The sequence below is a fragment of the Schistocerca americana genome, chromosome 5 (assembly GCF_021461395.2).
Source record: "Schistocerca americana isolate TAMUIC-IGC-003095 chromosome 5, iqSchAmer2.1, whole genome shotgun sequence".
Classification (NCBI taxonomy): Eukaryota; Metazoa; Arthropoda; class Insecta; order Orthoptera; family Acrididae; genus Schistocerca; species Schistocerca americana.
In genome coordinates this window covers 116,813,553-116,957,731 of record NC_060123.1, presented here as the reverse complement: position 1 = coordinate 116,957,731, position 144,179 = coordinate 116,813,553, and positions in this window count along the sequence as shown.

Sequence of the window (144,179 nt, the reverse complement as noted above, 5' to 3'; positions counted from 1 at the left end):
ACTTGTTTTCAGTTATAAGGTAAACATAAAGACTATTTATGAAAACTTACCTTGATATATCCTCAGTCACATATCCACTTAGGATCCTTCCCGTGCTAAAATGCTTACCGAGTGTCCTTACTGCAAAAAATATTAAAGCGCAGAGTTTTACTAATTAATGCAGCTTGAATATAGTAAAGAGAAAGTTAATGTGGCAAAACAGTGTGGTAAAGTAATTGGTGTTTGTTGAAAGTAATCTTGCTATCAGAACTGCTTTCCAAAGACTAAAATTTATAATTGAATATAAAGCAGTAGAGTAGTTGAAACTGGCATTAAAACAATTTACGGTCAGTTTCAAAACTAAAAGTTCTTAAAACAGTGGCTAATAAAGTTTTGCTTAGTTAATGATCATAGTGCTGCCTGTTGTAAATTGCAAAAGGTGAGTCAGTATCTTACACATATGTCCAAATATGTCCATGTCTCACTATATTAACAGTTGAGATGGAAAGTTCTATACTCATGCTGGCTAAGTGCTTGTTTACTTTGTGTATTGAAAGTGCATTTTAATAGTGTAACAGGATCCACTGTTTGTCCGTTGAGCTCATGATAGATAACCATTAACAGAAAGACCATTACCTATGAAAACAGTAACTTCTTTTATTCAGAGGAAACTGAGAAACATTTCGCTAGTGAACTCCTTTTTTTTTGTTCCGATGTCAGTTAGAAACGTAATTGGTAAAACAATGACTAAACTTGTGCCTAATTTATAATTTTGCAGTGAACTTCATCCACATCTCATGTCAGGTAGGTAAATGTTTGAAAAGTGATAGTAAATCTATGTCCAATTTATGACTCTAAAGTGCGCTTTAATAGTAATATTATTGAAACCATTCAGTGTGACTAAGCCTTGAAGGCAAAAGTGTATGTCATTATCTGTTGTACTTATACAAATAGCTTTGTTCTTCTATAATTTTTAGCACTTTCTTTATCGTCAACATCTGCTGGTGACGGAGTTCATTGCCCTCCCGTGTGATAAAGAATAGGCTTTGTCTGTCCATTAATGATATTTACATCTATATTCTTGAACAAGAATGTTATTCTCATCCCTAATTAGGCTGGCGGCCGTTGTCTTTATTCTTTGAACAGTGCTGATAGGTAACGTATTGTTTGTTACTGTTTAAATATTTACGTAATTCTGACTGTCACTTCCGATAAGCTGGTCAGTGTGGCTGAGCGGTTCTAGGCACTTCAGTGTGGAACCGTGCGACCGCCACGTTCGCAGGTTCGAATCCTGCCTCGGGCATCGATGTGTGTGACGCCCTTAGCTTAGTTAGGTTCAAGTAGTTCTAGGGGACTGATGACCTCAGATGTTAAGTCCCATAGTGCGCAGAGCCATTTGAACCATTTTGAACTTCCGATAAGCCACCTCCGTTAGGTACACCACGGACAATATAACAAAATTCCCTTCAGAGGGTAACACTGCACTGTTGTTTTATACCATAAAGTGTTACCAAAAATAATTTTAGAACATAAATAAAGAGCAGTTGAAGTGTAAAAAATTATTCAGAAGTACACACTTCAATAACATTCCTACAACCATAAAATTGTAGCTACCAATAAAGTTTATTTATAAGAGTGGCCTGAGAGATTCAGCGGCGACAATTCTGCTGACAAATGTCTTAGCAGAACCAATGATTAATATCAACTAATGTGAGTCACATGTAAATCATCAGGATATACTTAGTCAGTAACGTTATGAATGAAGTAAGTCTTTCTACTTTCTTTTCTATCTCAAGTCTTTTACTGTATCTTAAATGAAAATTTCTTTCAGATTTGTTCACAGCGTCATTATGATCTGAGGAGACATCTCTTTTGGTATACTTTCTTCATTTATGCCATTTTCCCCTTCCTTGAAGATCTCCTGTGGGCCTGTGGAATGAAATGTATATCTAATTTACACCTATCACAGGTCTTTACGATGGCACTATTCAAAATTCTACTCAATAATAAACTATTAAATGTTAACTGAAAGAGTGCCTTTTGGCATTTACCACTAAAGAGTGGACGAAACAACTAATCATGGGCTTAACACAAAAGAAATTTAGCAAGGAAATGAGAGTCGTGTACTACTGGCATGAAAGCATTACTCTCCTAAATGAAAAAGTGGCCAGAAAAACTTGCGATGCTAAGTGTTGGAAGAGATAAGCAGACTCAGAAGTTTGTACAAGGGGACCCCTGAGAGTTCCGTCCCAGAGGAAGGAATAAGTGTTTCGCAGCAGCGTCCGAGAACCCGTGACTCACTACATTTCCCTCTGGAGTCACTAAGATACGATCAATGAAGCGGGCGGACCTTTTCACTGCGCCACGATTCTATTTCCTAACGTGCCAGTGACAACAAATTCTGCATTAGCTACTGTCTGCTTCCACCCTTATTATGGCTGCAAATTTGTTGCGTTCAGTTAAAAGGTAAGCTTTTCATGAGTTTAGTAGCATATGTTTTAGCAGTTTTTAGTTCTAAATGAATGTTAGTTTTTTCATGATGCTTATCATCTTTCATTCGGATCGTTAACCTCTCGATATTGCAATGATTTAAGCACGCTTGCGTATTCCAAACATACTTGTCAGAATACAGCTGCAACTTGAGGCGTAAACACAAGAGCGATAGCCAAAGTGCCGTTCTGTGACCCAAACGAAATCATGCAGACATTCTGAGTGATTTATAAGCTATGGGAAACCTATTGCATGATGATTACTGGCAGAATGAGTAATGGATATTGATTTAACTGCACATAAGCTCCTATGCAAAGGAATACCTTTTTTAGTAAACAACGACATAGTTACGTACAAAATTATTCCTATACAATGCACTGAAAGTAGTTAGTCATTTTTATTAGCATCAATAGGGATTATATGTAACGGTATACAGACAAACGTAAATGAGTCTTATATTCACGTACATAGACAAAGCAACAGATACAGACTTACGTGGAATCTATGAACATCTGAATCAGATGGTTGCAATTATTATAATTCTACTAACGTTAGGGCAGTGCGCCACTGTGCTATCTTCTGACTGAGTCAACTGACCAAAGCTGCATCATATTTCATTCTTTCTTCAGCTGTTCATTCCCTCATCTTGTAAATGGCTTGCGAACTACAACCAAGGCGCTCTTCAAACGACATACGTTTTAAAATGCACCCTGCTATTTACAACAGTTAAAGGAGAATGAAATAAGTTATTAAACCAATAAGAATGTGGTAATGAATATGCCAACCATTCGATTTTGTAGGTGTGTGCTGCAACACAGCACTCAACAGATCCATCCACATGCACTTGATAGTCTCACATTTTCGAAGGAAATGTGATTATATGGGAAAAGACATATAGCCTTTCCGATCAGGCGCTGAAGTAACCCAATAGAGAAACCCAGTCAGCAAGTCCTCTACAATTCTTCTTTTAGATCCAGTTGGTTGGTTGGTTGGTTGATTTGGTGGTGGTGGTGGGGGGGGGGGGAGGGGGCGAAAGGGGACCAAACAACTACATAAGGATCCCATGAAATGAGAGAAGGATGCGAAAGGAAATCGGCAGTGGATTTTCAAAGGAAGCATTTCGGACTTTGCCTGAAGCGATTTAGGAAAATCACGTTAAACCTAAATCAGGAAGGCCAAACGCGGGTTAGAACCGTCGTCCTGCCGAAAGAGAGTCCAGTGTACCAAGCACTGCGCCTCCTCGCTCGGTATCCGGCTGGTACAGGAGATTTATCCACTAGTCATTTACCGACATCAGGTTCATAATTATAACAATATTTACTCCTCAGGAAACGAATAATTAAATATTTCACACGTCTGTAACGGCCAATTGAGGCATCGTTCAATACGAGTTCTTTGGAGGCCTTCATTTGGGTTTGTAACTTCTGGAAGACCTTCACGTGAAACGTTTTCTGTCATACACACATCAGCATTTTAATTTAGCAAGGAAATTCGTAACTGTTGAGATTCCATACGTCAACTTCATCAGTTTTGGATGAAATTTTGTAGGCTCGGGAAAAGGAAAAAAAAGATAGCAGGAGACTCCAGTTCATGCTGTAGAGCATACCTAAGTGTAAGGGAGTTTTTGTGTAAAAATCTCCGATAGGCTAGGTTGACACTTGTCTCACTCCATTATGCAAAATGTGCCACTACGAAAAAACCGTAAATACACACATGCCTTTCCTCTGCCAGTCCGAGAATCGTCCTGGCTCATTAAAATTACATGCTGCATCCAGACCCGTATCCAATCCCTGGAACTCGATAGGCGTTGCACTTACTAAGAGAGATATTAATGAAATATTCAGTATATAAATCACCTCTATACTATAGCAAACGCAGATCTTGGGGACTCCCGTAGACAAGAGGTGTTTGAAGGCCATGACGCAAGTACAGGCAAATGTACGGTCTGGTGAGAGAGCTATATCTGCCTAGTGTTTAATCTTTATCCTTATGTACAATATCACAATGAGGACTGTGTTGCAGTTCGATTTCATTACTAATTAACGTGACAGTACATTCCAGATGTCGTCAATAGACATAATAAGCTGAAGACAAAAAAATTTCTCCAGTTAAGGAAGCTAGATGAAAACGATGTTCGATGGAATAAGATTTTAAAAATCTAGAAATTTTCTTAATTGTGTGCGTCTGGAGAAAAGCAGTGCATAAAATAAAACGCAAACAATCTAATATCCAGACAAACAGGAAACGTTTGAAATGTGTTGCAACCAATAGACAAGATGTTTTGTTTATTGTTTGTGTAGAGAAGAAGATATCGGTATAAAATAGGAAAAGACAGAGTACACCACCAAATCGATAAATTAAGACGGTAAACTTCTTACAGTTTTAAGGGCTGACTGACAAATGATGATGAAGCCTATTGGCACTATGTGCGACATGAACGCTCAGTGCAGTCAGCATAAGCACTGACTAATGGTTTCTCTAAGTATATTACAGAGGTTTACGTTGCGCATTCACCAGCTATATGCACATTTTGCAAATGGATAAAGGTGTTTTCTCGTCAAGTCTACGACCTTACTTTATGCGCACGCTATTACATATTCCACATCAAGTAGTCCAGTGCTAAGAGGGTACTTCCCTACACTGTACTTACGTTACTTTTACCTCGTTACAGATTGTTAAATACCAATATCTCTTACAGAGTAAAACAGGGCAGAACATTCAGCCTCTGAGTACTCTGTACATCGATTCGTAACGACTCTTGTTCCACAGGATACTTGACAGTAGTCTATTTTTAGTGACAAGAGTTTTACTGGAGAGCCGGCAAGCAGACTGTTAAACCTATGAGCATTTGATGTGTGCTTCGCGCAGTCTGGATTCGAAGCACGTCATGTAACATATCACACTAAGGGAAAAAGTTTCAACTCAAAAAATTAATTATATAGAGCAACAAAATTTGGAGAATACATATGTCTAGGTAATATGTGACAGTGCTTAACATAACAATATCACAGGTCAATGTCGGGGCAAGATAAGCCACTTCAAATGAGAAATGCTGGTACATTAATAACCGGTATAACCCTCGCAATGTCGAATGCAAGCGTTCAACCATGAATGCGTTGTGTTTATGGGAATGAGTTCGACGCCTGTTGCACTTGGTCGGTCAGTACGAGGATGGTTGATGCTCTTTGTGTCGATGACGCTGGAGTTCTAGTCTGATCATACCCCAAAATTTTCTCGAGACAGATCTGATTTAGCAGGTCATAGCAAATTGTCGAGACTCTTTAGAGCGTTCTGAATTACACCGGTGGTAGGTGGGCGAACGTTATTCTCTTGGAAAACATCCTCTGGTATGCTGTCCGTGAATGACATCACAATAGGACCAATCGACTGATAGATCTACAAACGTGCAATCACCACTAGATTCCTTCTGTTGTCATAAGAAACCACTCCCCAGACCCCAAGTGTGGATCCAGTGTGTCTTGCACGCAGACAGGATGATTGTAGGTCATCAACTGGTATATTTCTATCGCCATCACTAGCACCAAGGAAGAATCAGTTTTCATCAGGAGACGTAACAGACCTCCACTTAGCCGTCCAAAGAGCTCTCGCCTGACACCACTGAAGTACCAAATGGCAGTGGTCCTAGGTCATTCGAATGCTCGCAACGGGGCATCTGGCTCGGAGCTATCCCTGAAGTAACCGATTTAAGACTGTTCGTTGTGTCTCTATGGCGCCAACTGCTGCTCATATTGTTGCTGCAGATACATTACGGTGAGCCAGAGACATTCGCCGAACGCGATGGTCTTTCTTCTCGGTGGTGCCACATGGTGTCTTCTTGCGACCGTATATTTTCGTCACCATCGCTGAGAGCAATCACCTTCAGTGACTACATTTTTGCAATCTCAGAAGGAACATCCTGCTTCTCGTAGCCCTGTTCTACAGCCTCGTCCAAAAACAGTGACGTGCTGATAATAGTCTTTGTTGCGTTAAAGACGTACTTAACTAACATGAGCGAATTACGTCCAGTCTCCAAGTAACTAAAGCTCACCGTTACAGCTGTATTTAAAGCTACTAGAGCCAATCTTCCACTCCTATGCGACTGGAGCGAAATATTAATATACATCATCTGTCAAATGTAGAATAGGTCCTATAGTGCTGCCATTCACGAACAGCATACCAGAGGATGTTTTCCGGGGTAATAACGTTCTCCTGTCTACCATCGTTGTTATTCAACATGCGTCAAATGTAGAAAGACGTCTACCAACTTTTTTTTATGTCTCCCAACTCCTTCTTGGCGTTAAGATATTTTTCCGTAAGTGTATAACGACAGCTGAATACTTCGAACTACTTTCCTCAGTCAGTAAATGAAACAGCCTCCAGTAAAGCATATACTTTATATTTCAAAATTATTAATGATACCAGAAGTTGAGTTTCCATCAAAAGTTATACTGTCAAGAAATTTAATGTACTTTCCCCACGGCATTCTCTTTCAGTGGTGGAGAATCAATTTCTATGGACGAAGTTTCTAGCAATAAAAATATTCGGAGTAGTTAAGGTTAGGACGTGTTAAACGCAGGCTTGAAAATAACTAGGACAAAAATTAGTGTCTCAAGAAAATCCCGTTAATAGCGTTTCATTTTACCTAATTCAGAGAGTCCACAAATTTCTTCAAGTTTGAGTAGTATATCAAGTTTCCGACAATAGTTGGCACGACAATCAAAGCACTGCAGTCGCTGGTGGTGACGGGACATTAAAAAATCCAAGGTGGCGAATGGTACGAAATTTAAAATTCTCAGTATGGTGGAAATTTACTAATGCACGGGAAATTTAACAATGTAACGTGGTGAAACAAGCCCAGTGGTGGTTTTCAAGTGAAATTTTTTCATTCGGTAGCAGAACCACGCTCTATTGTAGAAAATGTAAGATAAAGGGTTAATGATTAGGGTAATAGTCAAAAACTTATACTACTTAATCGAGTGGATGCCATATCTGGTGCGCCAACTATTAATGGTACCAGCTAATTACCTAAGCCACCATTTATAGCAGGTATTACTGTCAAGAAAATTATTACCCTTCCCGATGTCTCTCTATCCAATCAAAGCCTGCTATTTTAAGAGTCATTAACGTGAAAGAACCAGTTATAATTCATGATGTGGGATCGATGATAATTGTGCTACTGGGGAAGAATCCAAGATGCGGGATGTAGCCCAATGTCGTTTGTCACCGCTCCTCTCCCACCAGCTGTAGCCTTGTACTCCAGCCGCTGTTGTAATAAACCACGCAATCACATTATAGCTAAGAGTCACCATCTTGGCTGTGCTCAAAATTAACCGGGAGACCTGAATATTTATCCGAGAATAAGTACTAATTCCACATCTAAAATACATCATAATAACGAACACACACATTTTAAAAATGTGGAACATGCACCTGCATTGCATAAAATGACGCCAAGCTTCAGGGTTTTGCATTTAGAGCAAAAATTGAAACTTGCTTATAATTCACTTGTAACCTCCCCCTCACTTATCGACCTTAATGACAGTGAAAAATGAAACCGCGTGTACCTAATGGGAATTTTGGAAAAGCAATCGTCACCGAAGTTAACCTGTCGGTAAAGAGGGAGGAAAGGGTTACATCTAAATGAAAGGAAAAATGCAAGTGAAACTGGTGGAAATTTATTTTGAAATAGGGATAAAGTTAATAAAGAAAGTAAATGTGCGGCCGTTACGTTAACAATCAACTAGCGGTAATTAGATATTTGAGATTTGGGGGAAATTACGGTCGCCAATCCTATGGACAATTACTATAATAACTGAAAAAGAAAGGTTATTACACATATAATTAGCACTAGAAGCGTGGCAACTGAAGGCTGACACGTGTAGTGTGAAAACTGAAAGTTTGTCAGAAGTAATAAATTTCGCTACACTTAATTTGGCAAAAGAATTAATAAAACCGGAAAATCGAAAGTTAATTTAGTGACTGAAGTTAATTGTCAACTTTCTTTCTGAAGCACATCGAAATACAGTTAGTCTTGGACTACCTCAACAATCATTTCTAAAGCTACTTGAATCTACGCAATTTAGAAAGAAGAGATTTAACTTTGAACTTGAATTAAACGATTCTGAACAATTAACAATAGTAAAATTTTGTACGTACCAAACTGAGCTGCAGTCACAGGTAAGCTAAAATACGGTAACAAAACTCGCACTCTTAATTTGTGCTTGTGTAATCTAACTATTGTAGCCAGCTATGAATACTTAAATTGAACTTTGAAATTAAAGTAGTGAAATGGAATTATGCTGGTGTTTGAATTTCAACGACACTCGGGTTCATTTCGGAAAAGGAAGGGACCCTGCTTGGCAATGCAATTGGGACAATGAGCAACAAAGGTTCATGCTAAGTTGCTGTAATTTTGCGAGGCAGATGGAAAAATTTGAAAAGCTGAGGTCTGCCATACAGTTCTGAAACTTTACGTGCTTTTAGTCTTCCTTGTTGGTTGATTGAAGGTTTGAAGCCGTCGATCGAGGAGGTGGCGACAGTCACTCATTTTCGGCCGTCGCTGTTGCAGAAGCTGGATGTTGGCGCGCCTTCTTCTCGACACGGTCACCAGGCGAAACGGGCTCTTGATGTGCGCCAGCTAATGCTTCCCGTCCGCCACACCATGTCAGAAACTATCATCGCGAGTCGAGCGCAATTACATGCTGCCAAACCCCGAAAGCGCGGCAACTCGCGGGAGCGTCACACAACACACCTGCTCCACTCGCTACTCCAGCCCGACTCCGACTGCTCTGCCCGCGCTCCACACGGCAGAGTTAACACTACCAAAGATCCTACACACTTTGAGTCTTCACACGACCTATGGATGTAATGGTTCGATAGCAGTTTTCCCTAGGCAAGACCCAGCGTAAAAATACAAATAATATTTACGAAACAAACCAATTATACATCGACATAAATGCATAAATATATATATACAAATAGTAAAACAATTACAATATGTAAAGACACAGAAATGTCATATATTCAGGTAACAAAAATAAGGAAAATATTTACAGTACAATAGATGGAAATAGGAAAATATGCATTTCCGGCGTTACACACTGATTGAATGTTGGAGGGCTCTCAAGAAATAGGGGTGAGCAATACCAAAAATCTTATGTCAGGATAAGGAGGATGGCATAGCTCTCACACCGAAGATTAGAACAATCTTTGGCAGAGAGGTCGTATCCTTATCCATAAACTTTTCACTTTTCTGCAACACTAGCCACTCTCAACGAGGGATTGCCACTTCTGATGGCACAGGGTTTCTCAGTTTCCCTTGAAGATAAAACGGATGAAGGAAAACATGATGGCAGTGACATTTCAAATTGGAATCACAATTATAGGAAATATCTACAAACCACCGACCATCATCTGGCCCAAACAACCTCCAGTACTAGAACATCTCACAATAATTTTCGAGCTACTTTAACAGCCACAGCCTTGAATGGGCCTTCTGAAGTGAATTAAAGTTGAAGAATTATCGCACAATGGGTGGAAGTAAACCACTTAAGGCTTCTTTATTATCCCAGAGGAAAGGGCATGTTCAAGTCTAGCTGATGAGCACATCTAGTCTCTGCAATTCTACTGTGAACATTTCTTGTTGCAGTACCTGAGCTATCGTCAGAACAGCCCTTTAAGACTTCTGTTTTGAAGTCAACATCGTCCCACTCTCACCTCTTACGGAGCACTTATTCGTCCAACGAGATATACTCTTGTACCACGTTGGAACTTTCAAAACGCATACAGGGATAAAGTCTCGAAAGTGTTGGATGATTCAGTAGAAGAGATTCTTTTCCTACCGATCTCCTACTCCATGGTTCTGAGATTGCCGTAAAATGTACGTAGCAGAATGAAACCTAGAGATAAACCAGGTAGTTAATAAATTCAAGGGAAGTGGAGATAAATGAAAGGTACAAATTTGCTCTATTCCTAGAATGAAAGTAGTAGGGGAAAACTGCGCAATGAAATAAGGGACCACTTGGAATGCTTGGACACTGGCTGGCAGAAGACCGTTTCTACGTTAGGTGATGCGACACAGTCGCTAGTAACTTAGCGAGAGTTCCGCCGGTTCCATAAGATGAAACAGATGTTCGGCAAACAAAGAAAGAAGGAAATCAAGGTATCTCTACAGTCCAAAACGTAGATCTCTTCTTCACTAACTGTCACTGGAGACTGCCCTTCAGTACATCATCATCATTAGTGTTCTGCGAAAAGGCAGGTTTTCACATGGTAAATCTCCAGGCTGTCCGGTCTTCTGCCATCCTCTTCAGGGACGCGTAATTTCCGCTTCCCTTCATATTGTCTATCATCTTGTATCTTCTTCTTCCTCTCACTCTTCTCCCAAAAAACTATTCCTTCCAAAGCATCTAACAGCAAGCATTCCCTTCCCAATGAAAATCCCAACCACTTCTTTTTCCTTTCTCTTATAACCTTCAAAGGTTCTAATGGCACTGAGCACTGTGGGACTTAACAGCTGAGGTCATCAGTCCGCTAGAACTTAGAACTACTTAAACCTACTTAACCTACGGACATCACACACATCCATGCCCGAGCAGGATTTGAACCTGTGCCGTAGCGGTCGCGTGGTTCCAGACTGAAGCCTACAACCGCTCGGCCACCCTGACCGGCTTATGACCTTCAGCATACATCTTCTCTCACCAGCCCTTTCCAATACTCTGTCATCACTCACTGTACCTTAGGTAAAGGAAATTTAAAAGAAAAAAAGGGGAGCCTTAGATGGGCTCTAATCTGAGTATTTTGATGCATAATGGTCCTACATCATCAAACTGGTTAGTTGGCATTGTTAACAAAATTCTTCGCCTAGGAGCATTACCAGTAATAAGTAAGAGAGCTGACACTACTGCTGTCGAGAGGCCAAGGATAAAAGTATTAACTGCAGAACACTTTAACCCAATACATTAACTTGGCTGTGTCTCCAAATTCTTCGGAAACTAATATCTTAAAAGGAACACACGACCAAACTAATACTGCGATATTATCTGAACAGATGGATTTACACCTCATAGAAGCTGCTGTGAACAAGGGTGCTCTTCTTGCGCACTACAGAGAAAATTACTCAACTTCTCAGTGTATTGTCAGTAGCTTATGACATAGTGTGATGCGATGTTCTGGTATTGCTATTTTTGAAAACAATATCTTGTAAAATTCTAGGTAACCTCTTAAGCAAAATGTTGAGCGATCGGTGGTTTAAAGTCAGTTGTTGTGTGAGGAACTGTAGCTGGAGGTACCTACAGTGAGTTACGCTCGCTGGCATTTGCAAAGTAAAACAGATGCCACAGGAGTGTAGAACCGCCAGTAAAAGTACACACAGCAATTTGCATAGAGCAAGTCACAGGCAGAACAGGCTCACTGGCCAACCTAAGTGTTAAGAGTACGTGACGTGGAGTGGCGCGTATAGCAAAACAAATGTGCACAGCTATATATAAATAGGTGCAAATTCACTAACAAAGCATTGAAGTGTGGCAGGTCTCCTGTATGGCGCAGCAGCAGATGAGGCGCCAGCATTCCAGTCCATGGTGGGTCGGTGGTTTGACCCTCTGAGGCCGACGTGGGGTCTGTAGCCAGCCAGCGGGGTGCCACTCCATGGCTCGTTACTGTCGGCAGTCGTCTTGGCTCCCAACATGCACCGGAGTCGTCCATGGTGAGGGTCACAGATTCAGCTGCCAGATCGACCCAAGCCATGCCAGTGGGATGCAGTCGCAGACCACCTTGCAGTTGTCAGCAGGTGGCACTGAGGCAGTGCAGGAGGAAGGCTATTGAGTTGGCTGCCAGCGCAGCCCTCACATCACCACATCACCACAGCCATACAAAGCCAACATATTAGCAGAGCACTTGACGGGTCGCATAGGTGGCGTCCTCAGCATTGTGGGACTCGGTGCCACAGACCGAGTGGAATGTGGAACTGTAGTTGGAAGCCATAAATCCCTGGGAAAGCTCGGACAAGTCTTAATACAGTGTCTTCAACCTCTTCCCGATACATCTGGTGTTCCTGTTACGTTCAGTGACAGAAGTTGCCACTACAATATGTACTGCACATACTCATCAGAAGGCAGGAGAGTAGATCTCTATTGCCTGTACCAGCAAGTTTCTAAAAACGAATCAATCTGTGTCCATACACATTTACTATCGATGCCTATGAAAAACCTCAAATCCAGCAGACCAGCATATGAATGAGATGTCCAAATACTCGGCTTGCCTCAACAGCGACACTGTACGGATATGTGAGTGACCAACTCGGAAACCAGGGCCATGTATCTGCTGAGAGCCGAATAGTTACAGTTCCCCATCTTCATCATAGTAGATGGAAGACTGGAGAAGGTGCGTGCAAATAAGCATGCACAAGTGGGGCTTTTAGACTGGCAGTACATATCACTGTAGCGTTTCCCACACAATGAACCACACTCTAAATGAGTACCATAGAAGAAGTTTCAAGAGTCCACATGAAGCATCTCATGAGGCATAACACTGGAATGAGCCTTCCAACATACCAGTGCAGTGTGCCCCTTCAATGTTAATACAGTGCATATACTTCGATATATATACTTGCCATTGTCAAGCTAAATTAATGCAGAAACAGAAGTACAGTTTCAAACAGTCGATATCGCCATTGTAGAGCCTTTGTTATGATGATTGGTTTCAGCAAACTACATTGGCATCATCAGATTTTCTCCACTACATTCCACGATATTTCGACCAAATACTTCTTACAACGTATCATATCACAGAAAGATATTTCGACAAGATCAGTACAGTGTATCAGCATGTTAAGCATGAAATAATTATTACCTATAACAATGTACACAATGCAGTGTTTATACAAGCTCATGTTCGTACACTAGCAAAATGAAGACTTGATCTTGCTAATGTACCACCATGGGGTTGTATAGTCGATGCAAATGTGAGTAGTTTTATGTGATACGTATTTTATGCTCGACTTTGTGATATGCTGTTGCACTGATGTTCAAGAAATATCGTTGTGTGCTACGATACGGTATAAGAAGCATTTGGTCAAGATTCAGTGAAATGTAGTGCAGAAGATCTGATGATGTCAACATAGTTTGCTGAAACTGGCCTTCACAATCAAGGCTGTACAATTGAGATTTTGGTTGTTTAAAGCTGTACTTCTGTTTCTGCATAAATACTTTCAGTTGTGTATTTCTGACTTTAAATCTGTACTGAAATTGTTGTTGTCTACACTAATAATAATATAATCTGCATAAATAAGTTTGATTATTGTAGTGTATATATATATATATATATTTATGGGTGGGCTGCAGGGGAACACACATCAGATATGATGGGTACTGAGGAAATAAAACACTCGGGGTGGACCAAAAATTGCACAGCAAATCCAGGCTCGACAGCAGCCAGAGTGGGCGGCTGTTTTTTCTTTAATTTTTTTAAATTATTCTCATTGATTTTATACAATTGAATAATCGGTGTAGATCACCGCCATTTGCAAATGATAATTAATCATTGTGTTTTTACTAGTGCTCTATTTTAATTAATATGGTGAATATAAATTTTTATGTCCTCAAACTGGGTCCGCACTCCACTCCAGCAACCTATGTGCCCTGTTTACCATTCCTATACTTTACCAAAACGGAGCTAGACAAGTTGCCCATAACTGAGCATTTACTGGAAAACGGACACAAAATAGAGTTTGAGTTCCCCAGAGTCTTTGCTCATGTGTCAACGTACTGGAATTCTGCGATAAAGGAAGTGGCTGAGATTAGAACGAACATCAACCATTTTAACAGAGACCAGGAGTACACACTGAGTAGGGAGTGGGGGTGGGCGTTGGGTGTAGACGTGAAGCAACGACAAATGCTTAACTCTTGTAGAGAGGTGGGAGCGGCAGTTTCAAACGTGTCGCCGGCCCCTTGGGCAATCTTACGTCACTCGGTCCCGCAAAGGCTTTGAGCAGCTATGAGATGCCCAACTCACCTCGCGCGCAGGCGTCGTTTCGGTCCTCTCTGATTGGTGCCAGAGCCCGTAATCGTTTGTATATGAGGGGAAAATCATGCTAGCTCTCTAGGTCAGTCGTTTTACTCCCGACAACGATGGCGGGCTTAGCCACTGAAAGGTCGCGAATTTTATTCGAACTGACAAGGTTTGAAATCTGAGGAGTGTACAGGATAGCAGCCAGTCAAGGAATATTTTAGGGAATTGGTTTAAGAAATTTATTTCACAGGTGCAGTGCAATCTTTAATCAGCTTTTGGTTGTCAAAACAGTCGGGCACAGGTTACCGTTAAATAAAAGAGTGACGTTGTGGTCATATTTAGCTGTAAATCGGTTCTGTCCACTGATTGTAATTGCATTTCTCAGCCATTAGTTATAATCTTAACAACCTGTTGGACTAAGCTGTTCGTTTCTGTGTTTGAAAGACCAGGTATTGGTGTATTTTTGCTGGATTTTGTGGTTCCACCGAGTTAATTCTTTTGTAAAAAGGGTTCACAAGTAATGTTTTAAGACGTTCCTTCAGAGCGGTCCTAAATTCTGACAATCAGTAAACTACGAAAATATTGAAACTTCCTGGCAGATTAAAACTGTGTGCCCGACCGAGACTCGAATTCGGGACCTTTCCCTTTCGCGGGCAAGTGCTCTACCATCTGAGCTACCGAAGCACGACTCGCGCCCGGTCCTCACAGCTTTGCTTCTGCCAGTATCTCGTCTCCTACCTTCCAAACTTTACAGAAGCTCTCCTGCGAACCTTGCAGAACTAGCACTCCGGAAAGAAACGATACAGCGGAGACATGGCTTAGCCACAGCGTGGGGGATGTTTCCAGAATGAGATTTTCACTCTGCACCGGGTGTGAGTCGTGCTTCGGTAGCTCATATGATAGAGCACTTCCCGCGAAAGGCAAAGGTCCTGAGTTCGAGTCTCCGTCGGGCACACAGTTTTGATCTGCCAGGAAGTTTCATGTCAGCGCACACTCCGCTGCAGAGTGAAATCTCATTACGAAAATATTAACAGCCAACTGTCACCAGGGCTTTAGTCAAACAAAATTGTCAGAATGGACAGGCTGTACAAAGTCGCACCTTGGTTGTCGATTGAAATTACGAGGTTGGTACTTTGAAGTAAGCCTTATCATTGTCATATTGTTTGCTAAGCTGTTTAACCTTCAAGCAAAGATGCGCATCTTAACCCCGAACCTTTAGACATTCCCCTTTCTTGTGAGGAGGTATAACTTTAGCATATTTAAGCCTGTCCGGGAACGTTCCTGTGATAACTGATTGATTACACAAAAAACTTAAGATATGACTGAGGTCACAGGAACACTCTTTTATTAACATTGTTGATATGTTATCCACCACTAGAATGCTTTGATTTCAAGGACTTTATGATGAATTCTGTTTCTTTGGGTGCAGTAAGTGTCAATTCCATTTTGCTGAGATTGCTTGTGTGCACTGGGCTAACATATTCCATTGCATTATTTACTGAACCTGACAACCACATGCTATCAGTAACAGAGACAAAATTCTTGTTTAAATGGTTTGCAACACAACATGCGTTTGTTAAGAGATAGCTAATGTGTTTTGAGTAACTGAGTCACTGTTGTCATCAATAGTGCTCATATTGATTTTATGTGTTAGAGAAAGGTATTTAATAAGACACTGTTTCCAGCGCGGTAGGAAACAGCGCTGTTTCACCTGGTAACGTGTAGACTGCAGGTTCGGCCGTCTTTTAGTCATTGTCATATTGTTTGCTGTATTGCAATACAGTACTTCGGATTTCTTTCGCAAAGATTAAAAGTTTATCCAAGTTAAAGTTTAAGGTCAAAAGAATTTTCTAAATTTGTTCATTTTGTTAAAGAAAATTTTATTCATAAGTGCTTCGATTATCTGTAAAACACAGTTCATATATTGTTATATAAACAGTTTGTCTGAAAAGAAATTTATATTGATGGGTCCTCCCTTCAACGTTTTCCATAATTCCACTAAGTACCACATTTGAATCATTATTCAGTCCGATATCTAGCGCAAAAGCTGTCACACATTCGGAAAATAGTATGCTTGTAGTTAAAATCAGTTCGTTTGTAATGCTCTGGAGGAACTGGAGGTTTGAGTGAAAATAAATATCAAGTTGTCATGGCAAATTAGTAATGCTTTCGTCGAATTTACCGTCTTCATTCTTGATCTACAATATTAGGCGAAGACGGCGGCAGGCAACTCACGCCGCATGCCGATCTGGAACGCGCCACCCGCGGATGCAAATGTATTCCGACTGTATAAAGTAGGGAGGAACCGGCGCTATGAAATCCAGCGGCAGCTTCCTCTGGAGCTCGTACCATCAAACTGGATGCAAAACCGAACAAGCGTAATCAGTTCACATAGGTAATAGTTCGCCAGACTGTAAGGAAGGGAATTAGTGTTTGCTGCGATTGACACCTCCCTCGCTCGCAGTCTTTAGTATTTTAATGTCTGTGTGTGACCTTGTTATCACTACGTGGCCCAGCTTAATTCCGGCAAAAGAATTGTAAATGAAAATGCACACTGCATCACAGTTCACTTTTTATCGTGTCTATAAGCGATGCACGTGATTGCATTTCTTTACGTCAACATTCAGTTATAGTTTATTGCCCACCGCTACGGCGTGACGGTTAGAAAACTTTCATTGTTGGCCGCAACACGGATACAGTCATTAGCAGGAGGTCTGACACTGGGCACGCTTTCCTACGCAACTTCATTCCAACATCAATTCTGGTGGTTATTCTACTTAGCTCTAAAGTTATTTAATAACTGAATGTCTTTCCATTCACGTAAGGCGTTTGAAAGGCACTGAGAGTTTGTCTCTTTTCGTCACTGATCACCACTCATACGAAATGTTTTCAGTCTGCTCCCAGATTATCGCTGTAAACATCGTCAATACACAGCTCGTGTTTACCATAGTTAAAATAAGCGCTCTCCATTTTTAAGTACCTTAACGTGGGCTCTCTCTCACGTTAGTACAGTCTTTTTCTAATATCATTAGTCATATTTAGTTTGCGACTGGCATACATCCCGTCAAAATGCGGTCTTATATTACTACAAACTATAATACTAATTTACATAAAAGAAAAGTGTCCTCTGCAGAATGTAAAACGACTTGATCGCATTGGACTGCAATAGTGGAGTATTTTTTACAACGCTGGTTTCATTCGTACGGTTTCAGACCTTCGAACCTTTGCCTCTGACATGATAAGAAGACCCTTATGCATGTCTTTGTTTCCTAACCGGAACCATACATGCGGTCAAAATTGAAAAGCACGCCATGTTAAACGAGACTAATAACTACTCAAAGCACAAGGCTGACAAAAATCGTCCCAAATGGTGTCTACAAAGCGGTAAACATCGATCGGTTCCGATAAGTCCACAGCAAATACGCCTAGCCTACTGTTTAAACATATTCATAGTCATCGTATGACACTTTTTGGTCAGAGGTGTTCATGTAATAGGTTTCTTACATAACACATTCAAATCATCACATATACAGGGTGTCTCAGAAGTGATGGTCAATATTGAGGCATATGACAGGAATGATCATCCCAAATAAAAAGGTCTACTAAACATGGGCTCTACAACGCATACCTTAACAGCTATGCACAATTCTTAATGTTGATACTCTGAAACAAATCTCTTCTACTGCAAGCTCATTCGTTTCCATATCTTTTGGAGGTGGTAGTAATGACCAAAAGAAGAAAAAATTCCAGTAAACATGTGCTCTAAAATGCATACCTTACATGTTATGAGCAGTTGCTCATTATAGAAGAACTATTTTCCAAAGTAGCGAAAATGATCTAGTGTTCATAGCTCTTAAGCTATGTATCTTACAGCACATGTTTACCTGATATTTTTTCTTGTTTTGGTCCATACTACCGTTCCCCGAAATATGGAAAGCAAAAAGGTTGCAGCAGATCACGTCTGGTTGACAGTATTGGAAACAGGAAATACTTATAGTTCGTAGAGTTTGCGTTTTAGAGCCATGTTTACTTGACTTTCTTGTTTCGAATGATAATTCCTATCATATCGCTGAATTTGGACCATCACTTCTGAAACGCCCTGTATACACTAAAATAGAAGTGACATAATTACACCCAAAGAAGTTTTATATTAATTTCACGAAGTGAATGACTGTGGTTTTATCACAGGCAAAAATATTCATTTAATCAAGGTTCTGTAAAGAGACTCATGGATTACAGTTTTTGTAGTACGTCAAGTTTCCAATAGTTGAAGAGTGCTGAGCTTACACCTACTAAGTACATAACAAATCTAAAGCACACTTACTAGCAACAAGAGTATAACTACTATTTACATAGATCCCAGTAAAATGTTGTTTATTAAACTATAGATACCTTTGTCAGGGTGAAGTCCTTTTACCTTCAGTGTTTCTGAATTTCCTCGAACATAATATCCTTCATGTGGCATGCTTGCTATCTTATGTTGCCGTGTATAAAGTAAGTGGCGCTTTGCTTAGCATTTTTCGAAACACCTTCTTCACTGCTTCTTTCTGAGACGACGATACAGAATACATGGTACGACAATAGCTCTGATGTTTTACACTTGCATGTCGTTCGCGTATCCTCGTATCACCGCTCGTTTATCCAAGATTACATCCTTGTAATGTTGGAGCAATTTACTAGCTCACGCTGTTCCTCGGCGCTGAAGTAAGTTGATTCTGCCACTTCAGCCTGCGCTAAATTATCGATATTACGTGCTTCCACGTTACGGGGAACGTTTATGTCACAATAACCTTCCTCTGGTAGGTTGTTGTGTAAAACAAAAAATCCGGTCGTACGCGTTTCACCTTGACACCATGGTAGTACTTTCCATGACTGTCAACTGTTTTTCGAAGATCCATTACGATCTTCTCTTTATGGTCTATTACACAAATAGCCAGTGTGAGAAGTCGATCTGTGCGTCCCCCTCGAGCAAGAGCACAGGACCTGACAAATTAGGAAAGTGAAAGAAGTGGCTACATTCCCGACAGTGACGTCTGCCTGGACCCACTGTTTAATCACTTGGATCTTAGTGTCAATAGCCCCGACAACCTTACAAGTTGGTACGTGGAATATAAGCAATCGCTCTATGTGATTGATACGTTTGATGGAGCTGTAATCCATAATTGAAATAGACGCTGATGTGTCTATAACTATTTGCACATTGTCACTGTTGATGGGACCACTTCCGCTTGGTCTGTCATGCAATTACGTGTTTTCTGAGATAACTCCTGCCTCAGGTCATACACGTCACTGTATCGCAATATGGCTAAGTGTCGTTGTGTAGCGCCTTCATTCTGTGCGGCCACCGACTGACAAAGGCCTACGGGGTCGTCCAAAGTTTGACGCCTGCGAATGTGAACTTCGCTCAGCTTCCGTTACACCAATAATGATTAAACTATGTGATTCGTCTGATTCGTTGATTTACATATTTGTGGCCTCTCCCAGTATTCCTGTTGCCTACTGTCTGGTATCGGTATCGCCGACATCTGATCATTGTGCATATTTTGTAGCCGCCGTGGTGGTGGAGCTGTATTTTACGCCCAACCACTGGTTGCGGGATTCTGTCACGATCGGTTTGCAGTCCTCGTATTTTTACTATGGATGTTGTTATCAAAACCGTTATTGTTTCGTCTTATTCTACTATAATTATTGTTATAGCTATTGTTTTGGTAGTTTCATTGTTGTTATTGGCAGCTTTGTGGTTGTTAACCATTGCCGCTAGATTTTGGCCTACCGCTATTGTTCTGATCTTTGTATCCGGTGTTGAGCGCCTTTCCTGCGATTATTGTCAATACAGAGACAGTTATTGTTCCAGTTACTGCTGTTCGATTTTTCAAAATCCAAGAATCTTTTGCATGTCTCTGCAAATTCGAGTACCCATAGTGATGCATCTCTAGAGAGGTGACGAACAGAATATTCCAACTTTATTTCCATGATCTTCGCAGAAAACGTCGGAAAACCTTTTTGAATAACACATGTTTGATATTCTTTTTGTTATCATTCAAGGTTTGGAAATGGCGATGTTTGGTCAAATTTTCCTGATGTATTAAGTTCGTCAAAGTTGGTGTGCCTGTTTCCGTGTAAGATATACATCGGTTTGTCTCATAGCCGGTGCTATTACACGACATTCTTTAATCTCTAGTCACGGTTTCATACATAGGCGTTGCTATTCGTGTATTACCCTACTGAGGAACAGTGCAGCTTATATCATTTCGCTCTGTGCTGTTTTCATTACGCATTTGCCTGTCAGGTTCTCTGTCCTGCGTTTGTGTTTTCTTTGCCACATACGGAAGGTACTCTGAATGATATCTATATTACTAGTTAGTTCCTCACTAAAACCTTGGCAAGCTTCATCTTTGCCAAAATCTCCCTCTATTGTGGCATTTTCTCTCTCTCTCTTTGCCTCCAACTGTGTAGTCTCCGCCATCTGCGTACTCATTTCGTCCACAGCTGAAGAGGCTTTTTTCACCTGACGCTGTGATGTGTCATGAGTGCTTTCATTCCCTCCAAATCTGCCGTCAGTTTTTTCACTTCATCTGGGAGGTCTTTGCAGTTAGTCTGCAAAGTAGTGATGTCTTTGCGAATGCTATTTAGATCTTCCTTAATATTCTCCACGATAGCTTTATTGTGAGCATCTAAGGCTAAATTTAGTTTCGGTACTAACCTCTCATCTCGAGCAGTTAGTGCTTGATTTAGTTTTTTGATCTTTTCCTTCTCTCTAAGCTCTTGCTTAGCATCTCGCTCTTTTCTTAATGCAGCCTGCTTCGCTTCACGCTCTTTTTCTTATGAAGCCTGTTTCCTGTCTCGTTCCTTTCCAAACTCGATCAGGAGTTGTTTTTCGCTAAGATCCTGTCACCCTTCAAGCTCTTTTTTTCTAATAAGGCCGGTTTTATTTCACGCTCTTTTTTAATGCAGCCTGTTTGGCTTCCTTCTGTATTTCTCTTACATCCAGTTTTTCTAACACCATAGTAACTCTGGTAATGTTAAACAACCAGCTGACGCTGCTCTCTGCACAGGAATATAATTCCACTGTCTACCACGGCCTGTTCCGAATCCGGTATACTTTATCTATACCTTGGATTTCTTTCTCATGTAGGAATTGCAGTAAAGTCTGAACAATTCTGGACACTGTCATTTTGCTCGGCGTCAAAGATTACTTTCGTCTTTGACCTAATCCTTGTGCTAAGCTATTGTTAAACATCACACACAGTACACATAAAATACACAAAATAAAAAAAAGAACCTACAACTAAACACACAAATATATGCTCAAAATTGTTTAGAGGTTGCGCTTAAAGTTGCTGCGACAGTTGAATACTGTCTCGCAGCTGATCTTTCGCACGTAACTGGTGCTGCGTTAATCTATAGCCAGTTAAAAATTATGCTGTGCACATATAGCGCTTAATCTTAAACGACCTGAAAGTGAACACACGCATATATGTCTATACCTGTGACTGCTTCTCTGAATAATGCTGTGACACAGTTTAATGTAAGCGGCCAACTCCAGTTTATTGGATAATTTGATTTTGTTTCCTTTACTTTTCTTCCTCTCAATTCATTTGAACGTCGAAGTACATGAAGAGAAAAAGCATATTCATTAGAATGATTAATCGTATGATTATATGCATACAAAATGCAGATAAAATTTATCTATAAATTTATGGTCTTTGTGTGTATGTAAATTTGTATGAATGATCTGCGAGTAGTGTAATTTTATCTTCATATATTAAATTGACTTTTAAAAAGCTATTGCTTAATTACTTTTGTTAAAATTCTTCTTATAGTCTTTTAAACTATAAAAATGTTAACAGAGCATTATTACACACAGTATTTCTCTGTACTAAATAACTGATTATAAATAATTGCTTTTATTAAGGTCACGTTATCGTGCACATACGTTATTGCGCACCAAAACAAAAAAGAACTTACAAACATGAGCTCTGTTAGTCTCACGATGTATAACTTTATAATTTATATGTATGTACGTCTATTAATAGCACACTGGTCTGTTAATTTTAGTTGCATAAAACATATTTAGCTATTGCGTTCTCTGTAATGGCGCATACATAAAATATAAAGTACTCGACGTTAGCGGCCCAGTACGGCAAAATTTGCATCATTAAACAAAAATAATGATGGAGATACTTTAACACTTTCATAAATGCATAAAATAGGTATTCTCAACAACAGCTGGGCTGGAAGAGCCGTAATTAGCAAAAATAGCGGTGCTGACTGTAACGGCGGACAACAATACAGTAAGAGATCGTAACTAATAAAATTCGTAATAACTACAGGAAAGGATCCCATTCTTCTATAAGTAAAGGAAGATTTCAATAGTGAAAGATAACATTTTATATTAAGAAAATGATTTCGTAAATTAACAATCATTAAAGGTATTACAGACCTCTCAAAATGGAACGCAGGAAGACTGTGTCTTGTTAGGTCAGCGGCACTACTCGTAAAGGTACAATACCTTCTCTTTTGTCAGACAAATGAAAATTAACACAGTAGAGAATGTCTTCTTTAATAATTGTCTACACAGATAGCAACTGGTGCTTATTGTCTTCGTCCTTTTCACTCGATGTACTTCACATGAAATAATGTGAATGTTTTTCACGTATTACAGAGATATAATAAGTTCTTTTTCCACGTGTATTCACAGGGAAAAATACGCCATGAGACGGAAGATTATGCAGTGTAATTAACTAAATGGTAATACACAGGTGCCGCAGATGCGTTTTACATTAAATTCTGTTATGCAAGACTTCAAAGTGCGAAACAAAGTCAACTACTGCTTAAGCTCCTCCAGCTCACCACTACCAACTCAGTTCTGTACTTCTAAATGATGGTAGTTACATTTATGTACCATAATGAGCAGAACAGAGACTCAAATGTTTGTTCCATACGTCTGTGGCATTCGCCAAGTGTCACAATGTTCTTTCTAAGTCTAAAATATCTGCAAAAGTTCGTCAGTGTTGTGAGAAAGTGCGGTGTTAACTTCACGCACCACAATGTTATGTTCCACATACACACACACACACACACACACACACACACACACACACACACACACGCGCGCGCACACACACACACACACACACACACATATATATATATATATATATATATATATATATATATATATATATGTGTGTGTGTGTGTGTGTGTGTGTGTGTGTAATCTACATTGACATCCAATATATATATATATATATATATATATATATATATACTTGGATGACAAATATTGAACCTGAATTTAATTACTTAGGCCTACTTTTTGTGTATTGCCCAGTGCACTCTCAAATTAAGCACTTCCACGTACGTAAGTGTTACAAACGCACCTTAACAGTTATTGGATGTTCCGTCTGATGCTGTGTTTTAGTCAACTGTTGTGATCTGACGTTTCTGAAAGTTCATCACCAATTTAGAAGTGACGAAGATAATAAAACACCAGAAAATATAATTAGTGCCTGGTACTGAGTTTGACTTTTCATCTAAGTAGAAGCTCAGTACAAAACGATTCTGACCTATGTCTCTCTCTAAAACTGGAACCAACTACTAGGTAATATCGCACTAACAAAAACCAGCTCGGAAGCAAAGAAGAATGTATTTTAACGATCATTTCATATTTATGACTTAAGGAGGAGAACATATTCTTTGTTAACACACAACACGCCTAAATACGGTGACGAAGATGAAACGTCACCAAAGATTACAAAGTCGATGTATCGGAACTAAAATGTTAGGCAGTAAAATTTATTTATTTATCATATGGCTTTTAAAGCAGACTAGTAACTACAATACAAGCAGTAACAGGCCTTGTAGTTTACAAACAGACATTTGTAGCTTTAATGTAATCAATTGGGTCTTTCATTGCCACCTGGGTATAGTCGAACGCTTCTGTATATACCCTAATGAGACATTCTGTAACAATCTGGTGAAGGGTTTGCCTCAAGGCAGGGAGCTTCTTTCATTTGCTGGATAAATTCTGTCAATGTAGAGGGCAAGTCTCAGCCCAGTATTGCTCTTATGAGTTGATTAAGTTAAACTGAGACGTGTTCAGTTCCATGGCTGTTTCCATAGGTAGTTTTCCTGTTCGAATCCAGTTTCTTTCGAGGGTAATCATGTCTTGATGGATAAGTAGTTACTGTTATCTTGTAATTGTTTAAACGTACGGAGCAGAGCCGTGAATTTTTGTGAATTTGGCTCTGTATGGACGGCCACTCGTAGGTGGTAATTAAGATACTGTGCACACTCTAATTAAATATATCCACCTCTAAAGTGTTATATGACACTTTTTCAGAGTTACGATGATATCTAAACATGCAAAGGCTGTTGAGAATTACGTAAATCTCGTGCAGCGTCACTGAACGTACTGTCACACCTACTTTGTTTCACGTGAAAATAACATTGTTTGCTTTGTTAGTTCTCATCGGTAAGGGCACATTTGGCTCTAAGTGAAATCTGCAGTACTGCTCATATTTATGTTTTACAACCCATTTTCGTGTATATAGATGCAGTTAAGAGAAGGTACAAAGATGGAACAATCTAAATCATCTGACGTATAATCTAAGTAGTGCCAACAAGCAAGCTGAGTCAAATATAGTACTTTATACAGACATTTATGATGTGAGAGTATTTAATTTGAAGGTCCACTGTGCTTGAAAACTGTGATTTGTATACAAGTAATTTTTTATTGTGGAAAGCTTGAATTTCCGTGATATTTATTTATACTTTCGTGCAGTCTGTATATGTTTCGATAAATTATTAAATTTCGCTGTATCGACTTTGCCATCATCGTTACTGGTGTTTCATCTCTGTCACCGCATTTAAACATGCTGTGTGTAAACGAAGATTTTGTCCAGTTTAAGTGACACATCATAACAGAATCGTTAAAACATATTGTTAATTGTGCCTAAAATGATGTTTGTGTTAGGAAAGTGTTATTTAGTTGCTAATTACAATTTTAGAGTAGCGTACTGCCTATTTCAGCAGTTCTTCTTGTGCTTAACATGTACTATTCCTAGTTCAGAAGGAATATTAGGCATTGATTATGTTTCTTAGTGTCACATTATGTTCGCTTCCTACGAACTATTGGCGGAATTCGTTGGCAGTTGCGAATGCCGACGGTCCAAAAACACTTTTTTAATCAAATGTAACGGCTCAGACACCGACGGCTGCGACCGCAGAATAGCAGCCGAATCCAGGCCGTAATTACTGGCCATTGCACTGCCAGCTCAGCAGCGTTAGCAGACAAGGCTTCCGCAGACCGGCTGTCGGTCGATCATGCGATGCGGGGCCACGTGGCGTCCTTCACGTGGACTCCCTCGCATGATCGACCGACACAGCAGGCCATCGACTCCGCTCCAGATGTTTTTTTCCCTCAGCTGTCATCAGATGAACACAGCAATCAATCCACCAGGAGAAGCCTGTCAGTAAGTCACAACTGAACTGTCTGATGACGCACAGACTCTGTCAGTCGTTGACTCTTCTATGACACTCCTTCCGCCGAGCCACGAACCACGACCACTTTCTTAGTGTACAATGCCAGCATAGGGACGTCGCCACACAGATGCCCTGCTGTCCAGCCAGGCCGCAGCAATCGTCCACTGTAAACACCTGTAGCAGCACCGGTGCGCTGAGTCCAAGTATCACCTCCGCAGTCTGCCTCTTTCAGATGTGTTGAATCACATATGTTGTGTTCATAAGTAAAGTGTTCTATCAACTGATTGGATACCTTCTAAGCCCTCTCCATCACCAACCTCCAGTAGAAAATCAGTCGCCCACTCTTACCCTGCAGTAAGCCACCCTACACAGCAATGAAAACACAACTGACAATGTGAGGCGTAGCGCCGTATACAGATCCTGCCTTGGAGGTGGTTAAGTGGGAGATGTGTCTCAGAGCTGGATAGTGATAGATGGTGACGCGAGACTGGACGCGCACGTAGTTTATGCATCAATCGATAGACTACAATATTGGATAGGGGGACTGTGATTTTAGTTTCGATTGTGCCCACTAGAGTGCCCTAAAATAATAGATCGTTTTTCATAAACTGTTCTAGTATTTTCATGCCGGCCGAAGTGGCCGTGCGGTTAAAGGCGCTGCAGTCTGGAACCGCAAGACCGCTACGGTCGCAGGTTCGAATACTGCATCGGGCATGGATGTTTGTGATGTCCTTAGGTTAGTTAGGTTTAACTAGTTCTAAGTTCTAGGGGACTAATGACCTCAGCAGTTCAGTCCCATAGTGCTCAGAGCCATTTGAACCATTTTTGAAGTATTTTCATAAAGTGTTATTATGTCTTTTTGTGTATGTAAAGTGTTATAAATGTGTTTTAGCAATATGAATGATGCGTGAGTGTGGTTTAAGCTTATTATGAAGATAACTGGTTAACGACTAATGTATTAGGATTTAGTGTGGGAACATTTCGAAGAAGTATGGATATGGACAAAGGGGAATTTTGTAGAATAGTTTTGTAAAGTAAGTTTATGGTAGAGGGAAAGTTCATTCAGGTATAAATAACAATAGTAAATAACTTTATGCATGTGCAAAACTTCAGCATATTAGATAATTCCGTCGGTAAAATGTGCAGTCGTGAGGTTTACTATTTTGCGATTGGTTATGGATGAAAAGCGCGGACTGACGCGGGAGAAGGTTGTTTTGCTATTGGCTGTTGAGTAAACTGAGCAATGGTAAAGCAATATTCTTCGCGCGCCTTTCTCTGCTGGAAGAGAACACTTAGAGTATTCTAGATAAGTGTGGGAGCCTAGCCAAGAAGCATTTCGGACGTGTGTAGTAGTAGTCCCGATGGAAACGATAAGTTGCTGGATCTAGCAGTGTTTCATACATCAAAAGTGTGGTAAAATGACGCATAATTATTCCGATGGGCGTGTAGAAATTTCGTAAATTTTAAGTGAAGTTTGTGACGAAAAGAGGCATATATTCCGCGTGGCGTATTGAGCACGTCGGTGGATAAAAGCTGTGACTGCATTTGGTACCGATAGACTTAATATTTGGCGAGCATTCTCAATCAAAAAACAATCAGTATTTTTGTAACTATCACGTTCGGGAAATGCCACACCGTAAACTTGCTAACGTGAGTGAAAGGGATTGTGAGCGACCGTGTTAAGACTAGCACGGGTTTGGCAGTGATACTCGTTCACTTAAGTTTCAGAATATATTTATTGAGAACTAAATATCCAAATTTTCATTTCTTATGGAAACTTGCTCCCGAAACGTAGATTAGTGACTTTCATTGCAGCTTGGTTGACGTCGAAGTACAGTAGGTTTCACTCGGCTTTCCTACTGATGATCTGCTGAGACAATGTTCACAGGTAGCTGCAGGTTCGTCGCAAAGGGACGGAAAGAACCGTGCCGCCGTAAATGTATGTGCTTTTTTTCTTATATATTTATACTGAAGCACCAAAGAAACTGGTAGAGGCATGTGTATCCAAATACAGATATATGTACACAGGGGCAATACGCTGCAGGGTCGGTAACGCCTACATAAGACAACAAGCGCATGGCGCATTTGTTAGGTCGGTTACTCCTGCTACAAAGGCACGTTATCAAGATTTAAGAGAATTTGAACGCGGTGTCACAGTCGGCGCGGGAGTGATGGGATGCAGCATCTCCGAGGTAGCGAGAAGATAATGATTTTCCCATACAACCATCTCACGAGTGTACCGGGAATATCACGAATCCGGTAAGCATCAAGTCTCCTACACCACTGCGGCCGGAAACAGATCCTGCAAGAACGGGACCAACGACGACTGTAAAAAACCGTTCAACGTGACAGAAGTGCCGCCTTTCCGCAAATTGCTGCAGATTTCGAGGCTGAGCCGTCAACAAGTGTCAGCCCGCGAACCATTCAACGAAACGTCATTGATATGGGCTTTCGGAGAGGAAGGCCCTTTTTTGTATTCTTCATGAATGCACAACACAAAGCTTTACCCCACGCCTGGCCCGACAACACCAACAATGAACAGTTATGACTAGAAACATGTTTCCTATTCGGACAAGTCTCGTTTCAAATTGTATCTAACGGATGTACGTGAACGGGTGTCGAGACAACCTCATGAATCCATGGACCCTGCATGTCAGCAGGGGACTGTTGAAGCTGGCTGAGCCTGTGTAATGGTGGGGGGGCATGTCCAGTTGGAATGCAGTTGGAGTAATATGGGACCCTCGGTATGTCTAGATACGACTCTGACAGGTGACACATACGTAAGCAACCTGTTTCATTTAACTGCATCCATTCATGACCAATGTGCACCCCGACGGACTTGGGAAATGCCAGCAGGACAATGCGACACCCTACACGTCCAGAATCGCTACAGAAAGGCTCCAGGAACACTCTTCTGAGTTCAAACACTTCCGCTGGCCACCATACACCCCAAACGTGAACGTTATTGAACATATATGGGATGCCTTGCAACGTGCTGTTCAGAAGAGATCTCCACTCCCTTATACGCTTACAGATTTATGGACAACCCTGCCGGATTCACGGTGTCACTTCCTTCTAAGGCTACTTTAGACATTAATCGATTCAATGCCACGTCGTGTTGTCGCATGTCTGCGTGCTGGCGGGCGCCCTACACGACATTAGGCAGGTGTACCAGTTTCTTTGGTTTTTCAGTGTAAGACTTGGCACCAGTTTACACAGTTAAAGTTGATGTTACTTATGTATTAAGTATTTGTGTGTTTTCATGACATACTTTAGATTTGGAAATACAACCAACACATTTTTTTGATAACTAATTCAAGATGATCGGGTACTTTACAGCACAGTCAAAACTGTGTCTTTTGGGATACTGTGTGACTGGTTGTTTCATTTGTTGTGGCGAAAATATTAGGACCTCACCGGTGGAGGGAGGAACTTTACGACCAAAGCTGTCGTATGCCCATCCATCTGATTGGAGGTTTGAGGGACTTCGGTCGTTCACTTGTGTAATAAAAATCACTATGAAGTGTCGTCTTTATGGCGTTATTTTCTAATGGCTTCCAGTTTCTGTACTTCAGTGCACCATCTTCAGTTCCTAAGTGACGCTGATGGGGTTAACTGCAATAGTACACACGATTCATCAGTGGCCAACATGTATGGTTTTCGCAGACTACCTGCAACGATGATGTTGTGTCTCCCGTCATCAACTATCAACTGACCATCCACCTCAGTTAAGGCCTTAAGATGGTGCAATGAATCACCGAAACTGGTAGCCATATAACAAATAACATCATACGTAAGGACGGCTGTGGTGTTCAATTTTACTACAAAAACTGAGATAGTTCCACAACCGTGGGTTTATTTCAATTTAGTGGATTTTGATTACCCCTTTTATTTAAATGGCTCCTAAAATACTAGCCTGTGATTGTCTGGAGAGGGGTTAGTTTCACCATCTTGAATTTTAAAATCCTCCTATTTTTAATTTTCGAGGTTCTTGCATTTTTAAATTTCTCTCCAGTGATTGCATTGCTTGCAATGTGGCTTTGACTGGTGTCAGAAATTTTATATTGTGCGCTGGATAGTATGTTGATATACTGCAGGTATGCCATATCCAGGTCAAGCCATTCATTGATGATCAGACTTTGTCGAGGTCCAAACCAGTAATGTAAGTAACGAAGCCTTTGAGCAGATCTGTCAGGTATGGCGCCTAACATGGCCCCTAAGCAAGATGACTTTTTCGACAGGTATTTATATGGATTTGAAAAATTAGTGCTATATCATCAGAAAATAATGCAAGGATCCAAGAAATCACACTGACAATGGCACAGAGGGAAATATCGCTAATGCGACTAAGGGGAGTAAGAAGAGAAGGAAATGCCGGTATGGTGCTGGGAAAAGGGTGTAAGTTGAAGTCGTCAGGAATTACGGAATATGAACTGTTTTCATAATAAACAACTGCCGAATTAGGTACCTAACGTGTAAAATGAAGCAGCACAATAATTAAACTAAATACAAGGCTGGAAGGAAATATTTTGATGTAGCCAGGTTTGAGTCCCTCAGGCAGGATGTGAAACAGGTGAGAATGAAGAGTTTATCGCCAGACTGGATGACGCTGTAACATAAAACAAGACTGTGATTATGGGACACTTTCATTCTAGGGAATGATAGAAGAGGATATGAAACAGTTATAAGAAGCCAGGGAAAAGATCATAAAAGTGAGGAGTGTGACATATTACTAGACACTTGTCTGAGAAATAAAAGGGTGATATGTACAGAATAGTATGAAAAAGAGGATGCCAGATTTCACTAGCTGAAGTAGGAATTTGGAACAGATACACATAAATCAGAAGAAGCCCGACAGAATTGAATATGGTGCCAAGTAATAATCACGATGATGACCACAGAATATTGATAGGGACGCTGAAGAAATTCAGAAACAGTGTATCCAGGGGAAAAACGCGAGCATAAAGAAAGTGTTGGAAAGTGTGAGATGGAGAAACAAACGAGATATACGGGGAAAGGATTAAGAGACCGATTCCCAAAGGTGAAAGGAAGTGTTCTGAGGTAGAATGCGAAAGTTGAAACAGGCCGTCATCAAGGCAGTGGAAGACACATTTGGGAGGACATAAAAAAGCTTAAGCATTAAGGAACTCCGTGGTGAAATGACAGAACTACAGAAGCTGTCATGTAGAAACTGGCAATGAAAACTTCCTTGAAAAAATTCACGGAAGATATAGGAGAGAAATTTAAGGACGACCAAAAGATATTATTACGAGTATTAAGTAACACAAGAGACCAAATGAAAATACTTCAAAAGTAATCATGAAAAATGAAAATCATCTTTGAGGAAGAAGTAGTTCTGAAAGTGTGGAAATAATACTTGCAAAAACTATATGAAAGGCGATATGAAACGAACACATGCAATGAAAGAGAGGGTGACGAGAGAAAACAATGAGACGGGAAATAGAAGTAGAAGATCTGCAGGTATTGGATGAAGAGAAAGTTGCTTTAGAATCGAAAAACGGCAAAGTTCCTTGACTCCACACTGGAAATAATCAAATCCGCACTGCCCATCGGAATTCAGTAGCTATATAGAATAAAGAGCTTAGTATGAACGTATGGTAAAATGCCTGATGGTAGGACAACGCAGTAATTGTTCCTATTTTTAAGAAAGGTAACAAGACGCTCTGTGAAAACTATTGAGAAATAGCATCATTGTGCCACTGCATGAAGACCTATTAAAGACGGTTTCACAGGAACAAGAGTGAACCACAGTTAAGCGAAGAACAACAAGAATTTAGATCTGGAAGATGAGCTATACACACTACAGGAACAGCTTATGGGTAGTAGGAAAAATGGCAGTTTTGGAAAGACATCGTGATTGCATTCACATATATGGAAGCGGCTTATGATGTTGTTAGAAGTGAATAAATGTGGCAATAGCTGCTACTGTCAGAAGGACTGCTACTAAGAACCTGAGACGTGTGTAACAAGTGCCTTTGTTGTGTTATAATAGATTGCAAGAAATCAGAACGGTTTAAAACAGACAGAGGGGTTCGACAAGGACGTATACTCTCTCGAGTACCATAAGGAAAGTTTGCCAAGGGGCAACAACAGACCGGTACGAAAATAATGGAAAATGCATATGTTGTTACGATGTGGGAAGACAATGAGCAGCAATTGGATGAACAACTAAATGCTTGGCAGAAAGTGATTGAAGAAGCAGGCATGGAAATTAGCGTAAAGGAAACTGACTTAACGAAAATCAGCAAAAAATTTGAATAAATGAACGAAGTAATTTGTAATGGAAAACTATTAAAGAAGTTTCATTCAAATACATAGCAAATTAGTTCATTACGAAAGGAAAAACAAAGGAAAACAGTTCGGAGAGGATACAAATCTCTTTAAAATTTTATTATTGTGTATCTGACGTAATTATAAATTGGAAAATGATCATCAAAACTAAGATCATGATATAGATGTCATACAATCTTGCAAGTATGACATATGGATCAGGAAGTTGGACAAAGAAAGATCTGAGCACAATACAAGCAACAGAGGTGACTTCTACAAGGTATGTTGTGTAACACGAGAAGTGACATTATAACGAATGAAACAATACGAAACACCCATCAGATCAGTGCCGTACAGGAACTGTGGAGAAAAATAGGCTTAAAAGATTCGGGAACTGTAAAACAATGCACGAAAGACTTAAAGAAGAGCTCTAGAACTGAGAGAATCTGGAAGGAGGCCTATTGAAGACCACGAACGTGATGGAGAGACTAGCTGAAGGAAAACGTGAACCGATGAGGACTGCAGGAAATACTGAACGATAGACTGTGATAGGAAAATGAAGTTTGGAAGAGGCTCTGTTAACGACCTGCTTTAGCAGGAACGTTTCGGGAAGAAGAAGCAGAAGTAGTCATGATCGGTGTTAGAGCTACCAGCTCCATCCTGCACACATTATTTAATTATTTTTCGCTCCACAGTGCCGCAGCATCACTCTTTGAGTGCATCCTAAAACTTTTTTGACCTTTTCTGGTAGTGAGATTAGCTACTATACTTACACTCAAGTCAAACTGTCCATATACTGGTAGTTAAGTTGTGAGTCCTTCATCTTCGACGCATTCCCGTACATGACAGCACCACTGGCAAACAATAGATGATGGCTACTGACTCTGTCCGCCAGATCATTTATGTTTATAGGAAATACTGGCTGTCTATGACACTTCCCTGGGGCACTCCTGACGATATCCATATCTCTGATGAAAATACATCGTACATAACTACAAGATCACTTCCGAAAACCTCCCTTTGCCGTTCCGACAATGTATGGATTGGTGTGGAGTAAACGGTTTAGAAAAATCTGTTGTTTTACCCACTTGTTTGCAGATTATGCCACCGTTGAACATATTACCCATACCGGCCTTACTGCTGAACCCTCTTATCGTTCATTCCCTAAGGTAGATTTTCTTCCCTTCATGGTGTTTCAATTGTGAATGCATTTCTCCCAGTAGATGACTGCAAATTCTCCGCAATACAAAACCACTGGGTCTAGTGAGCAAAGAACATGTCACACACTTTGTCCTAACGACAGTATTAATCTTCATCATCGCCTTAACCTTTCACTAACCGGTTGGCGGTTTAGGACTGGTTTATTAAGCAGGAGAAAAGCAGCTAGCATCAAGTATTGTGACTTCCATGAAAGTTTTCTGTTGTTTCTTGAAACCATACCTAGCTCCTATTTTGTTAAGTAGAACTATTTTGTTTCTGGTAGATTTTCAGCAAATTACGTTTCCCACTGAGGTGTTGTGTTTTGGAAGAAATTCTGAGTCACTGTGAAGAGTGCTTCTTCGATCCAAAGTGCGCCTTCCGACATCATATCAGGTACAACGCCCAGTTCTAGCACAACCACAATACGAGTATTCTGAATCATCCCCTTCATTGAGGCAAATGTGATAATCTTCTCGAATATGTTTACGTAGTTGCATTTCACGAAGTAAATGATTTGATTTATATCTAGTCGTTTTATTACAGGTCGTTCATTTAATAGCATTTGATGTAGATTACAAAATATTTTCCATATTACAAACAGCAGATATGGTTTTCAGCAATTACAACGGCTGTAATAATAAATTAAAAGACATTAGAAATTGAAAGGAGAAAAACACAAAAAAAAAAAACAATTCTTCAGTAGATATGACTACAGATAACAAGAAGGACTTGGATAGAAACAGAGAGTGGAATGTTACCGTATCTGAGCCAAACTCGTGTGAAAACCTCGAAAATGCTTGAAGCCTTGCAGTCTCAGTTCGCTGCAGTTCAATTTACGGATTAATGTAACTGAACATTATTTACAAAAACACTACAACTATTATGTACAGTCGTGGACAAAACGAGCGAGACGCCTCGCCTTTCCGTTATGCTGATCAGCACAGCTTTAAAGTCTGCTACACAGCATAACAGACAAGGCGACGAAGTGCTACCAACATACTATGCACAGGTGTGAAATTTAAAACTATCCGAACTTTGAAAGACTGCTTTCAATCATGTGTACGACTATATTAATGCTGATTAGTGTGTTAAACACAACATACGAGGGCAGTTCAATAAGTAATGCAACACATTTCTTTTCTTGGCCAATTTTGGTTGAAAAAACCGGAAATTTCTTGTGGAATATTTTCAAACATTCCCGCTTCGTCTCGTATAGTTTCATTGACTTCCGACAGGTGGCAGCGCTGTAAGAAGCTGTTAAAATGGCGTCTTTAACGGATGTGCGTTGCAAACAATGGGCAGTGATCGAGTATCTTCTGGCGGAAAACCAGGGCATCTCAGATATTCATAGGCGCTTTTAGAATGTCTACGGTGATCTGGCAGTGGACAAAAGCACGGTGAGTCGTTGGGCAAAGCGTGTGTCATCATCGCCGCAAGGTCAAGCAAGACTGTCTGATCTCCCGCTTGCGGGCTGGCCGTGCACAGCTGTGACTCCTGCAATGGCGGAGCGTGCGAACACACTCGTTCGAGATGATCGACGGATCACCATCAAACAACTCAGTGCTCAACTTGACATCTCTGTTGGTAGTGCTGTCACAGTTGTTCACCAGTTGGGATATTCAAACGTTTGTTCCCGCTGGGTCCCTCGCTGTCTAACCGAACACCATAAAGAGCAAAGGAGAACCATCTGTGCGGAATTGCTTGCTCGTCACGTGGCTGAGGGTGACAATTTCTTGTCAAAGATTGTTACAGGCGATGAAACATGGGTTCATCACTTCGAACCTGAAACAAAACGGCAATCAATGGAGTGGCGTCACACCCACTCCCCTACCAAGAAAAAGTTTAAATCCATACCCTCAGCCGGTAAAGTCATGGTTACAGTCTTCTGGGACGCTGAAGGGGTTATTCTGTGCCATGTCCTTCCCCATGGTCAAACGATCAACTCTGAAGTGTATTGTGCTACTCTTCAGAAATTGAAGAAACGACTTCAGCGTGTTCGTAGGCACAAAAATCTGAACCAACTTCTCCTTCATCATGACAACGCAAGACCTCACACAAGTCTTCGCACCCGAGAGGAGCTCACAAAACTTCAGTGGACTGTTCTTCCTCATGCACCCTACAGCCCCGATCTCGCACCGTCGGATTTCAATATGTTTGGCCCAATGAAGGACGCAATCCGTGGGAGGCACTACGCGGATGATGAAGAAGTTATTGATGCAGTACGACGTTGGCTCCGACATCGACCAGTGGAATGGTACCGTGCAGGCATACAGGCCCTCATTTCAAGGTGGCGTGAGGCCGTAGCATTGAATGGAGATTACGTTGAAAAATAGTGTTGTGTAGCTAAATGATTGGGGAATAACCTGGTGTATTTCAATGCTGAATAAAACAACCCCTGTTTAAGAAAAGAAATGTGATGCATTACTTATTGAACTGCCCTCGTATAAATATAAGATATACATGAAAGAAGAAACACTAATTAGAACGAACTGTTCCAATGAAAATGAATTTCAGCTTATCGACGTAACATAACTGTTTTAGTAAGAAAAAGTATCCCAGCACTTTAGCAAAATATTATGCGCATTCTGCCGCGAAACGGTCTGTGTCAACGTTCAGACCAGTCATACTGGATTACCGTTACTGGTCTACCATGAAAGTGTGCAAATTTAGCAATGTGTGAAGATTCGTAACGAAAATCAATTAAAAATCACTCAGTGCCACACGTAAGTCAATTCAGTTATCGACAGAAGCGGAAAAAGTAGGCAGTAACAAGTCTGAAATTCTACAAGATTTTCATATTTAAATCCACAGGGTGCCAGTACGGAGTAAAGGTAGCAATAAAACGTATTGGGCTCGCGAGAATTTCTTAAAATGTCTTTACTAATATGCCTCCATCGAGATTAGAACCGAAAATAAACTAGACCTTCCTTGCTGTCGCAAACACCTTTCACTACGCTAGCATACATCCCAGGCAAACAGCCCTCTATTATTACCATACATGAAAAAGCCGGCAATGTCGCAATGAAAATGACAAATAATGTGCAGTTTCGGTCGCACAGGGTTTTCTGGTCTCAAAAAGTAGAACTTTCTAGGTTTATGTCACAGCTTATGTGGCAACTATTCGGGATGTTTAACGAAATAACAAATTACTGTTATTAACGAGTAAATTTAGTAGGATAATTCTGCACCACACCAGGAAATAAACGGGTACATAGCTGCCAAACGTATTCTATAATGTTTAGAATTCTCCATTAAACTCGCAACAGCCAGAAAACTTTCATTAACGGAAGTGTTTCTTAAGCTAGCTAGTAATGGGAATGCTGGCACTTCTAAAACGTGGTGGCATTAACACTGGGATCTCAATTATCACGTGTATAGGCAAATGGATTTTATTTGCATTCCTGTAAACGTGATTAGGATAGAAAGCGTAGCTACGATTAATATGCTGATGTATCGACTGCAACTAGAACATTTCCAATAAAGAGTAGGGGGGATTATTTAAGCATCCATCATCTTCAGTAAATCTCGTAGCTATTTTCGCTGTTAGTATTTCGTCACCTAAATCGGTAAAAATGGAGCTCAACTAGTCTCACTTTCTTGTACATCTATCTGTCTACCCAACCCTTAAATCCTGTTTACATCGAGTACGGGTAGACATAAGAAGCGGAAATGTATCGCACTTCCTGCGGTATACGGTCCCTTGATGGTGTAAAATAGTGAGCTTCTGTGTCAAAGCAATCAGTAGGTACAGTCGTTTATGTAAAGAAAATTTACGCGAAAAGTCAGAAAATGGCTCTAAGAATTATGCGAGCAAGCTGCTTAGATCATCAGTCCGCTAGACCTATAACTACTTAAACCTGCCTAACCTAAGGATATCACACACATCCATGCCCGAGGTAGGATTCCAACCTGCGACTGAAGCAGCCACGCGGTGCGTGACTGAAGCGCCTAGAACCGCTCAGCCACGGCACCCATCGAAACCCTTTCACCTCATGTGTAATGATAATTTATACTGTCTAGTGAGCATAAATTTTATTCGCCAACAACTCAGATCATTTGATCACGGAACTTTTACGAAGGTACATTCAAATTTTGTTCGAAGTCGTGTGCAATATCCACTTATAAACACCCTAGGAACGTCGTATGCGATATCCACTTCTGAAGACGGTGGCAGATACTGCAGTACCATAACACGTACTTAAGAACTTATTGTTATTGGTCCATGCATGACACTTTATTTCAATATCAATTTAACGCCCCTACGTGTTTGTCTATGGCTGAAAATAATGAAAAAAAAAAATAAATAAATTGCAAACAACTTCGATGTTGAAATCAACAGTAACTCACATTTCGTAATTACAACATAATTTAGTTGTTACATCTGCATGACTACATCTACAGGATTTCTTTGCAATCCAGACTTACGAGCGTGGCAGAGGGTTCATCGAACCACCTTCGGACTATTTATCTACCGTCCCACTCTTTACCAGCGTGCGGGAAAAAGGACCACTTAAATCTTTTCTTACTAGCCCTGAATTACATTATTACGATGGTCATTTCTTCCTGTGTAAGTTCCCGAGGAAATAATTTTTAGGAATTCAGAACAGATGTAGGTGATTGAAATTTCGTGAAAAGTTCTCGTGGCAACTAAAAACGCTTTTGTTATCATGAATGCCACCCCAAATCGCTTATCAAATCTGTGACTCTCTCTCCCCTATTTCGTGACATTACAAATCGTGCTACCATTCCCTGGATTTTTTGGCGTGCACCGTCAGTCATGTTTGTCAAGGATCCAATATCGCGCAGGAAAACTATACCAGTTGACGGACAAACGTAGTGTAAGCAGAGTTTTCAGTAGATTTGTTGCGTATTGTTAGTGTGCGGCCAATAAAGCGCAGTCTTTCGTTTGCCTTCCCCACAAAAGTATGGTTGCGATCGTTCCAGAGGCAGATAGACTATCAGTAAAGCAATTTCAAGAAATTCTCGAGCCTAAAATATGTTTTATTGCTACCTTCATCCTGTACCGGCGCTCTGTGGATTTAAATATGAATATCTTGTAGAATTTCATACTTGTTACTGCCTACTTTTTCCGCTTCTGTCAAGAAGTGAATTGACTTACGTGTTGCACTGAAAGATTTTTAATTGATTTTCATTATGAATCATTACACATTGCTAAATTTGCACACTTTCATGATATGTCGGCAACTGTAATCCAGTATGACTGATCTGAACGTTGATAGAGACCGTTTCGCAGCCGAATGCGCATATTTTGCTAACGAGCTGGTGTACTTCGTCTCACTAAAACAGTTTCGTTATCCTGATAAGCTAAAATTCATTTTTATTAGAACAGTTCGTACTAATTAGTGTTTCTTCTTTCATGTATATCTTATATTTACGTGTTGTGTTTAACACACTAATAAGCATTAATATAGTCTTACACATGATTGAAAACAGTCTGACAAAGTTCGGATGGTTTTACAATTTCACGCCTGTGCATAGTATGTTGGTAGCACTTCGTCGCCTTGCGTGTTATGCTGTGTAGCAGACTTTTAAGCTCTGCGGATCAGTATAACGAAAAGGCGAAGGGTCTCGCTCGTTTTGTCCACGACTGTACATTGTGGAAAGCGCATTCCTGTGTGAGTGTAAAGTATGTTACTTCCTGGGGCTATTAATTGACTTACATTGTGTATCTTGAATTTTACCCATTACGTTGCTTATATACTAGATATTTAGTCACATGTGTTACAGCCGAACATCGGTATAATGACAACGGGATGTATGTGCCTGTTGTTTATACTTGAACGATAACAGGTTTAAGGGTTGAATGCATCGCAGTGTTTATTCTGATACAGTTTAATTGTTCTAGTTGTAGTGTAAGGTTGTTTGCGGTACAGGCTGGTGAAAGTGTTTCCTGTTTGAGTGAATGTGTGTTTCGGTGATGCTGTCTATATTGATGCACGAATAGGACCTGATGTCTTACGTACCCCGTGTCGATAGTGAAGGTTCCAAGCACCATCAACTTGATTACACTGACGAGGTGTTGAAAGCTACTGACACCCTTACCAGAACACTTTTCTGCCCTGGCTGCACGATGTTCCAATTCGTCACACCAGACGTGCTCGGCGGGGTCATGCACTGGCTGCAGAATAGACCACAGACTTAAAGAGCGTACGGTTATAGGTTTCCAGTGTGTGTAATGGTACCCTGAAGTGTGTTATGCTGAGAATGGCCAGCTTTTGTATGACCTTGCCAGCAGTAGTTCTTGCGATGTGTTCCTCGAAGGACAGTGGTTCGTCGAGTGTACAACAACATATCATGTTTTCCTTTGTCTGTGTTTGCGAATATCGTGTAGTTTTATGGTTGAATTTCCCTGCAGTGTTTCTTTGAGTAGTGTGCAAACTGTTTTCTGTACAGCCATCTGAAGTTATATTTGCACCACTGGCCGATGCTCGTGAGCAGCTATGTTGAACGGTATTCGAGTTGCGCTCTTGTCCGAGAAGACCACAAGCTGGAGGTCATCTGCGTATGCTATCGCTCCGTTCGCACGGCTATCCTCATCCAGTTGACAAAGGAGGGGTTCAAGGCGATATTCCAGGAGACAGGGCCACAGAATGATGCTTGCGGGCTACCTTAGATGCTTCTTTTAATTACTTTCTGAGTTCCTGCTCGTCATTCAACCACCCTGTTTCTACAGTAACCCGAAAGAGCCTTAGGTATCTGCATCTCTCTGTGTCTTGCAAACATTGCGGGCCTTCAGAGACTATTAAAGGTGAACGAAATATCTTTAAGAATAGCAACTACGTATTTGCTTTCTATGTTATTAACAGTGGTTAGTACCTTATTTAGTGCATAATCTGTAGATTTGATGGATCCTTGCCTAACGGCAAGGATCCAGCTCTGCCTGGAATCCAGCGCTTGAGCTTGTGAAAACTCAACGCAGGACACTCCGGGATTCTACAAGAAATCGGAGTGGAGACCGAGAGGACAGCCGTGAGACAAGGTGTAGGACATTAGAGACCAGATCTGACACACCCCAGATCATGAACTCGACTTCAGAAGACGGCCAGGCCGGGGGCGGACGGCGGAGGGAACACCGGCGACCAGAGAGGGACAATGTAGCCGTGTCTGGCGGGCGCGGACCTCAGACGGAACACACGACGCGGTGCGGACCCATTAGGGAGCGCCCAGCACGAAACAGAAGTGGAAATCATAGTAACAGTCATCAGATAGAGTACCCAACATCTCAGATCGGGACTGACACACCTCAGATGACAACCACAACCGTTGAGGACGGCCAAAACGGGTGCCGACGGCAGTCGGAACATCCGCGACTTGAGAGGTCCGTTGAAGCCGAGTCTGGCCGGTGCGGACCACAGATGGAACACTCGACTCGGCGCGGATCGATGAAGGAACGCCCAGCTCCTCCCAGGCATAAATACTGGACTCGATCGACCCAAGGACCGGTCTCAGGTAGCACCTGAAGAAGACAGCGAGGCACGGTGCTGAAACATCGTGCGAGAACGACGCGAACAACCGGCCGGATTCCAGAATATCGAAGATGTCACCATGTATGATGTTTTAGGGCGTCATTGGTTACAACAACCGATCTTGCCTCGTAAGTATTGAGGGCACTTTGAACAGCAACCTGTTCCTAACGGAGGTTGTGGAGCCTGAGGTACCCCATCCCCTACTTCAGGCTTCTCTACAGACCACATTTCAATAGGACAATGCCCAGCCACATATTGCAAAGAATGAGCAGGCCTTCTCCGAAGAGCAATGGGTACCATTGCTTCCCTGGCCTGCGATATGGTTGGTCGGCACCTGGTGCGTCACGGCCCTCCAGTGACTGGTGTCACGTAATTTGTGGGCTCCGATAGAAACTTCATGGAGGGAAATCCCTAAGGAACGTATTCAGAACCTTATTGTTTCAATGCCACGGCGTATAGCAGCTCTGATTGTAGAGCATGGTGGCCACACGACATACTGAATAGTAGTGCTCAAAGGACATATACAGATTTGAAAAGGTGATCGTTTGTTACTTGTCAGATGAAAACCTGATGGAGATCTTTTTACCAGGATACAGAATTTCACACATAATCATTTATCAACTGCGGTTTTATAAACTGTAAACTTTATGTGTTGTTTATTATTAGATGACTTGCCACTACGGAGATAAAATAGTGGGATGTGAGTGTATGAATTGATAGGTCTTTGAAGAGGTCTCTACAAGATGTGAGGATATTTATAGGTATCAATTACTCTGGATCATCTTCACATCTAAGTAGCTTTAACTGAGATGGAACAATAAATGAGAATTTAATATCTGTACAGTTTGTGAGACTTCAAGACAATTAAGTCGACTATAATAAATAACAGACGTGTGTTGCTTTAACAAGTACTAGCTTATGGTGATTGCTTTTCACTGTGTACTACCACAGAAATGGCACTTAACATTTTTTCATCCACGTTGGCGAACACTGCGAAATGTTAGTGGAATAAAAATTAGATTCCAAAATAAGTATGGTGTATATTATTAAATTAACTAGAAGAAAAAATAATTTAAAAGACAGATGATATACATTTGGAAAAAATGTTGGGTGATTTATTCGTACCAAAGATTTTACACTTCGCCTTACACGATTATCTTCGCCTTCACTTTAACCTAATATCTTACAACTCCTCTTTTCTGTACTTGCCATACTTTCCACGGTAAACACTTGATTAGAATTAAAATTAAATTAGATTTTCTTTTATAGACATTAATCTGTCTGTTATCAGAACCGATGGCTGTAGCGCCACCTCTTTTCATTTTGGCACGTATTTCAATAATATACAAACTATGAAGTTTGCATTTTACTGTAGCGACTAGCTCATAGGTACGTGGAGCAACTGACTATCGGATTAGCTACAACACTGCAAATCTGTCTTTATTTATGTTGTTCTACACGATAAAGGATGACAGCCAAAACAGTTGCAGGATGAAAATTTTTTATTAAAATTCTTGACCAAGGTTTCGGTACATATAAATATACCTTCATCAGAAGTAAAAAATCTAAATTTACATCATGCAATGGAGATTAATAAATCAATTGTGCCAAAGGCGTCGTCAATAATTAAGACATCTTCTCCATTTGTACCACATGACTATGGGAACAGGGTCAATGCGAACAGTTTAGCACCAGTACCAGTTAGGCGAAGTACTGGTGCTAAACTGTTGGCATTGACCCTGTTCCCATAGTCATGTTGTACAAATAAAGAAGATGTATTAATTATTGACGACGCCTTTGGCACAATTGATTTATTAATCTCCATTGCATGATGTAATTTTAGATTTTTTACTTCTGATGAACGTATATTTATATGTACCGAAACCTTGGTCAAGAATTTTAATAAAAAATTTTCATCCTGCAACTGTTTTGGCTGTCATCCTTTATCGTGAAGAATTTCAACAGTTGCTGTTGCAGCCATGTTTAAAATCTTGAATTATGTTGTTGTAGTATACGGTCTTAGAAATAAGGGTGAAACCATACTGTGTAACTGTGATGGAAATCGTAGCAGATTATTGTAGTTATCTCAATATTTCTTCAGTTAGGTTGACTACGCTTTACATGCAGAACAATGTGGTGACTCCCAGAGCAGCTTTCATTGATGATGCTAGCGATCCTAAACTAAAGATACATGAGAATGAGAATTTTCACCACAATACGTAAAAGCTGTTACGCATGGTCCGGTTTCTGCCTAAGGGCACACTTATATGGTAATTTTACTTCAAATGCTGATTCTCGAATTCTGGCTCGTGCCGCTCTTCAACACACGTCACGTTATTAATCACCTGAAAAACCGAATTTCTGAGGCAGAAAATGTCTTACCTTTTATGCGTTAACCAAATATTTATACACTCGCGCCCCGTGAATGGATACTAGAGTTCGCGGTCTTTAATCAGACCCGGGTGCCGTCCGTAATAATATTACCTGCAAGAGCGGAAGAGAAAAATTAATCAGCGAGCGGGGACGTTTAATCACAGCGAGCAACGCGTATTTAATGCAGTTTTCGCTAACGAGCTGACGCTGCAGGTCTTCACGAAGAGGGGGAAAAACTGAGCGAGAGGAAAACCGGGAGAAAGAAGCAAGCAGCATGATGGCCGCATCCCCAAACGGAGGACCTCTGTACTGAAAAGAGAATGAGCGAGCGAGGAAGAGAGAGGGGGAGAGAGAGAGAGAGAGAGACAGAGAGAGAGAGCAAGGAGAAAGTGGAAGTTACGGGGAAACTATATAATGAATTGATGGCGGAATCAATCTTAATTAGAAAAACGTATGACAGATAATTTATTGTCCGAAGGTGCTCATTAGTATTGATTAGAGAGAGGCGACGCAGACGGGCGCCTGGAAGCGCTTAGCAGTGAGCGGAGGGAAAAGCGTGCATTTAGGGGCTGCTTCTGTTTTTGCGCAGTTCTGCCGCTGGGTGGCCCCACGCTCCGTCGGCGCGGCGGCGGCGTATTATGTGCGTGACTGCAGATATATGAGGTCGTAATAAACACTCGCCAAACAATACCTGTGTCGCACAGGGCAAGCGGTATTCATCACGACCGCGGCTGCTGACAAAGGACTTGGTAATTGAGCGAGAATCTAGTTTTTCCTCATGTGGGCTGCCGTCGCATTAATTTGTCACATGTTACAGGTGCAGGTGACAAAAAAAAGAAGAAATTACTCGAGGGAGCAGCGGCGAAGTAACTCAGCGTTTCGTGACGATAAAGAATTTGTCTCCGACAATTGCTCGACAGCGGTATACTTGTGTTTTCCGCCGTCGCGTCGGAATTTCAGTCCTAATAGGTGCTTTCAAATACGCTTCTTATTCGTTTTGTTCGTAAACGGAAGGCCGCAGTGTCTTGCAGTCTTTATTAATTCGCGGTTCATGACAGTGACAAATGCAGGACCGTTATAATTGACCAGCATTCTGCTGGAAGCCGTGCATCTACTTCGCAAATATTAAGTTCTTACATAAACATCCCTGGAAGTTCATGTAATTTCAGAGATAATGGTGGGAGAGCAAACAAGGCAAATTTACATATACATCCAGCATTAAAATTTTGTAAGGCAGTATGGTTTTCCTTGATGACTTTATTGTACAAAAGATGGAAATCGATTTTCGCTTATCCTACAATGTCCGGGTCTCAAGTAATAAGGAGGCCACCGTTTTTCTTCCTCATTAACTATGAATAAGAATGGTGCTTCTCATAGCCTCGTTGATGTTACTGCGCTACTCAAAAAGGAGCAGATTTCAAACATTTACTGCTTCAAAACTACAAAAGATAGAGGCACAATGCCAATGTTCCTGGAATGAGAAAAGTTCACATTTTTATGCATTCAATGTGCGCACGTCGTGTTACACCACAAATATCAAAACGGTGCCTGACATCCTGCCGCCAACGAAGCAGCTATTTCTCGTTATTCGCAGATTCCACGAAGCGCTGTCGCAGACTTTCAAGAGTGTAAGAGTGTCAGGCATAGGGGGGATGAAAATGCGGTGTTTTATGTATCACCACAGATAAAGGTCACAACATGTCAGGTCTGGAAAACTTTGGGCTACCAGCGAGTAAGTTCGTCTTCTGCTCCTCCGGGTCTCCAGACGCCAGCCGGAGTGGCCCAGCGGTTCTAGGCGCTATAGTCATGAAGCGCGCGACCGCTGCGTTCGCAGGATCGAATCCTGCCTCGGGCATGGATGTGTGTGATGTCCTTAGGTTAGTTAGGTTAAAGTAGTTATGAGTTCTAGGGGACTGATGACCACAGCAGTTAAGTCCCATAGTGCTCAGAGCCATTTTTGGTCTCCAGACCTTACAACTTGTGACTGTGGGGCTACGTAAATGACGGCGTTTTTGTGCACCCTATGTCTCATCCCATCAAAGCCTGCGACGTCGCATTGCTGAACCCGTAAATTCGATAATGAGAAATCAACTACTTCGTGTGTGGTACGAAACGAGCCACGATTTTGATATTTGTCGTGTAACACATAGTTCTCACATTGAATGCATAGATATTGGAACTTTTCTCTTTCCAGAAACGATGGAGTTGTGTTTCTATCTTTTGTAGTTTGAAATATGTTCCTTCTTTTTAATAGCCCTGTATTTAATGGAACTGAAACTGGAAAATTACTTTCAGTGGAATAGGAAAGTGTTTCCCATAAAAGACTTTTGCAATCGTTACATAAATTGTGCGTTTTTGGAGATTAAATCAATTTCCTTAAAGAGAAGAGATTGAGGCCAATTGATGATATGTCCTACCACAGACATCAGCAACTGCTGCGGAAGAGATTTTATTGGTGTGACGTTTCGCCGTCATTTTTCGTTTGGACTGCGTTAAATCTGAGTATGAGAGTCCTGTTTGGCTCGCTGAAACTGAGGTATCTGAAGTTATTTACGAAGAATGGATGCTATTAGATTCAGATTATGTAAAGAACAGGCGCTTTTAAAGTGGCCCCACACCACGCCAGGCATTCAACGTCGAGAGGTTGGTGGTAACACGTGTGATTGCCCTATCAGTCCGCAGACGGGTCCTAGACACACCTTCTGCTGCACGTGCGAGTAGGGGTACAACCGATCCGGCTTAGGAATACGTTCCAGCGACGTCGGCCAGTCTAGTCGCGGAGTGGAAAACTGTTGGTCCTGGAGAAGGAAGTTGTAAACAACATTATATACAGGACATAGGCAAAATAATGTGAACACCTGTACCTCCTTGGGAATGGTTTATTAATTAATGAGGCGTTGGAGCCCCATTTTCCCGCAATACAGCTGCGATCCTTTTTGGAATACTGGCGTATAGTGACTGTATTGTCTGCTGTGGAATGTCATGCCACTTTTCGATCAGAACCTCTTCTGACTCCAGTAGTTACGAGAAAGGCGGAAATCTTCTCCGGAGTCTGCGCTCCAATACCGCCCACAAGGGTTCGAGAATATTCAAGTCCGAGGACTGTGCTGACCAGGGAAGACGCTGCAGTTCAGTTGCATGCTACTCATACAAGGATTGTACTGTCCTGGCTTTGTGAATGAGTGCATTATCGTCCTGAAATATGGCGTCATTGTTGGGGAACCACATTTGAATCACGGGGTGCACCTGATTTCCTAAAATGCTCACATAATCGGTGGCTGTAACATGGCCTTTGAAAGTAATAATGGGACCAGCAGAATACCATGATATGGCTACCCACACCATCATACTTCCACCTCAATGCTTAACCGTTGGAGTCAATCATGATTGTAAGCTTCTTTTGGCGTTCTCCTTACGTAAACCCAGCCCGTTGTCGAGAATAACGAAAACGTTGACTCGTCGGACCTTATAACGTGTTTCCACTGACCAGCCGTCCAGGATTTATGCTCCTGACACCATGTCTTACGCTCCTTTGCATTGCTTGTCGTCACTAATGGTTTCAGTATAGCAGCTCGTCTATGAATGAAATTCTCGGCGGACAGTGTCGATGGATATGGGGTCTAGAATATGGCTATTGAGCTCTGCAGTCACTTTAGCAGCGATAGTTACGTATTTTTTTGACACACTTCGTGTTAGTGTACGACGATCTTCGTCATTTAGTTTCCATTTGCGCCCACTGTTACGTTTACACGATGATATCTTTCCATGTTTCGTGTAGGCTATCATGATTGTTGAAACAGTTGCTCTTGAAACATTCGAATAGTTGGCTGTCTTGGTTACTGATGCTCCAGCAAATTGGGCCCCACAATCTACCCTCTTTGGAACTCTGTAAGGTCTTTCATTGCACGTCGATCCCGGCCTCTGAATGCAAAAAACAGTGTGCACTACTCGTAAACAACTTGCACTGATGCCTAGTCCGTTCTGAACATGCAGAGTCCAGCGCGATACGTGCATTAACTGCGTTGTTGAGCGTCAAACGCAACCATCGTATTACTGTCACTGTTTATAGTATTTGGCCTATCCCCTGTAAATATTACAAGTGCTTCTAATTATTTTGCTCTCCATCTCAGCACCATCCTATCCCTCGGCATCTACCTCCTCACCGACCCAACATCTAATGTAAGTAAGGTTCAAAGAGCTATAAGGTGCACGCCGAAACCATTTCCTCGTGACGTACGCGAACAGTTACCTTCCTACCATTTTCCCTTTCGAAGTGATGCTCCACCTGTAATACGTACCGGTACGTTGCCCGCACGAGCTCAGTTATTTATATTCTTTCCAATCACACCCTTCAAGTACGATTTAAGAGGCAAACATTTTCCCCATCATGTGACAGAGTAAAAGAGAGAGTGCCGCATGGATATGTAGCGTGTTGAGGTCAATTTTTGCGGGTCTGACTTAATAACCGACAGACAACACCTGCTCTATAAAACACTACCAACCCACCCACACACAGAGTCACTCACACGTACGCAACATTCCCAACACATCAATGTATGAGAACCCACAACAAATATTCGTCCAAGTTTTCATAATGAGTATGAGCAAAGTGGGTGCAGATATAAACAGATATCAAGTAATAGACAAACAGCTCGTTGGGTATTATGCATCTTCCCAATGCATAATAATATAGCAGTAAGTGACAAATGAACTTTCTGAAGCAGCTAATACTGTTAAATTCAGGTTGTATACTGTTAACACTAATACGAGGACGTGACATTACGGTCGTGTATGGCACAGACATAGGTAAGAGTAGGTTGAAGTAACGCCATGCAGTGAAGGATATCACTAGTACACGAAAACATATAAGATGTTTTTTATTTTGTTAATAAGCGAAATAAATCACCCGAAAGTATCCGTAATCATTGTGGATGTTTTGTGGTTAAAGTCGTGTACATCACTTAATAAGCACATATCTTTCTGTAGAACATCGTTTCAAATTCTGTCATCATCAGATCAAAACCTGTTACTTGTAAAACAATGCTCAGTGTTAGTTTGAATAAAACGTATGGTCATGAACGTATGCCGAAACGAGGCGCCGATTGCCATTGCGCAGATGACGCTCTACGTAAGCATATGCTTCGATGTGCTGCTTAGAACACTTGGTCTTTCCGAGGTGAGCGACGGGTCGAACTGTGGTGGCTGGGAGTGATAATGAAATGAAAATGAAATCAGCAAATCAAGTGAGAGTCAAATGAGAAGTGAGAGCGAATCATACCGCGTTCCCGAGTTCAGTGGAAAACATGTATCCGATCACATAATTGTTTCAGAATATTCGACTGGCTCACAGATAGCTGCTACGACATGGGCTTCAACCAGACGCCTGATACATTTCGTTGCTAGCTATACCGATCTGTACGACGATATCTCTGCGTGAGTGTCTGTATGTTTGGTCAATGTAGACATTTGCAGTTTCTTAATAGATAATAATTACGAACTGGCGGAAATAAGGAAATAACACTAGTCCAAAAACTAACCGGAGGCAGAAATTATATCAGCCATAACCAGATACACAATGTATATGACTGTAACTTCGTATAATTATCAAAAATTTAAAACACTTGAAACTGAGACAACAAATTATGTTTAATTACTTTAGTTAGATCTATTGCGAGATGAAAATTTGTTGTAGGAGAAGTCAGTGACACATTTCATTATTTAGTGAGTGCAACTGTTACAACGACGAGCATCAGCTAAGACCGGCGGCAGCAACAGTTCTGTTTATTTTGTAAAACCCTAGGATATAATTGGGCTTTTAGTAGCAATCACTTAATGAAATGTGTTTTAGAGTGTTTTTTTTTTTCGTTGAAGTTAAGCTGTCATGGGAATATGTCATGAATTCCTTGAAAATTCATCTGCTTCAAAGATATAATAACAGTAACTATAAATTAAACAATAATTATATGAAAATCAAACGTATTAAAAGTGATCTTTACGTAAATCAATAGTCCTGGTATATAAGGGAAATGCATTGTCGTACATGAAGTGATCGCTTATTATTGATATAGATGGACTAAGTAACCTCTTATAACCTCTTAGAAGATAATTTAGTAATTAAAAGCACTAAAAATAGAGAAATACGGATTGAGATTCAACACGTGAAACTGAATTTATAAACTGACTCATTGAATGGAAGAAGCGAAGCCACACAATACATTTGTTAAAAGCCATTCGTATAGTTTGAAACAGTTCACGGGTCTGTTGTGCGTCTAACATATACATAAATGAAAATCATCTCCTTAAAGTTATAACACAGTAATAACAATATTTCACATTACTACGTCTACGAAATAAAGAAGAATAAAATTAATCTCTTACTGTAGTGTTAAAATTAAAAAGAATATTTGAGGTTACAAAAACTGGCCCGAAATACAATTGTTTTAGATCAACGCTGATTGTCGTATACATGAAGCCAGAGTTAACGTACATGACAAAATGTACAATCTCTACTTACGCGGTGCTTTCCGAATGATTTCCTCCTCTGCCAAAAGGTAACTTAATGGTACTCTGTGTGTTTATCACAGAATATACACGTAGATTGGAGTTTGGAAAGTGGCCGTTTACTCAGAACATGCTCTGGTCTCTAAAATGTGCTCACTGCCATAAGGAGGGATATCTACCACGGTGGTCTTCTTGCCTTCGAATATCAACAACGTCTCGGAAAGAGTGAAGAAATAGTTCCTATAATCTAGCTCTTACCTCCAAATAACATCAAAATTGAGGTCATCACCGGTCTACTTAGCGGTTTGCATGTAATCTTTTATACTGGAAACGAGATATACAGGGTGAGTCACTTAACGTTACCGCTGGATATATTTCGTAAACCACATCAAATACTGACGAACTGATTCCACAGACCGAACGTGAGGAGAGGGGCTAGTGTAATTGTTTAATACAAACCATACAAAAATGCACGGAAGTATGTTTTTTAACACAAACCTACGTTTTTCATAATGGAACCACGTTAGTTTTGTTAGCACATCTGAACATATAAACAAATATGTAATCAGTGCCGTTTGTTGCATTGTAAAATGCTAATTACATCCGGAGATATTGTAACCTAAAGTTGATGCTTGAAACCTCCGACGTTCAATTTGCGTGTTGTAACAAACACGGGCCACGGTCGGCGAGCAGCATCTGCAGGGACATGTTTACGATGGCGACCGTGTTTACGAGTGTGGCTGTAGTGCATTGTTGTGGTTTGGTCTAGCTGTCGCAGTGTCCGCATGTAGCTCTTGCTGCCATTGTTATTCTGCATTCGTCTCCGCACGCAGACCAACTGTAGTACACCGTGTTACCAGACGTCTGTGATAGTGTAGTGTTGTAGGAACTGTGACTATGGTGTATTCGAACTCTGAAAAGGCGGACATGATACTCCTCTATGGCGAGTGTCGACGAAATGCAGCTGAAGCCTGCAGGGTGTATGCAGAACGGTACTCGGACAGAGAGCATCCAACGTGCCGCACATTGCAAATCATCTACCGCCAACTGTATGCAACAGGTATGGTCGTAGCACGCAAACGGGTCCCTAACAGGCCTGTCACAGGAGAAGCGGGTGCAGTTGATGTGTTAGCTGCTGTTTCCATGAACCCACACATGAGTACACGGGACATTGCGAGAGCCGGTGGACAGAGTCAAAGTAGTGTCATGCGCATACTGCATCCTCACCGCTTTCACCCGTTTCATGTGTCGCTACATTAGCAATTACATGGTGATGACTTTAATCATCGAGTGCAATTCTGTCAATGGGCATTAACAGAGAATGCGTTGCAGTTCTACCTGTATAACGATGAAGCGGGTTTCACAATCCACGGGGCAGTGAATGTACGGAACATGTATTACTGGTCCGTGGACAATCCTCGCTGGCTCAGACAGGTAGAGCGACAGCGACCGTGGACTGTAAATGTGTGGTGCGGAATCATTGGCGACCACCTCATTGGTCCTCACTTCATTGCAGGGGCCCAAACAGCTGCAACATACATTGCGTTTCTACAGAATGATCTGCCAACGTTGCTCGAAAATGTCCCACTGGAAACGCGTCGACGTATGTGGTATCAGCATGATGGTGCACCTGCGCATTCTGCAATGAACACTAGGCTGACCCTTGACAGGATGTTCGTCGGGCGTTTCATAGGACGTGGAGGACGCATAAATTGGCCAGCCCGTTCTCCTGATCTTACACCTCTGGACTTCGTTCTGTGGGGTACGTTAAAGGAGAATGTGTACCGTGATGTGCCTACAACCCCAGAGGATATGAAACAACGTATTGTGGCAGCCTGCGGCGACATTACACCAGATGTACTGCGGCGTGTACGACATTCTTTACGCCAGAGATTGCAATTGTGTGCAGCAAATGATGGCCACCACATTGAACATCTATTGGCCTGACATGTCGGGACACACTCTATTCCACTCCGTAATTGAAAACGGAAACCACGTGTGTACGTGTACCTCACCCCTCATGGTAATGTACATGTGCGACAGTGAAAAAGGCCAATAAAAATGGGTTAGCATGGGGACTTAATGTGCTGTTCCAGTCTCTTCTGTACCTAAGGTCGATCACCGTTCCCTTTGGATCCCTACGTAATTCGGTGCTCTCCGATACACACGATCGAACAGCGGAGGAGTGGTACTCAAGCGTCAACTTTAGGTTACAATATCTCGGGATGTAATTAACATTTTACAATGCAACAAACGGCACTGATTATGTATTTGTTAATATGTTCAGATGTGCTAACAAATCTAACGGGGTTCCATTTAAAAAAAACGTAGTTTTGTTTCAAAAAATTGTTCAAATGGCTCTGAGCACTATGGGACTCAACTGCTGTGGTCATAAGTCCCCTAGAACTTAGAACTACTTAAACCTAACCAACCTAAGGACATCACACACATCCATGCCCGAGGCAGGATTCGAACCTGCGACCGTAGCGGTCGTGCGGTTCCAGACTGTAGCGCCTTTAACCGCTCGGCCACTCCGGCCGGCTTTGTTTTAAAAAACATACTTCCGTTCATTTCTTTATGGTTTGTAGTAACCAATTACACTAGTCCCTCTCCTCACGTTCGGTCTGTGGAATCGGTTCGTCGGTATTTGATGTGGTTTACGAAATATATCCAGCGGTAGTGTTGGGTGACTAACCCTGTATAAGAAACTGCCAGATTATTCAACTGTCCTATACTGCCTTCTGGGGTTTTCCCTTTAGAGTTTATGGCATAAAATAAATCAGTAATACACATTAGCTTCCTTCATTCTCAGCACAGGAAAAATTAATTCACAGTTACTGACTTGAGAATATTGGAGCTGGATCTCTGTTTCCGACATCACGTAATAGATTTTCGGGGAATATTTGCCACCCTCCATGCATCCACATCTTCTTGAGCATTTCATGAAGTAGAGGGGATATCAAATTGAATAAAGGAGAGTTTTTGTTAGAGTGGCAATATAATCAAAACGGACATGTGTTGTTGAAGAAAGGACGACAGCAACTGAATGCAATGAATGACAATTGAGGGAAACAATAGCTACTTCGATCTTAGCTTTAACACTCGACAAATGGTATCCTGCTGCAAATACGTGACGAGTGCGTAATGCTATGTCTGGAGCTACTAAGAAAGCCTGGTTTTCCAGAGATCGAGTATGTACCAACGAAAAAGACTTTTATCTCGCCTTACGTAGACCACGTTTTACTGTCTTGGACACTGTTAGATATAGCACTGTCCTTTTTCTTACAATTAAAACCTGTAAAATTTTCTGATCCTTACAATTTCGAAAATATACCACAGTGCTTGCATCATCTGAATGAAGTGTAACGCGTAAATTACTAGGTTAGGAGCAACGACATCGGCCTTTGTCGTATGCCTGTTTTGCCGTTAACTGCAATTACTTTTAATAGAGGTTAAAATGAAGGATCAACACACTGCGGTGATGCTCAACTAAATGATCGGAGAATATCATCCGGAAGCGCGTAAAGTAGTAATTCAGAAATTTGAGGAAGCAGGCTTGACATCAGGTGTTCATTTATGATGTACTGATGGATATTTCCTTCAATACGTGATGGTGTTAGGCTAAAGACATCGATCCAATATTTGAAGGATCGAATTTTCCCTTACACTTCTTTGGTAAAGCACCGTGGAATGGCTGACGGGGATGTCCCTTAGTTCTAAAAGGGGAAGACTGATGCCTGAAGATCGCCTGGTGTAATCGAGTGAGTCAGTCGAGTCGGAGCAGACCTGCAGGGGAGATTTCTACTGCCAGCGCTTCCTTCAATTGCGTGTAAAAGTGAAATATTTTTTGGAAAGAATATAGAGGTTGGAACCAAAGCTATCACGCAAGTAGGACGGTTATGGGTGTGGTTGTGTGTGAGCAAAATGAGAATTTCTAAGCTCTGGGTTAATTCCATGTCGGGGGAGTGTTTATACAATGAAAAGGTGATCGCTCATTAAGGAATCGCCGTTGGTAATCTTAATTAAACTCGTGATGGATAAGTGACTGTAATTGTAGCTAGGGTGCACTAGAAAACTAGGGACGAGTTATTTGAATTGAAAGTAGAATAAATTAACTGCGTCATACAAAAGTGCATCAACCTCTCTATTATTTTTTCAGTATTTTTTAAAAGAATTAATTATAGGAGAGATGTGGGAGACGTGATGGCGCACGTGTCGCACACACATTGTAAGACCTTCGGTTATTCGTTTTTCGAAGTATAATTTTCCAGCCCGTCTACGAAAAAAATAATCAACGATAAATCATCAAATAATACAGTGGGCTGCTTACATCTGCCCCCCCCCCCTCCCCCGCCCGAGACAGCTTGGGCTGCTTATTCTTCAAAAACCATCGTAGGAAGTGTGGGAAGCATGCAAGGATAGTTTTCAAACAGTAGGCTACGAAGGAACAGCCGCAATAGAAAGAAGGATACTGACCACAAAACGAAATGATCAAACAGACGGCACACACAAAGAACAGCAACCATCAGCACAGCAGACAGCAACAGCAGAAAATATTCCTTTCAGCCATTAACAAAGCGTACTGCTGCAGAAATAGTTTAACAGTGCAGCACAGGCTAGGAAGTGATTAATACCGCGTGTGCCGGAAATTGATATTTCAGAATTTTAAATATTGATAGGAAATGTGTAATATCCGGGAAACATAACAGAACACTTAAAATTGCCAAAATGGAAACAAAACTAAGAACAGATTAGATCAAAAAAGTGACTGTATCTCATGATGTCCATTGTGAATCAAATGAGGAGGATGCGGAACACATTTGACCAGAAACTGGAAGTAAACAGAAAAGTGAGAGTAACGAAGAGAAATTTCTGAGTGGCAACCAGACTGAGTTCTCCTTAGCGATTAGCGTAGCACAGGAAACAAAGGGAAACTTAGCCACACCCGGAGCGACAAAGGCGGGAAAAGTGAACAGGCTCAGACCTGAAAGTGCGAAACAGTAGCAGGGAGCAAAGATAGCGGGTATGATATTGTATCCGTCCCGAATAATTAATAGGTGTGCTGGGAAGGGAACCGAAGGAAAATATTAAAGCAGTGAGAAGGAAACAAAACGAAGATATTAAAAAAGAGCCAATATAGTGGAAATGTTTGAAACATGGGAGGACAGGCTAAATGAGAAAATGAATAATGATGGGGAAACGGAAAACAGGGAAAATCCGGAACAACAATCCGAAACGCTATTGCAAGAATAAGTTCAAGAAGAAACGAAGCCTCACACGTAAACGACAACTTTAATGAAGATGTAGGAGAGGTAACCGAAAGTCTCGATCTGCCAACCAACTCACAACTCCTGATCAGCCAGCCAGAGGAAGGCTGTAACGTATTAGTTTTAGAAATCCAGACCAGTAAGCTCCGACACAAAGGCATGAGCAGCCAATATGTTTCCAAGACAAAACATCCAAGGAACCTGAATAAAAAGGTATCGTGTGTTATGAACGGGAGATGTGGATGCAATGTTTGGATGTGGTGCGAACAAAAGATTGTGAGCGACGATTTACGAGAGTTGCGACACGAATATGCCTTGTGGAAAATGATATGAATAGACAGTGTGTTGACAAGATGAAGCTTATTAAGAAACTAAGGAAAAAGTGTTATGTCTTGATCTTCAATATCATATATGGATCAAACATTTGAATACTGCTTGTGCTGATAACAAAGTAATGGAAGAAGAAGAAGTAATATGGAAACTGATCGAATCTGAAATGTGCACTCTGATGAAAAGAAAACAACTGTACCAAACGGACAAAAGCTTAGGAACGGTAGCACAAAGAAAAGGGAGGCCGTGGAGCAAAAGCGCTCTGAAAGTACACCAGAGTCACAAAGAAACGGCTTCGACACGGGCGGACGAGAGGAATTGAGCGCAGAGAGTGTGGACATTGATAAGATGGATGAAAGCTGAGAAGTGGGGCGGACCGGCAAAGGATAACAAGACGGAAAAAGTATATGGGTCGCTTGATTCGCCCGACCTGAAACGTATATGGAAGGACGTGGAACAGCTTGGGAGGAAAATAGAAACATTTAGGGAATGAAATCTGAAAAATGAAGTGACGATCAAGAAGACTTCTCTGGAGAGGATATTATATTATAAGATAAGGCAGTAATCACCCATATAACTGAGATTAAAATATAGGGGTTAGTAACTAAATCATTAATCAACGCTAACTGGGTTTAATAATAGACAGTGAACAATGGTTACTGAAAAAGGAGGCGAAGTACCTGTTTTACTGGTCAGCGGATTCAAACTGAAAGGAGCTGTAGCTGAATATGGGAAAACAACTGGCAACTGATGCTGTAAGTTGAAACAGAACAGTAAGGTAGAATGGACGCAGCAATTATGCGTAATTTGTTATAGGAAGTCATCATTGGCTCCTAATGGTTGGAGAAACACAATGCTGTGATAGATTATGGGAGAAAAAAAATGGAAGTTTATGACTGAGAATAGGAGAAAAAAGTAAAATTCAATGACAAAACGACAGTACATTGCATATAAGGTTTTTTCTCACATACATCGTTTGGCAGCATGTGAAGGGAAGTACAAAAGACAGATCCTTAGCAATGTGGGATATCATCGATTAGTGAGGAAAACTCTAATGAGATTACCTAGGGATAAACAAATAGCAAAATTATTGCGATTTATAGTATAAGAAGTGTATCACCTGGCCAGCTGGCCCAATTAATTGAAAGATTCAGACATGTTTCTTGTAAAAAACCGGAATAATAAATCGCCCATTATATCGTGTAAATATTTATGAAACACATTTCAAACTGCCATATTCCACAGACCTAGAAAGAAGCTGTAGAAAAACAACTGAAAAAAGTTGAATATAGGAGTAACAGAGAGGACTCGATGTCAGTACACTAGCCCTATAGTTAATGTTGAAAAATAAAACGAAAATGACAGTGATGAAAAAGTAAAACTGAATTGTAATAAAGGAATGAACAGTGTAAGTAATAGTAGTAGAAGCAGATATATTTGTCTTGCGAGCACTGATAAGAGCTTATCTTGACTATGGAAATGAACTATGTTAAAAAGTATTACATGTGTACACCTATAGTTTGTGCAAATTAAGGTTACTTTCAAAGTATTAGTTTACGCACACACTTAGACTGTTTGTATATGTCCAAAAATACTAGGGATTGATGGATGTGGTATGTGTGAAGTACAGACTTGGAAGAAAGGAAAGAAAGATAATGTTTTAAAACTATGACAGCATCACTACCATTTTCAAAAAGCGAAGATTTCTAGAAATTTCCTTTTATTTTGTACGGGAGCCTATACGCCTTTGACCTGAATTTTTAAACAGGTAGTTGGGGAATGTAAGGATACAGATATCTAGTGTATGTTTTATTATTGAATCTAGCATTACACTTCTTTGTTGCAGCACAGCGGCATCACTGACAAGGATGCCACATACTTCTAGAAGGGAGAGAGTCGCGCCTGGAAAATGTTTACTGTGAAGGAGTGAATCAATCGAGCTGGACCGTACTTATAGGGCAGATTCCGAGTGCCAACACATCTCTCAGCTGCGTAAAAAGTGAAGTATTTCGTGAGAAAAAATAGAGAGTCGCACCAGGCACATCGTTCGAGTAGGACGGGTATGTGCGTGTGAGTGAAGAGAGAATTTCGAAGCTCAGAATTAATTCCGTATCGTGGGAGCGTTTATGTAAAGAAGAGGCAACTATATAGAAAGGAACCGGCGATACTAGTCTCTCACAAGTTCGTGATAGATGTGTGACCCTAATTGTAGTGTTAGTGCGCTCAGAACAACTAGAGACATGTTGTTTGAATTCAGAGTAGAATAAATTTCCTGTGTCGTTCAAAAGCGTTCACGTTTTACAAACTCTTAGTTATTTTTACAATATTGTGGAAGGGAATCAATTATTGAACAGTTCGGGAGAACAAATAGGACTTAAGTCGTACACTGACGCACAGAACTTTAGTTATCGATGTATCCACCTTCGGAGTAAGTTTTTCCTCCAAAATTGGCTGTTTATGAACGTCAAATGCTTACTTGTCCAACCAGCCAGTCCACCGTAAAGAATAATCAACAATAAATGAATAAATACTGTGGGGGATAGGCAGCTTACAGTGGCTGTAATGGGTAGTGTGAGGAGAATCTAAGGAACACAATTTTCAGTTAATCACAGTTAGCGTTCCAAGATGCACCATTTTACAAACCTTCGAAGGCATTTTTTTGAATGCCTATAAAATCCAATTCTACTGACCTCAAGTCGTGCGATCATTTGAAGCACTGTGAATTCTTTACCTTATTATTGGTTAAAATTAAACTGAAAATTAAAAAAAAAGTTAAGTGATGAAGCTGACGTGCACCTAAACGAGCACGCAAGGTGCAAAACAGCAGTATTAGGGGCACGAAAGGGTCTCAAGTTATTTAACAGCCCCAGCACACAGGAAGACGAACTTAAAACTTCTACGCAAGCAATTTCACGTGATCACCATTGGCTCGGTTAGAATTTGTAGACTAAAATATTAGTCCTCCATTGGGATCTCCATTTCAGGGATTCATTAGGAGGAGTTACTAGGAAGACGAAGAATGAAGCCAACTATCTGCTAATCAAATGAGATTATGTTAGAATTCGGAATATTCTGTGAACACTGGTGGAGTATATGAAGACAGGTAAGCAGGGTAATGATTGATAGCATTACCTCCAGTTACTGACGTAATTCACAGTGACAAAATTATGAAGACAAGGGTATGCGAAAGTGTGAGTTTTTATGAGTAACGTAGTGCACCACTTGTTCTGACATTAAGCCACTGCTGAGCGACACTATATATGTTTACATGTTCGAGGAAATACCGTATTTCTAATGTTACTGCCACATGTCGTTTGTTTGATTTTTTGGTGAATATTTCGTGGTCACTCCTTGAGATGAGAGTCCTGCAGTTTTCTCACTGGGAACGTGCACATCCGGTGTGGTCTCTGGTTCGTATTTGTCGGCAGAAGGCAGTCAGTGAACCTCATTAGGAGAAACGAGCCTCTACAGGCAGATGGGCAGTTTTTGTGGAAATGGGGCTGCATTTGTGGGCAGAGCCATTGCCTTTCCTCGCTGAGAACAATTCAGCATGGCGTTTTTATGTTTTCACTACAAACATCAAAGGACGAGACACAGCGGTGCAGCACGATTAGTGTGATAATATCAGATGTATTTCGTAAAAATATTTTCGCGTATATATATCACCCCCACCTCAACGATAGAGGAGACACAGTTCCAGCCTGCTACTAACCTCGTCTTTGTTAATGTGCCATGTTTCCTTACTTTTTATTGAACTGAACGATTGGCTCATCTGCTACTTTGGCAACGGCGTTGAGTAGCCCCCACCATGTGACGTTTTTCGAAAGTAGAAAGTTAAGAAGAAAGAGCGAAGGTTCATTTCTATTTACCTCCCAGCCATTGTATGGTGCTGATGTGCACACGATTTGCTAAATTTGGAGTAATGTAAGTGCAGCAATCCGTGGTAGCACAACCCACATTCTGAAAAGCTCGCAACTTAGCTGTGCTGCTACACAACTGGAGGTGCCTGTCTTACTTTTGATTCGTGATTATGTCTCGTTAACTTTAAAACTGTGATCTGCCTTGCTAAGGATACGTTGCGTTTTCTCCACACAGTCTTCCATATACGTTTGTCTCTTCCATATAATTTTGTACCTCCCAACAGTGCAACATTTTAATAAAATTCAATCGTAATTATAGAAAACTTTGCTCTCAGCCAACCTCTTGTGAAATGTGTGCATCAATAGGAGGGAATAAAACTATGTTTCATGGAGATTTTACTTAAATTAGGAAATCCTTGAATAGCCCTAGAACTTTTCGTTGGTTAGGTGACCCACTAATAATAAATATAATCTGTTATGCACCTGAGTCTGTTGTTCTCACTGCGACGGTGCTATCATGGTGCAATGTGACCAATTCAACGATCAGTTACTTATCATTCAGTGAAGGTAATGAGCGTGGCACTCACTCAGCTTGACAACCGACTTTGCAGTATTCGGAAGCAGTAATCAACAACAAGTACTCCACCAACGTCTACAGCACACTGCTTTTCCTATTGGAGACGACATACATACGACATAAATTTTTGATAAAATATTGGACGGTGGATGAAAACTTTGTGGTTCTTGAGGATAAAGAATACTGAATACTGATAATTTATCACACAATAAGACGAACTGGAAACTCTAATGATCACCAAAGGAAAGGCATCGTGGGTAGTTCAGTAGAAGAAAAGCTAATACGTAAAATATAAAGCCGATGTTAAAGTAGGAGAGAGGCAAGAGGTATGGCAAAAGTAAAGTCATGAAAGTCGTAGATAATTCTTCCAGTAATAAAGAAGCACAAATAGGAGTTTTACTACGTAGGAATGCAGTAGCATAAGGTTCTTAGGAGTGAATTTGACAGGAGGTACGAATATAATGAATGCGGATAGATTTGGGATGTGTGTTGAGTGTTGTGAAACGTATAATTGTATCGAAAATCAATACGAGCGAAAGGAAATTAAACTAACGGTGGGAAGTAGAAGATCTAATAATCTCAAATGAACAGTTCCAAAACCTCATTTGAATGGAGGGCACAGTACATTCAGGCCGCAGGAATTCATAGAGGACAAGAACAATTATAAGTATTGTCCCAGAAGATTATGGAGTTGGCAGAGGGTGCATCTGTGTTTAAAAACTGATTACTCAGTAATGAGATCAGAGCTTAACTGAACTGTAATCGATCTTGGCTCAGGAAAGGCACCAAGAGCCAATGCTATCCTTTCGCAATTTTTAAATCCTGTGGGTGGTGTAGGAACTGGAGATTTATTAGAATTGGTGTTAGTACCTCATTAAACCTTAAGTTTACATTCAAATCTCATGAAAAGCAGTGTAATTTCATTGGCAAAGAAGGAAAATGTGAATAAATATGAAAAGGTCAAACGTTTAAACCTTGCAAATTATTGAAAAAAAATGTACAGGAAAATGGAAGGAAAGATAGAAGACGTAACGGAGGAAGTTTAGTAGGCTTTCAGGAACAGACAAATAATTCACTGTGCAACAATGAAAATGTAAATCGAATAAAAATGGCCAATTCAGATCAGTTTGAAGGTCTATATCGTGAATATCACAAAGACAATTCAAAATTAGCTATAGTTTTCATTTTACACTGTTTTATTATGCTGAGATAATTATACACGGATTTTTATGTTATGTTTAAAATCAATTATAATGGTTAGTCAGAGTCACAATAACTAGTAACAATGGATTATATTAGTTTCCATGGTCTTACTTGTGTGGAATATTTAGAATATCAACACTTTGCCGGCCGGAGTGGCCGAGCGGTTCTAGACGCTATAGTCTGGAGCCGCGCGACCGCTACGGTCACAGGTTCGAATCCTGCCTCGGGCATGGATGTGTGTGATGTCCTTAGGTTAGTTAGGTTTAAGTAGTTCTAAGTTCTAGGGGAGTAATGACCACAGTAATTAATTCCCATAGTGCCCAGAGCCATTAACATTTAGATACCAATTTTAGTAATCATTTTATCTCCCTCCTCTTCAACTTCAGTGACTTTATTAACGCATGTAATAATTTTTGCACATTTGTTTCCAGACTAACTACCAATTGTTCAAGTTGGCTGTTGCTATGTGTGTAGATAAGTAACATTTGCCCCACAAAAGCAGCAAATAACTCCATTACTCCACTGATTAAAATAGCTTACAGTTGAGATTTGGGGTGCCAAATAGATGATCAGAATAAACACTGGGATCCACATGTGATCTGCAACAGTTGTGCCAGCAACCAAAGGAATTGGATGCATAGCAAAGGACGTTTAATTCCCTTTCCAGTGCCCATGATCTGGCGTGAGCCAACTAATTATGTCAGTGACTGGTACTTTTGTGTGATTTCTCCTATCAAGAATGGAATATCTAAGAAGAAGAAGCGGACAGTGATCCATCCTAACATCCCATGTGTCATATGTCCAGTTCTACATGGGGAAGAACTGCCAGTGCCTGAACCACCGACAGATTACAAGATTATTTCTGATGGGGATTCCGAAAATCCTGAAACATGTACATTACAAGATCCAGAATTTCTTCGAAATATATCATTAACTGAAAATCCACAACAATTGCCTCAGAATGAGTTAAGTGATCGCATTAGAGATTTTGAATCTCTAAAGCGAAGGCTGAGAATTTAGCATCAAGTTTACAACAGCGCAATTTTCTGGAAAGTAATGTAAATGTCTGAATCTACCGCAGAAGAGAGCAAAAATTCAGTCCCTTTTGACGTGCAAGATAGTCTTGCCACATGTGTAAATGTTTTAATGAAGGCTCTCAGAATTAAGTACAACCCTGATGAGAAGAGACTCTTTATTGATTCGTCAAAGTTGAGCTTAAAAGCATTACTTTCACATATTGGTAATGAGCTTCCTTTTATTCCAGTTGGGAATAGTGTGCGTATGAAAGAGTCATACCAAAACATGAAAATTTTACTAGAATCCATCAAATATAATTACTCTCAATGGAAGATTTGTGGTGACTGTAAAGTGGTTGTACTGCTAGTACGTATGCAGTTAGAGTATACTAAATATTGCTTCTTTCTCTGTGAATGGGACAGCCGAGCTGTTGCATCTTATGACAGTAAACCTGAATGGCCCACCAGAAAATCTCTTCAACCAGGTATTAAGAGTGAACCTCCAGTTAACCCAAAAAAGTTTCTGCTCCCGCCCTTGCACATCAAGTAGGATCTCATGAAAAACTTTGTTAAGGGAATGAACATAGATGGTGACGCATTTAAGTACTTAAGACAAAAATTCGCTTACCTAAGTGACTACAAAGTAAATGAGGTCACATCTGTAGGCCCAGAGATTGGAAAGCTTTTAAGAGACCATACTTTTGATGGAATCATACATGGTGATGAGAAGCATGCATGGGAATGTTTTAAGACAGTCTATTTGCAGTTCCTAGGTAACAAACTAGCAATAAATTACAATTAGATTGTAGATAACATGTTGTCATCTTATGAAAAATTTGGTTGTAACATGTCATTGAAAATGCATTTCTTACATAATAGTCTTGACTTCTTCCCCAAAGATAGTGGTGCAGTAAGTGATGAACACAGGGAGCGATTTCATCAAGATATTGCCACATTTGAGAAGAGGTATGCCGGGAAGTGGAGCCCTACTATTTTAGCAGATTACTGCTGGACTTTCATAGGGGATGTTCCCGAGTATATGTATAAACGTTAAGCGAAGAGGAAACGGTTACCTTCTGAATTTATCTCTCAACCAAATATGTAATTGTATGTACTGTACATATGGACATTAAACATTTGTAATCTTTTATATGCATTTGTGACTAGTTAATTTACTAATTTTCTTGTGCTTAATATAGTTCTGGTACAAAGTAGACGTACAAAGTATTTTCATTAATTTAATATTATATTCGTTTTTTTCTTTAATAGTTTACTTATGTACTTCCAGAATGGCACTGAAATTTATCAGTGCATAACACGTAATATGGGTCAAGAAATTATTTACTTAAAATTTGTGACGGTGAATCTTGGAACATGAATGCATATTTAGTTAGTGAGCTAATTGTACAAAAATGTAGAATACTTTAAAAAAAAGCTAGAGCTAAATGTTTATGGAGATGATGATCTTGTATCATTTTATACTGAAATAAACATAAGTTACTGAAAATCATGTAATTTACACACTTTCACTTCAAATTTGTTATTCAGTGAACCACCGAAGAGGTTCTGATGTTGCACTCAGAAATGGAGAACATGAAGAAAAATCAGCATACCGTCCTAGACGTCGTGAACAGGGGACAGTAAAAGCTGACTTAAAATTACAATAGAAAAACCGGTCTATAGTAGCAGTAACCCAAATAATCTACATCTACAAAATCTGAGAGAGATTAGCAAAAGTGGTAGGCCAAGAAAGAAAGTTTCGTGTCGATAGAAATGTAAGTTACCGCTAAATCTTATGTTTGCTACTGTTCCACTTCTAATTCATGGGCAGTCAAGTAACTGAAGAAGTCTTTGCAAGAGGAACAGGAATGTGTGACGAACAGATTACGGTGCGGAAGTTTGCTTATGGCGGGGCACTGCCGGTCGGAGGGAGGAAGACTTGGTGCTCTTGAAAGTAATGTACGGAATACACAACGCCGACTGTTGCTTATAACTGATGTTTCCTTCATTACAAAAAGTGGTCTGATGAGCTCTCCACGATAGTCCCAGATGTGAAAACCTCTTCACCTCTACATAAATAACGCAGTCTGCATCCTTTTGATCTAAACACATCACAATGAAACAACGTTTATGGTCACAGGGAAATAATTATTTACAACAAATACATCGTAATATTGGCACTCAACTGGCTACTGGCGGATAGTAGCGACTTTATCTGACAGTCAAAACTCCATGCGAAATTTGAACGATAAGTGATAGATTAAACATGTACAGAGAACATACTGAATTTCAACCACGTGTCAACAATATTCTGCCTGGGAAACAAACATACCTCGAAACTTCAGTCTGAAGCTGTTAACAATTAACTTCAAACAGCTTGCTCGTGAGACTGTTACAATCATTCAGTTTATTCCCACACGTTCTTACACATTACTCACTTGAATTGTCTTACTCTAATCATTGTTCACTATCCAAAATTCGCGGTAAACGAACTGATCCATGTTTTTGGTGATGTATATCATGGTGTGAAAGACATTAAAAATGGCCTTTTTGAAAGTCATTTTTTTACTATACAAGTGATATGCAATCTGTCGGCTCATACCATCTACTCTCTCGTTTCTCTACGAATTGTTTAGTACAGTTTCATAATTTTATACATTGAAGTACACTGCGCACCTGCCGTATTCAGACTCATTTTCTGCAGTTGCAGTCCAGGTAACTCTCATCCTACATTTTCCCTCTCCGTTCATCCAGTGTCCCCAAAGCAGAGTCGACTGGGCATTCTGCTCATGTCTCGTAGGTAGAATGCAAGAAGAAACGTAGGAATTAATATTTTGCCATTTCGATTTTTCCCTAGTAAGTTAAATAGTCCATCTTTATGGCATTTGTCCTCAACTCAGAAGTTTTTCATTCAAAAGCACGATATTTACACACTACTAGCACAGTGAAAGTTTCTCTGGGCCGAAACTCGTTTCCTAATTGTCTGGGGAAAATTGGACCCAGCTTCTTCAAAAATGGAGCTTTTCAAGTGACAGTAGCTGGAGAATGTTTCCGTAACATATTAGAGACGTTTTAATGAATTCAACTTAACGGAACGGATATGGAAAATATAGGACGAAATAATTATTATCACATTATTAAAAGTATTTCCTATTTTTGGGATACCCCGTACATCCTGGTTACGGTCAGCTCGACAGAACAGTTAAGACTTTATCATGAGTTTGAAAACTGAGATGTAACCAAACTGATTATCCCTAAAATATCTTCAATTCATTCGTATGTTAGCTCTTTTAATTTTTTATCCACTTCCGCCAGGGCTTGTATTGAATTGTTTGACTTTCTTATGTACATGTATCTAATTCAGCTTAATTGCCTGATGACGAAACGATAACATGTTGGGATAAGAGGCAATGAATTAATAACTCGTGGTCTGCCTCTGATCACTTCACTTTCAGATACTTCAAAAATGCAACAATTAAGAGAAAATCACAGTGAAACCGGCTTGACAGAGGAACGTTGAAATACAATCAAAGGAATGACGAACCTGCTATTAGTGAAAAGATTTTTCCTTGTTTCGGGGAAATTTCTGTAGGGTACAATATGTTTGGGAAAGAATAATGAGTGAAAATCATCTGTTGACCTTTACGAAGACGGGGTAAGAGTTCTAAATAGTTTCCACAATCTGCGACCGTGCCAGAAAACAAAATACTTTTAATAGCATTTCAACTATCACTAAGAGCTCCCTTACGACCAAATTGTCGTTCATTCCAAACTAAGAAGAAACATTTCTAGTATCTGAGATCCGAACGATGTTTCCGCGCTGTCATACAAACGCCAAGACCGGTAATCTCTTCCCATCTTTTCTTCTACACGGAAGACATTTAGCACACATCTTGTTATTGTTCCACTTAGAAGACCGAACTCATGCAACAACGATGTCTGCCTCTATAAGTAGCGCATGTGGCAACAAAAAATATGTAGATATAATAAAACGGTTTGGCAGGATGCCAAACAGCGACTAACAAAGTTGTAAGCTGGAAACACCGGAAAAAAAACAGAAATTGAAGCTGCCATAAATTCTAAGACAAATGGAAACTTGTCGCTCCGCTGTAACTTGATGAAGTCGGGGTTATATAAAGCGTGAAGGGTAACTGATTTCTATCCAAGCATACTCGATGGTAATTATGACTAAAAGCTCTGATATTTTATTATACCCGTGCTTCGTGTTAAAGCGTACCAATTTTGCAGAACTGTTCATTTTCAAGTGGCTGACAGAAATGCGAATGCACGTAGTTAAGGCTACCAACTGAACTCTCATGCCATACAAATAAGAACAGAAACCGGTCAAGAGACGAACGACGTGGTGAATTCTGGTAGAGCAACTACGTTGTTACACGTCTTACGACTGTCGCACAAAACTAAGGGCAGGCTGCTGTGGCGAGCGGTTCTAGGCGTTTCAGTCCGGAACCGCGCAACTGCAACGGTCGCAGGTTCGAATCCTGCCTCGGGCATGGATGTGTGTCACATCCTTAGGTTAGTTACGCTTAAGTAGTTCTAAGTTCTAGAGGACTGAAGACCTCAGATGTTAAGTCCCGTAGTGGTCAGAGCCATTTGAACCATTAGAACATAAATAAGGCAGACTGTATGTTACTGTAAACGAGTATTATGCTGCTACAGTAACATACTGGTAGTTCTCTAGAAGCAGAAAAGTGAAGTCTTAGGTGAATCTCATGTCTACAGTGGTATTTTTCCAAATGAAGTGTTTTGTCTATTTTATAAACAAAAAAAATTATGGTTTAGTCTTCTCAGTATTATATATAGTGCAGATGCTCATAGACTTCCAGTGTGTGCTGTTATTATTGCATGGCTGTGAAACTTGGCAGGTATGCGAGTGCATCAGTGTAGAACGGATTTAAACTTGAAAAATATTAGTTCCAATTTTGGCCACCCGGTGAATATATGGCGCCGTACAGCATTTCGTCGACGATTCGACTGCTCGTATTGAACAAACTGTATAAGCAACATCTGATAAAAATATCTAGAAGTGTCTTTTCTCGTATGTTTGACCTTTTCTTCCCACGTCCCGTTCCTAACCAGTAATATGGTTGGTTGGTTGTTTTGGGGAAGGAGACCAGACAGCGAGGTCATCGGTATCACCGTATTAGGGAAGGACGGGGAAGGAAGTCGGCCGTTTCTTTTGAAAGGAACCATCCAGGCATTTGCCTGGAGCGATTTAGAGGGATCACCGTTAATATGGAAAAAACTGCATATGTTTTCCCTGCATTGACAGCAACGAAACAGGACCTAATTTTTTAGCAGCGTAAATCGTTCCAGCATTAACACACTAGGATATATACGAAGTTTCGCTGCCACATGATGATTAAAGCTTACGCTGGAGCTCTGTGAGCAGCTGCACTTTAATTTTAACCCCGCGATACACGGAAATATGGTCCTGGGTGGAGACGCGTCATGGAGCCGTAACGTACGTTTTGCGCGCACACAACTCCGTGCGGTGCAGTGAGGCGGTCGGTGCGTTTTGCACAGCAGCTCGCCACAGCTCAGCAGCCGCGGGCTGTCACTGGAAGGGCCAGTGGAGCGTGACAGGTCATCAGGTGGTCAGCGGCCGCCCCGTCTGGATGACCAGGAAATTACTGTTTGCCCGCAAGCCCTGTGGCGGCGGCCGGATGCGTCCGCCCACCACCAGCAGCGTCGTCGCCGACCACACGGCCCCCAGTGTTAGCCATCAGGAGGCACCTACACAACTCTGGGCACACACGAGCGTCAGTTGGTAGCGTCTAACCTGTTACGTGCTTCACACTGCCCACTGAATTCTGATAGCAGTATTTTCCCAGTACATTACTGATCATGGACACATGTAGTTCAACAGGCTATTTTTTATTCTTAACAAGTATTTACATGTTTATTGACGGTTAGCGCACAGTGTTACAATTTCCGCTCTTCAGCGATAAATTTTCATAATTTATAATGTTTATGCGGTAGAGATTAATAACTTTATGTAACTGATGTTTAAGGCAGGTCCTGATGGGTTTCCAATTCGGTTTTACAGAGAGTACTGCATTGGCTCCTTACTTAGCTTGCATTTATCGCGAATTTCTTGCCAACGTAAAGTCCCGAAAGACTGGAAAAAAGCGCTGGTGACGCCTGTATATAAGAAGGGTAGAAGGACGGATCCTCAAAATTACAGACCAATATCCTTAACATCGGTTTGTTGCAAAATTCTCAAACATATTCTCAGTTCTAATATAATGAATTTCCTTGAGAAAGAGAAGTTGCTATCCATGCATCAGCACGACTTTAGAAAGCATCGCTCCTGCGAAACGCAACTCGCCCTTTCTTCACTTGATATCTTGAGAACCACGGATCAAGGGTGTCAGATGGATGCATATTCCTTGACTTCCGGAAAGCGTTTGACTCGATGCCCCACTGCAGACTCCTAACTAAGGTACGAGCATACGGGATTGGTTCCAAAGTATGTGAGTGTCTCGATGACTTCTTAAATAATAGAACCCAATACGTTGTCCTCGATGGTCAGTGTTCATCGGAGGTGAGAGTATCATCTGAAGTGCCCCAGGGAAGTGTGGTAGGTCCGCTGTTGTTTTCTGTCTACATAATTGATCTTTTGGATAGGGTGGATAGCAATGTGCGGCTCTCTGCTAATGATGCTGTGGTGTACCGGAAGGTGTCGTCGTTGAGCCACTGTAGGAGGATACAAGATGACTTGGACAGGATTTGTGATTGGTGTAAAGAATGGCAGCTAACTCTAAATATACACTCCTGGAAATGGAAAAAAGAACACATTGACACCGGTGTGTCAGACCCACCATACTTGCTCCGGACACTGCGAGAGGGCTGTACAAGCAATGATCACACGCACGGCACAGCGGACACACCAGGAACCGCGGTGTTGGCCGTCGAATGGCGTTATCTGCGCAGCATTTGTGCACCGCCGCCGTCAGTGTCAGCCAGTTTGCCGTGGCATACGGAGCTCCATCGCAGTCTTTAGCACTGGTAGCATGCCGCGACAGCGTGGACGTGAACCGTATGTGCAGTTGACGGACTTTGAGCGAGGGCGTATAGTGGGCATGTGGGAGGCCGGGTGGACGTACCGCCGAATTGCTCAACACGTGGGGCGTGAGGTCTCCACAGTACATCGATGTTTTCGCCAGTGGTCGGCGGAAGGTGTACGTGCCCGTCGACCTGGGACCGGACCGCAGCGACGCACGGATGCACGCCAAGACCGTAGGATCCTACGCAGTGCCGTAGGGGACCGCACCGCCACTTCCCAGCAAATTAGGGACACTGTTGCTCCTGGGGTATCGGCGAGGACCATTCGCAACCGTCTCTATGAAGCTGGGCTACGGTCCCGCACACCGTTAGGCCGTCTTCCGCTCACGCCCCAACATCGTGCAGCCCACCTCCAGTGGTGTCGCGACAGGCGTTAATGGAGGGACGAATGGAGACGTGTCGTCTTCAGCGATGAGAGTCGCTTCTGCCTTGGTGCCAATGATGGTCGTATGCGTGTTTGGCGCCGTGCAGGTGAGCGCCACAATCAGGACTGCATACGACCGAGGCACACAGGGCCAACACCCGGCATCATTGTGTGGGGAGCGATCTCCTAAACTGGCCGTACACCACTGGTGATCGTCGAGGGGACGCTGAATAGTGCACGGTACATCCAAACCGTCATCGAACCCATCGTTCTACCATTCCTAGACCGGCAAGGGAACTTGCTGTTCCAACAGGACAATGCACGTCCGCATGTATCCCGTGCCACCCAACGTGCTCTAGAAGGTGTAAGTCAACTACCCTGGCCAGCAAGATCTCCGGATCTGTCCCCCATTGAGCATGTTTGGGACTGGATGAAGCGTCGTCTCACGCGGTGTGCACGTCCAGCACGAACGCTGGTCCAACTGAGGCGCCAGGTGGAAATGGCATGGCAAGCCGTTCCACAGGACTACATCCAGCATCTCTACGATCGTCTCCATGGGAGAATAGCAGCCTGCATTGCTGCGAAAGGTGGATATACACTGTACTAGTGCCGACATTGTGCATGCTCTGTTGCCTGTGTCTATGTGCCTGTGGTTCTGTCAGTGTGATCATGTGATGTATCTGACCCCAGGAATGTGTCAATAAAGTTTCCCCTTCCTGGGACAATGAATTCACGGTGTTCTTATTTCAATTTCCAGGAGTGTAGATAAGTGTAAATTAATGCAGATGAATAGGAAAAACAATCCTATAATGTACGAATACTCCATTAGTAGTGTAGTGCTTGAACAGTCACGTCGATTAAATATTTGAGCGTAACATTGCAGGGCGACATGAAGTGGGACAAGCATGTAATGGCAGTTGTGGGGAATGCGGATAGTCTTTCCGGTTCATTGGTAGAATTTTGGGACGATGTGGTTCATCTGTAAAGGAGATCGCTTATAAAACACTAATGCGACCTAATCTTGGGTACTGCTCGAGCATTTAGGATCCCTATCAGGTCGGATTGAGGGAGGACATAGAAGCAATTCAGAGGCGGGCTGATAGATTTGTTACTGGTAGGTTTGATCATCACGTGAGTGTTACGGAAATGCTTCAGGAACTCGGGTAGGAGTCTCTAGAGGAAAGGAGGCGCTCTTTTCGTGAATCGCTACTGAGGAAATTTACAGAACCAGCATTTGAGGCTGACTGCAGTACAATTTTACTGCCGCCAACTTACATTTCGCGGAATGACCACAAAGATAAGATAAGAGAGATTAGGGCTCGTACAGAGGCATTTTCCCTCGTTCTGTTTTGGAGTGGAACAGGGAGAGAAGATGCTAGTTGTGGTACGAGGTACCCTCTGCCACGCACCGTATGGTGGATTGCGGAGTATGTATGTAGATGTTGATGCTATGTGCCTAGCGATTTCGTGTTTGAGAAGTATTAGAGGGGATATTATATTGAAATAATCATTCGAGATGTATTTACGGGAAGTAGCTGATAGAAATGGAAAGAGTGACTTGTAACATTTGGAACGTCTGGATGGAGGAGTAGGTTTCTGCACTGGGCCTTTCTGAGAGGGTTAGGTAATGATATTACGTTGGGAAGCGACATGGAAAGTTTCGAGACGAAAGTAAGGTGGTAGGTGGCTATAGAATTGCGCCAGGTGGCCACGGTTTTCAAGTATGCGAGAGCTGCAAATTATGGTTTATAGACGCTAAAAATACTTAAAACCCCTTTTCTCAATTTAGAGATTATTTCCATGACTCTACCTTTTGACAACCAGTGGATCTCAGTACGCAGAACCAAAGCGTCATATCGAGACCCTGCTTTATGGTACAACTTGTCTTACGAGCTCTAGACTTTACGAAACTATCCGTGTTCTGACTCAATCTAAGACACCGCCAGTACCCCAAGATGTATGAGGCAAAGTGTTCAACCAATGGTCGGGAAATATTGTTTTAATCTTACAATAAATCCTTTGAACCTTACGGTCCACGCTTGTGCTCCGCCTGTGCAAATAGAAAGACAGTTTTTGCTGGACAGCCCGTTTTGTTACATGGTTCTGGATGCAGGATGATACACATCTGAACCAGCCCACTTTCAGGAGAGTTCAGGACACGAAATGAGTTGTGCAGTAATTGAGCCCTTATCTACAAATCTCATCTAATCGGAAATTAACATTTCTTACTTATTAGCACTCTGTATATCAAGTGACTCGTCGACCTGTAGTAAAAATACACGACACTAATTTGGCTTTTAGGTTACACTGGACTGGATGTCTGAGAATGTGTTATCAGTTCGCCTGGAAATAGTTTTGTTTGACAATGAAACCTAAGATATTTCCTTCTCGTCTCCATCATCTACTATCTGTTTCACTATTTCATTTCATAAGCTAACGAATGGAATTTATATACTTCCACGTTATAATAGATGAAAACATCTCAGTATTTGTCGTAAAAAGAACTACAAGTCACCTTGCGTACCATTGTTTGCTGAAATCCTTATTTCAGTATCTTAAACTACTGTACTTATACGTAGTGACTTGTCACGCTGTACTCAGCATGGCGTGCAGAAACGTGTCATGTGCTGCGTTTCACCATCACATACAATCCATTTGCTCCTCACTGGAAACATATATCTTTCCTACCACAATAAAATATTATTTCAGTACATCAGCTTCAGATGGTACCCTGCAATAGATGATCTAAAGTGAAAAAGACGTGAAATAGCCAGTATGGCCATTCTTCGCAGGAAATTCTTCAAATTACGTTCAGTGACTTATGAGACTTCATTTACAAACAGCGCAAAAGCAATGAATAATAAAGAAAAGTTAGCCACTTCACTGCCAAGTATGAATGGTCGTCTGTAATACTCTATATCAATTTTTTCTTCGTTTCTTTTTTGAAATCATATGGGAAACTTTACATAGCCAAAATAAAAACCCCACGCAAATCTAAATACAGTATTTTCTTAGTTTATGTGTGCAAATATTAGTAAAACGTTTTCCGAACAAAATCATTTCATGTAGCCACCAAAAATGTATGAAAACTCGGTTTCTGCTGCGGTTCTTTCATGTTGCAGGGCGAGGAAGAATTTTCGACAAACAGTCCGCAGCAATGTAACATGTCTATGAGCCAGGGATAACGAATGGTGCTAATGAGTGTGGCTAAAAAATCATTTCGTACTAGACTTATGGATAATATTATCTCTAACGCCTTAGTAAACTGAGAGCTGTTTTCAGCATAAAAGACGTTATCTAAGCAATAATTAAAATGACTTGTTGAGAGCTTTGCTTAACCACTGCCGTTGGGGTGACTATGAGAACCGTGGACCCGAAACAAAGCAGCGTGTGTCAGGTCGTGAATGTGTTATGTATTCCTGTAAGACATGAATGGGGGATATTTGATCTAGTCAACTTAATTCAAATTCGCGCACTGAAATGTGAATATGGTGCTCATCATGAGCTATGAACTTCATTACAACTTGCTGTGTAGTAATGTTCCGGAACATACGTCTCACGTTTCTCATCCTCCAGCACCAGTGGACTACTTACTTGCTGTGGAATAAAATAATGATCTGAGTACACTGTCATTATTTCAGGACAAGCAGCAATGGGTTATGAAGGGATTTTCTGCAATACTACACTTAGCTCAAACGCATGCGTCCAAACACTACGAGTTGTCTTGCAACTTAAACAGCATTACTACATCTTAGTTCTCGATATCGTGTTATACACACTTAGTTTCCGCCTTTCTGTGAGAGTTTAACTTATGTTGTTAGGTAGTGATTATCGACACCTTTCCGGCCGGCGTGGCAGAGCGGTTCTAGTCACTTCAGTCTGGAACTGCGCTACGGTCGCAGGTTCGAGTCCTGCCTCGGGCATGGATGTGTGTGAGGTCCTTAGGTTAGTTAGGTTTAAGTAGTTCTGAGTTCTAGGGGACTGATGACCCCAGATGTTGAGTCCCATAGTGCTCAGAGCCATTTGAACAATTTTTGTCGACACCTTTGTTGATTGAATCTCTACTTCCTTTGTTGTAGTGGTAGGAATTGCTTATTCATCGACCGTTGTTAATTATTTCTGGAACATTTATTCTCTTTTTCCTGCCTGAATCCCTGGGGCTAACCTGTTTGCCAGTGATACCGATAGTCAAGCGAGTTCTGAGTATTCCAATGAAGATTGAGGCACTATGTTCTTGCTTTTGTATTGAGATTTATTCCCGCCCTTAGCTCAAAAGCATTTCCACTGTATCAGTAATAACTGTTATCTTTTGGCAAATGCTTTCGGATACGCCATAGCTCCCCCGCCCCTTCACACAAAAGTCTAACTGAGAAGAAGTGTGGGAATGTAGTTACATTTACGTTCTTCAATTAACTACTGAGGACAATCAATGTTGTGCTAGGAGATTTACGACAGATAAATGACATCAAATAATTACATACCATTGACCACAAAGGTTCACTCAGATCACATAGAAACTGCAAATCAAATGTGTGTGTCGTCATCTCTGTATAGAAAACTGGAGAAGAATCACTGGCTACACTCAACATATTTCACGTTCGTTACCAGAGCAACAATGCATAGCGAAGTACCTACGGCGTGTAGGCATGGTGATCGTGAAGGGACGGAAAAGAGGGGGGGAGTTTTGGAATACTGCCTCTCCTCACATTTAGGTTATCATTTCGTTTTTACTTTCTTAAAGGTTGGTCTGTTCGTAGAGTGAGGCTGACATAGTCGTAGTCGCGAGCAAGGTGAAGCGTACCTACTGCTATTTGGGTATTGCTCGCCGGTGTTTATCATTTTCGATAGGCCGGCACGTGCCTTCTACCTGCTTGACTGTGAGACTGATAGAAAAACGTTTTGCACCAACTGCACACATGTGAATGTTTGTGGACTTAGATTCATGGGGAATCGAACAGTAAGTAATGAGGGTGCTGGCAATACTTGTTTTGAACAGTGTACGCAGATGGAGAGGATAACTGTTAATAACTTAAGGGACAGCAAAACCAATTTTCTTTACTGTCAAGATTTCTGGCTTAAGTCTGGCGCTCCTCCCCCATATTCGGAGCACTGGCCAATCCGTAGTTGGCCTATACCACATAGGCGGCCCTGAGGGCCAGATCAGTCTAATTTACAGTTCGAAAGTGCTACGCAGAATTTGTCACAGATACAAACAGAGGCCGTCTCACATTAGAAGACACAGACTGAAAAATGGGAGGAAGGGAGGACACAGAATGTAGTAGGTGTTATAAGATGCTTCAGTCTAAAGCAAAAATCGCTGGCTGGCCGCTTCAGCCGAGTGGTTCTAGGCGCTTCAGTCCGGAACCGCACTGCTGCTACGGTCACAGGTTCGAATCCTGCTTCGGCCATGGATGTATGTGATGTCCTTAGGTTAGTTCAATACGAAATGCCTTTAATAGGTTCCACAACGAAACATTGTCTCGAAATTTGGTAGAAAATCCGAAGAAACTCTGGTCGTATGTAAAGTACACAAGCGTCAAGACGCAGTCCATATCTTCGCTGCGCAGTGCCGATGGTACTGTTACCGACGACTGTGCCGCTAAAGCGGAGTTATTGAAAGCGGTTTTCCGAAATTCCTTCACCATGGAAGACGAATGGAATATTCCAGAATTTGAAACACGAACAGCTGTTAGCGTGAGTTTCTTAGTAGTAGATACCTTAGGGGTTGCGAAGCAACTCAAATCGCTTGATACTGGCAAGTCTTCAGGTCCAGATTGTATACCGATTAGGTTCCTTTCAGATTACGCTGATACAATTGCTCCCTACTTAGCAATCATATACAACCGCTAGATCTGTACCTACAGATCGGAAAATTGTGCAGGTCGCACCAGTGTTTAAGAAGGGTAGTAGGAGTAATCCATCTAACTACAGACCTATATCATTAACATCGGTTTGCAGTAGGGTCTTGGAGCATATACTGTATTCAAACATGATGAATCACCTAGAAGGGGACGATCCATTGATACGTAATCAGCACGGTTTCAGAAAACATCGTTCTTGTGCAACGCAGCTAGCTCTTTATTCGCACGAAATAATGGCCGCTATCGACAGGGGATCTCAAGTTGATTCCGTATTTCTAGATTTCCGGAAAGCTTTTGACACCGTTCTTCACAAGCGACTTCTAATGAAGCTGCGGGCCTATGGGGTATCGTCTCAGTTGTGCGACTGGATTCGTGATTTCCTGTCAGGAAGGTCGCAGTTCGTAGTAATAGACGGCAAATTATCGAGTAAAACTGAAGTGATATCAGGTGTTCCCCAGGGAAGCGTCCTGCTGTTCCTGATCTATGTAAATGACCTGGGTGCCAATCTGAGCAGTTCTCTTAGGTTGTTCGCAGATAATGCTGTAATTTACAGTCTAGTAGGGTCATCCGAAGACCAGTATCAGTTGCAAAGCGATTTAGAAAAAATTGCTGTATGGTGTGGCAGGTGGCAGTTGACGCTAAATAACGAAAAATGTGAGGTGATCCACATGAGTTCCAAAAGAAATCCGTTGGAATTCGATTACTTGATAAATAGTACAATTCTCAAGGCTGTCAATTCAACTAAGTACCTGGGTGTTAAAATTACGAACAAATTCAGTTGGAAAGACCACATAGATAATATTGTGTGGAAGGCGAGCCTAAGGCTGCGTTTCATTGGCAGGACACTTAGAAGATGTAACAAGTCCACTAAAGAGACAGCTTACACTACACTCGTTCGTCCTCTGTTAGAATATTGCTGCGCGGTGTGGGATCCTTACCAGATGGGATTGACGGAGGACATCGAAAGGGTGCAAAAAAGGGTAGCTCGTTTTGTATTAACACGTAATAGGGGAGAGAGTGTGGCAGATGTGATACGCGAGTTGGGATGGAAGTCATTACAGCAAAGACGTTTTCCGTCGCGGCGAGATCTATTTACGAAATTTCAGTCACCAATTTTCTCTTCCGAATGTGAAAATATTTTGTTGAGCCCAACCTACATAGGTAGGAATGATCATCAAAATAAAATAAGACAAATCAGAGCTCGAACAGAAAGGTTTAGGTGTTCGTTTTTCCCGCGCCCTGTTCGGGAGTGGAATGGTAGAGAGATAGTATCATTGTGGTTCGATGAACCCTCTGCCAAGCACTTAAATGTGAATTGCAGAGCAGTCATGTAGATGTAGATGTAGATGTAGTTAGGTTCAGGTAGTTCTACGTCTAGGGGACTGATGAAGTCAGCTGTGAAGTCCCATTGCGCTTAGAGCCATTTGAACCCATTTTTTTAAAAATCATTGTCAAACAAAAACACCGATTCCATTTTTCTTGACAGCAGCACAGTTTATTCACTTCCTTTGCCTGAGGATGAAGTAAAACTCCATGTGAATTTAGGGTGGTGGGGGGGTCAGAAACCGGATCTCGCATCACCGCCCCACAGAGTCGGAACGAGGAGGGGGGGGGGAAGCGGCACTGGATAATGTATTAACGCATGTAACTAAAAATCAGCATCTTAATATGCCACAACACGGACTGCGTAAGGACTGCAAGTCTACAAGAGACTAACAGGTGAGAAAACCTCTACGTTCTCTAGACGGAGACACTCGTATTGTCCCTGACTCCTTAGGCCCTCACACTGCTGCCATCTCGTATGTCAATGTAGTATGGGAACTGGCTACACTGCATAATATGCCGTGAACCAGCAAAGTCAAGAACCACTGGTGAACACTGTCCAACGCTGTAGACTGCGGAGGGAGGTGTTCTGTCACCTGCTATAGAGTGCAGATCTACGCGGTGTATCGTAATTACACTCCTGGAAATGGAAAAAAGGACACATTGACACCGGTGTGTCAGACCCACCATACTTGCTCCGGACACTGCGAGAGGGCTGTACAAGCAATGATCACACGCACGGCACAGCGGACACACCAGGAACCGCGGTGTTGGCCGTCGAATGGCGCTAGATGCGCAGCATTTGTGCACCGCCGCCGTCAGTGTCAGCCAGTTTGCCGTGGCATACGGAGCTCCATCGCAGTCTTTAACACTGGTAGCATGCCGCGACAGCGTGGACGTGAACCGTATGTGCAGTTGACGGACTTTGAGCGAGGGCGTATAGTGGGCATGTGGGAGGCCGGGTGGACGTACCGCCGAATTGCTCAACACGTGGGGCGTGAGGTCTCCACAGTACATCGATGTTGTCGCCAGTGGTCGGCGGAAGGTGCACGTGCCCGTCGACCTGGGACCGGACCGCAGCGACGCACGGATGCACGCCAAGACCGTAGGATCCCACGCAGTGCCGTAGGGGACCGCACCGCCACTTCTCAGCAAATTAGGGACACTGTTGCTCCTGGGGTATCGGCGAGGACCATTCGCAACCGTCTCCATGAAGCTGGGCAACGGTCCCGCACACCGTTAGGCCGTCTTCCGCTCACGCCCCAACATCGTGCAGCCCGCCTCCAGTGGTGTCGCGACAGGCGTGAATGGAGGGACGAATGGAGACGTGTCGTCTTCAGCGATGAGAGTCGCTTCTGCCTTGGTGCCAATGATGGTCGTATGCGTGTTTGGCGCCGTGCAGGTGAGCGCCACAATCAGGACTGCATACGACTGAGGCACACAGGGCCAACACCCGGAATCATGGTGTGGGGAGCGATCTCCTACACTGGCCGTACACCACTGGTGATCGTCGAGGGGACACTGAATAGTGCACGGTACATCCAAACCGTCATCGAACCCATCGTTCTACCATTCCTAGACCGGCAAGGGAACTTGCTGTTCCAACAGGACAATGCACGTCCGCACGTATCCTGTGCCACCCAACGTGCTCTAGAAGGTGTAAGTCAACTACCCTGGCCAGCAAGATCTCCGGATCTGTCCCCCATTGAGCATGTTTGGGGCTGGATGAAGCGTCGTCTCACGCGGTCTGCACGTCCAGCACGAACGCTGGTCCAACTGAGGCGCCAGGTGGAAATGGCATGGCAAGCCGTTCCACAGGACTACATCCAGCATCTCTACGATCGTCTCCATGGGAGAATAGCAGCCTGCATTGCTGCGAAAGGTGGATATACACTGTACTAGTGCCGACATTGTGCATGCTCTGTTGCCTGTGTCTATGTGCCTGTGGTTCTGTCAGTGTGATCATGTGATGTATCTGACCCCAGGAATGTGTCAATAAAGTTTCCCCTTCCTGGGACAATGAATTCACGGTGTTCGTATTTCAATTTCTTGGAGTATAGTAATGTAAACAAACAGAAATGAGAAGAGAACCAAAAAAGATTCAATAAACATGGATCTGCAAACGAGGCGTTTGTGAGGTTATTTGTAATGTTCGGCTATTCGCCGTCATTGATCTCAATATGAAACATACTTTACGGTCATGTCCCCATCGAACTTGCCTCAAAATTTCAGTATTGACTTCTTTAACGAGAAATACAGTACTGCTTCACAAATTTCACGTAACAATCCACTGCACTCCAATACCTGTTAGAGAATGTGTTCCGTCTGTAGGCCTCCAATTTTCCAGCTATACTGGACGCTTCTCGTCAGTGGGCTACGAAGTCAATCAAACAAGTAGGATCTTCTCGTAAATAGCAAAAAGACTGTACAGTTCCGTCCTACAGTTGCCTAACGGTATCAGAGGCAGGGCTTACACTTCACTTTTGTGATGACCTCAGACAGAAGGACTGAGGTGCGATGCCCTCGGAGATGAACATACAGTCCCTGCTCGACGTTAAAATTTTGTCCATATTGGATCGTTAGATCTTGTTTCATATTAGGAGCAAATTGTGCAGATGGCCTTTTATGCGTTCACCCCATTCACCATACAATGCTCTTGAGGGACGTTTCAGCCTGAAGAGGTGGGGATTTGCATTAAAAGCTTTTCTTTCAGACTCATTCCCATTAACTAAGACCATATTTCATACTGATTCAGTTTCACACATTGAAAATTTCTTCGCGCGCTGCTCGATGTATACCCCATGTTTAATGGAACGTTTTTAGTTCTATTATCGCGTACTTTCTGCACTGTCAGTCATCACTCCTAATTACGAAACACTCTACATAGCTTGAAGTCGTGCTTCATCTGTAAACAACTGTTTCGTGAAATTGTCGACGACTGATTTCGACAACAGTCTGTGTTCGTCTTCACAAATGGTATAGAACCAGTACTACTTCAAGGAAGTTGCCTAAATAATATCAGTAATTATCAGAAGCCTCTCCTATTATCTATACTGTGCTTCTTGTGTGCGGTAATTTCGTTTTTGAACAGAGTAACGGTAATGTCTCTCACACCGGTCTGTCTGTCATTCGAATGATAGTCATACTTTCATGCACGGAAGGTAATGCTAGAGGAGGTCCTAATTATAGTAAATACTCCTTAGCGGTATCAATAGAAGCTGTTGACCATTACGTTCCTTACTACTCAGCCTAATTCAGTAATTTCAACAATGGTGCGTTCAGCAGCTGCATGAAATGACATCTCAGAAAGATGTCCAGATCCTGCGTGAGACGTGATCCAGTTGATTATACCACGAAGGTTCCTAGTCATATAAAATGGTTACCGGTCACTAATAAAGAATTCTAGCAGCGCTGCTGAAATCGGATGGCATTCAATTAGGTCACGAACAAATCTGTTGTATAGTGTGGAAAAAGGTAAGTCCTCTGTTAAGAAACGTCTGAGGAATACGTCACACTTTAAACCGTTACTGACGCTGTAAACAATGTGGAATCCAACAAATTTGTCACGGACTACACAGTAGCAGCGACTTGTTGTTCATTAAGATGGAGTACCATACGCCTTGGAATGTCAGGCGGCCAGAGCATATGTATGAAATAGCATACACAACTGGATGAAAATGCTTCTGGATAAGTCACACGAAATATGGAAAGACATTAACATTGTAAGATGGCTCGACATCATGAAAATTGATGACGTATTCGACAAGAATACGATTGTCGCAGCACAAAATGGACCGTAGGACAGGCATTTGCAACAACACAATAACGGAAATAGTCCGGGACAGAATTCTCCCAACGACATTCAGTCATAGAAACTTCACTGATTTGAACAATGAGGGTTCGTTGATGAGTAGTGCACGATGTTTGACGAACAGTGTGGTTATTCGGCTGAGTATTGTCTTTTAGACTGTGGTCATAGTCATGACCCGTAACTGGTGCAATGAAATATGGTAAGTGAAAGACGCAGAATTTCTGTCTTCAATAATATCATTCATTTACTTTATATTTTTGTTGCTGTTTGTTTGTGTGAAGCACATTTCACCTGCATAATTTGAAATGCCGCAAATAATATTTTCATCCGATTCTAATGGTGGGAATTGATCTTGTCCCTCCACACGCCTTACTGATAGAATTGTGTGAGAAGTTTCCACGTTATTAACAAAGGAGCTACGACACAGTTTTCTAAATGATTTTTTAGTTTCTATTAATGTTACAAACTGGCAATCTAGGTAGTCAGCGCAATTAGGACAGATCTATTGGCCACAGTCTTTCTTATGAAATTTGTTGTGTACCCTTAGCTTAGGGGTTTTTAAAGTTACTGCATTTAATCTGCTTAATTTATGCCAAATGAGTATAGTCAACGAGATGTGGTCTTCAGTCCAATTTGTGCAAGGCGGTTCATTTCTGAATAACTGCAACAATTAACATTTTGAGCCTAAATACTGTATTCAGGCCCTGGTCTACACTGAAGTTTTACACAACAGACTTCCCTGCATTACGAAGTTGATAAAAGCTTAATGCCTCAGAGTGAGTACTATTAACATGTCCCTTCCGTTAGTCAGACGAGTGCCGCTTTTTCAGTGACTCTTTACCATTCGTGGGTTAATCGATATACCCATATGATCTTGACTATTCTATTATGTTCTGGTTTGGATTGATTATCATCCCCATTTCACATCAGTAGAAGGCTACATTCCAGACAAATATGTTCAGATAAGGCATCCTAACAATGAAGCAGATATTCGGTAACAAATTGTATCGTCTCCACTTCAGCCACTTATTATTTTTCTAATGCCTAGTAACAAAACTATAAGTTTCTTTTAGGGTCTCATTACTTAGAGTAACCCCACAGTATCGACTAACCTCATTTGAACACATTCCACCACCCTTTCTTGCTTCTATGTATGTCAATCTTGTAACCTCATATCAAGAAACATTCCATTCCCTTCAACCGCCTCTCTAAGTACTTTGCCGACTCTAAAGGAAATACACACATAAAATAAGTCTTGCATCATCCTGGTTCCCAGAACTCCTGAAGATAGACGTTGGCTTTGGATATTGTATCACAGACATAGTCCTTTTGACTGTTCAGAAATGTCACTACACCCGCCCAAGGGTGTAAACAACCATGCCAGAGCAGCATCTATTACACGGAGGGGGTCCGGCAGCCGATCAGTTCCAGGCATTCCACCAGGAAGGAGGTACACAGCTCATGTTGACTGTAGTTCAACTGTGCCTATGCGGTCAATGCCGCGCTTCGACCGCGTCCACATTGTCACTTTGTGCCAGGAAGGCTCTTAAAAAGGGCTCTTACACAAAACCTGAATTTACGTTACGTTATTTAAGCAAACAGGTAAATAGTTGCATAAAAGTATACATGAACATTGGAATATCGTCCGTCGTTGTGTTAGCGGTTAATTAGTACGGATTCGTTACGACTCTCTCCGAGGTTACAGATATACACACATTCAAAAAATGGCATCTCCTCCGTTCCGAGAGAGTCGGAACCTGAACAGAAAACTGGAATAGAGATTGCTCATGAAAACCACACATTGCATGTTGTATAACCACAGAGCGAGACCTTCGGAGGAGGTGGTCCACAAAGCTGAACACACCGGTACCTCGGATACCCAGCAGCACGTCATCTTGCATTGATGCATGCCTGTATTCCTCATGGCATACAATCCACAAGTTCTTCAAGGTATTGTCGGTCCAGATTGTCCCAGTCCTCAACTGCGATTCGTCGTAGGTCCATAAACAGCCCTTTTCAATATATGCCAGGCATGTTCGATAGGGTTCAAGTCTAGAGAACATGCTCTAGTCGAGCGATGCCGTTATCCTGAAGGACGTCATTCACAAGATGTGCATGATGGGGGTGCGAATGTCATCTATGAAGACGAATGCCTCGTTAGTATACTGCCGATATGGTTGCACTATTAGTCGGAGGATGGCATTCACGTATCGTACAGCCGTTACGGCGCCTTCCATGACCACCAGCGGCGTACGTCAGCCCCACACAATGCCATCCCAAAACATCAGGGAACGTCCACCTTGCTTGCCTGAACAGTGTCTCTAAGGCGTTCAGCCTCACCGGCTTGCCTCGAAACACGTCTCCGACAATTGTCTGGTTTGAGGCATATGCGACACTCATCGGTAAAGAGAACGTGATGCCAATCCTGAGCGGTCCATTCGGCATGTTGTTGGGCCCATCTGTATCACGCTGCATGGTGTCGTGGTTGCAAAGATAGACTTCACTATGGGCGTTGGGAGTGATGTTGCGCTTCATGCAGCCTATCGCACACAGCTTGAGTCGTAACTCGACGTCCTGTGGCTGCACGAAAAGCATTACTCAACGTGATGGTGTTGCTGTTAGGGTTCCTCCGAGCCATAATCCGTAGGTAGCGGTCATCCACTGCAGACGAAACCCTTGTGCGGCCTGAGCGAAGCATGTCATCGATAGTACCTGTCTCTCTGTATCTCCTCCATGTCCGAACAACATCGCTTTGGTCCGTTATTGAGAGCCCTTCCTGGCACAAATTAACAATGCGGACGCAATCTAACTTCGGTATTGACCATATATTAATGGTTGAGCTACTGACAACATGGGCCATGTACCTACTTCCTGGTGGAATGACTGTAACTGAATAGCTGTCGGACCCCATCCATGTAATAGGCGCTGATCATGCATGGTTGTTTACGTCTTTAGGCCAGTGTAGAGATATCTCTGAACAGTCAAAGGGACTGTGCCTGTGATGCAGTACCCACAGTAAAATCTATTTTCAGAAGTTCTTGGAAACGGGTGAGGCAACATTTTTTTGATGTGTGTGAAATACATGTGTGCAGAGAGAGTGTCTGTATCATCGTGTAACTGTCGAATACCATTATCTCATTAAGATGGTTCGAGAGAGGGAATGATATAGTTTGTTTTGAATGGTGATTCGTTAAATTACCATTCACTCAATTATTATGGATGCCAACCTTAGGTACTGTTTATTACAATTCAACCATAAGTAGTGATACCTCCAGTTCTACCCGTTATCACCTCATGTTATACGATCTAGAGCACTTCTTACAGCTACAAACAACACTACGTTTTTCACTCATTATTAATTACAGCATGATATTGTTGACAATATGTTGTAACGATCAACTTTTGTCATGGCAATCAAGAAAAATTGGCATCTGTGCCTGGCATCATCTACACCGCTCTCTTTCTGGAAACACACTATACACAGTTATTGATTACCGAACTTCACATCCAAAAATTTCACTGTAATCAGTGAACATTGCGTTCTCTTTCATAAGGCACGATAACATTTAGGCCCTAATGTATAGTATATATCCACAGAATAAATATGTAATTGTAAGTACAAAAAAATATTATCTTCAGTTTACTAGATTGTGTTTCGTATATTTACGAACTCTTACGATGACAAAAGTGATTGGTCATGTCAGTTAAATTATTCCTTTGGTATTACATTTTTCACGAATTTACATACGTTTTAATAAATGTAGGCCAGTATGTTTATTAAAAATGTATGAAATATACTTCCACATGAAAGCATTTTGGATTTTAGTGACGTTTGAGACCGATCTATTACACTCGCTGCAAGACACAACTGTAATTAATAATTGTTACGTTGCGGCAGGGAAGCGGCTAGGAGGCGGGGAGGGGGTTAGTGAGCGGACGTGTTTAGGCAACCTACCTTCACGAGGACTGGACTAATTTTACATGCCGTTCCACTGCAGAAACAAATCCCTCTACATAGTTTCAAACATTTTCAGAGACGTGGATGCCAAGTCGGTGGAAAACGCTTTTCGAGCTACGAATACCTACTGGCAGGTATACTATCATAACAAAGACCTGAAAATAAATTTTTCATCTATTGCATAGAAGCAAACGAGTGTAGCCCTATAGTGAAGACAATAAAAAATTATCATTGTGACCTATAAATGAATCTTACTTATGAAACGGAAACAATAACACAAAATAAAGGCAGCAAGGTAACGTTACTATCAATGGATTGGTCCCATGTGTTGACCATCGCTATATTTTTGTTCTGACGATATCTGCTACCATTTAGCTGTAATGAAACATCCCACCAGCTTTGTTTGAAAGTTGAAGTTACAGTGAAGGCCGGTAGTATGAAGAAAAGTCTTTTATTTTACGTAGTGTCGAGTTAAGATTAAATTGTTTACGGTGATAAAATCTATTATTCAGGGTCTGCTTGGCTTGTATCACTGGTAAGTGAATGTTAACTACTTTGGGAAGATATTTTTTGATTTGTATTGTTTGACGCTACTTCCTACCTAATGGCGTGCGTAGTAGACCTTACTGTATTGCCATCATTGAACACTAGCAATATCGTCTGTGCAGAGAGTATACGAATTTATTTATTTTGCTGCCAAGATATAGGTGCAAGAGGCCATTCCTGTTCCTATGATACGTACATAAATATAATTTAAAATAGAAATATTGCATATTGTACACAATAACCGCAATTAAATATTTAACATATTTTACTGAGTTATTACAGTATGTTAGAATTATTCTAGCAAATCTATTTATGAACAGTGATTATATATATTTAGTAGTACAATATTAATATCAAAATACTCTTTTTTTTATAATGCTGTTGACTACAGTTCAATATATGAAGAGTTACCGGTAGTGCGAAAGATAGGACTACCAAGAGCAACACTGATGGAAGGGGCGTCAGGTTCAACATCAAGCTTATAAATCTCAGCAAGACCACCAACAGCCACAGAGACTATGGGAAAAAATACTGCTGAACCCAGTCGTTTGGCTGTTCCTTTCGCTGACGTATCTCCAGTTACGAAAGCTGCCACGTCACTGAAGATCAGATCAACAACAGTCACACAAAAAGCTTTAATGCTGATAAATACTCTATACAGGGATCAATTAGGACGTAGAGCTAAGACTCCCGCTAACCTAAAGAGAAAGGTGCCTGTAGTGAATCAAACAGAACACGTGAAAAGCAGCAACACAATTGATTGGTTTTGTGAGTTATGTCAGTTTCGATCAGTGGAGGATATGATTCACTGCATAGCGAGTAAGAAGTGGGTGCATGAAAACTGCTTTGGAGTTAGAAAGAATATAAGGTACTTTTCTTTTGATTGCAGATAGTCTGTATGCCCGATTCATGGAAAAATGTTTGAACTATCTCATAGTTCGTCCGCAGTTATACGCATTGGCATTTATTTTATAACGTTACCTAAATTTCAGTTATTTTTACTATGGTGTCAGTTTAGAATTGCACTTCACGGCAGTGTTGTTCTTATTTAGCTCCCTTCAGGTCAGAATCATCATTCTTCGACCATATTTGAATCAGTTTCCACTTAATTATCCTTTTATATTGTTAACTGCACTGTCTGCCCATATTCAAATTAACCCAGTCGTGGGGTACTCGAAAAAGAGTTGTTTACCACAATAATTCGGATATACATCTAATTATCCATTCATCGACTTCAATTGGCCCATTGTTAGAAACGGGTGTCCTTGAATGGACCTTTAAGAAAAAAATAAATCAGAATTTTTTTCCTGTTGCTGTTAAATCGTTATACACTGCAGTGTAGGTTTCATGAAGAATTCTAACGTTGAGTTTCACAGGTTTTGCAACATTGGATTTCCTACAGTTCAAGACAAATATTACATCATACACAGATGGAAATCTTACTCTGTATTCTAAAGTATCTCTGCGTATATGCGACTCCAAAATCTGCATTTTGAGTTTAAAGTGGATCCAGGCATATGTATAAGGTTAACGTCAGCAGGTGACGCAGGCCATTCTGTTCGACTGACTCCTGTCCTTCTGCAGGAAGGTGTTGAAAAAGTGGCCGCCATACTCTGACGCGCTGTCGGCTAAGCTTAAAACGATCCTTCAATGCATGTTGACAGACTGAACGTACTGTTAACTCCCATGTCCCATTCATGATTGTGGACACAGCTCGCTCTAATGAAACGTTCGAAAGTTGCGGGTTAGGTCTCACACTGAACGTTATTCGGCATGACTGTTAATATTTATAAACTGGTCTGGCAAGGACCGTCTGGTATATTTTATTTAACGTGCAGAATTAATTTTAATATTGCAGCACATTTCGACATATGACAGTATCATCAAATCCCAGATGAAAGCATCTCGCTACATGCTATGAAACTATAAAAATTTTAATAAGTTAAAAAACAATTGTAACCCGTAGGCGTCTCACTTAACGACCGAGAACAGCAGGGTTCGTGTAGAGTTGTCCTTGCCAACAGACAAGAAACGCTGAGTCAAATAACCTCGTAAATCAGTGTGGGAAGTAGGACGAACATATACGCAACAGTGCGACGATTTTTGTCACAAATGGGCTATGATAGCACACGACCGACCGACACGACTGCGTGTGTTGGCAGCAGCAACTCTCCTGGGCTCGTGGCCGTATCGTTTCTATCCCAGACGAGTAGAAAACCGTGGCCTAGTCAGATGAATACCGATTTCATTTGGTACGCGCTGACGGTAGGGATGGAGGGACGAAGCCATGGACTCAAGTTGGTAACAAGGCACTTTACAAGCTGGTGGTCGCTACATAATGGTGTGGGTTGTGTTTACATGGAATGGACTGTCCCTCTGGTCCAGATGAAGAGGTAACTGACTGGAAATGATTAGTGATGGACTTAATGTTCACAAACAACTATGGAATTCTTGTGGATAGCAATGCCCCACATCACTGGGCCACAATTATTCGTGGTTCATTCGGAGGACATTCTGATGAATTAGAGAGAATGATTTGGCCTCCCACATCACCCGATATGATTCCCATCGAAGATTTGTGGGAGGTCAGTCTTCGCATCAAGTCCTGCTCGAGCAACTCTTTCGCAATTTTGGACGTCAACAGAGGTGGCAATGCTCAGTTTGCAACGACTTGTCGAGACCACGCCACGTCGAGCTCCTGCTCCACGCCGGGGGAAAGGAGGGACGACACATTATTAGTAGGTATCCTATGACATTTATCACTTCAGTGTAGATACATTGTACATCCGTTACTGAGGGTTCTGTTCAATCACATATACATGAATACTCTGAAAATCGCTTTTAAATGCCTGGCAGAGGGTCCATCGAACCATCTTCACAATAATTCCCTATTATTTCTATCTCGTACACGGCACGAAGAAAACCAACACCTATATATATTCGTGCGAGCTCTGGTTTCCCTTATTTTATTATGGTTATCGGTTCTCCCTATGTAGATCGGTGTCATAAAATGTTTTCACATTCGGAGAAGAAAGTTTGTGGTTGAAATTTCGTGACAAGATTCCACCGCAACAAAAACGACTTTGTTTTAATGAAGTCCACTCCAAATCCTGTATCATTTCAGTAACACTCTCTTCCCTAATTCGCAATAATAAAAATCGTGCTGACCTCCTTTGAACTTTCTCGATGTATTGGTAAGGATCCCACACAGCCGAGCAGTATTCTAAAACAGGAGAGTAGGCAATCTCTTTAGTAAATCTGTTACATCTTGTAAGTGCCTTGCCAATAAAACGCAATCTTTGGTTAGCCTACCCCACAACGTTTTATGTGTTCTTTCCAATTTAAGTTATTCGTAATTCTAATACCTACGTATTTAGTTGAATTTACTGCCTTTAGACTTGACTGATTTATCGTGTAACCGATGACAAACGGATTCCTGTTAGTACTCATGTGGATGTCCTCACACGTTTCTGTATTTAGGGTCTGTTGCCAATTTTCGCACCATACAGATATGTTTTCTAAGCCGTTTTGAAACTTGTTTTGATCTTCTGATGATTTACTAGTCGATAAACGACAGCGTCATCTGCAAACAACCTAACGCGCCAGCTCTGATCGTCTCCTAAATCGTTAATATCGGCGAGGAACAGCTAAGGGCCTATAACACTACCTTGGGGAACGCCAGGAATCACTTCCATTTAATTTGATGACTTACTGTCCATTACTACGAATTGTGACCTCTCTGACAGGAAATCACGAATCCACTCCAATAACTTAGATGATGTTCCATAAGCACACAAGTACACTACAAGCCGCTTGTGTGATACAGTGTCAAAATCCTTCTGGAAATATAGAAATATGGAATCATTTTGAAATCGCTTGTCACTAGCACTCAACATTTCGTGTGAGTAGAGAGTTAGTTGGGTTTCACAGAAACGATGTTTTCTATATCCGTGTTGACTGTGTGTCAGTGGACCGTTTTCTTCGAGGTAATTCATAACGTTAGAACACGATATATGGTCCAGAATCCTGGTACATATCGACGTTAATGATGTGGGCCTGTAGTTTAGTGCCGTAGTCCTATTACCGTGCTTGAATATTGATGTGACCTGTGCTACTTTCCAGTCTTTGGGTACGGATGTGTCGTTTAGCGAAAGGTTGTATATGATTGTTAAGTATGGAGCTATTGTATCAGTATTCTCGGAAATAATGCTAACTGGTGTACAGTCTGGACCGGAATACTTGTTTTTGTTAAGTGAGTTAAGATGCTTTACTACTTCGATGATATATACTCCTACGTAACTTATGTTGTGATTTTCCCTAATAAAAATAATGTTGTCAAACTGGGTTCCTTCAAAAACACAGACAAGTAGTACGCAGTATAAAGAAAAGATACCTGAAGACAATGTTGCGGAACAGGGACAAAAATGGATGAATAAGAGAAGGGGAACTAACACTATGAGAAGAGTTAGGCTGAAAGATCCAAGTCGAAACGAGGCACCTGAAGTGGCATCCTAATGAGAATCGACAGTGAAAATCTGTTTCGCCTGGTACGTGAGCTATACGAGACAGCTGAATACCGTCATGCATTAATACTAAAGAAAGATTGCCAGTGCTACAGGAGATAGATGGCGACTGGTGTAAGCAATACTGAGCCCTCGGTTTTAATAATTATCAGTTGCACTCCCGTTGCTACCCGCTGTTAGACAGCTGTTTAGAAAGACATTGTTGCTGCTGAGAGATAACCCAGTGGTGGAGAGAGGCCGTGGTGTCCATGGCAGACACTGTTAACAATTACAAAGAGCCTTGTTAATAGCAGTACATGGCGTAGTTCTGCCAGAGGCTGCTGGGCTGGCACCTCACACTGATGAGCCAGCCAGACACCGTACGACAGCGACGCGTCGTGTTTGCTGCGATGGCGCCCCATATGGGAGTCAGACCCTCGGCTCCATAAGAAGCAGCGACGGCTTTGTGTGAACTACCTCTCCCGGCGTCGTGTAGGTCTGACAGCCCATCGCCTCGCTCGTCACTGTAGTGGATCAAGAAGGGGGCTTTGCGCTCGGTACGAACCAATGCCCTCAGTCGGCAATCATCTGGGTTCTGGCAGTGGAGCGCCGAGTCGCGCTAGTGACTCAGTGTCGAAGTAGGTGCTTGCAGATGGCAAATCGTCAGGGCTAAGACGTCAAGTCTCATGAAGGACTTAGTGCAAAAGGCAAGCGCAGTCTCGCACCCATGGCTACATCTGGCGGATAACAGTCGCCTCATCTTACAATGTTACTCCGGCGTCGTGGTGGTACTAATGGCTTCCAGCGACGACGAGTGAACTTATCCTTAAAAACCTTACTTACTTATAGGAGTTCAACGCCCATTTGTTTCACTAAAACCCTGTGGCTAGTCGCGTAACTAAAACAGGAGACTTGCCCTGGCGTGGTGCCCTCACACCACTTCACACATAGTTGCGGCTTTGCAGCACTTTTTACCACTGGGCTCGGCTATTCTCGCTGCGTAACCCACTGGCGTGTCTGTTATTATAACCCACATGTCACCACACTTGTGGCTACCAACCGGCTACTGTTAACGAAACACTGAATGGCGCTTATACGTAAGTTTTCCATACTTTTATTAAGAACTAATGACTCTTTGATCACCGCCCTAACCTAAGGAAATGACCTGGTCACTCTGGTCTTTTCACTTCCCGAGCCCTACAGCAATTACCACCACCCTTAACCCGTAAAACTAACGCCTATCACTAGACTACCCAAATTATTGTGTTGATCCCTGACTCCTTATATTTATTATTCATTTGTTGCGAGTGGTACCTAGTCTACAGGAACTCGAACTACTCCTGGTACAGCTTTTTGCACTGTCACTTCAAACACATGAGAACTAGGCAGAGCAGTATCACAGTCACCACAGTGCTACGAATATCGACTCTCAAAATTACGGTTACTTGATGTCTGCCATCGCAGTACTGTTCCACATGCTGCAACAATTGCTCTGCAGTGGTCCGCCTCTTCCGTGCTGCTATCATTCGGCTTAGTGAATGGGCCAGGCTAGGTTCCCAGGTATTGTTAGTGACAACGTCTCTAAAGGTCCATCCAGCCAGTAACTTCGTGGCTGTGTCACATTTAGTAGAGTAACACCTATCATATTAGTGGGAAATGAAACGTGTGCGTCATAGTCATATTGATCATCAATCTACTGCCTAATAATTCCAAACTTCTCACCCCTTTAGTTTTCACTGCTCATAGCAACAAGCAACAGTCACTACACCATTGTTCACTGAGTATATCCAATGCAAACCTGCCTTCGGAAAGTACGGTTTCAGTTGGATTACATTATTTTGGCACAGACATCCTTGTGTTTTATCCCCGAACTGCAGCGTGATGCATGTACACCTACCTCTCACTATTTCGCGAGGCAGGCATTGCAGGAGCTCACACCCAGTCAATACATATTGAACCCTGTCTTCTACTAATGGCGGCCCACTTCCTCCCTTATTTGCTCTAATTTTCTAATAACTTCTGCTAACTTCACTGGTTAAGTGTGTACTGTGTAACACCTGAACATTGTGTGCTTTCTTGCTACTGGTACCTACACCATTAATTACCACCGCAAACTATGTGTGATTACACCTACTGTAATATCATGTTTGCTGAACAGCAAGCTTTGTCTGCCTGGCTCCACCGCTAGCTGTAATTCCGCCCACTGTTCTACTTGCTCCTTCCTCGGTTCTCTCAAATACTTCTCAGGAGACAGCAAGACAAGATTTAACTGCCCATGAAGACTTTGATGGTTCTCTTCCCGAAAATTCGTTAACGTGTCTTTGACGTCCTAATAAGAATTGCAGTACCATCGTTAATGTTAATCATTCACCCAGTACCTGTATTCGGGCTTCTACTGCTTTCAAATACTAGTTCTGAATGCTAGTTTATCACCTGGCGTAATACACAACTACCTTAGTCAATTTCAGGAGAATACTTGTGTTATTTTGCACACCGCTCTCAAATTCATCATTTGTGTAAAATTCCATTTCACATTTACTTTGTTTGCCTCTGCTAGCCGCTATCAGCTATCTGACGATTCTTTCAACTTGTTTAGTTCGCTCGAATCTGTCCCACAGGTGGTATGTAATATTCTATACCAATCACAACACCACCATCCAGCTTATGATCCTGTAGGTCCCCCACTCCGCCTGTGATGAAGAAGTACTGCACTGCCGAAATTAGCATCCTCATTCTTCAGCCTTTCTTCCATGGGGAAAGTTGAGGACAAGAACAAGTTTCACCTCCCTACCCCTCACAGCGTACTGTCGCTGCAAAGCATGTTCCAGTACACTTAAGATGAAACCCATCCTTCACCAATATATAGTTCCTTGAGTGCAACGCTAATACCCTATTCTATAAACAAAACGAAAACATTTAGTAACCGCCCAAGTCACACTAATAGTCAATTAATACTTTCGACTTGATACATAACAAGCCTGAGGTTTCTAGACCTCTCACCTTATAGCTCGTCCTTCTTCTTTTTCACCGCTTCCTTTGCTTTCATCATTACTCGTCATGGAAGGACATCTGGAGAGTCTTTGAAGGGTTTTAGATGGCCAACATATACAACTGTTGTCTTTATCGGCAGCTGCAGCTTCATATTTTCCAGCAAAGTAGTTTCAGTTACTTGGTGCAGGCCCTGATAAAGTATTACACACTAAATCGTTTTTCCCATCAGAATACATGGACTTGAAAATGTCACCCATAGACCATCTGTATACTGAAGTATCACCGCCTCTTCCTGCTTCTACAACGCTTTAGTATTCGCTCATTGTACACTTGGCAGCAAAAAATAAGTGGGTCACTGCCGAATACAACCAACATAACGTAGCTGTGTTGCAGGTCCTCTAAACACCAAAACCCCTTGGGGTACAGTCGTTTCACTACACACACTGGGTACCGCAAGAGAATAGTAGAGACCAAAGGTCTTTATGGCAGTCAGTCTAAGTGTCAACTAATATCGTCATACAAAACATATTAGAAAACACGTTCTTAGCGATGAGACACCCTATAAAACTCATAAACAAACGTTAATTACAACAAGTGACATTCCAAGGGTTCTGAGAAAACGGATTATTTTACATATATCGTACAGTAATCCTTAGTTAAAATTAAATAGTTGAGACAATATATGGAGTTACAAAGCTGTACGGCAATTAGAAAAAAGTTTTTCGCTCTAGAAAAGGTTTTCCATCCACGTGCTGAACATCGCTCAACGGCGAGTGGCTCTGGAAACTGGACATTGGACGAACCAGTAAAAAAATGCGATTAACGGCAACAAGCACTCGCCGGAAATCTCAACACTAACAGCGAATCACCAGTAATATCATTGTTCTCGTAACACATCAACAGCTACGTGTACACAAATTTGAACTTTAGATGACATGTCCATCGTCGTCTTTCTGGACTTGGATTGAAACCCAGCACATATAGCCATTGCTAACTAAGCTAATCTTTGTTTGTGCCTTATTGAGACCCAATCACTAGGCATAAAGAGACGTGAAGTATAGACGTTTGCACCAGTATCAGTTATCAATTCAAATCCTGAAAATAAATGACGAAAATGTCTATACTGAACTGGGAATCCTGTCATAACAGTTACCTTCCGGGGAAGTACCCCCAGCGACGTTTAATTTGGCGTCATTCACAAGGAACAAGGTATGCTCATGTTCAAAATTGATATGCTGTCATGTAAAGCTTGTGACAGTGATGCGAACCCAGCACCTAATCGGATTGTTAACGAAGTACGTAGAATCATAAGTTAAATATCAAATTTTTTTCACCAATAGCGAGTTGTTGGAACCTTAAATGACAGTAGAATGGTTTTGGCCTGACTGGGATTCGAACCCAGCATCTAGCGCCGTCATTTTCTATCCAGGAACAGACGATAAAAAGCTGTTGTTGGTTCACCAGTAGGGAGATGTGCGCATGTTTAGCTAGACATCAGGCGACGAAACGTTCTCTGCTGAATGGAATTCAAACCCCGTACACGTGGTCATGAAGACACTTTAACTATCAAATTATTTTCCATTAATAGCTATGAGTGGCATGTTTGTACTTTCAATGATTGATGGAAAATACTCTGCTGCCTAGAAGTTGAGACCACAACATATCGGTGTTGGTGATCACAACGAACACAACGTCAAACCCAAATCCGTTTCCGCCAATAGGATGGAGAGGAATGTTTGAACTTGAAATGATGTGAGGAAACGCTTGACCTTGTAATGTTGTGATAAAAAGCTCTTCATGTCGCTGTGAGTTGAAACGAACACGTTACAGCACACAACGCACGAAGAGACGTTGACAATGCAACTGTTTTCCACTAGTAGTTCGGAGTGCACATGCTAGGGCTTGAAATGAAATAATGAATATTTTGTGATGATCAGGATTCCAAACCACATAGGTGCCTTTCGAGGAGGCCTAGAAGAGTTTGCAATCTTGGGGAACACAGTGAAATTGAATTCGAATCCCAGTCCAGGACCACAATTTTCGACTCAGTTTCAAACAAAGTACATCTGTCACAACTCAAACGAATGCCTCTCTGCCCCAGTCGGCAGCGAAGGGATGTTATCTTTACTGCGGATATTGAACTACGGAGCTTACTGTCGTTCTGCACTTGGCGTTACTGGGGTCGAAGGAGAGTTACTTGTGTGTGTTAAAAATCAACGCCTGACGTGAGATGTGAACCTACACGTTTTACACATCAATACAAGATTAATCCACCAGACCACAGAACCTCCTGCCAAGCACATAATTATAAACTGCAGAGTATTCATTTAGATGTAGATACAGATGTCAAGGGACGGGTAACAGGAAGGAGGGCGGGATCTGGGAATGGATAGAAGTGCAGAAGTGCAAAATATAAGCGTGAAATGCTTGCAAAGTCTTGCTTACTTAGATGTGTGCCACAGTTCGTTTTACCTTAGGACCGAGAAATAAGGAAGGACTGTTTTCAGAACGTATAATGGGTTATAGGGAAGTGGAGATCAAAGAATACGGTTTCAAAGGTGTTGAGAGGAATGATACCGAGTAAAGACAGCAGCAATTCAAAGAGAAAATATACCGTCAATGGAAACCACTAGATTTGTTAATTAAGTTTTGGGGGAATGTAATAGAAGGGCACTTGAGGCGATAGTGTTAGAGAGAGAGAGAAAGTGTGAGAGAGAATACAGGAGATATTAACAACGAGTAAAGTTAATATGAACTCGTTTGCGTATTGTGTGGAGGACGGAGCGTGTATTCATGGAAGGAAATAACAAAAACTGCTGAGACAGAGTCCATCTACGCTGATTAGTTTGTAAGTAGCTAGATAGGGTGTAATTGAAATCAAAATAGAATATTTAACAAACTGTATATTCAAAAGGCACCCACTTGAAATAAAAAGGCAACTCAAAGTAAAACTAGTCCTTATTGTATCTTTTCTGTTGTCACGCTATCTTCCACTAGCTCCCAATCAGGAAAAATGACGAAAAAAAGACATAACAAAACATTTTGAGGACTCTAATATTTTATCCAGAATCCTTCATTATTTTGTACTTCTATCACGCGTCTTGGCATAGACTGTATAAGCCGTCGGACGTAACAGCCTGAAGAAGCAACTTCCTCCCAGGCTTCCAGGACGCAGTCCGAAAGAGCGTCCGCAATAGTTGGTTGGTTTCGTGACCAGTTCTCTGTTAATGTTCTGGCGACCTCAGCCCACATGTTTTCCATGGGGTTCATATCAGCCACCGGTGGCGGCCAGTTCATGACGTTGAGGCCAATCGTGGAGAGCCACTGCTGAACAAATCCAGACTTGTGGATGGAAGAATGGTCCTCTTGCAGTTTGACGTCCCCTTCTGCGTACAGCATTCGCACTGACGGAAGCATCACATTTTCCAATATGTGGCCATACTGCACGCTGTCCAGAGTTCCTTCTATGATGTGAAGAATTCTCGCCGCTCTTGCAGAAGTCTATCCCCAGCAGATAACAGAAAGTCGGCCACTTCTTCTCGTCGTGGTTACATATTCGCGTCGATGACGAGTCCCTTGCGGATTCGTGGACCGTCGTTACTGGTGGAAAACACCTTCTCATCAGTGAAAATGACGTTGTCCCACGACGCCCTCAGATGGAGCTCCACAAAGGATATCCGGCATTAAACGTTGTCTTCGCTGAGCTCTTGTTTCACTGCGGATCGTTGTGCATGCAGTCCAGCGTCCCTCAGCCTTCGGCGAATCGTGTCACTGGAGCCGGGGAAGTTGGTCTCCCGTCGCAATTACTTCAGGTTCAGAAAGGGATTTTCCCTGCTCCTAGACACTAGGTCCCTGTCTTCCTGCTGTGAGCTCACTCTCTTCCTGCCTGAGCCAGGAGCACTGTTGGTGGTGCCTCTTTCAAAGCAGATCCGCCACCATCTAGTTGCAGTGGTATGTGGTACACCATACCGTCTGTCAGCTTCTCTGATGGAACATCTTCCTTCTTCAATGAGAGCGACGACTCAATCTCGAATAGACCTCTCCCAGTGAGCCATTACGGCAGACAGCCTAATGTGTATTTCTGCATGCCGCTCTTACACTGATGCCACGAAAGGAGGTAAACATATTTACGTCAAACGCAGTGGCAGAGGCAGAGGCATGCGGCTGTTGGCCCACCAACGCCACCGCCAGCTCGCTCACTTGCGTCTCGCCTTGGCCAGCCTGGCTGGTACGTAGCTCGCGAGCCGCGGCTAGTACAGACCCGGGCAGCTAGGCCACGATCATCCCTTGAAGGATCAAAAGTTACACCTAACCTACCCAAGTCTGTAGTATAACCTAACGCAGCTACAGCTATTATGCTATAACATGTGCAGGCACACCTACAGTTGACGATTCGTTCAAATATTAGACGTCCAAAAATACGTTCATTTTAAACATAGCTACCACAAAATATTTCACCTAGCTAGCAATAGCATGACGCAGGAAACTATTCTTTCTTGTAAGCGCTCTGCATTAGATGCAGCCCTAAGGAAACGTATATTCAACCACGAAAACTAAGCGGAATGTAAAAGTGAACAGGTTTTGCGGCAGCTTCTCCAAATAATAGTATATACGTAGTATATAATACACGTTTTGTGCACTTATAACATGTCCTCAGTGTCTCTGAAACAATACGTGCTGCACGACGGAAGTTACTTTCTGCTGAGGTACTTCAATTACATCGCAATGATACACGATTACTAGAGAACACTGCTCTTTACGGCAGTCAATCAAATGGTTCAAATGGCTCTGAGCACGATTGGACATAACAGCTGAGGTCATCAGTCCCCCAGAACTTAGAACTACTTAAACCTAACTAACCTAAGGACATCACACACAGCCGGCCGGAGTGGCCGAAAGGGTCTAGGCGCTACACTCTGGAACCGCGGGACCGCTACGGTCGCAGGTTCGAATCCTGCCTCGGGCATGGATGTGTGTGATGTTCTTAGGTTAGTTAGGTTTAAGTAGTTCTAAGTACTAGGGGACTGATGACCACAGCAGTTAAGTCCAATATTGCTCAGAGCCATTTGAACCATCACACACATCCATGCCCAAGGCAGGCGGCAGTCAATCCACTTGTTAATTAACACAATGATATCGCAGATATTAGGCAACACGTTACTAGGGATGAGAAAGGCCTTAACGTTTGCAACTATACATTCTATTCCTAGCTACTACTGAATAAGAATTTGATAATTAACGTGTCTTCATAACCATGTGTGCAGCGTTCGACTCTCAGTCAGCATAGACGTTTTCGTCGCCTTATTTCTAGTTAAACGTGGGCACATCTCGCTAATGGTGGACCAACATTGGACATTTCTTGTCTGTTCCTGGTTAGACAACGACTGTGGTAGGCGTCGGGTTCGAATCACCGTCAGGCAATACAACTTCAGTTGTCATTTAAGGTTCCAACCTCACTACTGCTGACAAACTGTGATATCTACATTCTGATTTTACATACTCATTCAACAATCCGATAAGCTGCTGGGTTCGCTTCCTTGTCTCCAGCATTACATGATGGCATTTCAATTTTAAACATGTGCATCCTTTGTTCCTTGACAATGCAGCAATATACATCGTCTTTCGAGGTTAATTAGCAAGAAGGTAATTGTCATGTTAGAGTTCCTGGTTTCGTACAAACATTATCGCCATTTACGTTCAAGTTGAGAATTGATACCTGATACTGGTGCAAACGTCAATATTTGACGTCTCTTCCTGCCTAGTGATCGAGTCTCGATAAGGCACAAAGCTTTGCTTGGTTAACAATGGCTTTACGTTCTGGGTTTGCATCCGGATCCAGAACGAAGACGTTGGTCATGTCATTTAAAGTACAACTTTGTGTACAAGTAACTGTTGATGAGTAACGTGAACAATGATATTACTTGTGATTCGCTGTTAATGTTAGGATATCCGTAGAGTGCTTGCCGCCGTTAATCACGTTTCCTTTTAACTGCTTAGTATTACATAAAGTTGATGCAAAACCACTCCCCATTGAACATTGAACGACGTTCAGAATGTGTTGGTAAACCTTTTAGAGAGCAAAGAACTTGTTTGAAATTGCCATACAACTTTATAAATCCGCATACTGTCTCAAATTATTTAATTGTGCGTAAGGATTACTGAACGATTTATGGAACAAAATTAGTTGTCCCATAACGTTTGAAATCTCACTTATTGTAATTAAGTTTAGTGTACAAACGTTAATGACTGTCTGATCTCTTCTGTACTATCGTGGTGTTATTTTACATCTGGACGGACTGTAATAAAGACTGGTGTTCTGTAGTAGTCTCTAGCGGTACCGATTGTGTATCTTACAACGACTGTTCTGTGGAGGGTTGCGACGATGTGTAGCACAGATATTTAATGTTGGTTGCATACATTCAGGTGCAGCCTACACATTGGAATTCAGGCGTGACCCACTTTTTTTGCTGTCGAGTGTACCTTTCTCATTAGTTCCCTTGCATTTCCTACAAACTCCTGTGCTGTCTCTCCTTTGCTGACACCTCTCTGGTTAATGATATCAAATGGTGGCAGTACCATCTACCAGTAAACCACCTCAAATGTTGACAACCTAGTACTAGTGTTGTACTTCAGAACTGTGTGCACTATTTGTCCCAATCAAAATGTGTTTACGTAGTAAGTAAGCCTCTCCCAAGAATTTCGAAGCACTCACTATATCAGTCCACTAGCTTCTGGGTGAAATGGACTGGTTCTCAATTTTTCAACTTTCGTAAGATACACAAATCTTTCGTTTTATCAGGTCTGACATGACTTACGTCCCTTAGTCCATAATTATCGTCCCTGTCATCCTGAGCATCGATATCCACTTATTCAGTATCCCTTGTACAGTCGCGACTGCCTGATAGTCTGGCTTTGGCACCATCACATTGTAACCAGGAAAATGGAAAATTTTCCATTATCATAAGCACAACACTACGAGGTTTGTCCAGAAAGTAAGTTCCGATCGGTCGCGAAATGGAAACTACTGGGAAAATCCGATACAGTTTTGCACCGACGTGTTGGGCAGTATCTCTAGTACGCCCGTCGATCGTGTCGCGTCGCTCTTTTCAGTTTCGAGTGAACAGTGAGCACGTAAAGATGGGTAGGGGATAGCCTCTCCCGCCAAGTATGTGGGCCTGGTTGCAGATTTCGCCTGTGTCATGCAGCCCACATAACACAGCTGTCGAGCTGTCCCTTCTTCATGCCAATTCTCGGCCGCACACTGCAGGGGCAATGAAGACGCTCCTGCAGCGTTTCCTATGAGAAGTGTTTGATCATCCACAGTACAGTCCGTAATTGGCTCTCCCTGAGTCTCTTATCTGCTCACAAGAACCGCTGGCTATGACGACAAAATTTTCTTCACAGACAAAGAGTTGGAGACCAGTGCAGATAACTGGCCGAAAGCACAGGCAGGTGCTTTCTAGGACGAGGATATTAGAAAGTTGATACAACACTACGACAAAACACGACGTTGAAGCGTTTACTATGTAGAGAAGTAGGTGGAAGTTGTACCTCATTAGTGAAAATCATACGTTTCTGGTATTCACTATGGTCTCCATTTCGCGACCGATCGGAACTTACTTTCTGGACAACCCTCGTATTACCTGGTTGCGTTCGATTGAAAGAGTCTAATACAACCACCCGAATGAAACTGAACTGTTCTGCTGCTTCTGGTGGCATCTGAAGCTATAATGGCTTCCAACAGAAATCGGCTCACTCTGCACAGTCCAGAAAATTCCTGACGTTTCGATGGACATCGTCTTTCCTTCCCTTCCACCAACAATTTTATGCCACTCTCCGCATATGGCCCAATAAAATGTAAGCATGTAGTTAACGTATCACTTCTATGTCAGCTTGGCCAGCACCAACACTCGTGACATCAATCTGGTGTCTCAGCATAGCAATTTGTCGTGCATTCTAAACTGTTGTTGCCTGCCATACTGCTTACACTCTTCGTTGGCTTTCTGCAGTGCTTGCCGCCCTCAGTGTCGTGACCTAGTGCGTCTATTGCAGCTAGTTTACTGCTAAGCTCATCTCCACTCCTGTGTTTCTCCCCTGGTTGCTGAGTTGTCTCATACTAAAATTAACTGAGTTTCAGCGCCCACCCCGTCAATCTGCTGGATGGGTCCTTCAAGCATAGTAAAAACTTCCAAGCAGCACGGTTATCCCTACCTTGAACTTCCTTCCATATGGGTAACACCCGAAGTGGCCTAACAGTGTCTGCACTCAGCTTTACGAATTTTTTGTAATAAATTTCGAGACCGAGGAAAGGTTGTATTTCCTTGGTTGTGTGCGGTAATGGAGACCCTTGCACCACCTGCGTTAAACTCAATTTGGTCTCCGTACTACCGTTACTAACGATATGGACCAGAAAGGTAACCTCTGCCAGTGCATCGTGGTATTTTTACATAACAAAGAAATGTTCAAATGTGTGTGAAATTTTATGGGACTTAACTGCTACGGTCATCAGTCGCTAAGCTTACACACTACTTAACCTAAATTATCCTAAGGACAAACACACACAATCATGCCCGAGAGAGCACTTGAATCACCGCCGGGACCAGCCGCAGAGTCCATGACTGCAGCGCCCTAGACCGCTCGGCTAATCCGGCACGGCTTTCCATGACAAGTGTCAAATAGTTTGCTCATAATCATTTGAACGCTTTCCTCAAATATTGCCTGTGCTCTTGCATATCCCTAGAGAAGATGATTATATCATCAAAGTATGCAAGAAACAGTCTGAATTCCTGTAGCATTCCATCCAGCAACTTTTCGAAAGTTGGTGCTGCATTCCTCTACCCAAGGGTGATCCTAATAAAATTTATGTTGTCCCAAAAACACTAAAACGCCGTTTTCGGTCTGTCTTCTGAAACCACTTATAATTGATGGTATCCACTCCTTAAGTCCATTGTCGAGATGTAATGGCTTTGTCCTGTGTTGGAAACTCTGAGTATGTTGCACCCTCACAGTTCAAATAGTCACCACAAAACAGCTGTTTCTTTCAGCCATCCATAGACTTTCTCAGCATCATCACAATTTCTGTCCCCCTGCCAGGGTCTTGTACTCTACTCTATAATTCAATCTGCAGGCTTTTGGGTTATAAATTCCTCCAAAAGTGGTTTCCGTGATTGTAGTATTCTTTATGGCTTCCAACAGACCAGTGCTTCGTTTGCTGGTGGAATACTTTGTTGTGTGACTGGACTAGCAAGCAGGCTGTGACCGTTGTGGCGAAAAAAAAACATATCTTGAAGTTCTAGCAACAGTCCCTTCATTTGCATCCTGTCAGTTCCTCTCAAAAGTTAGCATTTCCCACGACATTCATTCCTGTCAGCACTGTGTGACCCATCACAGCCAACACCATTCCTGTGCAGAAATCTCCGTCATTCAGAATCTCCAATACAGCTAATAACGTTCCCCTTAACAGCGTAACTTCTTCAGCGTCAAAATTATCCACATTGGCGGATACTTCTTTGCCTCAGTCCCTGTATTGTACGTATATAGTAGGTTTCACTAAATAGTATACCACATACAAACCTTCACCACTCTCTAGCTATTTTATGACACAGTTCAACTGGTGATTCAGGCTTCGCATTCGTCCATAGCGACTTCACGGTGCGTCGTCACACATAGTCATGTGAGTCAACCCCTAACGTCATTGTTCGGGGTTTAACTGAACTGTTCTGTACGTTAGACATCCATCCACGAGTAAAAATGTCGTCCCACTAAGTTCCTCTAAACGTCGTCGGAGGTCAAATTACAGTATGGGGTTGATTCAGAAAGTGTAACCCCAGTCCTTAATTACGTGAGGCACCATTTTGCTGACCCCAACGATCGGATCACTATCCCCTACCCTACAAAATTTATAACGGGGTGGGTTCCAATCTTCCCTTCCCACTGTCTCTCTTGAGGGCACTGATACATGTGCCAATGTGTGTTATTTTTCTTACCACCGTCACGCCCTTTACAGCACATTCTGCGTCACCATTCGTTCTTACTGCGTCTACTTTTACTTAGAAAGGCCAGTTCGCGGATCTGGGTTCCCTTTAACGTTGAATGGTTGAATGAACACTTTCTTCTACCTGGATCAGTTCTATTATTTATTTACTTCTCTTCTTTTAATTTTATTTTTATTTTTTTTCAGTCATCAGTCTTCCACTGGTTTCATTCGGCCGGCCAACAAACCTTCTCCTGTGCCAAACAGTTCATCTCAGAGTAACGCTTGCTACCTACTTACTCAGTTATATGCTGGATGTATTCCAGTCCCTATTTTTCTCTATTGAGGTCAATGACCATGGCCTACACAGGTTGCCGGCCTCAGCAGCGTGAAGTACTGGCCCAGCAGCCTTAGGTGAAAGCCACGTTTCTTTCATGGGCCCAGCGTGGGTCACCGAGGATGAACGTGCCTGTCTCAATTTGCCAAGCACTACAATCAATGAAGATCTTTGTAAGTGTTAACAGTGCCTGCCTTTGGACCCACCGCCTGCCACCAACACAAACTCCAGCAAACCCTCATCGCTGAAGAGTGGTGTCAGCAGGGCCGACGTCGGCAATATCGTCAACAGAGGGGTGCCACACCCGCAGTACATCGTGCGAGCCACATCCCGCAGTATAATCGTTAGGGTGGGTGAAACGTTTTTTTCTCATGTGTGATGATAATTATGGGGTCGCAGTTTAGGGTTACCTTGACATGACATACAGTTTAAGGGGAATTCTACCCACGAGTGTTTGGTGCCAGTGCGCTGTACGCGGTATTTTTTCTTGGGTACTCAACGCCTTGTGCACATTTGGTAGCAGTGAACTGCCTTACATGAAATGGTTTTGGGCACACAGCTAGCTGCGTGAGCGACACCAGATGGCTAATGATTTTACAGAAGAAGTTGATTGGTAGAGTACACTGTGACTACCTGTTATATATATATATATATATATATATATATATATATATATATTAGTTGTGACATTTCTCATTGTTTGCCTGAGTCATGAAAATGAGTAAGGTCGAGTCAGAGGAAAAGTCCGAGACACAGAGGGTCACCAGTGAGGAGGCCTCGCAGTCATTAGTGGATCACATAGCTCAACTGAGAGCAGAAACTGTGTTGGCAAATAACATATTGGCATAGAAGGATCGCCAAATAGAATGACTTCTCGCGTCCGAAGGGTGGACCCAGCTATGGCTAACTTTGTTCCTTCCTTCTGTGTCAGGGCATCTGAGGATGTTGTAGTATTTGTGGAAGATGTCAAGTCACAGCCTAACGTATGAAATTGTTCGGATAAGCAGTATTGCAGAAAGCGAGGTTTCGTTCCAGATGTGAAGTGAAGATGTTCTCGAAATGCACTATAGGGTTCTGCAATGATGAGACTCTTAATCTACTGAAACAGGGGTTGCCAAGAAGGTACAGGAAGCAGAATTACTTAAATGTATTTGCAATGGCGAATACGAACAACCATCAGCTATATAACAGAATGAAGACAGTGAAAATTAGTGCGTGGCCGGGATTCGAATCCGGATTGTCCACTTATCGAGAGCGGTAGTCTCACCATTTAGCTATCCGAGCACGACTCACGCCCAGACCCAAGCTTCGCTAAGTCGTCTACAACCACTCGAGTACAGGTCTTAGACACATGCTTGTCGACATATGGTTGTTTGGGCCTGGCGGTAAGTCGTGCTAGGATAGCCAAACGGTAGGCCGAACGCTAGCGAAGAGCGGGATATCCGGCTTCGAGTCCCCGACAGGCACAAATTTTCATTGTTATCATTCCATTATACAGCTGATTGCTGTCCATATTCACAATTGCGAATACATTCCATACAAGAATGTAATCGCTGCAGTGTCTAAATTTTTCCATTGTACAACTGATGGTTGTCCATATTCGCAATTTTGATTACATTTTGTATACGGCAGTAGTCACCGCAGTGCCTTTTCTTAGGACATACATACATGCATGTTCAGAAGAACATAGCATCGTAATTCCGGATAACACAGGCACTGCAGTATCGTAGGAACCACAATACTTCTCGTATGGAGTGTAGCCATGTATGGAAGTGAAACATGGATGATAAATAGTTTGGACAAGAAGAGAATAGAAGCTTTCGAAATGTGGTGCTACAGAAGAATGCTAAAGATTAGATGGGTATATCACATAACTAATGAGGAAGTATTGAATAGGGTTGGGGAGAAGAGAAGTTTGGGGCACAACTCGACCAGAAGAAGGGATCGGTTGGTGGGACATGTTCTGAGGCATCAAGGGATCACCAATTTAGTATTGGAGGGCAGCGTGGAGGGTAAAAATCGTAGAGGGAGACCAAGAGATGAATACACTAAGCAGATTCAGAAGGATGTAGGTTGCAGTAGGTACTGGGAGATGAAAAAGCTTGCACAGGATAGAGTAGCATGGAGAACTGCATCAAACCAGTCTCAGGACTGAAGACCACAACAACAACAACAACAACAATACGGCAGTAGTCACCGCAGTGCCTTTTCTTAGGACATACATACATGCATGTTCAGAAGAACATAGCATCGTAATTCCGGATAACACAGGCACTGCAGTATCGTAGGAACCACAATACTTCTCGTTTCTTTTGGGAACAATTGTTTACTGTTTTTCAGAAGGCATAAAGAAACCGTGGAGGGCTTTGCGAATAAGATTCGGAAGGTAAATGTTCTAACCTATGACTTATTGCAGAATGTCGGGATGAACAACGTAGTACCCCATGAGGCCGAGCAGCGAAAGCGCTCTAGCCATTCGTGAGGGCTCGACAGAAATGTCTAGAAGGCTGCCTACGAGGTGCCTAAATAATCTCCATGGTGTGTTGCGGCTACCTCTGGAATACGCGGACACTAGTAGCTCGAGAAGGTTGAGGGATCGAAAACAAGCATTTGCATCGAACGTGAAGTTTTCAACTCTGGACCAAGAGTCCCTATGAAGAGGCAGCAACGAGAGGGTGATGGGATTAATGGAGGTAGTCAGCGATTAAATGGGAATGGTAGCAAGTGAGAAGTACGTCACCGACAAGGACAAATTGGTTTTAATAGACATCACAGGACGTTACAGGATTGTAATTAACTGTAATTGAAGAAGTGTAACGAAGATTTCATCATTAGTAAGAGATTCCAGAGTAAACCCCTATTTGGTCCTCCAAGACGGGCCCCAAGGGGGAGGTCACCATGAGAAAAAGATTAAATAACCAACGAAAGGGTAACATTTTCCGAGTCGGCGCATGGAATGTCAGAACCTGGAACGTCGTACAACAGCTGGTAAATCAGAAAAGGGAAATCTAAAGATTCAATCTAGATTTAGTGATCAGTGAAGTGAAAGTAAAACAAGGATTTTTGAATGGATAAATATGCGATAATATCAAGAGCAGCAAATGGTACAACGGGAGCGAGAATCGTTATAGGAAGGTAGGTAGGGTAGAGAGTAAATTACTGTGTATAGGATTGTTCTTATCACAATCGAAAAAAAAACCAACACCAACAACGACATTTCAGGTACACATGTCGACGTCGCAAGCAGAACACATACAAAATATATGGGAGGATATTGAAAAGATAATACACTATGTAAACGGAGATGAAAATCTAATACTCACGCAGTCGTAGGGGAAGGAGCAGAAGAAACAGTTACAGGAGAATATGGGCTTGGGGCAAGGAATGAGGGAGCTCAAAGACAATTCTGTATTTAATGTCAGCCAGTAATAGATAACCCCTTGCACCCGTGGTCTGGGGGTAGCGTCTTTGATTCAAAATCAAAATCGTGTTCGGTCCTGGGTTCAAATCCCCCAGCTGCTTAAAATGCGATTAATGATCAGCATTGGCGGCCGAAGACGTCCGGTATAGAAAGTTCTGCCAACGGCCTTGTCACAGAGGGTGAAGGAGCGGACGGAGGTTCATGGCACTTTATGGTCTTTGGGGTGGGAAACTGCCCCTAAAGGCGGAAGAATCAGCACAGATCACGAGCATGAGTGCGCAGGAGGCAATGGAAAACACTGCATTAAAGACACGTAACTTATATCCACAGGACATGTGGCCTGTAATTCCAGAATCTCTCCATTGGAAAAAGATCCCGGAATAATCCCACATTCGGATCTCCGGGAGGGGCTGCCAACGGGAGGTAACCATGAGAAAATCAATGCACAATCAACGAAAGGATAACGTTCTAAGTCTCGGTACGTGGAATGTCAGAAGCATGAACGTGGTAGGGAAACTAGAAAATCTGGAAAGTAAAATGAAAAAGGCTGAATCTAGATATTGTAGGGGTCAGTGAAGTGAAGTGGAAAGAACACAAGGAGTTCTGGTCAGATGAGTACAGCGTAATGTCGACAGCGGCAGAAAATGGCATAACGGGAGCAGTATTCGTTGTGAATAGGAAGGCAGGGCAGAGAGTGAGTTTCTGTGAACACTTCAGTGACGGGGTTGATCTTATCAGAATCGTCAGCAAACCTACACCGACAACGATAGTTCAGATATACATGCCGACGTCTCAAGCTGAGGATGAAAAGATAGAGAAATAGTATGAGGATATTGAAAGGGTAATATAATTTGTAAATGGAGGATGAAAATCTAATAGTCATGGGGGACTGGATTGCAGTTCTAGGGGAAGGAGCAGAAGAAAATACTGCAGCAGAATATGGGCTTGGGACAAGGAATGAGAGAGGAGAAAGACTAATTGAGTTCGGTAACAAGTTTCAGCTATTAATAGCGAATACTCTGTTCAGGAACCACAAGAGGAGGAGGTATACTTGGAAAAGGCAAGATGATGCGGGAATATTTCTGTTAGATTACATCATAGTCAGAAAGAGATTCCGAAATCAGATACTGGATTGTAAGGTGTACCCAGGAGCAGATATAGACTCAAACCACAATTTCGTAGTGATGAAGAATAGGCTGAAGTTAGAGGGATTAGTCAGGACGAATCAGAAAGCAAAAAAGTGGGATATGGAAGTACTAAGGAATGGCGGGATACATTGACATTCTGTAAGGCTATAGACACGGCAATGAGGATAAGATCAGTAGGCAATACAGTTAAAGAGAGGTGGACATCTCTAAAAATTCCAACTATGGAAGTTGGAAAGAACATCGTAGGTCCAAGGAAGGTAACTGCAAGGAAACTATTGGTTACAGAAGGAATACTTCAGATGATCGATGGAGGTACAAAAATACTCAGTGTAATTCAAGAATACTGAAACACAAATCTCGGAGGAATGAATAAGTGTTTAGTGCAAGGAAGCTAACACGAAATGACTGCATGAAAAATTTGAAAAAACCGGAAGGACAGAATGAGCATACAGGAAAGTTAAAAGAGCCTACGGTGAAATTAAACGCAAGTGTGGTAATATTAAGAGTGCGACGGGAATTCTACTGTTAAATGCAGAGGAGAGAGCAAATATGTGGGAAGGGTAAATCGAAAGCCTCTAGGAGGTGGAAGATTTGTCGGATGTGGTAGAAAAAGGAAGAAGAGTCGAGTTAGAAGTGATAAGGGATTCAGCATCAGAATTAGAATTTAAGAGAGCTTTGGAGGACTTAAAATCAAATACGGCAGACGGGATAGATATCATTCCATCAGAATTCCTAAACTAATTGGGACAAGTGGCAAATTAATGGCTATACACGTTGGTGTGTAGAATTTATGAGCTTGGTGACATACCATCTGACTTCTGGAAAAGCATAATCCGCACAATTCCGAAGATTGCAAGAGCGGACAAGTGCGAGGATTATCGCACAGTCAGCTTAACAGCTCTTGCATCCAAATTGCTTACAAGAATAATTTACAGACGAATGGTGAGCCGGTGGGTTTCTAGTGTCAGGCGATATCGATTCTTACTTCCATCTTCGATCGTTGTCCCTGTGCCTTATTCTCTTTGCGTCTTTGAGGCAGGCTATTTATGGTGGTGCCCGTGCGCGAGTGGGTTCCGCGCATTAGCCGATTCAGTCTGTGGCGTGACGTGCTTTGAGATGTTGTCGTTGTGGGGAGTTGGCGACACCATGTCACGTGGCTCGGCCGTATGCCGTGAGGACCAGTTGAGTTAGAGCAAAGAAGAAGCATACGCCGCTGCCGGAAAGTATGAAAGTCGTATTGGCACGGCTGGCCAGTGACGACCAGGATTTGCTAATACCTCGAGAGCTATGTGGATGGATGGTGTGTGAATTTCACATGAAGAAGAATAAATTAATCGCCAAGCTTTCTTGGTGGTTTCCTCCTTCTATATACAGTGAATATTGTTGTCTACTTAAGGACTCTCGTGAGGCAATATTGACCTTACGACTTATCTTAGAAGTTAGATTAAGGAAAGGGAAACCTACGCTTCTAGCATTTGTAAAATCAGAGAAAGCTTTTGACAAAGTTGACTGGAATACTCTCTTTCAAATTATAAAAGCGTCAGGGGTAAAATACAGGGAGCGAAAGGCTATTTACAATTTGTACAGAAACCAGCTGGCAGTTATAAGGGTCGAGGGGTATGAAAGAGAAGCATTGGTTGGGAAGGGAGTGAGACAGGGTTGTAGCCTCTCCCCGATATTATTCAATCTGTATTTTGAGCAAGCAGTAAAGGAAACAAAAGAAAAATTCGAAGTAGGTATTAAAATCCATGGAGAAGAAATAAGAACCTTGAGGTTCGCCGTTGACCTTGTAATTCTGTCAGAGACAGCAAAGGACTTGGAAGTGCAGTTGAACGGAATGGATAGTGTCTTGAAAGGCGGATATAAGATGAACATCAACAAAAGCAAAACGGGGATAATGGAATGTAGTCGAGTTAAGTCGGGTGATGCTGAGGGAATTAGATTGTGAAATGAGACACTTAAAGTAGTAAAGGGGTTTTGCTATTTGGGAAGCAAAGTAACTGATATTGGTCGAAGTAGAGAAGATATAAAATGTACACTGGCAATGGCAAGGAAAGCGTTTCTGATAGAGAGAAATTTGTTAACATCGAGTGTAGATTTAGGTGTCAGGAAGTCGTTTCTGAAAGTATTTGTGTGGAGTGTAACCATGTATGGAAGTGAAACATGGACGATAAGTAGTTTAGAGAAGAAGAGAATAGAAGCTTTCGAATTGTGGTGCTACAGAAGAATGCTGAAGATTAGATGGGTAAATCACATAACTAATGAGGAGGTATTGAATAGAATTAGGGAGAAGAGGAGTTTGTGACACAACTTGACTAGAAGAAGGGAACGGTTGGTAGGACATGTTCTGAGGTATCAAGGGATCACATATTCAGCATTGGAGGGTAGCGTGGAGGGTAAAAATCGCAGTGGGAGAGCAAGAGATGAATACACTAAGCAGATTCAGAAGGATGTAGGATGCAGTAAGTACTGGGAGATGAAGAGGCTTGCACAGGATAGGGTAGCATGGAGAGCTGCATCAAACCCCTTTTAGGACTGCAAGACCACAACAACAACAACAACAACAACAACAACAACATCAAGGACTGTTGACTGTTGCAGCTGAAGAACTGTTGACTGTTGCAGTTGCTCGAGCTAGTGACCAGCAAAACATTCACTGCAGTGGTGGCAAGGCGAGTGATGTACAGGAACGGCCATGAAATTATGTTACTGCCGGCCGGTGTGGCCGAGCGGTTCTAGGCGCTTCAGGCTGGAACCGCGTGACCGCTACGGTCGCAGGTTCGAATCCTGCCTCGGGCATGGATGTGTGTGATGTCCTTAGGTTAGTTAGGTCTAAGTAGTTCTACGTTCTAGAGGACTGATGACCTCAGAAGTTAAGTCCCATAGTTCTCAGAGCCATTGGAACCAAATTATGTTACTAAAGTGGCTAGAAACAGCGACTCGCATTTGTAAGTTTGGATTTGGTCCTTAGTGGCACGCTGGAGGTAGCTGGTTCACTTGAACGTCGTTTCTTAACTTAGATATAGATTTAGAATTTTCTGGTTGTACGAATTAGTGGTAGTTGTTTCTTAATAACTTCTTGTGTGTATGGAAGGCAAGTGGTCATGATAGATATAGGTCACATTGTGTTTTATGGTCGGATACAGACCGTGTGTGTTTTGGTCTGTGGTCATAGGGGTCGTGCTTATTGCATTAGCGACCTATTAAAGTGACATTAGTTTTCTATTGCAATTTCAAATACATATGGTGGTGTCACCGCCAGACACCACACTGGCTAGGTGGTAGCCTTTAAATCGGCCGCGGTCCGTTAGTATACGTCGGACCCGCGTGTCGCCACTATCAGTGATTGCAGACCGAGCGCCGCCACACGGCATGTCTACTCTACAGAGACTACCTAGCACTCGCCCCAGTTGTACAGCCGACTTTGCTAGCGATGGTTCACTGTCTACATCCGCTCTCATTTGCAGAGACAGCAGTTTAGCATAGCCTTCAGCTACGTCATATCCTACGACCTAACAAGGCGCCATATTCAGTTACTATGAATGTATTCTGAAGAGATAATATTGTGAATCATGTACCGTCAAGAGCGACGTTCAGCATTAATGGATTAAAGTTAAGTATCAAACTAGCTACGTCCGCTTTCTGAATTCTAATTCCTTGTCATGTTCCAGACCTCACGTCAGTATAGTTCTTCCCTCCTCATGCCAGCCTGCGTGAGCTAAAACGCGTGCATTTCGGCCTCCTCTAGTAATACGGTGTTGGCTCTTCTGCCAACATAACACATATCTGAAGGTTGATTGTCACGTTAGGTACTGCACGTTTGATTTATGTGGTGTCAGCCATTCAGCAAAGACAGATTATCTTGTAAGGGGGGCCTAAGTCTTTGGGTGTGGACTGCCACATCTTTTCACGTACTATCTAAGTATTTTTTGGGTCAAAGGAAACTAAGCTCCTTAATTCTGCTCATTGGTTAACTTATATAATGTTTATATTAAGGTATTGCTTATCTATACAGGGTGGTCCATTGACCGTTTCGGGCCAAATATCTAACGAAATAAGCGTCAAACAAAAAAACTACAAAGATCGAAACTTGTCTAGCTTGAACGGAGATACCCGATGGCGCTATGGTTGTCTCGCTAGATGGCGCTGCCATACATCAAACCGATATAAACGGCGTTTCTTTAAATAGAAACCCCCAATTTTAATTACAAATTCGTGTAGTACGTAAAGAAATATGCATCGCTTAGCTGGACCACTTTTTTCGGTTTGTGACAGATGGCGCTGTAATAGTCACAAACATATGGCACCCAATTTTAGACGAACAGTTGGTAACAGGTAGGTTTTTTAAATTCAAATGCAGAATGTAGGTACGTTTGAACATTTTATTTCGGTTGATCCAATGTGATACATGTACCTTTGTGAACTTATTTCTAAGAACGCAAGCATTTACAGCATGATTACCTGTAAATACCGCATTAATGCAGTTGTTGTTGTTGTGGTCTTCAGTCCTGAGACTGGTTTGATGCAGCTCTCCATGCTACTCTATCCTGTGCAAGCTTTTTCATCTCCCAGTACCTACTGCAACCTACATCCTTCTGAATCTGCTTAGTGTATTCATCTCTTGGTCTACCCCTACGATTTTTACCCTCCACGCTGCCCTCCAATACTAAATTGGTGATCCCTTGATGCCTCAGAACATGTCCTACCAACCGATCCCTTCTTCTGGTCAAGTTGTGCCACAAACTTCTCTTCTCCCCAATCCTATTCAATACTTCCTCATTAGTTATGTGATCTACCCATCTAATCTTCAGCATTCTTCTGTAGCACCACATTTCGAAAGCTTCTATTCTCTTCTTGTCCAAACTATTTATCGTCCATGTTTCACTTCCATACATGGCTACACTCCATACGAATACTTTCAGAAATGACTTCCTGACACTTAAATCAATACTGGATGTTAACAAATTTCTCTTCTTCAGAAACGCTTTCCTTGCCATTGCCAGCCTACATTTTATATCCTCTCTACTTCTACCATCATCAGTTATTTTGCTCCCCAGATAGCAAAACTCCTTTACTACTTTAAGTGCCTCATTTCCTAATCTAATTCCCTCAGCATCACCCGACTTAATTAGACTACATTCCATTATCCTTGTTTTGCTTTTGTTGATGTTCATCTTATATCCTCCTTTCAAGACACTGTCCATTCCATTCAACTGCTCTTCCAAGTCCTTTGCTGTCTCTGACAGAATTACAATGTCATCGGCGAACCTCAAAGTTTTTATTTCTTCTCCATGAATTTTAATACCTACTCCGAATTTTTCTTTTGTTTCCTTTACTGCTTGCTCAATATACAGATTGAACAACATCGGGGACAGGCTACAACCCTGTCTTACTCCCTTCCCAACCACTGCTTCCCTTTCATGTCCCTCGACTCTTATAACTGCCATCTGGTTCCTGTACAAATTGTAAATAGCCTTTCGCTCCCTGTATTTTACCCCTGCCACCTTCAGAATTTGAAAGAGAGTATTCCAGTCAACATTGTCAAAAGCTTTCTCTAAGTCTACAAATGCTAGAAACGTAGGTTTGCCTTTCCTTAATCTTTCTTCTAAGATAAGTCGTAAGGTCAGTATTGCCTCACGTGTTCCAGTGTTTCTACGGAATCCAAACTGATCTTCCCCGAGGTTGGCTTCTACTAGTTTTTCCATTCGTCTGTAAAGAATTCGTGTTAGTATTTTGCAGCTGTGACTTATTAAGCTGATAGTTCGGTAATTTTCACATCTGTCAACACCTGCTTTCTTCGGGATTGGAATTATTATATTCTTCTTGAAGTCTGAGGGTATTTCACCTGTTTCATACACCTTGCTCACCAGATGGTAGAGTTTTGTCAGGACTGGCTCTCGCACGGCCGTCAGTAGTTCCAATGGAATATTGTCTACTCCGGGGGCCTTGTTTCGACTCAGGTCTTTCAGTGCTCTGTCAAACTCTTCACGCAGTATCATATCTCCCATTTCATCTTCATCTACATCCTCTTCCATTTCCATAATATTGTCCTCAAGTACATCGCCCTTGTATAGACCCTCTATATACTCCTTCCACCTTTCTGCTTTCCCTTCTTTGCTTAGAACTGGGTTTCCATCTGAGCTCTTAATATTCATACAAGTCGTTCTCTTATCTCCAAAGGTCTCTTTTATTTTCCTGTAGCCAGTATCTATCTTACCCCTAGTGAGATAGGCCTCTACATCCTTACATTTGTCCTCTAGCCATCCCTGCTTAGCCATTTTGCACTTCCTGTCGATCTCATTTTTGAGACGTTTGTATTCCTTTTTGCCTGTTTCACTTACTGCATTTTTATATTTTCTCCTTTCATCAATTAAATTCAATATTTCTTCTGTTACCCAAGGATTTCTACTAGCCCTCGTCTTTTTACCTACTTGATCCTCTGCTGCCTTCACTACTTCATCCCTCAAAGCTACCCATTCTTCTTCTACTGTATTTATTTCCCCCATTCCTGTCAATTGCTCCCTTATGCTCTCCCTGAATCTCTGTACAACCTCTGGTTCTTTTAGTTTATCCAGGTCCCATCTCCTTAAATTTCCACCTTTTTGCAGTTTCTTCAGTTTTAATCTACAGGTCATAACCAATAGATTGTGGTCAGAGTCCACATCTGCCCCTGGAAATGTCTTACAATTTAAAACCTGGTTCCTAAATCTCTGTCTTACCATTATATAATCTATCTGATACCTTTTAGTATCTCCAGGGTTCTTCCATGTATACAATCTTCTTTCATGATTCTTAAACCAAGTGTTAGTTATGATTATGTTGTGCTCTGTGCAAAATTCTACCAGGCGGCTTCCTCTTTCATTTCTGTCCCCCAATCCATATTCACCTACTATGTTTCCTTCTCTCCCTTTTCCTACACTCGAATTCCAGTCACCCATGACTATTAAATTTTCGTCTCCCTTCACAATCTGAATAATTTCTTTTATTTCATCATACATTTCTTCAATTTCTTCGTCATCTGCAGAGCTAGTTGGCATATAAACTTGAACTACTGTAGTAGGTGTGGGCTTCGTATCTATCTTGGCCACAATAATGCGTTCACTATGCTGTTTGTAGTAGCTTACCCGCATTCCTATTTTCCTATTCATTATTAAACCTACTCCTGCATTACCCCTATTTGATTTTGTGTTTATAACCCTGTAGTCACCTGACCAGAAGTCTTGTTCCTCCTGCCACCGAACTTCACTAATTCCCACTATATCTAACTTCAACCTATCCATTTCCCTTTTTAAATTTTCTAACCTACCTGCCCGATTAAGGGATCTGACATTCCACGCTCCGATCCGTAGAACGCCAGTTTTCTTTCTCCTGATAACGACATCCTCTTGAGTAGTCCCCGCCCGGAGATCCGAATGGGGGACTATTTTACCTCCGGAATATTTTACCCAAGAGGACGCCATCATCATTTAATCATACAGTAAAGCTGCATGCCCTCGGGAAAAATTACGGCTGTAGTTTCCCCTTGCTTTCAGCCGTTCGCAGTACCAGCACAGCAAGGCCGTTTTGGTTATTGCTACAAGGCCAGATCTGTCAATCATCCAGACTGTTGCCCTTGCAACTACTGAAAAGGCTGCTGCCCCTCTTCAGGAACCACACGTTTGTCTGGCCTCTCAACAGATACCCCTCCGTTGTGGTTGCACCTACGGTACGGCTATCTGTATCGCTGAGGCACGCAAGCCTCCCCACCAGCGGCAAGGTCCATGGTTCATGGGGGGGGATTAATGCAGTAAATTCTCAAAATGTAATGATATCCGTCAACCTTAATGCATTTGGCAATACGTGTAACGACGTTCCTCTCAACACCGAGTAGTTCGCCTTCCATAATGTTAGCACATGTATTGACAATGTACTGACGCATGTTGTCAGGCGTTGTCGGTGGATCACGACATCAAATATCCGTCAACCTTCCCCACAGAAAGAAATCTGGGGACGTCAGATCCGGTGTACGTGCGGGCCATGGTGTGGTGCTTCGACGACCACTCCACCTGCCATGAAATATGCGCTTCAACCGCACGCGAGCTATGTGCCGGACATCCATCATGTTGGGAGTACATCGCCATTCTGTCATGCAGTGAAACATCTTGTAGTAACATCGGTAGAACATTACGTAGGAAATCAGCATACATTGCACCATTTAGATTACCATCGATAAAGTGGGGGCCAATTATCCTTTCTGCCATAATACTGCACCATATATTAACCTTCCAAGGTCGCTGATGTTCCACTTGTGGCAGCCATCGTGGATTTTCTGTTGCGCAATAGCGCATACTATGCCGGATTATGTTACCGCTGTTGGTGAATGATGCTTCGTCGCTAAATAGAACGTGTGCAAATAATCTGTCATCGTCCCGTAATTTCTCTTGTGCCCAGTGGCAGAACTGTACATGACGTTCAAAGTCGTCGCCATGCAATTCCTGGTGCATAGAAATATGATACGCTTGCAGCCGATGTTGATGTAGGATTCTCAAGACCGACGTTTTTGAGATTCCCGATTCTCGCTTAATTTGTCTGCTACTGATGTGCGGATTAGCCGCGACAGCAGCTGAAACTCCTACTTGCGCATCATCATTTGTTGCAGGTCATGGTTGACGTTTCACATGTGGCTGAACACTTCCTGTTTCCTTAAATAGCGTAACTATCTGGCGAACGGTCCGGACACTTGGTTGGTGTCGTCCAGGATACCGAGCAGCATGCATAGCACACGCCCGTTGGGCATTTTGATCACATTGCTGTACATCAACACGATTTCGACCTTTCTCGCAGTTGGTAGACGGTCCATTTTAACACGGGTAATGTATCACGAAGCAAATACCGTCCGCACTGGCGGAATGTTGCGTGATACCACGTACTTACACGTTTGTGACTATTACAGCGCCATCTATCACAAAGCGAAAAAAGTGGTCCAACGGAAAGATTCATATTTCCTTAAGGACTTCACGAATATGTAATAAAATGGGGGTTCGTATTTAAAAAAACGCAGTTGATATCCGTTTGACCTTTGGCAGTTCCATCTAGCGGGCCAACCATAGCACCATCTGGTTTCCCCTTCAAGCTAGACGAGTTTCGTTCTTTGTAGGTTTTTCGTTTGATGCTTATTTCGTGAGATATTTGGCCCGGTCACTATCAACAGACCACCCTGAATATATTTTTGTGTAACTTGTGTATCCTACAGTGTGTCTGCCGCTCATGTTTTCCTGTTTTCAGAAACGTGTATAGTTGTCGACGCGTGCAAACCTCCCTCCGCGAGCTTACAATATGACGGGAATCACAGGATTTGAACTCAGGGCCGTCCGGTCCCCGTTAACGAACGAATTCTCTATTCCATTCAACGAGAGGCGGAAGATTTCCTACTGCTGTAAGTTGAGTATAAGTTGAGTATAAGTTCACCCTTTGGATCGTGTGTTTGTGAAATCGTAGTATACTAACGTTTGCTCGCGTTCATCACATGTTCATCAAATTGACGTTTTGCCTTAAGCTTGCATAAAGTCTAGAATCTTCAGGATATTGAGTGTAGTAGAATGGTAAGTGTAAACAGAAGAAATAATAGTGCCCTTCAGGTCAGATAGCATCATATTAATTTTACCTTTTCAGTAAGTGTAAAACTGAGCGAGAAAGGCGATAGCCGACATTGTAAACATTTTGTTATCTATTTCATCTATTATTTTGGCTGTTGTTACCGGCACATAAAGGGGCTGTTGTTACAAGGGTGACGGTTAATATTGTAAATACTACTTGTGGAAATGGCCTTGATATGCAAATTTTGTTAATTGATTATTGCTGCTAATGAATTCGTGTGTATGTGTAATCAATAAAGAAGTGTTGCAACTACAACCTGGTTGTGTTATTGGTATACAAGGTTAGAGTGTGCTATCGCCACACCAAATAGAAAATAAAACTGAGAGTGTGTTAGATGACGATCCGTTTGGGTTTAGGAAAGGTAAAGGCACCAGAGATGCCATTCTAACTTTGCGGTTGATAATAGAAACAAGATAAAAGAAAAATTTGTAGACCTGGGAAAAAAGTTGAACAACGTAAAATGGTGTTCGTAATTCTGAGAAAAATAGGCGTAAGCTATAGAGAGAGACGTGTAGTATACAATATGTACTAGAGTCAAGAGGGAATAATAAGACTGGACGACCGTGAACGTAGTGCTCTTATTACAAAGGTGTAAGACAAACATCTAGTCTTTCGCCTCTACTGTTCAATGTGTACATCAAAGAAGCAATGATAGAAATAAAAGAAAGGTTCTAGGGTGGAATTAAAACTCAAGGTGAAAGGATATCAATGATACGATTCGCTCATGACATTGCTATCCTGAGTGAAAGTGAAGAAGAAATACATGATCTGCTGAGTGAAGTGAACAGTCTAATGAGTTCAGAAAATGGTCTGAGAGAAAACTAAAGAAAGCGAAGGAAATGAGAAGATGCAGAAATGAGAACAGTGAGAGACCTAACATCAGAACTGATGGTCACGAAGTAGATGAGGTTAAGGAATTCTGCTAGCTAGGTAGTAAAATAACGAGTGACTTACGGAGCAAGGAGGATATCAAAAGCGGACTAGCAATGGCCAAAAGGGCATTCCTGGCCAACAGAAGTCTACAAATATCAAATATCAGCCTTAATTTGAGGAAGTAATTTCTGAGACTATACTTTTGGAGCAAAGCATTGTATGGATGTGAAACATAGACTGTAGGAAAACCAGAATAAATGATAATCGAAGCATTTGAGATGTGGTGCTACGGACGAATGTTGAAAATTAGGTTGATTGATAACGTAAGAATTGAAGAGGTTATTCGCATAATCGGAGAGGAAAGGAGTATATGGAAAACACTGACAAGGAGAAGGGACAGGATGATAGGACATTTGTTAAGACATCAAGAGTTATTTCCATGGTACTAAAGGGAGCTGTAGAGGACACAAGGTGGTAAACTTCAAGAGCACGGTAATTATTCCATCTGGTACAGCTGCCCTTCCTGTACTGGGCAATACAGATGCTTTAATGTTACTTGATCACGTAAGGATAATTGTCATTCCTTTATAAAGTAGAACCTTAATATGATCCAAGGGAAAAGTAGAAGGTAAGTGAGGATAATCTTATTTTGGTAAAGTGTGACAAGACTTTGGGGTGTTGGAATACTTATTCCAGACGGTTGTGGGGTAATGAGTTCATTATTAATTCAGAAGATTGCCTGTTGGTAGGCAATGTACGCCCCGTCCAAATTAGACAGGTATGGCCACTATATGATAGAGACTGTTCCTTACCATACAAATAGTGTGTCTATTGCTATACAACCAGTACGATTGAATCTGGAGGCTTGTATATGTATCCAATTGGTAGTTTCCGTTCTTCTGCAGTTCTACATACTAATGTTCGGTGCTGGTATCAGGTCCGACGTATTGCCTCTGTTTACTGCGGTAAACGCTCCTCCAGAATCTGTGATTCTGATGATGTTAAAAGCTACTCAGATGATCCTTGAACAGCTTAAGCTCTAGAAGCCAACGCCGAACCTCACATTTATTTCATTAATTCTCTAACAATTCAAGGTAATGTGTGTCGTTGATTCCTTTCAGCTTCTAGTGAATTCTCATGCGATACAGTACTCGTTGTTTATATCTGATCTCACAGGGAAACTGTTGTAACAAGCATGTCATTTATCTCCTAGGGCTTCATTCTACCGTTTCGGAAAGGACATTATACTTCTACGATCATCTAAAGTCTAATTTTACTTAATGTTGATTATACTGTCTCTTCCCACTTGCCGTCAAGCAGACTATGTGTCGTGTTTTCCCTAAAGAATTTACGTACGGCGGTGCTATGCTCTAAATCTATCTTCCGGTAGTAGGTGCCAATGGATACCGAGTTGCTACTTAGCATATTTCCGAAACTAATAAATGTTCTGTCGGCAATACATCACAGTAATGGAAAAGTAGAAGAGATTACATCAGTGCTACAAAGAGTTATTGGCCTGTGAAGCAAGTGGTGCATCGAGTTTCCTGGAAATGGGTCCCAAGGAAATCTTTAGTACCGGAATTACAATTTTCGGTCACTCTTGTACTTATTTTTCGCTGCTGACGTTTCATCAAGATTTTACTTGGATTCTAGTAATGAATGACACTTAAATTTGTCGCAAAGTAGTATTATGTTAACCGAAGATATCACAAAAAATGGATCAAATGACTCTGAGCACTTAACTTCTGAGGTCATCAGTCCCGTATAACTACCTAAAACTAACTAACCTAAGGATATGACACACATCCATGCCCGAGGCAGGATTCGAACCTGCGACTGCAGCGTTTGCGCGGTTCCTAACTGCAGCGCCTATAATCGCTCGGTCACAGCGGCCAGCCGAAGATACCACAGTCATAATGACATTTTCATAGCGGAGTGCGACTTGACAGGCATCGACAGCTATCAAAACAGCATGTTGAAGTAAATCTCTATACATAAAAGGCAATGTTCTGACTGACTGACTGACTGTCTGACTAATCATCGCCCAGCTCAGATCGCTAATGACGGAAACTTGAAATCTGGAAAATCTGTGGAAAAGGGGTGAATTAGTCGATGATGGGTTATTTTGAGCAATGTTGTATTAAAAAAATTTCGAAGCTGGACCACCGAAAGTTGGTACTTGGTTTCTAGGTCGGAATTATGGAAATACATGTTTCGGTTAGAGATGAAAAAATACTTATTTCACTGTCTTTGGAGATTCAACTCCTAGGAGGGTGAAATAGGTTTGGACTGATTCACTGAATGATCATCACCAGGCTCAAAATGCTAAGAAACTTAAAGTTAGGAGAGGGTGTGAGAAGGGATTGTCCGAAGTTCCACTCCTAAGGTGATGAAATAGGAGATGAAACGCTTTTAGAAAGTACGACAATATTAAGGGAATTTTGAAGCTAGAACAACGAAATCTGGTATTTGGTTTCCCAATCAGAAAATGAAAAAAAAAAGTGCTTCACCGCTTTTGGATATTCAATCACTAAGTGGGTAAAATAGTGGGTGAAAGCTTTTTTGAAAATATATAATTACTAGAGAACTACTAATTGGATTTTTAAGGCTACACCTATGATTACTGGTATTTGACTTCTCAGTTAGAAATAAAAAAAATTGTGTTTCAGTGTTTCTGGAAATTCAGACCCTAAGAGAGTGCAATAGGAGATGAACACACTTAAGAAAATATCTCGTTATGTTAAAAGACTTTTAAAGCAAAACTTTTGAAAATAGGTATATCACTTTTAGGTTATATATAAAGAAATATTTTTACCGCATGAAAGCTGCTATGGAAACATCTCCACAAGAATGGAAAAGACATGGTTGGCAAAAAATTGGAAGCCAGCTAATACAATCGCGTCTTGGTCACAAGTAGGCTACATTCAGCAAAGTTAATGCTTATATGGCTTTAATTAGCATGAGAAACTTATAAGGTGTAGCGGTTTGTGAGCAACGTAATTATTCGATGAAATAAAATCAAAGAAAAATCTCTGCAGGCCATACAGCCTACGGGAGTGAAGCAGCGGTCGCTAAGCTAGTTCATTTAAAGATATGTGTAACTCTTGTTTTGGTGCTGTGACGATTCACAACTTGAACTCTGTTAACAAAATACTGCGGAACTGTCGTATGTCATCTTTAGTCTTCAACTCCCCTTTTTATATGACGCATTCAAATGCCGCAACATAAATACGACTCACACAAATTCGATCGATGCAGGACCCTCTTACAGAGGGGTTAGGACGAAGGGAAGCAAGATGGACTGGCGCACACAGCATTTTATATCACTGCTTTAAAAAACTGTTAATATTTAGCGCTCTTCAACCAGTCTTTCACCAAAGAAGTTCTTAAGCATTCATTGGGTTCACAGCGAATGGAAACTCTTCAAGGCACATTAGCTCTTACGTAGTCCATTTATCGGGAACACTACTGGTTTCGGCCCGTTACAGGTGAATTCTCAAGTGATACACTGTTTATTAAAATTCAGATTTTTTAGAATAAGGTTTTATGAACAGGCTATGACCAGGAGAACGACTTAAAAATTCTTTTCAATTAGAAAACCTCTATTCAATAAAAGTCAATTGCACATACCAAACATCCTAGGGGAATTGCATTGTTACCACCACATTGTAATGCGATACCTGTATTTCAGGTGTTGACGATTTCCACATACACAGGGTCCTCGCTGTCTAACATCTTGCACCTGCACGGTTCCTCACTGTCATAATGCAAGCATGATTCCGGTTTAGTGGCCCAATTTGCAGTCTACCGCAAGCAACGCACAACAGATGTGCCACAGATGTTCTCCCGTGCTCATTCTACGTCTGCCGAGGCAAAGACTTATTATGGGATGCTTTCACTTGCTTTAAGCTCTTTATTAAGTGTCTCTGCAAAACAGTCTTGCCGTTGGCTCACCATAAATGTCGAGCAGGTATACTGCAAGCGGTTCCTTGCAATAGGTTCATACGTTTTCATAATTTTCCGTCACAGCATATCATTTCGTTTATGGTGCAAAACTCGTGATGAATGTTTTCCAATATCAGATTATAATATAACACCACCAATTATCACTACTTAGCAAAGACAATAGTCGTCGTTTTCACGTTTGCTTGAGTAATTCATAAATGCATCAGAACTTTTTTCAGGTTGTTCAGCGGATGTTCATATCATGAACATTGTTAAAGCATTTTTACACGCTTTCACCATAAATTTCAATGACTGTAGTTATTTTTAGACCAGGTCTTATCATCCCACGTGTTCAGTATGACAGTCATCTGCTGGAGCTCGATTCACAATTGCCAACAGCGTATAATGGATAAACATTTTAGATTTACAACTAAACTATGGGACATTGTAGTTTGCCGACTGTTAGAGGGCTAATCATGTAATGGTTAAAGAACATCACATTTTTAAGTAAACTGAAATTGACGAACTTTTTTTAGAAATTTTTAAAAACTGCCATTCATACAAAGTGCTGTACTCAAAACGACACCATTTTAATTAATATTGGATCAACTAAGGATGCAACTGTAACTATGCGAAATCGGTAAAGTTTCCAATGAAGAATTACTTAATGCCTGAAGTAGCTTAAAGTGTCTTCATTCGCTGTGAAGCAGCTTGAACAGTCCTCATTCGCTGAGAATATCATCAGTTCATAATAACTTTTATTAAAAAGCAGGTTGTAGATTCTTAATTATTAACAATGTACTTTTTTAGCTGTAGCTGTCCTGCGAAAAGTATAGTTGTTATGAATGTTCGCTATTGGAAACAGAGTTACGTCACGTACAATTTATGATTTTACTACACTCACAACTTGATTCTTTGAGAAGCGATTCAGGAGTGGTGCGGAAATCGTAAGATCAGCGACATCAGTTAGTAGCAATTACTTCCTAGTCCTGCCAGTCTCGGAATGTAATCGATACTGTGATAAGTGTGTGTACACAATGATATTAGTATAAAATCGGTATAATAACGTTCGTTGATCTTTTACTAGTATGTACTATTAAGCATCGAATTTCCTTATTTATTGACATATTAGACGCAATAAAAATAGTGTCCTCCATTAGCTATAGTGGGAAGTATTTTGAAGGCCCCTTAGAAGCAGTGCAGCCCGATTGCTATCGCTTTTGCTATCCTCATCAGTAGCTAGCCGAGAATTTTGTTAGCCTGCGTATGTTAGACTGGGCTGTATTAAAGACATCGTATAGCAAATATCTCTAAAATTTATTTACATAATCCTGGAGCATATGAAGCTCAGACGCCGACCAATAAAATGCCATTTCTTTGTTAAAAACTGCTATTCAGAGCACTTGCAATCCGTAACAGTAATATCATGAACTGTGGCCCTCTTCAGTACCGTTTCGCCATCGGGCAGCATTGGCGGACACATGTAGATAGTCATTAGCTACACTGATATTACACAAGATCATTGTGGTACACCACTGGCATTGCCTGCAGATATCATTACGGAAATAGCACAAAACCTCATTCGAAACAGGATGTCCGTCAACTACTCGAATTTCAAAACGTAAACAAGCTCTTTTTTGCTGCTGCTATATGATACCTGGAAATTATATTTTTATCAGATCTGTATCTCACTGGGAAGTCTGTAAAAAATATTTACTTGGAGAAGGGACACTTGTGTCAAATTCGTGCCCCCACTAGTTAATTTCGCAGTTGGGAAACACCACCTGACAAAAGTGTCTTGTGGAGGAGAAGATTAGCGTTTAACGTCCCGTCGACATCCAGGTCATTAGAGACGGAGCACAAGCAAGAGAAGGAAGTATAAGGGAATCGGCCGTGCCCTTTGAAAGGATTCAGGGAAATCACGGAAAACCTAAACCAGGTTGGCGAGAGTGGGGTTTGAACCCTCGTCCTGCCGAATGCGAGTCCAGTGTGCTGACCACTGAGCCACCTCCCTCAGTAAAAGCGTCCTGTGTAAATCATTCTACCAAGGCTAGTAGAAAAAGTATGTAAGTGCAGATACGAAGAACCTACTTGGAGGGAACATAACCAGAGAGAAGTCATATTATAATTCACATGTAAATATATATTCTGAGACTGAGATAAACCATGTGACGTCATAATTTATTTCCATATATTGAAGGTCACTTGGTAGAGATCTGCGAAGCAGTATGAGTAGTTGCTGTGGATTCGTACTACCTATTCGTAAGAGGAACCTGCTTACTCAGTTCACTTAGAAGAATTTTGAATCGAAATTTTAATAACTACAACTGTAGAAGAAATTTCGTGAATAACTCTATTCAGACGTTAAGGGTTCTAGTCAAGGGTAACGTTTTTGAAACATCTATAGAGCTCAAAAAACACGCGAGACTACAGTGTTGGACATCACTGGTTACGAAATCGAATCATCGATTGCAATATTCCCCTTGGGCTTCATAGCTGCATATAACAGGTAGGTCGTAGATTGGTGCAACCATCTGTAGTTGCAAGCAGGTTATTCTGAATATTACGGAAAACGCAAGATGGAGCAAGTTCAAAATGGTTCAAATGGCTCTGAGCACTATGGGACTTAACTTCTAAGGTCATCAGTCCCCTAGAACTGAGAACTACGTAAACCTAACTAACCTAAGGACGTCACACACATCCATGCCCGAGGCAGGATTCGAACCTGCGACCGTAGCGGTCGCGCGGTTCCAGACTGTAGCGCCTTTAATCGCTTGGCCACCACGGCCGGCATGGTGCAGGTACTCAATGATTAATTGTGCACACGGATAGGGATCGTGAAGTAGCCTGTTCATCTAAATACGAGTTACTTGTCTTTTGCTTTGCTGGGACATTTCAAAGTGTGTGATGATTGCTGTGTTCCCCTTAAAGACAGCGATATGTGACCAAATTTTCCTGATGGGAAGTCATTTCAAGTTATATCTCCAATAGAATTGTAAAATATAATGGCCCTTTGGAGTAATAAGCACATAATCTTCCTTTTATTCATTACTGAATTAATTACCAACGCTAAATGTATGGTGTAACTAAAGCATTTCTCATTAGTCGATGCCACGAGATAATATTAACGTAGTTGATAACAGTAAATCTATAGTGTTCGACATTTATAGTATTCTTTTAGAAGTGTGATTGTCCTCTAATATGAATGTTTTCGTCAGCTGATGCAGAGTCTGTTGTTAATCACAGTAAGGATTGATTCACTCCCTTAAAATATTCTTACCCAGTTAAACTGAATTATACCCTGAAGTTACGTATTTAGTATCTTTGGTTTATTTCGGTTGTGATTACTCATGTAACAACGATAACTGTTGCGGAGTCGAATGCATGTACGAGGGTTGCCCAGAAAGTAATGCACCGCATTTTTTTTTCTCAGCCGAAAACAATGCTACGAATGCGAAATGTTACGTATGTATTATTTGAAGTCTCCTGAGAGAGTGCGCCAAGTTTCCGTCACATCCGACAGATAGTGTATCTGTAGGACAGTTTCAAAATGGCGTCTATAGGTGACCTAAGTTACGAGCAAAGTGCCGTCATTGAATGTCTCACTGCAGAGAAAGAAAATGTGGGGAATATTAACAAACACTTGTGAAAAGTCTGTGGAGCATCTGCTGTAGACAGATCGAAAGGTAGTTGCTGGGCACGGAGGGCTACTCGGTGGAAGTCCACGATTTGCAGCGGTCGGGGAGACCAACCACGGAAGTCACAACTGACACGTTGCAGCCAGCTTCTACCTGTTTGGGCCATTTAAGGATGCCATTCGTGGAAGACATTTATAGAACAATGAGGGGGTGGTTCACACAGTGAAACACTAGCTCCGCCACCAAGCCAAGGACTGGTAGCGATAGGGCACACACGCCCTTGTTTCACGCTGGAGGAAGGCCATAGAACGGGAAGGCGATTACGTGAAAAAATAGGGTGTGTAGATAAAACACCATTCTTTCGTGTGTGTAATTCTCATTATGTTCAGTAAAGAATTGCTGAAGGAAAACAATGTGGCAATTACTTTCTTGGCAACCCTCGTACATCAAACAACACTTATATTAAACAAAAATTGGTGGTAAAATCTTGCAAAATGTTAGTTCTCGTCATAATCCCCTTCAAAAGTAAATGGCCTGCCTAACACATCGAAAGACTTTACTATCGAACCTAACCGCCACAAAAGCGTGCAGACTTACATAATAACGAAATGTAAAACGCTCTACGAAAAACCGTTAACGATGCACGTCGAAGTCGCCACAGTTGCAAATGCGTTCTTCCATGGTACAACGCGTTTGCTGTTGTTGGCTGCACGAAGCTTAGCAGCCAATTTCAATTTTCATTCGGTAATCTAATTAGTGAATCATAGGGTAGCGGTGTAAAAAATCAGCTGAAATTTGGTGAAACGTAAAATATTTTGTTCTAATAACAAGAGAAGTATTTCTAGGTATCCTCGCATAAATGAAACCTGATTATTTAGATCATCACCTACAAACAAAAAAAAAATTAAATTTTATTTAGTGTTTTAAATATTAGTAATTTCTTTCTTTCTAAACAATCAAGAAATGGCTATTATCTTACTAATTTCCTCAAGGGAGCTCCTGGAAATAAATCCCCAACTCATGTTGTTTTGAACTGACATGAGAGTTAAATGTTCTACTTCGTGCTTTAGTTTTGTGATGGTATGTAATGAATGGTTTATTTCTTGTTAGAAACATAAATCTTATTTAGATCGTTTAGTGCTTGAGATATTTTCGTAGCAAAACTTACGGATCAATTAATTTTAAAGAAACGATATCTCTAAAGAAGATGTTTTGTCATACATTCGATTTTACGGAATGCATAAGATGGAAAATGGATCAGAAGAAAGATCACGAGGCCACTAAGACTGAGCAGAAGCTCTCATTAAGGAAGGACTGAGCAGAAAATCGGCCGTGCTCTTTCAAAGCAACATTATCAAAATATTTCATGTGTATTTTGTGCCTTATTTTATTTCAATGAGTTCACTTATAAGACTACATTCCTTTTTATCGTATGCAAGTAAAGTCGGTCCTTGACTTACGCAGTCTCGAGATAAATTTCGGTCTTCTTCTTAGATGAGATTTTAATTTCCTTCGTTATCCTTGGCTTATGTTTTTGTAATGGATTTTTTGATAATTTTTTAGGTAATCACTATTTAAATTTACCATGGAATAAACCGAATTTTCATTAGCTTTCTTTTCTACATATACTTCATCCGGTATCACCCCTTTTAGCTTACTGTTAAAACACTGCATCCTGTTCTCATTAAAAAGCCTCACTGCTTTTTATGAACTGGACTCAGGTTGGAAGTTACCATACTGTATGTTTCCAATAACTGTATATTGCCATCCGTTTGCAACTGGATACACTTTAATTGTTTCGGCCTGAGAACTGACTGGAAATATTATCAGTCTGTATCTTACAATTTCGCTGCATACAAGTTGGAAAATTTTCTACTGAAATTAGATTTAAACACTCCAATAATAATAATTCATTTTTCCTGACCATATCTTTTAAGAAATATACACTGAAATCTCCACAAACTACTAACTGTTTCTTCTTCTCTGATATGCAGCCCAACAATGCAACTAGATTTCTCAAAAATAAGTGAAAGTTGTCCCAGAGTGAATCTGTACGCTGTTACAATTGTCAAAGAAGTATTCTGTAGTACCAACTCACACGCACATGATTCTAGGTTGTGATCAACATAGAAATTATTTGTTTGAATAATTTTGGCTTTGTGTCCAACATTTATGTATTTTGCAACTCTTCCGTTTTCCATGTTAACTCTACACAAAACTGATGCAAGTCTATAATCTGTAATATTTAACATCTCCATCTGCATGGTTACAATGTGCTCAAAGGCGGTACAGAACATCTATCGCTTCAGAGTTTACCCATGTTTTATATATACGATAAGCTCATCTCCCTTGTTCTTCAACCCTGTAATGTTTTGATGGGACAAATTAATTTTATGTTTCTGGGCACTGTTACTCGTATTATGTTCTTTTACTGCTCTAATTTCTTTCAGTATCTTTCGTCTGTAACCTAGACTTAATCTAAAAACGTGCCCCTTTGATTCCAGTAACCAGAGATTTTGTCTTGTGTGCAAGTTGTCCCCTTGCACTTTCTGCAAGGTCGGCGAACCACGTAGATGAAAGTTTAGTTCTTCCAAAAATAACCACAACCTGACATTAATTAACGTTTTATGTTGCACTGCGTTCCGTGCGACCAGCATGACAGAAGCATGTATCATTCTTTCTGCCGCTTATGAGTATCGCGTTGTCGTCTTTCAGTTGAAGAAACGAAGAACGTTACCCCACTTTATGTGGCCATTCTTCCAGTTTCCTACCCAGTAGCGGCTATTTAAAATAACATCCATTCCTAAGAGTCGTCCTAGTAAACACAATTTCACCTCTGTCGAGTCTTCCATTTACCACCAAACACTTGGAGACCTGAGGCGTCCATTGCGGAAGCGGATGGCGAGAAGTATTTATACTGTGTTGTAAAACTGTTTCCCCAAGCACAAAATGTGGTGTTAAACTCAAAATATTAAAGTATTACCCACATCAGAATACATGCCCAAGGTTATAAAGGAGAAACATTAAGGAAAGAAAAATCTGCCTCCAGGGTCAGATTTTGTTGCCTGTAGTCAGTTTCCTTAATCTCTTGTTTTGCTAACTCACCTTCATGTTATGTACTGCAAGGATGTATTTCTGCTAAAACATATTCCTCATGACGGATATTGAACTTACATCATGACATCAGAAAAATATTCCTTGGATAAGTAAGATAGGAAACAGAGGTCGTAGGATTTACGATGGGGATGAGCACATAAAATTTGACAGCAGGTAAGAGTAGTAAAAGACGTTTGGAATGAGGCTAATCAGCATCTTGTAAAAAGGGCGGTGAAACTATGGTCCAGTCCCGCCACATCGTTAGCACTTTTTTAACCTACATTAATGCTTTCTTCTTTATAATCTTTTAATAACTTAGGAACTTATGCGGATAAGCCAACAACTTAGATTTTAGCAATGGAGATACTTCAAACTTGACGCCGGAAGCGGTGGTCTAGCGGTTCTAGGCTCTACAGTCTGGAACCGCGCGAATGCTACTGTCGCAGGTTCGAATCCTGCCTCGGACATGGATGTGTGTGATGTCTTTAGGTTAGTTAGGTTTAAGTAGTTCTAAGTTCTAGGGCACTGATGACCTGATGTGTTAAGTCCCATAGTGCTCAGAGCCATTTGAACCATTTTTTCAAACTTGACGAAATAATGTTAAAAAATGAAAAAATATGGAAGTATTTCGATTAAACTAATTAGAAGACGTTAAATTCCCTTATTCATGAGCATTATCCATTAGTGTGATTCGCAGCGAGAGTTCGTAGTGGTTTCTTGTAGAGAGATCTGCACTTGTCCACCAACTGCTGCTTTCTTCCATCTCAGGTCTGCATCCGGACTGCTTTCCGAAGCGTGGTTCTGCTGTAATCAGGCTGCTGCTGTGAGGCGCCTTCCTTGGGTTGTAGTTACAGGGAGAGTTACGCGCAATACATGGGCGTAGCCCTCTTAGCCTCTCCTCTCCTGCAGTCTTCCCCCTTCACGTGGGCCCGCTGATTTCGCTGAGTGGATGCCTCCACTGGGGGCTTGGGTGGGGGGGGGGGGGGAGCTACCAGACCCCCCTCGCATCATACACTTTTTAGTTGGTAGCAGCATAAAATAAAACAGGTGTAACTAGCCCTCTCCCTGGAGGTGCCAACTCAGCTACCGCAGCCAACCAACCCTGCTGAGGATCCTGTACGAGACGCAGCCCACAAATGCCCTGACTGTTCCCACACCTTCACCACCAAGTCTGGCCTGGGGGTGCATCGCCGCCGACTACACCAGGTGGCAGCCAACGCGGCCATCGTGATGGACCGTAAGCATGGGAGGTGGACCGAGGAGGAGGCTCTCTCGCTCTCCCAGTCAGAGGCGGAGCTCCCATTGGGAGGGACTGCCGGTCCTTCTTAGCCAATCAGGAGCTCCTCGACTCCATCAAGCGCCAGAGGCGTAAACCTGCACACTGCCAGCGTTTGCTGGAGCTTCTGGCCAACCTGTGGGAGAGGAATGAGGAGGGGCAGGCGTCCAGCCCAGTGCCGCCATGGACGCCCCCACCAGATGCCGGTGTCGATGCGGCCATCTGGGAGCACCTAGTGGGGCTTCCCGCTTCCGCACTGAATTTCTCAGTCCTGAACGGCATCATTGGTTTGGGGCCAGGGCGCCGCCCCCCACCATTTTGGGCATGCTCCCTGATGCCCTCGCCGCAATCAGCTCCAGGGGGGGGGGGGGAGGGGAGTGGATGGGGCGAATTCACAGGTCGCGCCGCGCTCGCCATCTAAGCGGCACTAGCCTCCTGAGTGCCTGAGAAAGCGGCGCCGGTGGGAGTTTGCACGGACACTGGAGGCCTTCCGGCGGACCCGCGCGCGGTGCTCGCAGGGCCTCCTGGATGGCAACTTGTTGCAGCCGCCACCCGACATCCCCGGTTTGCAGGACTTCTGCGCCCACTTCTTCCAGCAACAGCCGCAGTCCGCCGCTGGCGCCATCAGTGACCGCGTCCTACAGCACTAACAGCGAGTGGACTTCGAGTGCCTACGGAAGCTGGTCACAATAGAAGAGGTCACTGCTTCTCTGCCACCCAGAGTTTCTGCGCCGGGCATGGAGGGCCTAACTCCAGCCGAGCTGCGCCGCCTGCCACGCGATGTGCTGCTTAAACTCCTGAATTTCCTCCTCCTTGCGCGAGTACTTGTAACCTCCTCCTCACTTATCGACCTTAATGGCAGTGAAAAACTAAACCGTGTGTACCTAATGGAAATTTGGGAAAAGCAATCGTCACTGAAGTTAATCTGTCGGTTTAAGAGGGAGGAAAGGGTTACATCTAAATGAAAGGAAAAATGCAAATGAAACTGGTGGAAATTAGTTATGAAAAGGAGCAAAGTTAATAAACAAAGTAAATGTGCGGCAGTTACGTTAACAATTATCCAGCGGTAATTAGATATTTGAGATTTCGGGAAAATTACGGTCGCCAGTCCTATGAACTATTACTATAGTAACTGAAAAAGGAAAGTTATCGCACATATAATTAGCACTAGAAGCGTGGCAACTGAAGGTTGACACGTGTAGTGTGAAAACTGAAAGTTAGTCAAAAGTAATAAATTTCGCGACACTCTGACTTAATTTAGCAAAAGAATTAATAAAACCGGAAAATTGAAAGTTAATTTAGTGACTGAAATTAATAGTGAGCTTTGTTTCTGAAGAACATCGAAATTCAGTAAATTACGGTTAGTCTTGGGGTACCTCAACAATCATTTCAAAAGCTACTTGAATCTACGCAATTTAGAAATAAGAGATTTAACCTTGATCTTGAATGAAATGATTCTGAACAATTAACAATAGTAAAATTTAATATGTACCAAGCTGAGCTGCAGTCACAGGTAAGCTAAAATATGGTAACTAAACCCGCACTATTAATTTGTGCCTGTGTAATCTAAATATTGTAGCTGGCTATGAATACCTTAACTGAACTTTGAAATTAAAGCAGTGAAATCGAATGATATTACTTTAATGCTGGCGTTTGAATTTCAACGACACTCGGGTTCATTCCGGAAAAGGAAGGGACCCTGCTTGGTAAAGCAATTGGGACAATGAGCAACAAAGGTTCATGCTATGTTGCTGTAATTCAGTGAGAAAAATTTAACAGTTTGAAAAGCTGAGGTCTGCCCTACAGTTCTAAAACTTTACGTGCTACCAGTCTTCCTTGTTGGTTTATTGAAGGTTTGAAGTCGTCGATCGAGGAGGTGGCGACAGTCACTCATTGTCGGCCGTCGTGGTTGCAGAAGCTGGATGTTGGCGCGCCTTCTTCTCGACACGGTCTCCAGCCGAAACGGGCTCTTGATGTGTGCCAGCTAACGCTTCCAGTCCGCGACACCGTGTCATAAACCATCATAGCAAGTCGAGCGCAATTACACGCTGCCAAACCCCGAAAGCGCAGCAACTCGCGGGAGCGTCACACAACACACCTGCTCCACTGCCCTACTCCAGCCAGACTCTCCTCTGCCCGCGCTCCACGCGGCCGAGTTCACACTACCAAAGATCCTAAACACTTTGGTTCTCCACACGACCTATCGATGTAATCGTTCGATAGTATAGTTTTCCCTAGGCAAGACCCAGCGTAAAAATACAAATAATATTTACAAAACAAACCAATTATACATCGACATAAATGCATATAAATTGTAAAAATATTACAATATATAAAGGCGCAGAAATGTCATATCTTCAGGTAACAAAGTAAGGAAAAAATTCATAGTACAATAGATGGAAATAGGAGGATATGCATTTCTGGAGTTACACACTCCCTCTGTCCCTCCTCCAAGCCCGGAACACCTTACTCCCCAAAACGGCTGCACAAGTATCCCCTGCTGACTTTCGCCCCATCACCATATGCTCGGTGCTGGCGAGGGCCTTCCACAATTTCCTGGCGTCGCGCCTGATGCATCTGTGTGCTGTGGACAAACATCAGCAGGATTTCATGTCTCAGGATGGTATGCTGGAAAAGACGTTCATCCTCGACCAGGCCCTCGTCGACGCAGTCCGCTCCGGCCGCTCTGTCTTTGTTGCATCTCTCGACGTGTCTAAGGCGTTCGATTCGCTCGACCATGCTGCTCTACGCCCTGTGCCGAAAGCGCATGGTCTTCCGACCGAATTTTCCGACTACGTCGAGAACTGCTTCAGGGGCAGCACGCCGGTGATAGCGGGCGGCGGCTTGGGCATGGCTGTGCAGCGGTCAAGGGGTGTCTGTCAAAGGGACCCACTCTCTCCCCTCTTCTTCAATATGGCCTCGGACACCATGCTTAACACCTTGCTTTCCCACTTAGGATCAACGCTGCGGCCTTCGCTGATGACGTTGTGCTGTTTGTATCCACCTAGAGGGGCCTGTAGTCCCTCATCGTCGCAGCCACAGCAGCCCTCGCCCATCTGGGAATGAACATCAACGCCCGGAAGTGTTTTACCCTCGCCTTAGTGGCCTCAGGCTGTGAGAAGAAGCTGAACGTGGACGACACCATCACCTTCACAGCCGGCGACGTCACCATGCTGGCCCTATACGTGGGTGAAACCTTCCGATACCTGAAGCTGCAGTTCTCGTCTGCCGGTCGGTGCCTGTTCCATCCCCGCCGCCATCAGCAGGAGCAGCTGGACGTCATCATACGGGCTCCTCTGAAGCCGCAACTGCGCCTCTACTCCCTCGTCCACGTGCTGCTGCCAAGCCTGTATCATGGGCTGGTCCTCAGCCGCACACGGATCGGTGCCCTGAACACCACAGACACCGCAGTGCGCGCAGCTGTCAGAAGATAGTTCCGCCTCCCAGCAGACATCCCCTTGGTCTACTTCCACTCTCCTGTAGCCCATGGGGGCCTTGGCATACCATCTGATTGCTTGATGGGCCCTATTCTACGGCGGGGACGCCTCCTGACAATGCCGATGATGGGGCCAGCTGTGGACTACGCGGGCCTGCATAAGGTACAGCGTGAGGTCGCGGCGCTCGAGTGGAACCTATCTTGGGAATGCCACGTCCTCACGACGTCGGAGCAGGTCGGGGACATGTGGCCAGCTCGCCTGCAAGTCGCCTTCGACGGTGTGGTCCTCTCCGAGTCTGCCGCCATTCGGGGGGCAGCACCAGTGGGTCACTGACACCAGGCGTCTTCTATCTGGGAGCAACTTCATCAACGCCATCCGCGCTAGCATCAACGCCTTGCCCTCCAAGGCGCATCGAAGTCCCGGGCGTGCGGCTGACAAGCGATGCCGCGCGGGCTGCAGGGCCGTCGAGACCGCCAGCCACGTCATCCAGCCTTGCGGACAAACGAACGATTCCCGCACGAAACGTCACGACGCTCTCGTGAAGTACCTCGCGCGTGGACTCGTGCAAAGGGGCTTCGATGTTTCAGTGACACCATCGCGGTCAAAGACGGCCAGGCCCGCATCGACGACACGAAGATAGTCGGAGACACCTCTGACTCGACTGGTGTCACCAGCAGAAGTCGGCGAAAAACAACACGCCGTCAATCAGGCGTGCTGTCCTCGACCATCGTCCTGGCGTCCACAGAGTTGTGTACTCCTCGGCCACCTTGGAATGGAGGGGAACCTGGTTCCCACAATCCGCGTGAGACCTCTTGAAGCTGGGCTTCAAGGTGCTGGAATTCACCATCATTTCTTCCAGTGTGCTGACGTAGTGCAGCGCATCGTACAAGATCCTCGAGCGTATGACGGCTCACCGCCCGATACACAGGGTTGGCGTTGGATAGAGCGCTGGTTCTCTTGTACCCTGACTCATGGGGTCTATCACAGGAGCAATACCTATCTTTATTTCTTCTCTTTCTTGTTTCTTTGTTGTGTTTCGTTTATATTTAGTTATGTTTATTTGCTATCTTTATACATTGAGGTGTTATGCCCTTGTAAGCCTTCACCCCGGTGGGGGTACGACGCGGTATAGTACACCTATATATACCAGTGTCTCATGTATGTATGTGTTATTCTTCGGAATAAAGACGGCTTCGAATAGAGTGATCCGCATTCGTCCACCAACTGCTGCTTTCTTCCATGTCAGGTCTCGACGCACTAACTTGCTGTGTCGTCATGTTCATAGGGGACCCTCAGCATCTTGTTGTTAAACAGTTTGTTGCACTGCTTGTTTGTTGATATTCACCGCTGCATTTCAGATGAATGGGTTTTCGTCCGCTGAGAGACTGGTAGCGTCACAAGTCCAAGACATAGGTGTTAGAAATAACGTTTGCTGAAGGTATTTTTTCTCTGTAGTTGTACATGTTATTTAGGGTGCTCAATCCGAATTTCATGTTTGCTGCCCTGTAGGTGAACAGTTTCACAAAGGAAAACGCGAAAGATTTCCAAAATTTTAACCGTTATTTCGTTTCTTCGTTTACATGTTGAATGGGTGCTCTATACAGAATTAAAGCAGACAATATTTACTACAAAATACACAGATCATGTCTGATTTCGTTAAGGGTGGTATCCACCTTAAAGCGCACTGAAAAGGAGCGACGTTTTATCGTTTCTGCCTCAATGCAAAAACGCCTAATCCCACCTTCTACAACTCCAAAATATACATATCTACAAAACCGTGACACATCGTGAAAATACGTTAAATTTTCTGCAGGGGTCGTATGTAACATACCTTTATCTCTTAAGGAGAGAAGGTTCATAGCTAAAAATACAACAAATGTCTTCTGCCCCATACAGCCAAATGAGCCCTCTACCTGTCTCTCATCGACGCTACACTTTCCACGCATTACAGAGGTTGTTCTGAATGAATTTATGGGAAAGCATATTTGATTCAAACATTAAACCATTATATTTACAACACTTTAGATACCTGACAGCGAAAAGAATGACGAACATGAAACCTGCACACATGTATGTATATTTGTCAGGAAATGGGGGAATGTCAAGAGCAGAATTAAGTTTCAGAATTAGATCATCACTACAATTAGATTCTCTACATTGAAATGAACGAAGGCATTTTATGATAGAATATGGATACAAAAGACTAATAAATCGCATACTGAACTAATGATGTATCAAGAAATATCTGGACTTATGTCTTGTGTACAATTCCTTTACGCCTCTGCGTTTGGTTGGCGATGTTTGTTGGAAACTGGAAGGTCATCTGAAGGAAGGTCCACGCCTAGCGTCAGCGATTGTGGATGGTCCACGCTGAAATGTGAGTTACTGACGTTCTTCAAGTGAATTAACTGAATAAAGTACATGAATTAATACCTTCGCACGCATTAGGTGCTTCAGACAGTGGTACAGCAAGGTGCTCGTCCTGTTCATCTTCTGCATCAAAACGACCCTTTACATCTCTGTCACAGTTTCGTACAAAAACACTCCATCCCGCCTACACCTTGGCAATCTGTCTTGCATTTGCTAGATACAAGCTAAAGAAGTCATTCAGGAGCCGGGAATGTCAACGTAGTAATGGGAGCCAACGTATTTTTTTTTCAACTTCTATCACCACTTCTTAGATTCAAGTTGTTTCCGATTCGCTGTTGGAGGATGACTCTGTTGGATATTGAGCTGGAACTTCAGTACGTAGAATGGAAGCTCTTGTCTGACGTTTTGTAGGATGATGCAACGTGTTGCTTATACTTCAGCTTGTTGAGTGTTGTGACTGGCTGGTTACTACTGTGAAGGGAAGCCATAAAATCCTCACCTGTAGCTGTAACTTCGTTTGGGTTAGTAGAAGGATCAGTGAATTTAGTAATCCGTGATTCGAATTCCGGATTTTTGGAGAACGTCTTGGTAAATTAAACCTTGCCTTCTTTGAATAACAAGGGATTATAATCGCAACTACTCACCACGTGAAGGAAGAGCGTGTGGTTGGCAGCACTGATCTCTACTGAACTTCCTGATAGGTTGAGGAGCTGAAGGGCTGTAGCACTATGTGGACTGAGGAAATATATGATTTTTTTTGGGGGGTGGGGGGTGGCGGGGATACTTTGAGATCCCCATTATGACCACCAGAAGATCAACGTATTCCCCCACAATTGTGAAACTCTTGTGAGCTGAAGCCAGAGATACTGCCACCTGCGCTATCAGTGTGTCTCCATCATCAGCTGCCTGCTTGGAGGCGATTCCACTTTCAGTGCATATTCTCATTAGACAGATGGTTAGTCTGTTCTTGCCTTAGCATTCGATAGGATACTTACCTGTGGAATTATTGGTGTCAAGATGGTGCTAAATTGTATCTCTGCAGACTGCTTTGTAGTCGACAACGTGAATCGTTCCATTGACATGGTAGTCTCCTTTCCGTTAGTCTGTTCTTGCCTTAGCATTCGATAGGATACTTACCTGTGGAATTATTGGTGTCAAGATGGTGCTAAATTGTATCTCTGCAGACTGCTTTGTAGTCGACAACGTGAATCGTTCCATTGACATGGTAGTCTCCTTTCCGTCACAGCACCTACCGAAAAGAAATGTTTACTTTGACGTAGTACTTTGTAAATAATGCCTATATTTGTAGCCAATTTTTTCGAAGATATGCCTCTCGATCCAGCGAATCTCTACAAAGAAAAAAAGAAAAAAAAAAGAAACCGTCGGTCACCTATAGAGTACTAGTTGGGTATAGAGCAGAATGGATGAAAGTTGACCAAAATCGGTTGGGTTTGATAATCACACCTATAGATATAGCAAATGAAAGACAGATAGTCAAGATCGGTGTGGGGTAGACGAGCAGAATTGCCCTGCATGAAATTCTGTCATCGATGTGGAACGTGTTGCTCCAGCACTGCGGAGAAATTTGATGTAGAAGACGAAGACGAGGTACAAAAGCGCTTTGTAGTACCACTATCTGAAGCAGTTGCGGAGAGTGTAGGTAGTAATCCACATTCTATTTTCCAGCATCTTTACTGCCCAGCTTTTCCTATCATAACTTTAATCATTCTTTTTTTTTCAGTGGAAGAACATCAAAAACTAACTGTTCAGCATGAACCTTCTACGGCCGCTGACGCTTTGTCTGGACCTTCCATTGTCCACAGTCCTTCAACTGGACCATTTAGTGTCTGAGGAACATTGCCAGCGAAACAGAGACGAGTAAGGAAACCGAGCACATGACGTCAATAAAAGTAATTATTCTTACGTCATGAGTTCACTATACGACTTATCTTTTGTATCCATATTCTATCACTAATTTCTTTCATTCCTTTCTAGATGAAGAACTTACTTGAAGTGATGACACAATTCTGGGTTCAACAGTGCACGTTTTGACACGTGAACGTTAATACATAAGCACTCCGTCTGCAGGCTACAAGTGGCCCATCGGGGCTATCTGACAACCGTGTCATCCTCAGATGAGGATGCGGACAGGAGGGGTATGTGGTCAGCACACCGCTCTCCCTGTCGTTATGATGGTTTTCTTTGACCGGAGCCGCTACTAGTCGGTCGAGTAACTATTCAATTGGCACCACGAGGCTGAGTGCACCCCGAAAAATGGCAACAGCGCATTGTGGCCTGGATGGTCACCAATCCACATTAATACACACATTTTTCGTATTCACCTTTCTTCAGTGTCATGTGTCTAATATATTGTAAATGTAATATTTTAATATATTCATCAAACATGCTCTCCCGTAAATTCATTCGAAACATCCTCTTTTAATCATAATATACAGAAAGTATAGCACTGATGAGAACCTGACAGGTGGAGGGGTCGTATGGCTATTGTACACAGTTGGCATCTGTCGTAATTTTCGCTTTGCTCTCTCCCTCTCCTTAGAAAAAATTGAATGCTACGTACATCTCTTGCTGAAACTTTACTTGTACCTGCACGTGGTGTAGGGAATTTTTTTGATAACATGTATATTTAACTATTTGTAGGAGTAGGAGCGAGCATTTTAGACGTTTTCGTATAAAGGCCAAAAATTCTCTTTTATTTTAGCGCTCTCTAGCAACGATTCCCCTCGCCATAATATCAAACCTGACCAGTGCCTGTTGTAGTAAATTTTGTCTACTATCGTTTTCTGTATAGCGATCAACTTCAAAATAGCCATAGTATTCGAAATATAAGCGAAGAACTGAAAAAGTGCGAAAATCTTCGAATTTTTTCATATTTTTATTTGTGAAGCGGACCTCCTACAAGGCAGCAAACATGAAATTCGGATACAGTACCTCGAAAACCATAGAAGGCAGTTGAGAAAGAAACTTCCACCATATTCTGTAGCAAAATCTAACATCTGACTGGGCTATTAATACACTAATCATAAAGATGCAGAGGCATCTCCTAAATTTAGGGTTTTCACGCTGTTCATTAAAGACATATCCGACCGCAAAGGAAAGATATTGACGGAAGGAAATGTCACTGTAATCTACAAATTCTAAAGGCACGGGAACACGAAATTTGCGACACGGATACTCGCAAATCGCCCGAGAAGTAAAAATTTACCCAGCACCGCGTAGCGTGAGACGTGATCGTGGATGCTACAATAAAACGCTCCGAAACGTGTTGAACACGGGGGCAGTTACAGAAGGGGAGAAATAGATCAACCATAGGGAGACGTGCGTTGCAGCGAGGACACAACTGGATCAATGTGATACGTCTCGAAATTCGTGGCGGGAAATGAATTCTCTGGTACTCGCTCCCACAAACATATACTATGAAGGCTGTACAGAGTGGTCACATGGATTACTATAGACCCAAAGTACTTCATTCGGAAGGAGGAGGGTGTGGAACTAAACTATATCCAGATTCTGATGCTGAAGGAGACGTGTACAGCTCCTTCAACATAGAGTGAAAGCAGTACTTGACAACAGCAACCAACGATGGCCAGTTACCCTCGAACTCTCAACACATGCTATCCCAAGCCTCTGGGAGAGTGCGAGGAGGAAAGGATATTTTTCTCCTGTCAGTAGCAAGTCAGTGAGTGCATCGGACCTTCAAGAAGACTACAACCCCTTTGAAGATGTCCTCTGCAGGGTGGGACGGAACGCCGGGTTTCAACAAGAAATTCATCCTACCACGGAATAGGAGATCGGCATATTTTATTAAGAGTACTTTCCATATATCCCTTTCATCATCGATTCTGTAGAGAATCGCCTCTCTCCGTATCTTAGCAGTTAACCTAAGTGGGTTTGGTAATGGGCATATGTGGAACAGTTCACATTGGGCATTCTGGCGTGCTTGGTATATATTTATAACAAAGCCATGTCGCCTTTATCTATGACGTCATCTGCATCATCCCGTAACAAGGCTCCGCCCCTTCGTCCTGCACCACCCAATCTCACTCCTTCCCAGCCCATCACTTTTCCAGCCAACGACAGCTGAGTACTTCACAAACAATTATAATGAAACAGCTGATCAGTGTTGACATCTTAGCTGAACAATATATACTTAAAATCTCAGATTTTGCTTGCGTCATGTTTACCATGCAGGGAGTTAGGCATAGGTAAGACTGAAACTGCTGACGATTCATGTCTTACTGTAACATTCTATTGCCATAGTGAAATGAACGTCACGTTGCAAAACACACACAAACGAATCCGAGAAACTGATATTTGAAATATGTCCAAACAAATTTCGGTCTTGCAGCCGGGTCGTCATTTAATTCCTTCCACGATATCTCGACTAGGTACCGCCAGTCATCATCAAGTCAGCCATCGAAAGCTGACGAATACTTGCTTCGTTCCGACCTATACCGCGCTTTGAATATTCTGCGCATGCGTCAAAATTCAAGTTGACAGAAGGACTGCTCTTCACGGCGGCAGCGCCCTCGCTGGTGGCAGCGCAACTCAGCTGTCCTCGATGTTCCTGCTCACCTCGGCAGTTGATGCACTCTATCGTATTCGATGAAGACAGATCATGGAGATGATGGGGTTGCACACATTGCCCAACTGATAGCCGCTATCATGGTTCATCGGATTTTCCGCCAAGCTTATTTTCATTGACTCGTTAAAAATGGAGTCCAAAAAAGATATAGCTGTGGTAAGGATCAGAGTTCTACCATACTCCATTGAATGTCCAGTGGAAAACACTGTTTAGCAATAACAGACCTAAGTGGTTAAAAAGGGGGAGTGAAACATATGTTCAATGCAGCGATCTTTCACAACGCGACGGTAATAACGAAATCATTGTCCACTGATGGTTCCAATTGAATTTTATTTGAGAAAGATAGGTAGTCTACGTGGGAGTTTCGTAGTAGGCATATCGTCAAAGAATGACAAGTCACAGTCCGCCTTGGCTGAGATTTGATTTGGTGGGGCCAACTTAGTGAGAAGCAAACTACCAGATTCGATAAGTGAAATGTTATGAAGCAAGTACTCGCAAGGCCGATCTGGGATCGACTTTGTTCGAGGGGTTCCGCTGGTAGTGTTTTCTCCAACAAATTACTTAGTACTGAGAAGGGGGACTGAACTGATAAATAGGATTTTGGGGCTCAAGTAATGATTCGCGAGTTGCATGTAACGTGTAACAACTACAGCAGCCCAGTTGTGATTTGGTGATAGTTATTGGCGTAATTCACTGCGTCGGAAGTAATGCTCATTTTGTCTATATCGTGCTGTTAGTTGGCTGAGAGAACTCCAAGAGGTAAAAGGGTTTATGCTCTTATTATGGAGAAGTGGGAGGTTTTGTGCTCCTTCGAGTGAAGTATTGACTCTAGTGCACATTGTTAAAGACACAGGCACTAACAGATCACAGTAGGAATTACCTAGCTTTTAGTACCGATTTTGCACAAAATCATTTGAGCTGATAGTACACTTGACAGTTGTGCAAAGTAAAATCCAGTGGTGAGGATCTATTGAATGAATGAACAGCACGTGGTGAAACTGAGACTTTTTTGAAGACGAGTGGACAATTTACATTTACGAAAGTGTGGGGGGGTCGCGAATCGCCAACGCCTAAAGAGGCATATTTGAGTTCTATAATTTTCAGAGACCAAAGAGATGTTGGTACTTAGGATTTACCGTTCTTTTTCTTGTGTACCCTTACCGTTCTTGGCGGGGTGGGAAGGGGGGGGGGAACTCATAAGTTTTATTGCTGCACTCGCGTTCGAGTCACGTTTGATTGTACTGAAATATCTAAAGTTGAAAATAAAGTTCAAATGGCTGTGAGAACTATGGGACTTAACATCTGAGGTCATCAGTCCCCTACAACTTAGAACTGCTTAAACCTAACTAACCTAAGGACATCTCATACCTCCATGCCAGAGGCAGGATTCTAACCTGCGACCGTAGCGGTCACGCGGTTCCCTACTGAAGCGCCTAGAACCGCACGGCCACACCGGTCGGCTTGAAAATAAAAAAAATAAGAGCGTTAGAAAAATAATCCTAAATAATGAGTCTGTTTTAATGTTTAATTTCAGTAGATATACATATTTCTTGTTTTAAAACGGAACATTTTGGTACCACGATCTAGGCAAACGTAATTTTGCTAAAAGAAAAGACGTTCACAAATTTCAGTCTAGCCTAGAAAAGCTGAAGTCTTTAGTACTGATGAATTAAGTTCACTGTAAGCGCCAAAATCTGTAAGGAAAGCCAATAACTCAAATTCTTAAAGACAAAATAAAGAATATTCATGTCTTTGGTTAGTGAAAAGACAGTTCAACTTACGTTTACTTATTAACATAGACTGTGGAGAAGGAAAATTTAATTACGTGTTTAACGCCTAAGGAGAAAGATAGTTAAAGGAAAAGAACTGAAGTTATTCTAAATCAGTTTTTGAGTTTTATGTAGAAAGATAACGGTTAATTAAGTAATCCATTTCCATAATTGTTATGTGTGATCACAGATAATCACAGACAGCACCTACTACAACGGCATCCCGCTTCACGTTTAACCACCAAGGGATGCCTGCATCACAGGGCGTTTATTCACTAGGAAAACCTACGTCGTCCGTGTTGTCTACACAAATATTTACCGGCGGCCACAACACAACACCAAGTCTCCACCGACGATCGCCAGCCGGCATAACAGCATCACCAGAGGTCGCAAATAGCCCAGGGACTACTTTGATAAGCTAGGCACACGATCGCAAATAGTTCCGGCAGATACATCCGCCAAACGTGCTTCATAGGGCGGCGCACTGCTGTCAAAAAGCAGTTCGATGCACGGCTCGAAAGTATACACAGCTGTCACTCCAGCAGCTTCGACCAAACGCCTCTCCTAACTGGCCGATCGTTGGTATAATCGACGAACATGTTGACATTGTAGAGTTGTTTCACTGTGATCGGTCCCCGTGAAGAGTCAGGATTTCCCTATTATTATTTGTTATTTTATATTTGTGTCGATCAGCAGTTGGGATGACAACCATTGGGATGAAAAGTATTGTTCATTTCGAGATTGTATTATTGTTTCGTTTTGGTGAGTCCAATAAATTTTTTTCGGACTTGTGTTTTCCGCATTTCTATTCTGATAGCACAGATACTTCTGATACATTACGGCCAGCTAACAGACTCGCAGATATTATGAATTTAAGGAAACAGCCTCAGTAAAAGAAAGTATCTCCATACGATTGTAATAACAAAGTATTTTTAAGAAGGAGAAATCAGATTTACCTGTACCAATATAAGAGAAAAAAACCCGCACTGGATTATGTCTGTGATATCCCTGAGGCAGTTGAGTATTATTTCGGACTGAGCGCGGAAAGATATCATTATCTACCGGAATTCAACTTATCACATTACAGAGGAGAGCATTTTCCTTATTATGTTAGGAAGAGTTTTAAGGATTTTGCTAGGAAGTAAATAATTGCCTACACAGATGTTGACTATTTATTTTATTTTTATCTGGGCAAATTTGTTAATTGTTTTCTGCGACCTCACTGTATATGTATTTACTGCGCAAGAATACGAAGGGTTGCGTTAGATAAATATTTATGTTATCTCTCAAGTCACACTCTTCAAAGAACAACCACCTGAGGAGGAATGCGAGACAATTTGCCCGTAGAGACAAAGATAATGAGATAATGTGTAAACAACACAGGGAACACGGTCCACTTGTGTTGCATGGTCTGCCTGACGTCGCCACTTCAGCCCCCCTCCTGCCGCTGCCCCGCCATTTTTTTTTTTAAGAAAAAGCAACCGGGAAGAATTTGCACTTTATTTTCCGATCGTATAAACAGTGGTTGCACGTGTAGGTTGTTCCTGTATGGTGGTTCAAATGGTTCAAATGGCTCTGAGCACTATGGGACTTAACATCTGAGGTCATCAGTCCCTTAGAACTTAGAACTACTTACACGAAACTAACTTAACGACATCACCCACATCCATGCCCGGAGCTGCATTCGAACTTGCGACCGTAGCCGTCGCGCGGTTCTAGACAGAAGCGGCTGGAACCGCTCGGCCACACCGGCCGGCTGCTGTCTGGTGGATGAGGTGTCGACTTCGATGTCTGTTGTAATCTGTTCCATGGAACTGTCCGTCGGCTTTTCCGTTTCCTCCGTAGAAAGTGATGTCTGCGTCTGGGTGAGAACTGTACGCTCTTCTGGGTACGCTGGTTTGAGCATCTCGATAGAAACAGTTTATTGTTTTGAAGGCGTGGCATCCCCTGTCTATCACTTTGTAAGTATCCGCATGCAGCGAAATAAGTGAGCGGCGAAGTGCGTCATTCCGTAGCCACAAAAGGAATGTTGTATCTAAGTCCTTGCACACGAGTGTTTATCGTCTACCATGTCTGGTAGGGTTAATTGATTGTATGTTCCTCATTCTATTATTGAGCCGTTGAGGAAATTCCGTACAAAACTGT